Source organism: Crinia signifera, chromosome 5 (genome assembly GCF_055691185.1).
Source record: "Crinia signifera chromosome 5, ASM5569118v1, whole genome shotgun sequence".
Taxonomy (NCBI): domain Eukaryota; kingdom Metazoa; phylum Chordata; class Amphibia; order Anura; family Myobatrachidae; genus Crinia; species Crinia signifera.
In genome coordinates, this window is record NC_139221.1 from 175,760,758 (window position 1) to 175,904,936 (window position 144,179).

Consider the following 144,179-nt stretch of genomic DNA (forward strand, 5'->3'; position numbering starts at 1 on the left):
GCCTGCTTTCATCCATCAATTGTTCTAAATGTTTCATTACCCAATGAGCTGAAGTGGACTCTTAGCCAGTGCTACCATCAGGGAGGTGTGTAAAGCACTTTAGGCTAGACAGCCAATCAGCTGCCAGCTTCCATCTGTCAATCAAATACAGCAACCAATCAGAAAGCTGCCCATTGATCAGCAGGCCCTTTATGACATCACAGACAGACCCTCAGAACTATCTGTGCATGTCTAATTGCTGGCTGTCAGTTGGGCGGGTGGGTGGCATAGGGGGGGGATGTCTGTCTCGTTTCTCCTGAAAATTGCAGTTTTTCTGCGTTTACGGGAAAAGTTGAGGTCCGACGCGCAAAAGTGGGGTATCGTAGAAATCACCTTTTAAAGTCGCACATTTCCGGCCCCCCAAAAATGGGCATTTCAAATGAGAAATGAGTCCAATGAACAAAATAGTGTGAATAAGTATGTATTTCAGGGGTGATTTAGCAGATTATTGGGGAAGTTAGTCCTGATATTTTTGGAGGTTGCAGGGGCCACTACACCATTTAAAATAGGCAGGTTTTAGCATATGCAGTTAGGCCCTGCAGTATGATTTTAGCTAAAAAGTGCCCCAAACACTCAAATGGGCTTGTATCTGGGAAGGGAAAAAATGGGAAACATGACTTAGACACCAAATGATACACTGTTTGCCATGTTTCCAAATTTTTATGCACAGCGGTTACAGCATGAAGCGAATGCATGTGAATATACAAAGGTGCATTGCATTAAACAAGTCCAATGAGCGTCCCAAAATGGCCGGCCTGCCTGCTTTCATCCATCAATTGTTCTAAATTTTTCATTTCCCAACGAGCTGAGGTGGAGTCTTAGCCAGTGGTACCATCAGGGAGGTGTGTAAAGCACTTTAGGCTAGACTGCCAATCAGCTGCCAGCTTCTATCTGTCAATCAAATACAGCAGCCAATCAGAAAGCTGCCCCTTAATCAGCAGGCCCTTTATGACATCACAGAAAAACCCTCAGAACTATCTGTGCATGTCTAATGGCTGGCTGTCAGTTGGGCGGGTGGGTGGCAGAGGGAGGGGATGTCTGTCTCGTTTCTCCTGAAAATTGCGCTTTTTCTGCGTTTACGGGAAAAGTTGAGGTCCGACGCGCAAAAGTGGGGTATCGTAGAAATCACATTTTAAAGACGCACATTTCTGGCCCCCCAAAAATGGGCATTTCAAATGAGAAATGAGTCCAATGAACAAAATAGGGTGAATAAGTATGTATTTCAGGGGTGAGTTAGCAGGTTATTGGGGAAGTAAGTCCTGATATTTTTGGAGGTTGCAGGGGCCACTACACCATTCAAAATAGGCAGGCTTTAGCATATGCAGTTAGGCCTCGTAGGATGATTTTAGCTAAAAAGTGCCCCAATCACTCAAACAGGCTTGTATCTGGGAAGGGAAAATATGGGAAACATGACTTAGACAGCAAATGATACACTGTTTGCCATGTTTCCAAATTTTTATGCACAGTGGTTACAGCATGAAGTGAATGCATGTGAATATACAAAGGTGCATTGCATTAAACAAGTCCACTGAGTGTCCCAAAATGGCCGGCCTGCCTGCTTTCATCCATCAATTGTTCTAAATTTTTCATTACCCAATGAGCTGAGGTGGAGTCTTAGCCAGTGGTACCATCAGGGAGGTGTGTAAAGCACTTTAGGCTAGACAGCCAATCAGCTGCCAGCTTCCATCTGTCACTCAAATACAGCAGCCAATCAGAAAGCTGCCCATTGATCAGCAGGCCCTTTATGACATCACAAACAGACCCTCAGAACTATCTGTGCATGTCTAATGGCTGGCTGTCAGTTGGGCGGGTGGGTGGCAGAGGGAGGGGATGTCTGTCTCGTTTCTCCTGAAAATTGCGCTTTTTCTGCGTTTACGGGAAAAGTTGAGGTCCGACGCGCAAAAGTGGGGTATCGTAGAAATCACATTTTAAAGATGCACATTTCTGGCCCCCCAAAAATGGGCATTTCAAATGAGAAATGAGTCCAATGAACAAAATAGGGTGAATAAGTATGTATTTCAGGGGTGAGTTAGCAGATTATTGGGGAAGTAAGTCCTGATATTTTTGGAGGTTGCAGGGGCCACTACACCATTCAAAATAGGCAGGTTTTAGCATATGCAGTTAGGCCCCGTAGGATGATTTTAGCTAAAAAGTGCCCCAAACACTCAAACGGGCTTGTATCTGGGAAGGAAAAATATGGGAAACATGACTTAGACAGAAAATGATACACTGTATGCCATGTTTCCAAATTTTTATGCACAGTGGTTACAGCACGAAGCGAATGCATGTGAATATACAAAGGTGCATTGCATTAAACAAGTCCAATGAGCGTCCCAAAATGGCCGGCCTGCCTGCTTTCATCCATCAATTGTTCTAAATTTTTCATTACCCAATGAGCTGAGGTGGAGTCTTAGCCAGTGGTACCATCAGGGAGGTGTGTAAAGCACTTTAGGCTAGACATCCAATCAGCTGCCAGCTTCCATCTGTCAATCAAATACAGCAGCCAATCAGAAAGCTGCCCATTGATCAGCAGGCCCTTTATGACATCACAAACAGACCCTCAGAACTATCTGTGCATGTCTAATGGCTGGCTGTCAGTTGGGCGGGTGGGTGGACGAGGGAGGGGATGTCTGTCTCGTTTCTCCTGAAAATTGCGGTTTTTCTGCGTTTACGGGAAAAGTTGAGGTCCGACGCGCAAAAGTGGGGTATCGTAGAAATCACATTTTAAAGACGCACATTTCTGGCCCCCCAAAAATGGGCATTTCAAATGAGAAATGAGTCCAATGAACAAAATAGGGTGAATAAGTATGTATTTCAGGGGTGAGTTAGCAGGTTATTGGGGAAGTAAGTCCTGATATTTTTGGAGGTTGCAGGGGCCACTACACCATTCAAAATAGGCAGGCTTTAGCATATGCAGTTAGGCCTCGTAGGATGATTTTAGCTAAAAAGTGCCCCAATCACTCAAACGGGCTTGTATCTGGGAAGGGAAAATATGGGAAACATGACTTAGACAGCAAATGATACACTGTTTGCCATGTTTCCAAATTTTTATGCACAGTGGTTACAGCATGAAGCGAATGCATGTGAATATACAAAGGTGCATTGCATTAAACAAGTCCACTGAGTGTCCCAAAATGGCCGGCCTGCCTGCTTTCATCCATCAATTGTTCTAAATTTTTCATTACCCAATGAGCTGAGGTGGAGTCTTAGCCAGTGGTACCATCAGGGAGGTGTGTAAAGCACTTTAGGCTAGACAGCCAATCAGCTGCCAGCTTCCATCTGTCAATCAAATACAGCAGCCAATCAGAAAGCTGCCCATTGATCAGCAGGCCCTTTATGACATCACAGAAAGACTCTCAGAACTATCTGTGCATGTCTAATGGCTGGCTGTCAGTTGGGTGGGTGGGTGGCAGAGGGAGGGGATGTCTGTCTCGTTTCTCCTGAAAATTGCGCTTTTTCTGCGTTTACGGGAAAAGTTGAGATCCGACGCGCAAAAGTGGGGTATCGTAGAAATCACCGTTTAAAGATGCACATTTCTGCCCCCCCCCCAAAAATGGGCATTTCAAATGAGAAATGAGTCCAATGAACAAAATAGGGTGAATAAGTATGTATTTCAGGGGTGAGTTAGCAGGTTATTGGGGAAGTAAGTCCTGATATTTTTGGAGGTTGCAGGGGCCACTACACCATTCAAAATAGGCGGGCTTTAGCATATGCAGTTAGGCCCCGTAGGTTGATTTTAGCTAAAAAGTGCCCCAAACACTCAAACGGGCTTGTATCTGGGAAGGGAAAATATGGGAAACATGACTTAGACAGCAAGTGATACACTGTATGCCATGTTTCCAAATTTTTATGCACAGTGGTTACAGCATGAAGCGAATGCATGTGAATATACAAAGGTGCATTGCATTAAACAAGTCCAATGAGCGTCCCAAAATGGCCGGCCTGCCTGCTTTCATCCATCAATTGTTCTAAATTTTTCATTACCCAATGAGCTGAGGTGGAGTCTTAGCCAGTGGTACCATCAGGGAGGTGTGTAAAGCACTTTAGGCTAGACAGCCAATCAGCTGCCAGCTTCCATCTGTCAATCAAATACAGCAGCCAATCAGAAAGCTGCCCATTGATCAGCAGGCCCTTTATGACATCACAAACAGACCCTCAGAACTATCTGTGCATGTCTAATGGCTGGCTGTCAGTTGGGCGGGTGGGTGGCAGAGGGAGGGGATGTCTGTCTCGTTTCTCCTGAAAATTGCGTTTTTTCTGCGTTTACGGGAAAAGTTGAGGTCCGACGCGCAAAAGTGGGGTATCGTAGAAATCACATTTTAAAGACGCACATTTCTGGCCCCCCAAAAATGGGCATTTCAAATGAGAAATGAGTCCAATGAACAAAATAGGGTGAATAAGTATGTATTTCAGGGGTGAGTTAGCAGATTATTGGGGAAGTAAGTCCTGATATTTTTGGAGGTTGCAGGGGCCACTACACCATTCAAAATAGGCAGGTTTTAGCATATGCAGTTAGGCCCCGTAGGATGATTTTAGCTAAAAAGTGCCCCAAACACTCAAACGGGCTTGTATCTGGGAAGGGAAAATATGGGAAACATGACTTAGACAGAAAATGATACACTGTATGCCATGTTTCCAAATTTTTATGCACAGTGGTTACAGCATGAAGCGAATGCATGTGAATATACAAACGTGCATTGCATTAAACAAGTCCACTGAGTGTCCCAAAATGGCTGGCCTGCCTGCTTTCATCCATCAATTGTTCTAAATGTTTCATTACCCAATGAGCTGAGGTGGAGTCTTAGCCAGTGGTACCATTAAGGAGGTGTGTAAAGCACTTTAGGCTAGACAGCCAATCAGCTGCCAGCTTCCATCTGTCAATCAAATACAGCAACCAATCAGAAAGCTGCCCATTGATCAGCAGGCCCTTTATGACATCACAGACAGACCCTCAGAACTATCTGTGCATGTCTAATTGCTGGCTGTCAGTTGGGCGGGTGGGTAATATAGGGGGGGGATGTCTGTCTCGTTTCTCCTGAAAATTGCAGTTTTTCTGCGTTTACGGGAAAAGTTGAGGTCCGACGCGCAAAAGTGGGGTATCGTAGAAATCACCTTTTAAAGTCGCACATTTCCGGCCCCCAAAAATGGGCATTTCAAATGAGAAATGAGTCCAATGAACAAAATAGTGTGAATAAGTATGTATTTCAGGGGTGATTTAGCAGATTATTGGGGAAGTTAGTCCTGATATTTTTGGAGGTTGCAGGGGCCACTACACCATTTAAAATAGGCAGGTTTTAGCATATGCAGTTAGGCCCTGTAGGATGATTTTAGCTAAAAAGTGCCCCAAACACTCAAATGGGCTTGTATCTGGGAAGGGAAAAAATGGGAAACATGACTTAGACACCAAATGATACACTGTTTGCCATGTTTCCAAATTTTTATGCACAGCGGTTACAGCATGAAGCGAATGCATGTGAATATACAAAGGTGCATTGCATTAAACAAGTCCAATGAGCGTCCCAAAATGGCCGGCCTGCCTGCTTTCATCCATCAATTGTTCTAAATTTTTCATTTCCCAACGAGCTGAGGTGGAGTCTTAGCCAGTGGTACCATCAGGGAGGTGTGTAAAGCACTTTAGGCTAGACTGCCAATCAGCTGCCAGCTTCTATCTGTCAATCAAATACAGCAGCCAATCAGAAAGCTGCCCCTTAATCAGCAGGCCCTTTATGACATCACAGAAAAACCCTCAGAACTATCTGTGCATGTCTAATGGCTGGCTGTCAGTTGGGCGGGTGGGTGGCAAAGGGAGGGGATGTCTGTCTCGTTTCTCCTGAAAATTGCGTTATTTCTGCGTTTACGGGAAAAGTTGAGGTCCGACGCGCAAAAGTGGGGTATCGTAGAAATCACCTTTTAAAGAAGCACATTTCTGGCTCCCCAAAAATGGGCATTTCAAATGAGAAATGAGTCCAATGAACAAAATAGGGTTAATAAGTATGTATTTCAGGGGTGAGTTAGCAGGTTATTGGGGAAGTAAGTCCTGATATTTTTGGAGGTTGCAGGGGCCACTACACCATTCAAAATAGGCAGGCTTTAGCATATGCAGTTAGGCCCCGTAGGATGATTTTAGCTAAAAAGTGCCCCAAACACTCAAACGGGCTTGTATCTGGGAAGGGAAAATATGAGAAACATGACTTAGACAGCAAATGATACACTGTTTGCCATGTTTTCAAATTTTTATGCACAGTGGTTACAGCATGAAGCGAATGCATGTGAATATACAAAGGTGCATTGCATTAAACAAGTCCACTGAGTGTCCCAAAATGGCTGGCCTGCCTGCTTTCATCCATCAATTGTTCTAAATTTTTCATTACCCAATGAGCTGAGGTGGAGTCTTAGCCAGTGGTACCATCAGGGAGGTGTGTAAAGCACTTTAGGCTAGACAGCCAATCAGCTGCCAGCTTCCATCTGTCAATCAAATACAGCAACCAATCAGAAAGCTGCCCATTGATCAGCAGGCCCTTTATGACATCACAGACAGACCCTCAAAACTATCTGTGCATGTCTAATGGCTGGCTGTCAGTTGGGCGGGTGGGTGGCAGAGGGGGGGGGGATGTCTGTCTCGTTTCTCCTGAAAATTGCAGTTTTTCTGCGTTTACGGGAAAAGTTGAGGTCTGACGCGCAAAAGTGGGGTATCGTAGAAATCACCTTTTAAAGTCGCACATTTCCAGCCCCCCAAAAATGGGCATTTCAAATGAGAAATGAGTCCAATGAACAAAATAGAGTGAATAAGTATGTATTTCAGGGGTGAGTTAGCAGGTTATTGGGGAAGTAAGTCCTGATATTTTTGGAGGTTGCAGGGGCCACTACACCATTTAAAATAGGCAGGTTTTAGCATATGCAGTTAGGCCCTGTAGGATGATTTTAGCTAATAAGTGCCCCAAACACTCAAATGGGCTTGTATCTGGGAAAGGAAAAAATGGGAAACATGACTTAGACACCAAATGATACACTGTTTGCCATGTTTCCAAATTTTTATGCACAGCGGTTACAGCATGAAGCGAATGCATGTGAATATACAAAGGTGCATTTCATTAAACAAGTCCAATGAGCATCCCAAAATGGCCGGCCTGCCTGCTTTCATCCATCAATTGTTCTAAATTTTTCATTTCCCAATGAGCTGAGGTGGAGTCTTAGCCAGTGGTACCATCAGGGAGGTGTGTAAAGCACTTTAGGCTAGACAGCCAATCAGCTGCCAGCTTCCATTCTTCAATCAAATACAGCAGCCAATCAGAAAGCTGCCCATTGATCAGTAGGCCCTTTATGACATCACAGACAGACCCTCAGAACTATCTGTGCATGTCTAATAGCGGGCTGTCAGTTTGGCGGGTGGGTGGCAGAGGGAGGGGATGTCTGTCTCGTTTCTCCTGAAAATTGCGCTTTTTCTGCGTTTACGGGAAAAGTTGAGGTCCGACGCGCAAAAGTGGGGTATCGTAGAAATCACCTTTTAAAGACGCACATTTCTGCCCCCCCCCCCCAAAAATGGGCATTTCAAATGAGAAATGAGTCCAATGAACAAAATAGGGTGAATAAGTATGTATGTATCAGGGGTGAGTTAGCAGGTTATTGGGGAAGTATGTCCTGATAATTTTGGAGGTTGCAGGGGCCACTACACCATTCAAAATAGGCAGGCTTTAGCATATGCAGTTAGGCCCCGTAGGATGATTTTAGCTAAAAAGTGCCCCAAACACTCAAACGGGCTTGTATCTGGGAAGGGAAAATATGGGAAACATGACTTAGACAGCAAATGATACACTGTTTGCCATGTTTCCAAATTTTTATGCACAGTGGTTACAGCATGAAGCGAATGCATGTGAATATACAAAGGTGCATTGCATTAAACAAGTCCACTGAGTGTCCCAAAATGGCCTACCTGCCTGCTTTCATCCATCAATTGTTCTAAATTTTTCATTACCCAATGAGCTGAGGTGGAGTCTTAGCCAGTGGTACCATCAGGGAGGTGTGTAAAGCACTTTAGGCTAGACAGCCAATCAGCTGCCAGCTTCCATCTGTCAATCAAATACAGCAGCCAATCAGAAAGCTGCCCATTGATTAGCAGGCCCTTTATGACATCACAGAAAGACCCTCAGAACTACCTGTGCATGTCTAATGGCTGGCTGTCAGTTGGGCGGGTGGGTGGCAGAGGGAGGGGATGTCTGTCTCGTTTCTCCCTAAAATTGCGTTTTTTCTGCGTTTACGGGAAAAGTTGAGGTCCGACGCGCAAAAGTGGGGTATCGTAGAAATCACCTTTTAAAGACGCACATTTCTGCCCCCCCAAAAATGGGCATTTCAAATGAGAAATGAGTCCAATGAACAAAATAGGGTGAATAAGTATGTATTTCAGGGGTGAGTTAGCAGGGTATTGGGGAAGTATGTCCTGATAATTTTGAGGTTGCAGTGGCCACTACACCATTCAAAATAGGCAGGCTTTAGCATATGCAGTTAGGCCCCGTAGGATGATTTTAGCTAAAAATTGCCCCAAACACTCAAACGGGCTTGTATCTGGGAAGGGAAAATATGGGAAACATGACTTAGACAGCAAATGATACACTGTTTGCCATGTTTCCAATTTTTTATGCACAGTGGTTACAGCATGAAGCGAATGCATGTGAATATACAAAGGTGCATTGCATTAAACAAGTCCACTGAGTGTCCCAAAATGGCCTACCTGCCTGCTTTCATCCATCAATTGTTCTAAATTTTTCATTACCCAATGAGCTGAGGTGGAGTCTTAGCCAGTGGTACCATCAGGGAGGTGTGTAAAGCACTTTAGGCTAGACAGCCAATCAGCTGCCAGCTTCCATCTGTCAATCAAATACAGCAGCCAATCAGAAAGCTGCCCATTGATTAGCAGGCCCTTTATGACATCACAGAAAGACCCTCAGAACTACCTGTGCATGTCTAATGGCTGGCTGTCAGTTGGGCGGGTGGGTGGCAGAGGGAGGGGATGTCTGTCTCATTTCTCCCTAAAATTGCGTTTTTTCTGCGTTTACGGGAAAAGTTGATGTCCGACGCGCAAAAGTGGGGTATCGTAGAAATCACCTTTTAAAGACGCACATTTCTGCCCCCCCCAAAAATGGGCATTTCAAATGAGAAATGAGTCCAATGAACAAAATAGGGTGAATAAGTATGTATTTCAGGGGTGAGTTAGCAGGTTATTGGGGAAGTATGTCCTGATAATTTTGGAGGTTGCAGGGGCCACTACACCATTCAAAATAGGCAGGCTTTAGCATATGCAGTTAGGCCCCGTAGGTTGATTTTAGCTAAAAAGTGCCCCAAACACTCAAACGGGCTTGCATCTGGGAAGGGAAAATATGGGAAACATGACTTAGACACCAAAAGATACACTATATGCCATGTTTCCAAATTTTTATGCACAGTGGTTACAGCATGAAGCGAATGCATGTGAATATACAAAGGTGCATTGCATTAAACAAGTCCACTGAGTGTCCCAAAATTGCCGGCCTGCCTGCTTTCATCCATCAATTGTTCTAAATTTTTCATTACCCAATGAGCTGAGGTGGAGTCTTAGCCACTGGTACCATCAGGGAGGTGTGTAAAGCACTTTAGGCTAGACAGCCAATCAGCTGCCAGCTTCTATCTGTCAATCAAATACAGCAACCAATCAGAAAGCTGCCCATTGATCAGCAGGCCCTTAATGACATCACAGACATACCCTCAGAACTATCTGTGCATGTCTAATGGCTGGCTGTCAGTTGGGCGGGTGGGTGGCAGAGGGAGGGGATGTCTGTCTCGTTTCTCCTGAAAATTGCAGTTTTTCTGCGTTTACGGGAAAAGTTGAGGTCCGACGCGCAAAAGTGGGGTATCGTAGAAATCACCTTTTAAAGTCGCACATTTCCAGTTCCCCAAAAATGGGCATTTCAAATGAGAAATGAGTCCAATGAACAAAATAGGGTTAATAAGTAGAGATGTGCACCGGACACTTTTTCGCGTTTTGGGTTTTGGGTTTTGGGTTCTGATTACCTTCAGGTTTTGGGTTCTAATGGGTTTTGCCAAAACACCCCCTAAAGGTTTTGGGTTTTGGGTTTTGGGTTCTGATTTTTTTGAAAAAAGCATAAAAATGGTTAACATTGCATAATTTAGGTGTTTTTTTGCTCCTATGCTATTATTAACCCCATCAGCTTTCTTCTCCACTCATTTACAGTCTATTCTGAAGACCTCACACCTCACAATATTGTTTTTAGGCCAAAATGTTGCACCGAGGTAGCTGGATGACTATGATAAGCAAGACAAATGGGCGGCACAAACACGTGGCCCATCTAGGAGTGGCACTGCAGTGGCAGATAGAAAAACTAGGCCCCAAAGAGCACATTATTCAAAAGAAAAAAAGAGGTGCAAGATGGAATTGTCCAAGGGCCCTCCCACCCAAACTAGGCCCCAAAGAGCACATCATTCAAAAGACAAAAAAGAGGTGCAAGATGGAATTGTCCTACGGCACTCCCACCCAAACTAGGCCCCAAAGAGCACATTATTCAAAAGACAAAAAAGAGGTGCAAGATGGAAGTGTCCAAGGGCACTCCCACCCAAACTAGGCCCCAAAGAGCACATTATTCAAAAGACAAAAAAGAGGTGCAAGATGGAAGTGTCCAAGGGCACTCCCACCCAAACTAGGCCCCAAAGAGCACATTATTCAAAAGACAAAAAAGAGGTGCAAGATGGAAGTGTCCAAGGGCACTCCCACCCAAACTAGGCCCCAAAGAGCACATTATTCAAAAGATAAAAAAGAGGTGCAAGATGGAAGTGTCCAAGGGCACTCCCACCCAAACTAGGCCCCAAAGAGCACATTATTCAAAAGACAAAAAAGAGGTGCAAGATGGAATTGTCCTACGGCACTCCCACCCAAACTAGGCCCCAAAGAGCACATTATTCAAAAGACAAAAAAGAGGTGCAAGATGGAATTGTCCTACGGCACTCCCACCCAAACTAGGCCCCAAAGAGCACATTATTCAAAAGACAAAAAAGAGGTGCAAGATGGAAGTGTCCAAGGGCACTCCCACCCAAACTAGGCCCCAAAGAGCACATTATTCAAAAGACAAAAAAGAGGTGCAAGATGGAATTGTCCTACGGCACTCCCACCCAAACTAGGCCCCAAAGAGCACATTATTCAAAAGACAAAAAAGAGGTGCAAGATGGAATTGTCCTTGGGCCCTCCCACCCACCCTTATGTTGTATAAACAGGACACGCACACTTTAACAAACCAATCATTTCAGCCACAGGGTCTGCCACACGACTGTGGCTGAAATGATTGGTTCGTTTGGGCCCCCACATCACAAGCTGCCATTTAATATGTCCCTGCACAAACTGGCTCTACAGAGGCAAAAGGTCGTCCTCATCCTCATCCAGCGATTCCTCACCACCATCAGTATCTTGTTCTTCCTCACCCTCACAGAGTATTAATTCGTCCCCGCTGGAATCCACCACCACAGGTTCCTGTGTACTTTGTGGACGCTGGTCTTTCTCGTAGAATTGATAATTCATTTTTATGAACATCATCTTCTCCACATTTTTTGGAAGCAACCTCCTACGCTTATTGCTGACAAGGTTCCCAGCTGCACTAAAAACTCTTTCGGAGTACACACTGGAGGAAGGGCAACTGAGGTAATATAGAGCCAGTTTGTACAGGGGCTTCCAAATTTCCTTTTTTTTCTGCCAGTACTGGTAAGGACTCTCTGACATGCCTACTTGGGTGCTGTCACCCATATAATCCTCCACCATTCTGTCAATGGTGATAGCATCATAGGCAGTGGAAGTAGACATGTCAGAAATTGTTGGAAGGTCCTTCAGCCCAGACCAAATGTCCAAACTTGGTCCTTTATCACCACCAGCGGGGGGTTTAGGAAATCGCAGTTGTTTCCTTGCAGAACCAGTTGCTGGAGAAAATGAAGGAGAAGGTGCTGCTGAGTCACTTTCCACTTCAGAAGATGACAGTTTTCTAACCAGCAGTTCTTTGCACTTCTGCAGGCTTGTGTCCGCCGGAAAGAGTGACACCACGTAGGCTTTAAACCGAGGATCGAGCACGGTGGCCAAAATGTACTCCTCTGATTTCAAAATTTGTACCACCCTCGAATCCTGGCAAAGCGTATGAAGGACTTCATCCACAAGTCCCACATGCTTAGAGGACTCGCTCCGTCTCAGCTCCTCCTTCACTTTCTCCAACTGTTTCTGCAAAAGCCTGATGAGGGGAATGACCTGACTCAAGCTGGCAGTGTCTGAACTGACTTCACGTGTGGCAAGTTCGAAGGGTTGGAGAATCTTGCACAACACTGAAATCATTCTCCACTGTGCTTGAGTCAGGTGCATACCCCCTCCTTTGCCTATGTCATAGGTGGATGTATAGGCTTGAATGGCCCTTTGCTGCTCCTCCATCCTCTGAAGCATATAGAGGGTTGAGTTCCACCGCGTTACGACCTCTTGCTTCAGCTGATGGAGGGGCAGGTTCAACAGTGTTTGCTGCCGCTCCAGTCTTTGGCATGCAGCCGCCGAATGACGAAAGTGGCCACAAATTTTTCGGGCCACCGAAAGAGTCCCCTGCACAGCTCTGTTGTCTCTTAGAAAACTCTGGACCACCAAATTTATCGTGTGAGCAAAACAGGGCACATGCTGGAATTTGCCCTGCTTTAATGCCCGCACGATATTGCAGGCATTGTCTGACACCACAAATCCCCAGGAGAGTCTAAGAGGGGTAAGCCATTGCCCAATGATTACCCTCAGTTTCTGTAAGAGGTTATCGGCGGTGTGCCTCTTACGGAAAGCGGTTACACACAACGTAGCCTGCCTAGGAAGGAGCTGGCATTTCCCAGGTCCTACTACTGGTGCTGCTGCTGTTGTTGCTGCTGGACAAGGTGATTCATCTACCCAGTGGGCTGTCACGGTCATGTAATCCCTAGTCTGCCCTTTTCCACTTGTCCACATGTCCGTTGTTAAGTGGACAGTGGGTATGACCGCATTTTTCAGGGCACTGAGAACACTTTTATGCACTTTACTGTACAGCTTCGGTATCGCCTGTCTAGCGAAGTGGAATCTTGACGGTATTTTGTAACGGGGACACACTAAGTCCATCAATCGTCTAAATCCTACTCCAGCAGTTATGGACACCGGAAGCACATCTAATACAATCAGATCTGCTAAGGCCTCAGTTACCCGCTTTGCCATTGGATGACTGCTGTCATACTTCATCTTCATGGCAAAGGACTGTTGGACAGTCAATTGCTTAGTGAAATAAGTGTTCCGACTTCCCCTCCGGGATGATGAATGACTCCCAGCAGCAACAGCAGCAGCGGCAGCAGTAGGAGGCGTAGCAATGCAGGATCCTCCAGAAGAATCCCGGATAGGAGAGGAGTCAGTCAGGCAAGTAACATGACCTATAGGACTACTCCCAATCCTCATTGAGGAAGAAATTGACGAGGAGGGACTTTGCGGTGTAGTTGGGCACGTGGACACAACAGGACAAAGGGATTTAGTTGTCCCTGGACTGTGTACATTCTTAGCCACAGTTTCTGAACTAAACAGCAACTTATGAACGCTCTTCAAGTGACGTAGAAGGGAGGATGTCCCTAGGTGGGAAACGTCCTTACCCCTGCTTATTTGAGCTTTGCATAAGCTACATATGGCAAAACAATTGTTGGACGGTTTGGGATAAAAATAATTCCAGACCGAAGAGGTGGATTTATTGGTCTTCTGTCCAGGCATGGTGATGCCCTTTGGGATCTCACGGACAACAACTGTCTTGCCCGGTGCCTCATTTAAGCAAACCGCATCAGCATCGTCCTCCTCGTCAATTTCTCCCTCAGCACCAGCTTCATCAATATCCTCCTCCTGGTGTACAACACTGACACCTTCATTATCGACATCTGCAACTGCACTGTCTGTGATCCTTCCAGCACATGCAGAGGGTGTGCTGCGAATGCTGAAAGGAGCATCCTCTTCCCGTACAGTGATGGGAAGGTCAGGCATCGCAACCACCAACACCCTTGGACTCTCCACTGGGATTTGTGATACCATGTCTTCTTTGGAAGGCAGAGTTGTTTGCTGGATTTTTGTTGGTGACACCTTAAATCTCTTAAATTTTAAAGTGGGAGAAGGAGGAGGAGGAGGAGGAGGAGGAGGAGGACTTTGATCATCTTGTGAAGCTGAGCCACTAGTCATGAACATAGGCCATGGCCGTAGCCGTTCCTTGCCACTCCGCGTTGTAAATGGCACACTGGCAACTTTAAGTTTCTCCTCCAATGATTTGCTTTTTCTTTTTAAGGGCCTTTTACTCAACTTTGGCTTTTTGGATTTTACATGCCCTCTACTTTGACACTGGGCATCGGCCTTGGCAGACGACGTCGATGGCATTTCATCGCCTATGTCATGATGACTAGTGGCATCAGCTTCAGAAGCACGACGAAGTGGCTCCTCATCTTTTCCTTTTTTTTTATCCTCCATATTTTGGATATCTAACGGTAGGCAGCGGTGTCAGCAAACTGGATACCGAGATATCAGCTGGTTGTTGTCACTATCCAGTGACAACAGCAGCAAGATACAAAAGTGGATATATATCAGTAACACAACAAGTGGCGTCAGCAAACCAGAGTTATTTACTGCGATATATGTAACGGCAGCGGTGGCAGCAAACTGGATACCCAGATATCAGCTGGTTGTTGTCACTAGCCAGTGACAACAGCAGCAAGATACAATATTTATTTTGTGGATAGTTACACTGGTAGGTAACACAACAAGTGGCGTCAGCAAACCGGAGTTATTTACTGCGATATATGTAACGGCAGCAGTGGCAGCAAACTGGATACCCAGATATCAGCTGGTTGTTGTCACTAGCCAGTGACAACAGCAGCAAGATACAAAAGTGGATACACTGGTAGGTAACACAACAAGTGGCGTCAGCAAACCGGAGTTATTTACTGCGATATATGTAACGGCAGAAGTGGCAGCAAACTGGATACCCAGATATCAGCTGGTTGTTGTCACTAGCCAGTGACAACAGCAGCAAGATACAATATTTATTTTGTGGATAGTTACACTGGTAGGTAACACAACAAGTGGCGTCAGCAAACCGGAGTTATTTACTGCGATATATGTAACGGCAGCAGTGGCAGCAAACTGGATACCCAGATATCAGCTGGTTGTTGTCACTAGCCAGTGACAACAGCAGCAAGATACAAAAGTGGATACACTGGTAGGTAACACAACAAGTGGCGTCAGCAAACCGGAGTTATTTACTGCGATATATGTAACGGCAGCAGTGGCAGCAAACTGGATACCCAGATATCAGCTGGTTGTTGTCACTAGCCAGTGACAACAGCAGCAAGATACAATATTTATTTTGTGGATAGTTACACTGGTAGGTAACACAACAAGTGGCGTCAGCAAACCGGAGTTATTTACTGCGATATATGTAACGGCAGCAGTGGCAGCAAACTGGATACCCAGATATCAGCTGGTTGTCACTAGCCAGTGACAACAGCAGCAAGATACAATATTTATTTTGTGGATAGTTACACTGGTAGGTAACACAACAAGTGGCGTCAGCAAACCGGAGTTATTTACTGCGATATATGTAACGGCAGCAGTGGCAGCAAACTGGATACCCAGATATCAGCTGGTTGTTGTCACTAGCCAGTGACAACAGCAGCAAGATACAATATTTATTTTGTGGATAGTTACACTGGTAGGTAACACAACAAGTGGCGTCAGCAAACCGGAGTTATTTACTGCGATATATGTAACGGCAGCAGTGGCAGCAAACTGGATACCCAGATATCAGCTGGTTGTCACTAGCCAGTGACAACAGCAGCAAGATACAATATTTATTTTGTGGATAGTTACACTGGTAGGTAACACAACAAGTGGCGTCAGCAAACCGGAGTTATTTACTGCGATATATGTAACGGCAGCGGTGGCAGCAAACTGGATACCCAGATATCAGCTGGTTGTCACTAGCCAGTGACAACAGCAGCAAGATACAATATTTATTTTGTGGATACACTGGTAGGTAACACAACAAGTGGCGTCAGCAAACCGGAGTTATTTACTGCGATATATGTAACGGCAGCGGTGGCAGCAAACTGGATACCCAGATATCAGCTGGTTGTTGTCACTAGCCAGTGACAACAGCAGCAAGATACAATATTTATTTTGTGGATAGTTACACTGGTAGGTAACACAACAAGTGGCGTCAGCAAACCGGAGTTATTTACTGCGATATATGTAACGGCAGCAGTGGCAGCAAACTGGATACCCAGATATCAGCTGGTTGTTGTCACTAGCCAGTGACAACAGCAGCAAGATACAAAAGTGGATACACTGGTAGGTAACACAACAAGTGGCGTCAGCAAACAGGAGTTATTTACTGCGATATATGTAACGGCAGCAGTGGCAGCAAACTGGATACCCAGATATCAGCTGGTTGTTGTCACTAGCCAGTGACAACAGCAGCAAGATACAATATTTATTTTGTGGATAGTTACACTGGTAGGTAACACAACAGGTGGCGTCAGCAAACCGGAGTTATTTACTGCGATATATGTAACGGCAGCGGTGGCAGCAAACTGGATACCCAGATATCAGCTGGTTGTTGTCACTAGCCAGTGACAACAGCAGCAAGATACAATATTTATTTTGTGGATAGTTACACTGGTAGGTAACACAACAAGTGGCGTCAGCAAACCGGAGTTATTTACTGCGATATATGTAACGGCAGCAGTGGCAGCAAACTGGATACCCAGATATCAGCTGGTTGTTGTCACTAGCCAGTGACAACAGCAGCAAGATACAAAAGTGGATACACTGGTAGGTAACACAACAAGTGGCGTCAGCAAACCGGAGTTATTTACTGCGATATATGTAACGGCAGCAGTGGCAGCAAACTGGATACCCAGATATCAGCTGGTTGTTGTCACTAGCCAGTGACAACAGCAGCAAGATACAATATTTATTTTGTGGATAGTTACACTGGTAGGTAACACAACAAGTGGCGTCAGCAAACCGGAGTTATTTACTGCGATATATGTAACGGCAGCAGTGGCAGCAAACTGGATACCCAGATATCAGCTGGTTGTCACTAGCCAGTGACAACAGCAGCAAGATACAATATTTATTTTGTGGATAGTTACACTGGTAGGTAACACAACAAGTGGCGTCAGCAAACCGGAGTTATTTACTGCGATATATGTAACGGCAGCAGTGGCAGCAAACTGGATACCCAGATATCAGCTGGTTGTTGTCACTAGCCAGTGACAACAGCAGCAAGATACAATATTTATTTTGTGGATAGTTACACTGGTAGGTAACACAACAAGTGGCGTCAGCAAACCGGAGTTATTTACTGCGATATATGTAACGGCAGCAGTGGCAGCAAACTGGATACCCAGATATCAGCTGGTTGTCACTAGCCAGTGACAACAGCAGCAAGATACAATATTTATTTTGTGGATAGTTACACTGGTAGGTAACACAACAAGTGGCGTCAGCAAACCGGAGTTATTTACTGCGATATATGTAACGGCAGCGGTGGCAGCAAACTGGATACCCAGATATCAGCTGGTTGTCACTAGCCAGTGACAACAGCAGCAAGATACAATATTTATTTTGTGGATAGTTACACTGGTAGGTAACACAACAAGTGGCGTCAGCAAACCGGAGTTATTTACTGCGATATATGTAACGGCAGCGGTGGCAGCAAACTGGATACCCAGATATCAGCTGGTTGTCACTAGCCAGTGACAACAGCAGCAAGATACAATATTTATTTTGTGGATAGTTACACTGGTAGGTAACACAACAAGTGGCGTCAGCAAACCGGAGTTATTTACTGCGATATATGTAACGGCAGCGGTGGCAGCAAACTGGATACCCAGATATCAGCTGGTTGTTGTCACTAGCCAGTGACAACAGCAGCAAGATACAAAAGTGGATACACTGGTAGGTAACACAACAAGTGGCGTCAGCAAACCACAGTTAAAAATTTAATTACTGAGTCTGCGATATCTAACGGCAGCCAGTGGTGTCAGCAACAACAACAACTTAATTATTTTTTTTTATATTTTTATATATTTTTAATTTTTTTTTTATTTTTTTTTATATACTCTGAGAGGTAGGTACAAGGTAGTGGCACTGGCAACAACAGAGGTGACTGCCTGGTAGGTGTTTACAACCATATAACAGGTAGCCAGGCAGCACAAAAACCCTCTCTGGCAGCACAATAAAAATTATTAAACCCCCCTCTGTCTGTAGTATTCTGTAGCAGGCTAGCAGCAGCAGTGACACAATTAGAGATGAGCAGGCTATAGCAATATAGAAAGAAAAACCCCTCTGCGGCAGTACAATAAACCCCCCTCTGTCTGTAGTATTCTGTAGCAGCAGCAGTGACACAAATTACAGATGAGCAGGCTACAGCAATATAGAAAAAAAAATCACTCTCCAGCAGCACAATAAAAATGATTAAACCCCCTCTGTACTTGCAGCTCTTTAGCAGCAAGCAGCACAGTGACACACACAACGCTCCAGCAAACCCCCCTCACGGAGCAATGAATAAAACCCCCCTCTCTGGCAGCACTGCTGCCTGCTCTGCGTCGCCCCACAGAATGAAGATGGCGGCGGCGGGTCCCGGCTTTTATGTAATCCGGATCTCGCGAGAATCCGACGTCACCAATGTGACGTCGGGCCTCGATTTCGGCTCCGGGCCTGCGCGGGAGTCCGCGGACGTCCTGGATCCGGATTCGGATTCAGGACGTCCGTGTGGATCCGGATCTCGGAGATCCGGACCCGCTCATCACTATTAATAAGTATGTATTTCAGGGGTAAGTTAGCAGGTTATTGGGGAAGTAAGTCCTGATATTTTTGGAGGTTGCAGGGGCCACTACACCATTTAAAATAGGCAGGTTTTAGCATATGCAGTTAGGCCCTGTAGGATGATTTTAGCTAAAAAGTGCCCCAAACACTCAAACGGGCTTGTATCTGGGAAGGGAAAATATGGGAAACATGACTTAGACAGCAAATGATACACTGTTTGCCATGTTTCCAAATTTTTATGCACAGTGGTTACAGCATGAAGCGAATGCATGTGAATATACAAAGATGCATTGCATTAAACATGTCCACTGAGTGTCCCAAAATGGCCGGCCTGCCTGCTTTCATCCATCAATTGTTCTAAATTTTTCATTACCCAATGAGCTAAGGTGGAGTCTTAGCCAGTGGTACCATCAGGGAGGTGTGTAAAGCACTTTAGGCTAGACAGCCAATCAGCTGCCAGCTTCCATCTGTCAATCAAATACAGCAGCCAATCAGAAAGCTGCCCATTGATCAGCAGGCCCTTTATGACATCACAGAAAGACCCTCAGAACTATCTGTGCATGTCTAATGGCTGGCTGTCAGTTGGGTGGGTGGGTGGCAGAGGGAGGGGATGTCTGTCTTGTTTCTCCTGAAAATTGCGCTTTTTCTGCGTTTACGGGAAAAGTTGAGGTCCGACGCGCAAAACTGGGGTATCGTAGTAATCAGCTTTTAAAGACGCACATTTCTGCCCCCCCAAAAATGGGCATTTCAAATGAGAAATGAGTCCAATGAACAAAATAGGGTGAATAAGTATGTATTTCAGGGGTGAGTTAGCAGGTTATTAGGGAAGTAAGTCCTGATATTTTTGGAGGTTGCAGGGGCCACTACACCATTCAAAATAGGCAGGCTTTAGCATATGCAGTTAGGCCCCGTAGGATGATTTTAGCTAAAAAGTGCCCCAAACACTCAAACGGGCTTGTATCTGGGAAGGGAAAATATGGGAAACATGAATTAGACAGCAAATGATACACTGTTTGCCATGTTTCCAAATTTTTATGCACAGTGGTTACAGCATGAAGCGAATGCATGTGAATATACAAAGGTGCATTGCATTAAACATGTCCACTGAGTGTCCCAAAATGGCCGGCCTGCCTGCTTTCATCCATCAATTGTTCTAAATTTTTCATTACCCAATGAGCTGAGGTGGAGTCTTAGCCAGTGGTACCATCAGGGAGGTGTGTAAAGCACTTTAGGCTAGACAGCCAATCAGCTGCCAGCTTCCATCTGTCAATCAAATACAGCAGCCAATCAGAAAGCTGCCCATTGATCAGCAGGCCCTTTATGACATCACAGAAAGACCCTCAGAACTATCTGTGCATGTCTAATGGCTGGCTGTCAGTTGGGTGGGTGGGTGGCAGAGGGAGGGGATGTCTGTCTCGTTTCTCCTGAAAATTGCAGTTTTTCTGCGTTTACGGGAAAAGTTGAGGTCCGACGCGCAAAAGTGGGGTATCGTAGAAATCACCTTTTAAAGTCGCACATTTCCAGCCCCCCAAAAATGGGCATTTCAAATGAGAAATGAGTCCAATGAACAAAATAGGGTTAATAAGTATGTATTTCAGGGGTAAGTTAGCAGGTTATTGGGGAAGTAAGTCCTGATATTTTTGGAGGTTGCAGGGGCCACTACACCATTTAAAATAGGCAGGTTTTAGCATATGCAGTTAGGCCCTGTAGGATGATTTTAGCTAAAAAGTGCCCCAAACACTCAAACGGGCTTGTATCTGGGAAGGGAAAATATGGGAAACATGACTTAGACAGCAAATGATACACTGTTTGCCATGTTTCCAAATTTTTATGCACAGTGGTTACAGCATGAAGCGAATGCATGTGAATATACAAAGATGCATTGCATTAAACATGTCCACTGAGTGTCCCAAAATGGCCGGCCTGCCTGCTTTCATCCATCAATTGTTCTAAATTTTTCATTACCCAATGAGCTGAGGTGGAGTCTTAGCCAGTGGTACCATCAGGGAGGTGTGTAAAGCACTTTAGGCTAGACAGCCAATCAGCTGCCAGCTTCCATCTGTCAATCAAATACAGCAGCCAATCAGAAAGCTGCCCATTGATCAGCAGGCCCTTTATGACATCACAGAAAGACCCTCAGAACTATCTGTGCATGTCTAATGGCTGGCTGTCAGTTGGGTGGGTGGGTGGCAGAGGGAGGGGATGTCTGTCTCGTTTCTCCTGAAAATTGCGCTTTTTCTGCGTTTACGGGAAAAGTTGAGGTCCGACGCGCAAAACTGGGGTATCGTAGAAATCACCTTTTAAAGACGCACATTTCTGCCCCCCCCAAAAATGGGCATTTCAAATGAGAAATGAGTCCAATGAACAAAATAGGGTGAATAAGTATGTATTTCAGGGGTGAGTTAGCAGGTTATTGGGGAAGTAAGTCCTGATATTTTTGGAGGTTGCAGGGCCACTACACCATTCAAAATAGGCAGGCTTTAGCATATGCAGTTAGGCCCCGTAGGTTGATTTTAGCTAAAAAGTGCCCCAAACACTCAAACGGGCTTGTATCTGGGAAGGGAAAATATGGGAAACATGACTTAGACAGCAAATGATACACTGTTTGCCATGTTTCCAAATTTTTATGCACAGTGGTTACAGCATGAAGCGAATGCATGTGAATATACAAAGGTGCATTGCATTAAACAAGTCCAATGAGCGTCCCAAAATGGCCGGCCTGCCTGCTTTCATCCATCAATTGTTCTAAATTTTTCATTACCCAATGAGCTGAGCTGGAGTCTTAGCCAGTGGTACCATCAGGGAGGTGTGTAAAGCATTTTAGGCTAGACAGCCAATCAGCTGCCAGCTTTCATCTGTCAATCAAATACAGCAGCCAATCAGAAAGCTGCCCATTGATCAGCAGGCCCTTTATGACATCACAAACAGACCCTCAGAACTATCTGTGCATGTCTAATGGCTGGCTGTCAGTTGGGTGGGTGGGTGGCAGAGGGAGGGGATGTCTGTCTCGTTTCTCCTGAAAATTGTGCTTTTTCTGCGTTTACGGGAAAAGTTGAGGTCCGACGCGCAAAAGTGGGGTATCGTAGAAATCACCTTTTAAAGACGCACATTTCTGGCCCCCCAAAAATGGGCATTTCAAATGAGAAATGAGTCCAATGAACTAAATAGGGTTAATAAGTATGTATTTCAGGGGTGAGTTAGCAGGTTATTGGGGAAGTAAGTCCTGATATTTTTGGAGGTTGCAGGGGCCACTACACCATTCAAAATAGGCAGGTTTTAGCATATGCAGTTAGGCCCCGTAGGATGATTTTAGCTAAAAAGTGCCCCAAACACTCAAATGGGCTTGTATCTGGGAAGGAAAAAAATGGGAAACATGACTTAGACACCAAATGATACACTGTTTACCATGTTTCCAAATTTTTATGCACAGCGGTTACAGCATGAAGCGAATGCATGTGAATATACAAAGGTGCATTGCATTAAACAAGTCCAATGAGTGTCCCAAAATGGCCGGCCTGCCTGCTTTCATCCATCAATTGTTCTAAATTTTTCATTTCCCAACGAGCTGAGGTGGAGTCTTAGCCAGTGGTACCATCAGGGAGGTGTGTAAAGCACTTTAGGCTAGACATCCAATCAGCTGCCAGCTTCCATCTGTCAATCAAATACAGCAGCCAATCAGAAATCTGCCCCTTGATCAGCAGGCCCTTTATGACATCACAGAAAGACCCTCAGAACTATCTGTGCATGTCTAATGGCTGGCTGTCAGTTGGGCGGGTGGGTGGCAGAGGTAGGGGATGTCTGTCTCGTTTCTCCCTAAAATTGCGGTTTTTCTGCGTTTACGGGAAAAGTTGAGGTCCGACGCGCAAAAGTGGGGTATCGTAGAAATCACCTTTTAAAGACGCACATTTCTGCCCCCCCAAAAATGGGCATTTCAAATGAGAAATGAGTCCAATGAACAAAATAGGGTGAATAAGTATGTATTTCAGGGGTGAGTTAGCAGGTTATTGGGGAAGTAAGTCCTGATATTTTTGGAGGTTGCAGGGGCCACTACACCATTCAAAATAGGCAGGCTTTAGCATATGCAGTTAGGCCCCGTAGGATGATTTTAGCTAAAAAGTGCCCCAAACACTCAAACGGGCTTGTATCTGGGAAGGGAAAATATGGGAAACATGACTTAGACAGCAAATGATACACTGTTTGCCATGTTTCCAAATTTTTATGCACAGTGGTTACAGCATGAAGCGAATGCATGTGAATATACAAAGGTGCATTGCATTAAACATGTCCACTGAGTGTCCCAAAATGGCCGGCCTGCCTGCTTTCATCCATCAATTGTTCTAAATTTTTCATTACCCAATGAGCTGAGGTGGAGTCTTAGCCAGTGGTACCATCAGGGAGGTGTGTAAAGCACTTTAGGCTAGACAGCCAATCAGCTGCCAGCTTCCATCTGTCAATCAAATACAGCAGCCAATCAGAAAGCTGCCCATTGATCAGCAGGCCCTTTATGACATCACAGAAAGACCCTCAGAACTATCTGTGCATGTCTAATGGCTGGCTGTCAGTTGGGTGGGTGGGTGGCAGAGGGAGGGGATGTCTGTCTCGTTTCTCCTGAAAATTGCGCTTTTTCTGCGTTTACGGGAAAAGTTGAGGTCCGACGCGCAAAACTGGGGTATCGTAGAAATCACCTTTTAAAGACGCACATTTCTGCCCCCCCCAAAAATGGGCATTTCAAATGAGAAATGAGTCCAATGAACAAAATAGGGTGAATAAGTATGTATTTCAGGGGTGAGTTAGCAGGTTATTGGGGAAGTAAGTCCTGATATTTTTGGAGGTTGCAGGGCCACTACACCATTCAAAATAGGCAGGCTTGAGCATATGCAGTTAGGCCCCGTAGGATGATTTTAGCTAAAAAGTGCCCCAAACACTCAAACGGGCTTGTATCTGGGAAGGGAAAATATGGGAAACATGACTTAGACAGCAAATGATACACTGTTTGCCATGTTTACAAATTTTTATGCACAGTGGTTACAGCATGAAGCGAATGCATGTGAATATACAAAGGTGCATTGCATTAAACAAGTCCACTGAGTGTCCCAAAATGGCCGGCCTGCCTGCTTTCATCCATCAATTGTTCTAAATTTTTCATTACCCAATGAGCTGAGGTGGAGTCTTAGCCACTGGTACCATCAGGGAGGTGTGTAAAGCACTTTAGGCTAGACAGCCAATCAGCTGCCAGCTTCCATCTTTCAATCAAATACAGCAGCCAATCAGAAAGCTGCCCATTGATCAGCAGGCCCTTTATGACATCACAGAAAGACCCTCAGAACTATCTGTGCATGTCTAATGGCTGGCTGTCAGTTGGGCGGGTGGGTGGCAGAGGGAGGGGATGTCTGTCTTGTTTCTCCCTAAAATTGCGTTTTTTCTGCGTTTACGGGAAAAGTTGAGGTCCGACGCGCAAAAGTGGGGTATCGTAGAAATCACCTTTTAAAGACGCACATTTCTGCTCCCCCAAAAATGGGCATTTCAAATGAGAAATGAGTCCAATGAACAAAATAGGGTGAATAAGTATGTATTTCAGGGGTGAGTTAGCAGGATATTGGGGAAGTAAGTCCTGATATTTTTGGAGGTTGCAGGGGCCACTACACCATTCAAAATAGGCAGGCTTTAGCATATGCAGTTAGGCCCCGTAGGATGATTTTAGCTAAAAAGTGCCCCAAACACTCAAACGGGCTTGTATCTGGGAAGGGAAAATATGGGAAACATGACTTAGACAGCAAATGATACACTGTTTGCCATGTTTCCAAATTTTTATGCACAGTGGTTACAGCATGAAGCGAATGCATGGGAATATACAAAGGTGCATTGCATTAAACATGTCCACTGAGTGTCCCAAAATGGCCGGCCTGCCTGCTTTCATCCATCAATTGTTCTAAATTTTTCATTACCCAATGAGCTGAGGTGGAGTCTTAGCCAGTGGTACCATCAGGGAGGTGTGTAAAGCACTTTAGGCTAGACAGCCAATCAGCTGCCAGCTTCCATCTGTCAATCAAATACAGCAGCCAATCAGAAAGCTGCCCATTGATCAGCAGGCCCTTTATGACATCACAGAAAGACCCTCAGAACTATCTGTGCATGTCTAATGGCTGGCTGTCAGTTGGGTGTGTGGGTGGCAGAGGGAGGGGATGTCTGTCTCGTTTCTCCTGAAAATTGCGCTTTTTCTGCGTTTACGGGAAAAGTTGAGGTCCGACGCGCAAAACTGGGGTATCGTAGAAATCACCTTTTAAAGACGCACATTTCTGCCCCCCCCAAAAATGGGCATTTCAAATGAGAAATGAGTCCAATGAACAAAATAGGGTGAATAAGTATGTATTTCAGGGGTGAGTTAGCAGGTTATTGGGGAAGTAAGTCCTGATATTTTTGGAGGTTGCAGGGCCACTACACCATTCAAAATAGGCAGGCTTGAGCATATGCAGTTAGGCCCCGTAGGATGATTTTAGCTAAAAAGTGCCCCAAACACTCAAACGGGCTTGTATCTGGGAAGGGAAAATATGGGAAACATGACTTAGACCAGGGGTTCTCAAACTGTGCGCCGCGGCTCCCTGGTGTGCCGCGATGCTGTGACAGGGGAGCCGCGGCGCCAGAGTCCCTACACACGAAAGCCGCAGTTAGAAGCGGTAGCGGGTGCCGTCAGTGAGTGACAGGCAGCTCCTGTCACTGTGCGCCGGACGGCCCGGGTGCAGGAGTGAGCGCGGCAGGAGGGGAGGGGGGAGGACTGCCTGCGCTCGCTCCCTCAGGATTGGCTCCCTGGAGGGTGTCAATCAATTGTGCAGCCACTGGACATGGGTAGACTGCACAGGACATCCGGGGCTCCTTGGAGGTGCGTCTGTGTTCCTGTGTGTTTCCTGAAGGCTGCTGCTGATCATATCTGGTGAGTGGCAGTACATTTGACAGTTGTGGGGGGGGGGGAGGGGGGTTAGGGGGGTTATGTCTGAGTTTGTAAAGCCACACAGTTGCTTTAAGTGCTACGGGGGGGGGGGGGGGGGTGTCTAGGAGGTTTGTAAAAGCCACGCTGTGAGTGCTGGGCTGTGTGCCAGGCCCACAGCAGGGGTGTGATGTCCCTGCTGTCCTTGTCCCTCTTGGTGTCCCTGCCATCCCACTGACTGTCCCTGCTGTCCTAGTCCCTCTTGGTGTCCCTGCCATCCCACTGACTGTCCCTGCTGTCCTAGTAGTAGTAGTACGTTTATTTATTTATAAGGCGCCACAAAGTGTCCGCAGCGCCGTACATAGCAAACAAAAAAAATTACGAGGTAACGTACAGGGTGTGTTGAAAAATGTCCTAGTCCCTCTTGGTGTCCCTGCCGTCCCACTGACTGTCCCTGCCGTCCCTCTTGGTGTCCCTGATGTCCCACTGCCTGTCCCTGCCGTCCCACTTGGTGTCCCTGCTGTCCCACTTGGTGTCCCTGCCATCCTACTGCCTGTCCCTGCCATCCCTCTTGGTGTCCCTGCCGTCCCACTGCCTGTCCCCGCCGTCACTCTGACTGTCCCCGCCGTCACTCTGACTGTCCCCGCCGTCACTCTGACTGTCCATGCCGTCACTCTGACTGTCCATGCCGTCACTCTGACTGTCCATGCCGTCACTCTGACTGTCCCCGCCGTCACTCTGACTGTCCATGCCGTCACTCTGACTGTCCATGCCGTCACTCTGACTGTCCATGCCGTCACTCTGACTGTCCATGCCGTCACTCTGACTGTCCCCGCCGTCACTCTGACTGTCCATGCCGTCACTCTGACTGTCCATGCCGTCACTCTGACTGTCCCCGCCGTCACTCTGACTGTCCATGCCGTCACTCTGACTGTCCATGCCGTCACTCTGACTGTCCATGCCGTCACTCTGACTGTCCATGCCGTCACTCTGACTGTCCCCGCCCTCACTCTGACTGTCCATGCCATCCCACTGACTGTCCCTGCTGTCCTAGTAGTAGTAGTACGTTTATTTATTTATAAGGCGCCACAAAGTGTCCGCAGCGCCGTACATAGCAAACAAAAAAAATTACGAGGTAACGTACAGGGTGTGTTGAAAAATGTCCTAGTCCCTCTTGGTGTCCCTGCCGTCCCACTGACTGTCCCTGCCGTCCCACTGCCTGTCCCTGCCGTCCCTCTTGGTGTCCCTGACATCCCACTGCCTGTCCCTGCCGTCCCACTTGGTGTCCCTGCTGTCCCACTTGGTGTCCCTGCCATCCTACTGCCTTTCCCTGCCATCCCTCTTGGTGTCCCTGCCGTCCCACTGCCTGTCCCCGCCGTCACTCTGACTGTCCCCGCCGTCACTCTGACTGTCCCCGCCGTCACTCTGACTGTCCATGCCGTCACTCTGACTGTCCATGCCGTCACTCTGACTGTCCATGCCGTCACTCTGACTGTCCATGCCGTCACTCTGACTGTCCCCGCCATCACTCTGACTGTCCATGCTGTCACTCTCTCTGTCCTGACCAGAGCCTCCTCTTCACAGCTGCAGAAGCCAATTACAGCTTTTTCCACACCACCGCTGACCACAGCCTCCTCCTTCACACTACCGCCGCTGAATCCAGCCTCCTTCTCCACACTACCGCCGCTGAACCCAGCCTCATCTGCAAGGTATTATACATGTGGGGCATAACATGTAATGGGCATTACGGTGGGGTGTCGTGTAATAGGTATTATGGTGTGTGGCATTATGTGTAATGGACATTATGGTGTGTGGCGTCATGTGTAATGGGCATTGCGCTCCTATTGTCATGTAGCTACTCCTCAAACTTTGTGTCACCACACCCCCCTCATGCCATGTGTCCACACCTACAGCGTGTGCTTTGAGTACCACCAAGAAAAATGTACTTGTTGCACCACTGGGTATGTGAGCTACAGGGCTATAAGTGACTTTTACAAGCTGGCAAAGGGGGGTTGTCTAGGTGCTGCTTAATAGGGCACTTAGCATTCTTGCCTTTTCTGCATTGATGTACAGATTTCCACCTTCTGAGATGGTGAATCTGAACGCCATGGAGTAGAAAGCATTACTTTCCATTCCTTCATGAATCACACTCGCCATACTAAAGTATGGTGATGCGATTCAGACGCAGGGCTGGAGTACCACTGGAGAAGTCTAAGCCACTCTATACTTACAGTCAGGATGCCGGCAGTCAGGATTTTGGAATTGGCATATCTGTTGATGTCAGTATTCCAGTATCCTGCCTGCTTTCACAAGTAAAATCACATTTGCCTAGTCAGGTAGGAACAACAGTGCAAGGGTTTCCGGTGGCTTAAAAGGGCTGACCCAGTTTATGCATATTCCTACCAATCGTACCAAACCTGTACTTTATTATTTATAGAAGGCGATTTTTGGTGTCAATCCCATTTTAAGCAAAATCGATAAATGAGGTACCATTGTAAGATTAAGTTCTCTGCTTCTGACGAATTGTTAATTTGCAATTGCACATTGTATTTTTTGTTTGAAATCTATGTTAAAAATTTACTTTTGGCCCCTAGAGTTCTTTCCCTGGTTGCGTCGATATGTCACGGCTAACAGGGCCTTCACACGTAGTGTTTTAGGGGCATTTTGTAAGTGATCTCACTAGATTGCTTACAAAATACCATAGTGATAGTGATGCATTGACCTGCACGCCGATATTGCCCAGTGATTAATATTCACCATGTGGGATATTAATCGGTCAGGGCCAGTGTTTGCTGTGTGCTGAGCAATCTTACTGAGCGATCTAGCATCAGTCAGTACGCTTACCTGCATCTCCCCGTGTGTAGGCCCCTTAAGAGGATCAGTTTTGCTCAGCTACTCGAAATGGCTACAAATTAACTGTCTTTTCTTTCATCCTACTACAAACCACCAACCTCGCTATAACACCTAGTTACCTATATTTGTATGCTAAGCAACTGCGTATGATCCATTGCTCAGCCTTAATTGTGTGACTAAATTATCAGTAAGGGGGTGTATGGATTTTATAATTGTAACCTGTAGCATTTCCCCTGTTTTTATGGTGTTGCTTTTTGGAAGCACAATTTACAGTAACTTATCGGATAGAAGCTACAAAGGATTTGCCTTCAACTTAAATTCATTTATTGTGATTGCTCCAGTACAGAATTATTTTGTTGCACAAAAAATGGAAAGGTTTTTGAACACTGGAAAGAAGACTGGTAGTGAAGAAAAGGATGAAGAACCACAGACCAGTGGTGCAGTTGGAAAGAAAAGGAAACATCGCAGATACGACGATTCTTATATAGACATCGGTTTTACATCTGTAGATGTCAACCATGAAGAGCGTCCACAGTGTGTACTTTGCCTGAAGATATTATCAGCAGAAAGCATGATTCCAAGCAAACTAAGACGCCATTTGGAGACAAATCACCCTAACATGGCTAAGAAACCGCGTGATTTCTTCATCAGAAAGCTAAAAGAATTCAAAGAACAAAAAGGCTCATTTTTTAAGCAAGCATCCATACCAAGCAATGCTTTGCTTGCATCCTACAAGGTGGCACATAGAATTGCGATGTGTAAAAAGCCTCACACCATCGCAGAAGAACTGATTCTACCGGCTGCAGTGGATTTGGTTAACATTATGGTTGGGGAATCAGCTGGAAAACTGCTTTCGAAGGTACCTTTATCAAACAGTACCATCAGTCGCAGAATCCAACATATGGCTGAAGATCTACAGGACCAGTTAATTGAAAAAATGAAAGGGAAGGATTTTGCACTGCAACTAGATGAGGCAACAGACAGCAATAAGGATGCTCATCTGATTTGCTACACACGCCTTATAGATTGTGGCAATATTGTGGAAGACCTTCTCTTTTGTAAAACTATAACCGCCGGTATAAAGGCACAAGACTTGTTTCAGATCATTGACACTTTTATGAGTGAAAACCAGTTAGACTGGACAAAGTGCTGTGGTGTCTGTACTGATGGTGGCCAGGGCCGGTGCAAGGCATCTGGGCACCCTAGGCAAACCTACAGGATACCGCCCCCCCCCCCCCCCTTCCTCACCAGCCCCCCCCTTCCTCACCAGCTTCTCACATACACAATTGCTTTCAGTAGTCCCACAGTGAGCATGATACTGTACTAAACATTTACACTAGCTAGTCTGAGCTGGAAGATAGTCACAAGAGTGCCCATAATATTTTGAAGGGGCCATTGAATTACATTAAAAAAGCACCATATTGACACATTTACATATATTTACCCACCCCTTTACACTAATATTAAAAAGATCACCCCACTGTCACATTATTAGCATAAATAGATCCTCCTCCCACACACTCACATTAATTTATCGCCCACTGCCACACAGACTATTGTCATAAATACAATCCTGTCACACAGACATGTATAGGTCACCCTCCCCTCCTCATTACTGTGGAGTGGAGCTCAAGCTGGAGCTCCACAACACTCACACAATCCGTTGTCGGCATATCTCCTCCTCCCGCCACAGGCGCTTACTTAGTTCACAAAAGAGAATATATTGGAAAAATTACAAAGTCCAATATGGACTAATGAGCAAAAAGACTTTAAAATGACAATACAAAAAAATTTAAATAACATAAATAAAAATGATTCCAGGGGTTTTCCCTTACCCAAGCCAGGTGATGGAGCCACAGGTGTAAAAGTGCAGAGTGCCTCCAGATGCACCCTGCACGGCTCCAAAGGAGTGAGGCTGGGAAAGTGTCCTGGTCCTGGATGGGTGCTGCAGTGTCTGCCCCATACACATTAACTCTTTGTCTCCCCCATGTCCATTCCCACCTCATGCCTCCCTGTGTAACTCCCTACCACATGTCCCCTTGGTCCAGACTGTGACCATCCTGGTGGGGGTAGGGAGTGCAGCAATCTGACAGCCCTGGTGAGGGTGGGTGGGGGGGGGGGAAGGGGAGTGCAGCACTCTGAGAGGCAGAATCGTCGTCATCTGTGTATTATAAACCCTCCATACCACAGCTACCTGGACTTCCCCCATCCACCGCACACATGCTGTGCCTGGCTGCTAAAACGCTGCCCCCAGGAGCAGTTCCCCCCCCCTCACCTATGTGCAGCAGTGGGGTTAATCCAGACAGCGGCTGCGGCTGACACTTGGAGCGCTGTCCTGTGTCGTCGGGGCGGGAAGCGCTGGCGCTGCTGATTTCAAAAGACTGGCTGGATGCTGATTGGTTGAATTCTCTCACCAATCAGCGTCCGACTCCGGACAGTCTTTTCAAATCAGCAGCGCTTCCCGCCCCGACGGCACAGGACAGCGCTACAAGTGTCAGCCGCAGCCGCTGTCTGGATTAACCCCACTGCTGCCTCCTGGCTCGCGCTATAAGGCAAGCTGTCATGTCAGCTGCTGTCTGGACTCTACCTGCGTCGGATCGCTTGTGGGGGAGGGGGTGTTGCGGGTCAGCGGCAATAGTTTAAAACAAAAAAATCAAGAGGGTGCTGGGTGCCTTGGTGCAACCCCCGTCCCCCCCGAATCCGCCCATGGGGGCAGCCGATTGCTGCTGAGTAGCTGGGGTGGGGGGCAGGGGGTGGCGGCCGGCCGGATTGCCGCGAATTGCCGCTGTGTCCTGGTGTCCAGTACGGGGGAGTGGGGGCAGCAGATTGCGTCTGACAACTCGGCGGGGGGCGGCCGCCGCCGAAGATTGCAGCTGGCGGCTGACGACCAGCCAGCAAGATTAACATAGGCGGGCTCCGGCAGGGGAGGGAGAGAGAATCACTCACTAAATAGCTGAGAAAGTGCTTTGCAGGGCCAAGCTTCCTTCTTCTTCCTGCTCTCCTCTGCGGGAGCTTTCATGCTGCTGCTGCAGTCCCGACTCCCTAGCCGCCCTCCAGTGGCCGGCGCCCTAGGCAAATGCCTAAACCTGCCTAGTGGTGGCGCCGGCCCTGATGGTGGCCGTTCTATGTCCGGCTGTTACGGAGGATTGCAGGCACTCATACGAAGCAAAGCTGCTGATGCACTGTGGACCCACTGCATTATCCACAGGGAAGCACTTGCATCAAGGCATCTGAGTCCTCCACTGAATGCAGTGATGGAAAGTGTATTGAAAGCTGTAAATTTTATAAAGACTCGGCCACAGAAGGCAAGGTTTTTTAGAAAAATGTGTGAGGATATGGGCTCTGAGCACACATCTTTGTTGTACTATTGCAGCTCACGATGGCTCTCCCGTGGCAATGTACTTTCTCGTGTTTATAGATTACACCAGGAACTCTACTCCTATCTTGCTGAGGAAGAACACGAGTGTGCCAATAATTACTTGGATACCGGGTTTTTGTCCAAGTTAGCCTACCTTTGTGATATCTTTGACAAACTGAATGCACTGAATCTCTCACTGCAGGGAAACAACACCCACATTCTGAAACTCTCAGAGAAGGTATCAGCATTCAGGAAAAAATTGTTTCTTTGGAGAAGAAAAGTAAATGAAGACTGTTACGATGACTGTTTCCCCATGTTGCATCAGTTTGTTACATCCAATGATGTTTGTTTGACACATGAACTTAAATCAGTTTTTGAGCAGCACCTAAAAAACCTCAGTGACTGGTTTGAAAAATATTTTCCTGAAAATATGGAAAAGTTTGTATGGATCCAAGATCCATTCAATACTAGCGCCCCAACAGAATTTACTTCTGTAGAAGAAGAAAAACTAATTGAGCTTTCCTGTGACAAGACCTTGAAAGTAAAATTCAGCAGCATGGGACTTCAAGAATTTTGGATATCCATTAAAGATGAATATCCGATGCTCAGTGCTAAAGCACAACAAATCCTTGTTCCTTTTGCCACAACATATTTGTGTGAAGCCGGGTTTTCAGCAGTTGCTGTAATTAAAAGCAAGTATCGTTCAAAAATCAATGTGGAACAGGAAATGAGGGTGGCCGTGTCCAAGCTGATCCCAAGGTTTGAAAAGTTGTGTAGTGCACAACAGGCTCACATATCCCATTAATAAGTGTTGTCATTGTTGATCACTCTTTAATAAATGTTATTGTTGTTTATTTTGTTTGATATTATTCCTGTTAACGAGTGCTGTCAATTGTTCTTTGAAAGAAATCAAATTAAAGAAATATATTTTTTTCTTGAATTTATGTTTATTATTTTTACAAGCAAGCTAATAATAATTTTAGCATTGTTTTATTCCAACTACTTTAAAAAAGGGACAGTTCGGTAATTATTTTGGCTTAGGGGTGCCTTGAAAACGTCATGGAGACCCAAAGGGTGCCTTGGACTGAAAAAGTTTGGGAACCACTGACTTAGACAGCAAATGATACACTGTTTGCCATGTTTACAAATTTTTATGCACAGTGGTTACAGCATGAAGCGAATGCATGTGAATATACAAAGGTGCATTGCATTAAACAAGTCCACTGAGTGTCCCAAAATGGCCGGCCTGCCTGCTTTCATCCATCAATTGTTCTAAATTTTTCATTACCCAATGAGCTGAGGTGGAGTCTTAGCCAGTGGTACCATCAGGGAGGTGTGTAAAGCACTTTAGGCTAGACAGCCAATCAGCTGCCAGCTTCCATCTTTCAATCAAATACAGCAGCCAATCAGAAAGCTGCCCATTGATCAGCAGGCCCTTTATGACATCACAGAAAGACCCGCAGAACTATCTGTGCATGTCTAATGGCTGGCTGTCAGTTGGGCGGGTGGGTGGCAGAGGGAGAGGATGTCTGTCTTGTTTCTCCCTAAAATTGCGGTTTTTCTGCGTTTACGGGAAAAGTTGAGGTCCGACGCGCAAAAGTGGGGTATCGTAGAAATCACCTTTTAAAGACGCACATTTCTGTCCCCCCAAAAATGGGCATTTCAAATGAGAAATGAGTCCAATGAACAAAATAGGGTGAATAAGTATGTATTTCAGGCGTGAGTTAGCAGGTTATTGGGGAAGTAAGTCCTGATATTTTTGGAGCTTGCAGGGGCCACTACACCATTCAAAATAGGCAGGCTTTAGCATATGCAGTTAGGCCCCGTAGGTTGATTTTAGCTAAATGTGCCCCAAACACTCAAACGGGCTTGTAACTGGGAAGGGAAAATATGGGAAACATGACTTAGACAGCAAATGATACACTGTATGCCATGTTTCCAAATTTTTATGCACAGTGGTTACAGCATGAAGCGAATGCATGTGAATATACAAAAGGTGCATTGCATTAAACATGTCCACTGAGTGTCCCAAAATGGCCGGCCTGCCTGCTTTCATCCATCAATTGTTCTAAATTTTTCATTACCCAATGAGCTGAGGTGGAGTCTTAGCCAGTGGTACCATCAGGGAGGTGTGTAAAGCACTTTAGGCTAGACAGCCAATCAGCTGCCAGCTTCCATCTGTCAATCAAAAACAGCAGCCAATCAGAAAGCTGCCCATTGATCAGCAGGCCCTTTATGACATCACAGAAAGACCCTCAGAACTATCTGTGCATGTCTAGTGGCTGGCTGTCAGTTGGGTGGGTGGGTGGCAGAGGGAGGGGATGTCTGTCTCGTTTCTCCTGAAAATTGCGCTTTTTCTGCGTTTACGGGAAAAGTTGAGGTCCGACGCGCAAAACTGGGGTATTGTAGAAATCACCTTTTAAAGACGCACATTTCTGCCCCCCCAAAAATGGGCATTTCAAATGAGAAATGAGTCCAATGAACAAAATAGGGTGAATAAGTATGTATTTCAGGGTTGAGTTCGCAGGTTATTGGGGAAGTAAGTCCTGATATTTTTGGAGGTTGCAGGGCCACTACACCATTCAAAATAGGCAGGCTTTAGCATATGCAGTTAGGCCCCGTAGGATGATTTTAGCTAAAAAGTGCCCCAAACACTCAAACGGGCTTGTATCTGGGAAGGGAAAATATGGGAAACATGACTTAGACAGCAAATGATACACTGTTTGCCATGTTTACAAATTTTTATGCACAGTGGTTACAGCATGAAGCGAATGCATGTGAATATACAAAGGTGCATTGCATTAAACAAGTCCACTGAGTGTCCCAAAATGGCCGGCCTGCCTGCTTTTATCCATCAATTGTTCTAAATTTTTCATTACCCAATGAGCTGAGGTGGAGTCTTAGCCAGTGGTACCATCAGGGAGGTGTGTAAAGCACTTTAGGCTAGACAGCCAATCAGCTGCCAGCTTCCATCTGTCAATCAAATACAGCAGCCAATCAGAAAGCTGCCCATTGATCAGCAGGCCCTTTATGACATCACAGAAAGACCCTCAGAACTATCTGTGCATGTCTAATGGCTGGCTGTCAGTTGGGCGGGTGGGTGGCAGAGGGAGGGGATGTCTGTCTCGTTTCTCCCTAAAATTGCGGTTTTTCTGAGTTTACGGGAAAAGTTGAGGTCCGACGCGCAAAAGTGGGGTATCGTAGAAATCACCTTTTAAAGACGCACATTTCTGGCCCCCCCAAAAATGGGCATTTCAAATAAGAAATGAGTCCAATGAACAAAATAGGGTGAATAAGTATGTATTTCAGGGGTGAGTTAGCAGGTTATTGGGGAAGTAAGTTCTGATATTTTTGGAGGTTGCAGGGGTCACTACACCATTCAAAATAGGCAGGCTTTAGCATATGCAGTTAGGCCCCGTAGGTTGATTTTAGCTAAAAAGTGCCCCAAACACTGAAACGGGCTTGTATCTGGGAAGGGAAAATATGGGAAACATGACCTAGACAGCAAATGATACACTGTATGCCATGTTTCCAAATTTTTATGCACAGTGGTTACAGCATGAAGCGAATGCATGTGAATATACAAAGGTGCATTGCATTAAACAAGTCCAATGAGCGTCCCAAAATGGCCGGCCTGCCTGCTTTCATCCATCAATTGTTCTAAATTTTTCATTACCCAATGAGCTGAGGTGGAGTCTTAGCCAGTGGTACCATCAGGGAGGTGTGTAAAGCACTTTAGGCTAGACAGCCACTCAGCTGCCAGCTTCCATCTGTCAATCAAATACAGCAGCCAATCAGAAAGCTGCCCATTGATCAGCAGGCCCTTTATGACATCACAGAAAGACCCTCAGAACTATCTGTGCATGTCTAATGGCTGGCTGTCAGTTGGGCGGGTGGGTGGCAGAGGGAGGGGACGTCTGTCTCGTTTCTCCTGAAAATTGCGCTTTTTCTGCGTTTACGGGAAAAGTTGAGGTCCGACGCGCAAAAGTGGGGTATCGTAGAAATCACCTTTTAAAGACGCACATTTCTGCCCCCCCCCCCCAAAAATGGGCATTTCAAATGAGAAATGAGTCCAATGAACAAAATAGGGTGAATAAGTATGTATTTCAGGGGTGAGTTAGCAGGTTATTGGGGAAGTAAGTCCTGATATTTTTGGAGGTTGCAGGGCCACTACACCATTCAAAATAGGCAGGCTTTAGCATATGCAGTTAGGCCCCGTAGGATGATTTTAGCTAAAAAGTGCCCCAAACACTCAAACGGGCTTGTATCTGGGAAGGGAAAATATGGGAAACATGACTTAGACAGCAAATGATACACTGTTTGCCATGTTTACAAATTTTTATGCACAGTGGTTACAGCATGAAGCGAATGCATGTGAATATACAAAGGTGCATTGCATTAAACAAGTCCACTGAGTGTCCCAAAATGGCCGGCCTGCCTGCTTTCATCCATCAATTGTTCTAAATTTTTCATTACCCAATGAGCTGAGGTGGAGTCTTAGCCAGTGGTACCATCAGGGAGGTGTGTAAAGCACTTTAGGCTAGACAGCCAATCAGCTGCCAGCTTCCATCTGTCAATCAAATACAGCAGCCAATCAGAAAGCTGCCCATTGATCAGCAGGCCCTTTATGACATCACAGAAAGACCCTCAGAACTATCTGTGCATGTCTAGTGGCTGGCTGTCAGTTGGGTGGGTGGGTGGCAGAGGGAGGGGATGTCTGTCTCGTTTCTCCTGAAAATTGCGCTTTTTCTGCGTTTACGGGAAAAGTTGAGGTCCGACGCGCAAAACTGGGGTATTGTAGAAATCACCTTTTAAAGACGCACATTTCTGCCCCCCCAAAAATGGGCATTTCAAATGAGAAATGAGTCCAATGAACAAAATAGGGTGAATAAGTATGTATTTCAGGGTTGAGTTAGCAGGTTATTGGGGAAGTAAGTCCTGATATTTTTGGAGGTTGCAGGGCCACTACACCATTCAAAATAGGCAGGCTTTAGCATATGCAGTTAGGCCCCGTAGGATGATTTTAGCTAAAAAGTGCCCCAAACACTCAAACGGGCTTGTATCTGGGAAGGGAAAATATGGGAAACATGACTTAGACAGCAAATGATACACTGTTTGCCATGTTTACAAATTTTTATGCACAGTGGTTACAGCATGAAGCGAATGCATGTGAATATACAAAGGTGCATTGCATTAAACAAGTCCACTGAGTGTCCCAAAATGGCCGGCCTGCCTGCTTTCATCCATCAATTGTTCTAAATTTTTCATTACCCAATGAGCTGAGGTGGAGTCTTAGCCAGTGGTACCATCAGGGAGGTGTGTAAAGCACTTTAGGCTAGACAGCCAATCAGCTGCCAGCTTCCATCTGTCAATCAAATACAGCAGCCAATCAGAAAGCTGCCCATTGATCAGCAGGCCCTTTATGACATCACAGAAAGACCCTCAGAACTATCTGTGCATGTCTAATGGCTGGCTGTCAGTTGGGCGGGTGGGTGGCAGAGGGAGGGGATGTCTGTCTCGTTTCTCCTGAAAATTGCGCTTTTTCTGCGTTTACGGGAAAAGTTGAGGTCCGACGCGCAAAAGTGGGGTATCGTAGAAATCACCTTTTAAAGACGCACATTTCTGTCCCCCCCCCAAAAATGGGCATTTCAAATGAGAAATGAGTCCAATGAACAAAATAGGGTGAATAAGTATGTATTTCAGGGGTGAGTTAGCAGGTTATTGGGGAAGTAAGTCCTGATATTTTTGGAGGTTGCAGGGCCACTACACCATTCAAATTAGGCAGGCTTTAGCATATGCAGTTAGGCCCCGTAGGATGATTTTAGCTAAAAAGTGCCCCAAACACTCAAACGGGCTTGTATCTGGGAAGGGAAAATATGGGAAACATGACTTAGACAGCAAATGATACACTGTTTGCCATGTTTACAAATTTTTATGCACAGTGGTTACAGCATGAAGCGAATGCATGTGAATATACAAAGGTGCATTGCATTAAACAAGTCCACTGAGTGTCCCAAAATGGCCGGCCTGCCTGCTTTCATCCATTAATTGTTCTAAATTTTTCATTACCCAATGAGCTGAGGTGGAGTCTTAGCCAGTGGTACCATCAGGGAGGTGTGTAAAGCACTTTAGGCTAGACAGCCAATCAGCTGCCAGCTTCCATCTGTCAATCAAATACAGCAGCCAATCAGAAAGCTGCCCATTGATCAGCAGGCCCTTTATGACATCACAGAAAGACCCTCAGAACTATCTGTGCATGTCTAATGGCTGGCTGTCAGTTGGGCGGGTGGGTGGCAGAGGGAGGGGATGTCTGTCTCGTTTCTCCCTAAAATTGCGGGTTTTCTGCGTTTACGGGAAAAGTTGAGATCCGACGCGCAAAAGTGGGTTATCGTAGAAATCACCTTTTAAAGACGCACATTTCTGGCCCCCCAAAAATGGGCATTTCAAATGAGAAATGAGTCCAATGAACAAAATAGGATGAATAAGTATGTATTTCAGGGGTGAGTTAGCAGGTTATTGGGGAAGTAAGTCCTGATATTTTTGGAGGTTGCAGGGGCCACTACACCATTCAAAATAGGCAGGCTTTAGCATATGCAGTTAGGCCCTGTAGGATGATTTTAGCTAAAAAGTGCCCCAAACACTCAAACGGGCTTGCATCTGGGAAGGGAAAATATGGGAAACATGATTTAGACACCAAAAGATTCACTAAATGCCATGTTTCCAAATTTTTATGCACAGTGGTTACAGCATGAAGCGAATGCATGTGAATATACAAAGGTGCATTGCATTAAACAAGTCCAATGAGCGTCCCAAAATGGCCTGCCTGCCTGCTTTCATCCATCAATTGTTCTAAATTTTTCATTACCCAATGAGCTGAGGTGGAGTCTTAGCCAGTGGTACCATCAGGGAGGTGTGTAATGCACTTTAGGCTAGACAGCCAATCAGCTGCCAGCTTCCATCTGTCAATCAAATACAGCAGCCAATCAGAAAGCTGCCCATTGATCAGCAGGCCCTTTATGACATCACAGACAGACCCTCAGAACTATCTGTGCATGTCTAATGGCTGGCTGTCAGTTGGGTGGGTGGGTGGCAGAGGGAGGGGATGTCTGTCTCGTTTCTCCTGAAAATTTCACTTTTTCTGCGTTTATGGGAAAAGTTGAGGTCCGACGCGCAAAAGTGGGGAATCGTAGAAATCACCTTTTAAAGACGCACATTTCTGGCCCCCCAAAAATGGGCATTTCAAATGAGAAATGAGTCCAATGAACAAAATAGAATGAATAAGTATGTATTTCAGGGGTGAGTTAGCAGGTTATTGGGGAAGTAAGTCCTGATATTTTTGGAGGTTGCAGGGGCCACTACACCATTCAAAATAGGCAGGCTTTAGCATATGCAGTTAGGCCCTGTAGGATGATTTTAGCTAAAAAGTGCCCCAAACACTCAAACGGGCTTGTATCTGGGAAGGGAAAATATGGGAAACATGACTTAGACAGCAAATGATACACTGTTTGCCATGTTTCCAAATTTTTATGCACAGTGGTTACAGCATGAAGCGAATGCATGTGAATATACAAAGGTGCATTGCATTAAACATGTCCACTGAGTGTCCCAAAATGGCCGGCCTGCCTGCTTTCATCCATCAATTGTTCTAAATTTTTCATTACCCAATGAGCTGAGGTGGAGTCTTAGCCAGTGGTACCATCAGGGAGGTGTGTAAAGCACTTTAGGCTAGACAGCCAATCAGCTGCCAGCTTCCATCTGTCAATCAAATACAGCAGCCAATCAGAAAGCTGCCCATTGATCAGCAGGCCCTTTATGACATCACAGAAAGACCCTCAGAACTATCTGTGCATGTCTTGTGGCTGGCTGTCAGTTGGGTGGGTGGGTGGCAGAGGGAGGGGATGTCTGTCTCGTTTCTCCTGAAAATTGCGCTTTTTCTGCGTTTACGGGAAAAGTTGAGGTCCGACGCGCAAAACTGGGGTATTGTAGAAATCACCTTTTAAAGACGCACATTTCTGCCCCCCCAAAAATGGGCATTTCAAATGAGAAATGAGTCCAATGAACAAAATAGGGTGAATAAGTATGTATTTCAGGGTTGAGTTAGCAGGTTATTGGGGAAGTAAGTCCTGATATTTTTGGAGGTTGCAGGGCCACTACACCATTCAAAATAGGCAGGCTTTAGCATATGCAGTTAGGCCCCGTAGGATGATTTTAGCTAAAAGGTGCCCCAAACACTCAAACGGGCTTGTATCTGGGAAGGGAAAATATGGGAAACATGACTTAGACAGCAAATGATACACTGTTTGCCATGTTTACAAATTTTTATGCACAGTGGTTACAGCATGAAGCGAATGCATGTGAATATACAAAGGTGCATTGCATTAAACAAGTCCACTGAGTGTCCCAAAATGGCCGGCCTGCCTGCTTTCATCCATCAATTGTTCTAAATTTTTCATTACCCAATGAGCTGAGGTGGAGTCTTAGCCAGTGGTACCATCAGGGAGGTGTGTAAAGCACTTTAGGCTAGACAGCCAATCAGCTGCCAGCTTCCCTCTGTCAATCAAATACAGCAGCCAATCAGAAAGCTGCCCATTGATCAGCAGGCCCTTTATGACATCACAGACAGACCCTCAGAACTATCTGTGCATGTCTAATTGCTGGCTGTCAGTTGGGCAGGTGGGTGGCATAGGGGGGGGGGATGTCTGTCTCGTTTCTCCTGAAAATTGCAGTTTTTCTGCGTTTACGGGAAAAGTTGAGGTCCGACGCGCAAAAGATGCCCTGAGGAAGATCTGCGAAGCGTACGCCGGCCACACAGCCGTGCGGTCGCTTCACATGCATACCCCTTTTTGTGCCTAAAGGGTTGCCCTGAGGAAGATCTGCGAAGCGTACGCCGGCCACACAGCCGTGCGGTCGCTTCACATGCATACCCCTTTTTGTGCCTAAGGGTTGCCCTGAGGAAGATCTGCGAAGCGTACGCCGGCCACACAGCCGTGCGGTCGCTTCACATGCATACCCCTTTTTGTGCCTAGGGTTGCCCTGAGGAAGATCTGCGAAGCATACGCCGGCCACACAGCCGTGCGGTCGCTTCACATGCATACCCCTTTTTGTGCCTAGGGTTGCCCTGAGGAAGATCTGCGAAGCGTACGCCGGCCACACAGCCGTGCGGTCGCTTCACATGCATACCCCTTTTTGTGCCTGAAATACAGTCCTTTTTAGGACTCCTATTCAAACGATTCCGTGTCTGCTAATACTAGTCCTTATCAGGACTCTAATGTCATAATGCTGTGTGTTTGCGGTGCCCGAATATGCCTCTAGCCTACTGGTGAATTAAATCACCCCTGGGACTCTGCCGAGTACCCTTAACATATATCGGGTCTGACGCGCCATCCGTGTCTGCTAATACTAGTCCTTATCAGGACTCTAATGTCATAATGCTGTGTGTTTGCGGTGCCCGAATATGCCTCTAGCCCACTGGTGAATTAAATCACCCCTGGGATTCTGCCGAGTACCCTTAACAATTATCGGGTCTGATGCGCCATCGCATATGGCAATATCCATATGAATAGCCTATGTTTAGTAATTAAAACTGAGTGACAGTTTATATACCTAACATTTCCTGCGCTACTCTGGAGCATATTATTAAACATCACACTAATTGATTGTTGGCTCGATGAGCCCAGAACCGTTCAGACCATTGATTAAATCAGCACCCATTTATTGTGCAGTATGTACGCGACAACCACTATGTGTAGCAATAGCTACGGCAACTAACAGTAGTTAATAAATTGACAAACTGTATTAAATTGTGTATCTAATTAATGTGTATGTATGAAGGAGTACACTAATTCATGAAATAAATAATAATGGGATATTACTGATGAAACAGTGCTTTAACATATGCAAACGGACTATAATAAATGAGGGGACCCATTTGGGATATTTCTCCCCTTGTAAGATAGACCGCATAGGACATGTTCACAAATAGAACAGTCCAATAATCTCTACTTGTGACCACGTATAGGAGGGGACCCTGTGGGACATTATACCCCCCCAATTTTGAACCAGATTCACAGACCAATTAATCGGTCAGTGTGTAGTAAGGTGATTGGATCTACGGTCCTAATAAGATTCTCCGGTATATAAAAACATACCATCAGTATCCCACGTGAGAGGGGACCCGTGAGGGGCACAAATTCCCCCGATTAGATACTCAGACCGCACGGACTTTTATGTGCGAGTGAGATAGTGCAAAAACTAACTAATCTGGGAATATATGTAAGGAGGGACCCTACAGGGGCAATATCTCCCCCACACAAACCCCAGTTTGCACTCACTCTTTGTCTTATATACTCCACACGGAATAAGGTCATACACACCAGGAGATTTGGAAATTGGATCAATTCCAACTCCAACAAACAATAAGATCATTTTTGTCTGTTTACAATCCAATTACTGCCGCTAATACTGGCATATATCCAGAGACACCACCATACTCAGCTAATTCCCAGACACGGATAGGCACACATAGAAGGATCACCTTATACTTAACCTCGATAACCCCACCCGCCGTTTTCTGCAATATAGGCCAATTTGAGCCATCAGAGACGGTTCAAGGGTGATAAATAAGAGGTATTAATAGGAGAAGTGATCAATAATATAGGAGGTATTGCATGTCCAACCGCACGTGCATCTTTTAAAACCACTGTATTCACTGTTTAATGTTTTATGTTAGTTTGTATATTTCGCAGTTTTAAATGAACCTAATAAAAGGTATTTTTTATGAGTCAAAAATTAATTTCTTTTCTGGTGCACCACACCTGTGACAATCCCTATTCTCTCCCAAACTATATTCTGCCTAACCATTGTCCGTGGTCGAACCCCTGCATTCCTATTGAACACCCAACAATATCAATACTTACAGGGGGCCTAATTCAATATGATATAACTCCAATGATTAAGTCTTGTGCGATTGTACCCCCAAAAAATCCTATTTTGACATCACAGAAAGACCCTCAGAACTATCTGTGCATGTCTAATGGCTGGCTGTCAGTTGGGCGGGTGGGTGGCAGAGGGAGGGGATGTCTGTCTCGTTTCTCCCTAAAATTGCGGTTTTTCTGAGTTTACGGGAAAAGTTGAGGTCCGACGCGCAAAAGTGGGGTATCGTAGAAATCACCTTTTAAAGACGCACATTTCTGGCCCCCCCAAAAATGGGCATTTCAAATGAGAAATGAGTCCAATGAACAAAATAGGGTGAATAAGTATGTATTTCAGGGGTGAGTTAGCAGGTTATTGGGGAAGTAAGTTCTGATATTTTTGGAGGTTGCAGGGGTCACTACACCATTCAAAATAGGCAGGCTTTAGCATATGCAGTTAGGCCCCGTAGGTTGATTTTAGCTAAAAAGTGCCCCAAACACTAAAACGGGCTTGTATCTGGGAAGGGAAAATATGGGAAACATGACCTAGACACCAAATGATACACTGTTTGCCATGTTTCCAAATTTTTATGCACAGTGGTTACAGCATGAAGCGAATGCATGTGAATATACAAAGGTGCATTGCATTAAACAAGTCCAATGAGCGTCCCAAAATGGCCGGCCTGCCTGCTTTCATCCATCAATTGTTCTAAATTTTTCATTACCCAATGAGCTGAGGTGGAGTCTTAGCCAGTGGTACCATCAGGGAGGTGTGTAAAGCACTTTAGGCTAGACAGCCACTCAGCTGCCAGCTTCCATCTGTCAATCAAATACAGCAGCCAATCAGAAAGCTGCCCATTGATCAGCAGGCCCTTTATGACATCACAGAAAGACCCTCAGAACTATCTGTGCATGTCTAATGGCTGGCTGTCAGTTGGGCGGGTGGGTGGCAGAGGGAGGGGATGTCTGTCTCGTTTCTCCTGAAAATTGCGCTTTTTCTGCGTTTACGGGAAAAGTTGACGTCCGACGCGCAAAAGTGGGGTATCGTAGAAATCACCTTTTAAAGACGCACATTTCTGCCCCCCCAAAAATGGGCATTTCAAATGAGAAATGAGTCCAATGAACAAAATAGGGTGAATAAGTATGTATTTCAGGGGTGAGTTAGCAGGTTATTGGGGAAGTAAGTCCTGATATTTTTGGAGGTTGCAGGCCCACTACACCATTCAAAATAGGCAGGCTTTAGCATATGCAGTTAGGCCCCGTAGGATGATTTTAGCTAAAAAGTGCCCCAAACACTCAAACGGGCTTATATCTGGGAAGGGAAAATATGGGAAACATGACTTAGACAGCAAATGATACACTGTTTGCCATGTTTACAAATTTTTATGCACAGTGGTTACAGCATGAAGCGAATGCATGTGAATATACAAAGGTGCATTGCATTAAACAAGTCCACTGAGTGTCCCAAAATGGCCGGCCTGCCTGCTTTCATCCATCAATTGTTCTAAATTTTTCATTACCCAATGAGCTGAGGTGGAGTCTTAGCCAGTGGTACCATCAGGGAGGTGTGTAAAGCACTTTAGGCTAGACAGCCAATCAGCTGCCAGCTTCCATCTGTCAATCAAATACAGCAGCCAATCAGAAAGCTGCCCATTGATCAGCAGGCCCTTTATGACATCACAGAAAGACCCTCAGAACTATCTGTGCATGTCTAATGGCTGGCTGTCAGTTGGGCGGGTGGGTGGCAGAGGGAGGGGATGTCTGTCTCGTTTCTCCCTAAAATTGCGGTTTTTCTGCGTTTACGGGAAAAGTTGAGATCCGACGCGCAAAAGTGGGGTATCGTAGAAATCACCTTTTAAAGACGCACATTTCTGGCCCCCCAAAAATGGGCATTTCAAATGAGAAATGAGTCCAATGAACAAAATAGGATGAATAAGTATGTATTTCAGGGGTGAGTTAGCAGGTTATTGGGGAAGTAAGTCCTGATATTTTTGGAGGTTGCAGGGGCCACTACACCATTCAAAATAGGCAGGCTTTAGCATATGCAGTTAGGCCCTGTAGGATGATTTTAGCTAAAAAGTGCCCCAAACACTCAAACGGGCTTGCATCTGGGAAGGGAAAATATGGGAAACATGACTTAGACACCAAAAGATTCACTAAATGCCATGTTTCCAAATTTTTATGCACAGTGGTTACAGCATGAAGCGAATGCATGTGAATATACAAAGGTGCATTGCATTAAACAAGTCCAATGAGCGTCCCAAAATGGCCGGCCTGCCTGCTTTCATCCATCAATTGTTCTAAATTTTTCATTACCCAATGAGCTGAGGTGGAGTCTTAGCCAGTGGTACCATCAGGGAGGTGTGTAATGCACTTTAGGCTAGACAGCCAATCAGCTGCCAGCTTCCATCTGTCAATCAAATACAGCAGCCAATCAGAAAGCTGCCCATTGATCAGCAGGCCCTTTATGACATCACAGACAGACCCTCAGAACTATCTGTGCATGTCTAATGGCTGGCTGTCAGTTGGGTGGGTGGGTGGCAGAGGGAGGGGATGTCTGTCTCGTTTCTCCTGAAAATTTCGCTTTTTCTGCGTTTACGGGAAAAGTTGAGGTCCGACGCGCAAAAGTGGGGTATCGTAGAAATCACCTTTTAAAGACGCACATTTCTGGCCCCCCAAAAATGGGCATTTGAAATGAGAAATGAGTCCAATGAACAAAATAGAATGAATAAGTATGTATTTCAGGGGTGAGTTAGCAGGTTATTGGGGAAGTAAGTCCTGATATTTTTGGAGGTTGCAGGGGCCACTACACCATTCAAAATAGGCAGGCTTTAGCATATGCAGTTAGGCCTCGTAGGATGATTTTAGCTAAAAAGTGCCCCAAACACTCAAACGGGCTTGTATCTGGGAAGGGAAAATATGGGAAACATGACTTAGACACCAAATGATACACTATATGCCATGTTTCCAAATTTTTATGCACAGTGGTTACAGCATGAAGCGAATGCATGTGAATATACAAAGGTGCATTGCATTAAACAAGTCCACTGAGTGTCCCAAAATGGCCGGCCTGCCTGCTTTCATCCATCAATTGTTCTAAATTTTTCATTACCCAATGAGCTGAGGTGGAGTCTTAGCCAGTGGTACCATCAGGGAGGTGTGTAAAGCACTTTAGGCTAGACAGCCAATCAGCTGCCAGCTTCCATCTGTCAATCAAATACAGCAGCCAATCAGAAAGCTGCCCATTGATCAGCAGGCCCTTTATGACATCACAGACAGACCCTCAGAACTATCTGTGCATGTCTAATGGCTGGCTGTCAGTTGGGTGGGTGGGTGGCAGAGGGAGGGGATGTCTGTCTCGTTTCTCCTGAAAATTGCGCTTTTTCTGCGTTTACGGGAAAAGTTGAGGTCCGACGCGCAAAAGTGGGGTATCGTAGAAATAACCTTTTAAAGACGCACATTTCTGGCCCACCAAAAATGGGCATTTCAAATGAGAAATGAGTCCAATGAACAAAATAGGATGAATAAGTATGTATTTCAGGGGTGAGTTAGCAGGTTATTGGGGAAGTAAGTCCTGATATTTTTGGAGGTTGCAGGGGCCACTACACCATTCAAAATAGGCAGGCTTTAGCATATGCAGTTAGGCCTCGTAGGATGATTTTAGCTAAAAAGTGCCCCAATCACTCAAACGGGCTTGTATCTGGGAAGGGAAAATATGGGAAACATGACTTAGACAGAAAATGATACACTGTATGCCATGTTTCCAAATTTTTATGCACAGTGGTTACAGCATGAAGCGAATGCATGTGAATATACAAAGGTGCATTGCATTAAACAAGTCCAATGAGCGTCCCAAAATGGCCGGCCTGCCTGCTTTCATCCATCAATTGTTCTAAATTTTTCATTACCCAATGAGCTGAGGTGGAGTCTTAGCCAGTGGTACCATCAGGGAGGTGTGTAAAGCACTTTAGGCTAGACAGCCAATCAGCTGCCAGCTTCCATCTGTCAATCAAATACAGCAGCCAATCAGAAAGCTGCCCATTGATCAGCAGGCCCTTTATGACATCACAAACAGACCCTCAGAACTATCTGTGCATGTCTAATGGCTGGCTGTCAGTTGGGCGGGTGGGTGGCAGAGGGAGGGGATGTCTGTCTCGTTTCTCCTGAAAATTGCGTTTTTTCTGCGTTTACGGGAAAAGTTGAGGTCCGACACGCAAAAGTGGGGTATCGTAGAAATCACCTTTTAAAGAAGCACATTTCTGGCCCCCCAAAAATGGGCATTTCAAATGAGAAATGAGTCCAATGAACAAAATAGGGTGAATAAGTATGTATTTCAGGGGTGAGTTAGCAGGTTATTGGGGAAGTAAGTCCTGATATTTTTGGAGGTTGCAGGGGCCACTACACCATTCAAAATAGGCAGGCTTTAGCATATGCAGTTAGGCCTCGTAGGATGATTTTAGCTAAAAAGTGCCCCAATCACTCAAACGGGCTTGTATCTGGGAATTGAAAATATGGGAAACATGACTTAGACAGCAAATGATACACTGTTTGCCATGTTTCCAAATTTTTATGCACAGTGGTTACAGCATGAAGCGAATGCATGTGAATATACAAAGGTGCATTGCATTAAACAAGTCCACTGAGTGTCCCAAAATGGCCGGCCTGCCTGCTTTCATCCATCAATTGTTCTAAATTTTTCATTACCCAATGAGCTGAGGTGGAGTCTTAGCCAGTGGTACCATCAGGGAGGTGTGTAAAGCACTTTAGGCTAGACAGCCAATCAGCTGCCAGCTTCCATCTGTCAATCAAATACAGCAGCCAATCAGAAAGCTGCCCATTGATCAGCAGGCCCTTTATGACATCACAGAAAGACCCTCAGAACTATCTGTGCATGTCTAATGGCTGGCTGTCAGTTGGGCGGGTGGGTGGCAGAGGGAGGGGATGTCTGTCTCGTTTCTCCCTAAAATTGCGGTTTTTCTGCGTTTACGGGAAAAGTTGAGATCCGACGCGCAAAAGTGGGGTATCGTAGAAATCACCTTTTAAAGACGCACATTTCTGGCCCCCCAAAAATGGGCATTTCAAATGAGAAATGAGTCCAATGAACAAAATAGGATGAATAAGTATGTATTTCAGGGGTGAGTTAGCAGGTTATTGGGGAAGTAAGTCCTGATATTTTTGGAGGTTGCAGGGGCCACTACACCATTCAAAATAGGCAGGCTTTAGCATATGCAGTTAGGCCCTGTAGGATGATTTTAGCTAAAAAGTGCCCCAAACACTCAAACGGGCTTGCATCTGGGAAGGGAAAATATGGGAAACATGACTTAGACACCAAAAGATTCACTAAATGCCATGTTTCCAAATTTTTATGCACAGTGGTTACAGCATGAAGCGAATGCATGTGAATATACAAAGGTGCATTGCATTAAACAAGTCCAATGAGCGTCCCAAAATGGCCGGCCTGCCTGCTTTCATCCATCAATTGTTCTAAATTTTTCATTACCCAATGAGCTGAGGTGGAGTCTTAGCCAGTGGTACCATCAGGGAGGTGTGTAATGCACTTTAGGCTAGACAGCCAATCAGCTGCCAGCTTCCATCTGTCAATCAAATACAGCAGCCAATCAGAAAGCTGCCCATTGATCAGCAGGCCCTTTATGACATCACAGACAGACCCTCAGAACTATCTGTGCATGTCTAATGGCTGGCTGTCAGTTGGGTGGGTGGGTGGCAGAGGGAGGGGATGTCTGTCTCGTTTCTCCTGAAAATTTCGCTTTTTCTGCGTTTACGGGAAAAGTTGAGGTCCGACGCGCAAAAGTGGGGTATCGTAGAAATCACCTTTTAAAGACGCACATTTCTGGCCCCCCAAAAATGGGCATTTGAAATGAGAAATGAGTCCAATGAACAAAATAGAATGAATAAGTATGTATTTCAGGGGTGAGTTAGCAGGTTATTGGGGAAGTAAGTCCTGATATTTTTGGAGGTTGCAGGGGCTACTACACCATTCAAAATAGGCAGGCTTTAGCATATGCAGTTAGGACCCGTAGGATGATTTTAGCTAAAAAGTGCCCCAAACACTCAAACGGGCTTGCATCTGGGAAGGGAAAATATGGGAAACATGACTTAGACACCAAAAGATACACTAAATGCCATGTTTCCAAATTTTTATGCACAGTGGTTACAGCATGAAGCGAATGCATGTGAATATACAAAGGTGCATTGCATTAAACAAATCCACTGAGTGTCCCAAAATTGCCGGCCTGCCTGCTTTCATCCATCAATTGTTCTAAATTTTTCATTACCCAATGAGCTGAGGTGGAGTCTTAGCCACTGGTACCATCAGGGAGGTGTGTAAAGCACTTTAGGCTAGACAGCCAATCAGCTGCCAGCTTCCATCTGTCAATCAAATACAGCAGCCAATCAGAAAGCTGCCCATTGATCAGCAGGCCCTTTATGACATCACAAACAGACCCTCAGAACTATCTGTGCATGTCTAATGGATGGCTGTCAGTAGGGTGGGTGGGTGGCAGAGGGAGGGGATGTCTGTCTCGTTTCTCCTGAAAATTGCGGTTTTTCTGCGTTTACGGGAAAAGTTGAGGTCCGACGCGCAAAAGTGGGGTATCGTAGAAATCACATTTTAAAGACGCACATTTCTGGCCTCCCAAAAATGGGCATTTCAAATGAGAAATGAGTCCAATGAACAAAATAGGATGAATAAGTATGTATTTCAGGGGTGAGTTAGCAGGTTTTTGGGGAAGTAAGTCCTGATATTTTTGGAGGTTGCAGGGGCCACTACACCATTCAAAATAGGCAGGCTTTAGCATATGCAGTTAGGCCTCGTAGGATGATTTTAGCTAAAAAGTGCCCCAAACACTCAAACGGGCTTGTATCTGGGAAGGGAAAATATGGGAAACATGACTTAGACACCAAATGATACACTATATGCCATGTTTCCAAATTTTTATGCACAGTGGTTACAGCATGAAGCGAATGCATGTGAATATACAAAGGTGCATTGCATTAAACAAGTCCACTGAGTGTCCCAAAATGGCCGGCCTGCCTGCTTTCATCCATCAATTGTTCTAAATTTTTCATTACCCAATGAGCTGAGGTGGAGTCTTAGCCAGTGGTACCATCAGGGAGGTGTGTAAAGCACTTTAGGCTAGACAGCCAATCAGCTGCCAGCTTCCATCTGTCAATCAAATACAGCAGCCAATCAGAAAGCTGCCCATTGATCAGCAGGCCCTTTATGACATCACAGACAGACCCTCAGAACTATCTGTGCATGTCTAATGGCTGGCTGTCAGTTGGGTGGGTGGGTGGCAGAGGGAGGGGATGTCTGTCTCGTTTCTCCTGAAAATTGAGCTTTTTCTGCGTTTACGGGAAAAGTTGAGGTCCGACGCGCAAAAGTGGGGTATCGTAGAAATAACCTTTTAAAGACGCACATTTCTGGCCCACCAAAAATGGGCATTTCAAATGAGAAATGAGTCCAATGAACAAAATAGGATGAATAAGTATGTATTTCAGGGGTGAGTTAGCAGGTTATTGGGGAAGTAAGTCCTGATATTTTTGGAGGTTGCAGGGGCCACTACACCATTCAAAATAGGCAGGCTTTAGCATATGCAGTTAGGCCTCGTAGGATGATTTTAGCTAAAAAGTGCCCCAATCACTCAAACGGGCTTGTATCTGGGAAGGGAAAATATGGGAAACATGACTTAGACAGAAAATGATACACTGTATGCCATGTTTCCAAATTTTTATGCACAGTGGTTACAGCATGAAGCGAATGCATGTGAATATACAAAGGTGCATTGCATTAAACAAGTCCAATGAGCGTCCCAAAATGGCCGGCCTGCCTGCTTTCATCCATCAATTGTTCTAAATTTTTCATTACCCAATGAGCTGAGGTGGAGTCTTAGCCAGTGGTACCATCAGGGAGGTGTGTAAAGCACTTTAGGCTAGACAGCCAATCAGCTGCCAGCTTCCATCTGTCAATCAAATACAGCAGCCAATCAGAAAGCTGCCCATTGATCAGCAGGCCCTTTATGACATCACAAACAGACCCTCAGAACTATCTGTGCATGTCTAATGGCTGGCTGTCAGTTGGGCGGGTGGGTGGCAGAGGGAGGGGATGTCTGTCTCGTTTCTCCTGAAAATTGCGTTTTTTCTGCGTTTACGGGAAAAGTTGAGGTCCGACACGCAAAAGTGGGGTATCGTAGAAATCACCTTTTAAAGAAGCACATTTCTGGCCCCCCAAAAATGGGCATTTCAAATGAGAAATGAGTCCAATGAACAAAATAGGGTGAATAAGTATGTATTTCAGGGGTGAGTTAGCAGGTTATTGGGGAAGTAAGTCCTGATATTTTTGGAGGTTGCAGGGGCCACTACACCATTCAAAATAGGCAGGCTTTAGCATATGCAGTTAGGCCTCGTAGGATGATTTTAGCTAAAAAGTGCCCCAATCACTCAAACGGGCTTGTATCTGGGAATTGAAAATATGGGAAACATGACTTAGACAGCAAATGATACACTGTTTGCCATGTTTCCAAATTTTTATGCACAGTGGTTACAGCATGAAGCGAATGCATGTGAATATACAAAGGTGCATTGCATTAAACAAGTCCACTGAGTGTCCCAAAATGGCCGGCCTGCCTGCTTTCATCCATCAATTGTTCTAAATTTTTCATTACCCAATGAGCTGAGGTGGAGTCTTAGCCAGTGGTACCATCAGGGAGGTGTGTAAAGCACTTTAGGCTAGACAGCCAATCAGCTGCCAGCTTCCATCTGTCAATCAAATACAGCAGCCAATCAGAAAGCTGCCCATTGATCAGCAGGCCCTTTATGACATCACAGAAAGACTCTCAGAACTATCTGTGCATGTCTAATGGCTGGCTGTCAGTTGGGCGGGTGGGTGGCAGAGGGAGGGGATGTCTGTCTCGTTTCTCCTGAAAATTGTGGTTTTTCTGCGTTTACGGGAAAAGTTGAGGTCCGACGCGCAAAAGTGGGGTATCGTAGAAATCACATTTTAAAGACGCACATTTCTGGCCCCCCAAAAATGGGCATTTCAAATGAGAAATGAGTCCAATGAACAAAATAGGGTGAATAAGTATGTATTTCAGGGGTGAGTTAGCAGGTTATTGGGGAAGTAAGTCCTGATATTTTTGGAGGTTGCAGGGGCCACTACACCATTCAAAATAGGCAGGCTTTAGCATATGCAGTTAGGCCTCGTAGGATGATTTTAGCTAAAAAGTGCCCCAATCACCCAAACGGGCTTGTATCTGGGAATTGAAAATATGGGAAACATGACTTAGACAGCAAATGATACACTGTTTGCCATGTTTCCAAATTTTTATGCACAGTGGTTACAGCATGAAGCGAATGCATGTGAATATACAAAGGTGCATTGCATTAAACAAGTCCACTGAGTGTCCCAAAATGGCCGGCCTGCCTGCTTTCATCCATCAATTGTTCTAAATTTTTCATTACCCAATGAGCTGAGGTGGAGTCTTAGCCAATGGTACCATCAGGGAGGTGTGTAAAGCACTTTAGGCTAGACAGCCAATCAGCTGCCAGCTTCCATCTGTCAATCAAATACAGCAGCCAATCAGAAAGCTGCCCATTGATCAGCAGGCCCTTTATGACATCACAGAAATACTCTCAGAACTATCTGTGCATGTCTAATGCATGGCTGTCAGTTGGGCGGGTGGGTGGCAGAGGGAGGGGATGTCTGTCTCGTTTCTCCTGAAAATTGCGGTTTTTCTGCGTTTACGGGAAAAGTTGAGGTCCGACGCGCAAAAGTGGGGTATCGTAGAAATCACATTTTGAAGACGCACATTTCTGGCCCCCCAAAAATGGGCATTTCAAATGAGAAATGAGTCCAATGAACAAAATAGGGTGAATAAGTATGTATTTCAGGGGTGAGTTAGCAGGTTATTGGGGAAGTAAGTCCTGATATTTTTGGAGGTTGCAGGGGCCACTACACCATTCAAAATAGGCAGGCTTTAGCATATGCAGTTAGGCCTCGTAGGATGATTTTAGCTAAAAAGTGCCCCAATCACTCAAACGGGCTTGTATCTGGGAATTGAAATTATGGGAAACATGACTTAGACAGCAAATGATACACTGTTTGCCATGTTTCCAAATTTTTATGCACAGTGGTTACAGCATGAAGCGAATGCATGTGAATATACAAAGGTGCATTGCATTAAACAAGTCCACTGAGTGTCCCAAAATGGCCGGCCTGCCTGCTTTCATCCATCAATTGTTCTAAATTTTTCATTACCCAATGAGCTGAGGTGGAGTCTTAGCCAGTGGTACCATCAGGGAGGTGTGTAAAGCACTTTAGGCTAGACAGCCAATCAGCTGCCAGCTTCCATCTGTCAATCAAATACAGCAGCCAATCAGAAAGCTGCCCATTGATCAGCAGGCCCTTTATGACATCACAGAAAGACTCTCAGAACTATCTGTGCATGTCTAATGGCTGGCTGTCAGTTGGGTGGGTGGGTGGCAGAGGGAGGGGATGTCTGTCTCGTTTCTCCTGAAAATTGCGCTTTTTCTGCGTTTACGGGAAAAGTTGAGAGCCGACGCGCAAAAGAGGGGTATCGTAGAAATCACCTTTTAAAGATGCACATTTCTGCCCCCCCAAAAATGGGCTTTTCAAATGAGACATGAGTCCAATGAACAAAATAGGGTGAATAAGTATGTATTTCAGGGGTGAGTTAGCAGGTTATAGGGGAAGTAAGTCCTGATATTTTTGGAGGTTGCAGGGGCCACTACACCATTCAAAATAGGCAGGCTTTAGCATATGCAGTTAGGCCCCGTAGGATGATTTTAGCTAAAAAGTGCCCCAATCACTCAAACGGGCTTGTATCTGGGAATTGAAAATATGGGAAACATGACTTAGACAGCAAATGATACACTGTTTGCCATGTTTCCAAATTTTTATGCACAGTGGTTACAGCATGAAGCGAATGCATGTGAATATACAAAGGTGCATTGCATTAAACAAGTCCACTGAGTGTCCCAAAATGGCCGGCCTGCCTGCTTTCATCCATCAATTGTTCTAAATTTTTCATTACCCAATGAGCTGAGGTGGAGTCTTAGCCAGTGGTACCATCAGGGAGGTGTGTAAAGCACTTTAGGCTAGACAGCCAATCAGCTGCCAGCTTCCATCTGTCAATCAAATACAGCAGCCAATCAGAAAGCTGCCCATTGATCAGCAGGCCCTTTATGACATCACAGAAAGACTCTCAGAACTATCTGTGCATGTCTAATGGCTGGCTGTCAGTTGGGTGGGTGGGTGGCAGAGGGAGGGGATGTCTGTCTCGTTTCTCCTGAAAATTGCGCTTTTTCTGCGTTTACGGGAAAAGTTGAGAGCCGACGCGCAAAAGTGGGGTATCGTAGAAATCACCTTTTAAAGATGCACATTTCTGCCCCCCCAAAAATGGGCATTTCAAATGAGAAATGAGTCCAATGAACAAAATAGGGTGAATAAGTATGTATTTCAGGGGTGAGTTAGCAGGTTATTGGGGAAGTAAGTCCTGATATTTTTGGAGGTTGCAGGGGCCACTACACCATTCAAAATAGGCGGGCTTTAGCATATGCAGTTAGGCCCCGTAGGTTGATTTTAGCTAAAAAGTGCCCCAAACACTCAAACGGGCTTGTATCTGGGAAGGGAAAATATGGGAAACATGACTTAGACACCAAATGATACACTATATGCCATGTTTCCAAATTTTTATGCACAGTGGTTACAGCATGAAGCGAATGCATGTGAATATACAAAGGTGCATTGCATTAAACAAGTCCACTGAGTGTCCCAAAATGGCCGGCCTGCATGCTTTCATCCATCAATTGTTCTAAATTTTTCATTACCCAATGAGCTGAGGTGGAGTCTTAGCCAGTGGTACCATCAGGGAGGTGTGTAAAGCACTTTAGGCTAGACAGCCAATCAGCTGCCAGCTTCCATCTGTCAATCAAATACAGCAGCCAATCAGAAAGCTGCCCATTGATCAGCAGGCCCTTTATGACATCACAGACAGACCCTCAGAACTATCTGTGCATGTCTAATGGCTGGCTGTCAGTTGGGTGGGTGGGTGGCAGAGGGAGGGGATGTCTGTCTCGTTTCTCCTGAAAATTGTGCTTTTTCTGCGTTTACGGGAAAAGTTGAGGTCCGACGCGCAAAAGTGGGGTATCGTAGAAATAACCTTTTAAAGACGCACATTTCTGGCCCACCAAAAATGGGCATTTCAAATGAGAAATGAGTCCAATGAACAAAATAGGATGAATAAGTATGTATTTCAGGGGTGAGTTAGCAGGTTATTGGGGAAGTAAGTCCTGATATTTTTGGAGGTTGCAGGGGCCACTACACCATTCAAAATAGGCAGGCTTTAGCATATGCAGTTAGGCCTCGTAGGATGATTTTAGCTAAAAAGTGCCCCAAACACTCAAACGGGCTTGTATCTGGGAAGGGAAAATATGGGAAACATGACTTAGACAGCAAATGATACAGTGTATGCCATGTTTCCAAATTTTTATGCACAGTGGTTACAGCATGAAGCGAATGCCTGTGAATATACAAAGGTGCATTGCATTAAACAAGTCCAATGAGCGTCCCAAAATGGCCGGCCTGCCTGCTTTCATCCATCAATTGTTCTAAATTTTTCATTACCCAATGAGCTGAGGTGGAGTCTTAGCCAGTGGTAGCATCAGGGAGGTGTGTAAAGCACTTTAGGCTAGACAGCCAATCAGCTGCCAGCTTCCATCTGTCAATCAAATACAGCAGCCAATCAGAAAGCTGCCCATTGATCAGCAGGCCCTTTATGACATCACAAACAGACCCTTAGAACTATCTGTGCATGTCTAATGGCTGGCTGTCAGTTGGGCGGGTGGGTGGCAGAGGGAGGGGATGTCTGTCTCGTTTCTCCTGAAAATTGCGCTTTTTCTGCGTTTACGGGAAAAGTTGAGGTCCGACGCGCAAAAGTGGGGTATCGTAGAAATCACATTTTAAAGACGCACATTTCTGGCCCCCCAAAAATGGGCATTTCAAATGAGAAATGAGTCCAATGAACAAAATAGGGTGAATAAGTATGTATTTCAGGGGTGAGTTAGCAGATTATTGGGGAAGTAAGTCCTGATATTTTTGGAGGTTGCAGGGGCCACTACACCATTCAAAATAGGCAGGTTTTAGCATATGCAGTTAGGCCCCGTAGGATGATTTTAGCTAAAAAGTGCCCCAAACATTAAAACGGGCTTGTATCTTGAAAGGGAAAATATGGGAAACATGACTTAGACAGAAAATGATACACTGTATGCCATGTTTCCAAATTTTTATGCATAGTGGTTACAGCATGAAGCGAATGCATGTGAATATACAAAGGTGCATTGCATTAAACAAGTCCAATGAGCGTCCCAAAATGGCCGGCCTGCCTGCTTTCATCCATCAATTGTTCTAAATTTTTCATTACCCAATGAGCTGAGGTGGAGTCTTAGCCAGTGGTACCATCAGGGAGGTGTGTAAAGCACTTTAGGCTAGACAGCCAATCAGCTGCCAGCTTCCATCTGTCAATCAAATACAGCAGCCAATCAGAAAGCTTCCCATTGATCAGCAGGCCCTTTATGACATCACAAACAGACCCTCAGAACTATCTGTGCATGTCTAATGGCTGGCTGTCAGTTGGGCGGGTGGGTGGCAGAGGGAGGGGATGTCTGTCTCGTTTCTCCTGAAAATTGCGCTTTTTCTGCGTTTACGGGAAAAGTTGAGGTCCGACGCGCAAAAGTGGGGTATCGTAGAAATCACCTTTTAAAGATGCACATTTCTGCCCCCCCAAAAATGGGCATTTCAAATGAGAAATGAGTCCAATGAACAAAATAGGGTGAATAAGTATGTATTTCAGGGGTGAGTTAGCAGGTTATTGGGGAAGTAAGTCCTGATATTTTTGGAGGTTGCAGGGGCCACTACACCATTCAAAATAGGCGGGCTTTAGCATATGCAGTTAGGCCCCGTAGGTTGATTTTAGCTAAAAAGTGCCCCAAACACTCAAACGGGCTTGTATCTGGGAAGGGAAAATATGGGAAACATGACTTAGACAGCAAATGATACAGTGTATGCCATGTTTCCAAATTTTTATGCACAGTGGTTACAGCATGAAGCGAATGCATGTGAATATACAAAGGTGCATTGCATTAAACAAGTCCAATGAGCGTCCCAAAATGGCCGGCCTGCCTGCTTTCATCCATCAATTGTTCTAAATTTTTCATTACCCAATGAGCTGAGGTGGAGTCTTAGCCAGTGGTACCATCAGGGAGGTGTGTAAAGCACTTTAGGCTAGACAGCCAATCAGCTGCCAGCTTCCATCTGTCAATCAAATACAGCAGCCAATCAGAAAGCTGCCCATTGATCAGCAGGCCCTTTATGACATCACAAACAGACCCTCAGAACTATCTGTGCATGTCTAATGGCTGGCTGTCAGTTGGGCGGGTGGGTGGCAGAGGGAGGGGATGTCTGTCTCGTTTCTCCTGAAAATTGCGGTTTTTCTGCGTTTACGGGAAAAGTTGAGGTCCGACGCGCAAAAGTGGGGTATCGTAGAAATCACATTTTAAAGACGCACATTTCTGGCGCCCCAAAAATGGGCATTTCTAATGAGAAATGAGTCCAATGAACAAAATAGGGTGAATAAGTATGTATTTCAGGGATGAGTTAGCAGATTATTGGGGAAGTAAGTCCTGATATTTTTGGAGGTTGCAGGGGCCACTACACCATTCAAAATAGGCAGGTTTTAGCATTTGCAGTTAGGCCCCGTAGGATGATTTTAGCTAAAAAGTGCCCCAAACACTCAAACGGGCTTGTATCTGGGAAGGGAAAATATGGGAAACATGACTTAGACAGAAAATGATACACTGTATGCCATGTTTCCAAATTTTTATGCACAGTGGTTACAGCATGAAGCGAATGCATGTGAATATACAAAGGTGCATTGCATTAAACAAGTCCACTGAGTGTCCCAAAATTGCCGGCCTGCCTGCTTTCATCCATCAATTGTTCTAAATTTTTCATTACCCAATGAGCTGAGGTGGAGTCTTAGCCACTGGTACCATCAGGGAGGTGTGTAAAGCACTTTAGGCTAGACAGCCAATCAGCTGCCAGCTTCCATCTGTCAATCAAATACAGCAGCCAATCAGAAAGCTGCCCATTGATCAGCAGGCCCTTTATGACATCACAAACAGACCCTCAGAACTATCTGTGCATGTCTAATGGCTGGCTGTCAGTTGGGCGGGTGGGTGGCAGAGGGAGGGGATGTCTGTCTCGTTTCTCCTGAAAATTGCGCTTTTTCTGCGTTTACGGGAAAAGTTGAGGTCCGACGCGCAAAAGTGGGGTATCGTAGAAATAACCTTTTAAAGACGCACATTTCTGGCCCACCAAAAATGGGCATTTCAAATGAGAAATGAGTCCAATAAACAAAATAGGATGAATAAGTATGTATTTCAGGGGTGAGTTAGCAGGTTATTGGGGAAGTAAGTCCTGATATTTTTGGAGGTTGCAGGGGCCACTACACCATTCAAAATAGGCAGGATTTAGCATATGCAGTTAGGCCTCGTAGGATGATTTTAGCTAAAAAGTGCCCCAATCACTCAAACGGGCTTGTATCTGGGAAGGGAAAATATGGGAAACATGACTTAGACAGCAAATGATACACTGTTTGCCATGTTTCCAAATTTTTATGCACAGTGGTTACAGCATGAAGCGAATGCATGTGAATATACAAAGGTGCATTGCATTAAACAAGTCCACTGAGTGTCCCAAAATGGCCGGCCTGCCTGCTTTCATCCATCAATTGTTCTAAATTTTTCATTACCCAATGAGCTGAGGTAGAGTCTTAGCCAGTGGTACCATCAGGGAGGTGTGTAAAGCACTTTAGGCTAGACAGCCAATCAGCTGCCAGCTTCCATCTGTCAATCAAATACAGCAGCCAATCAGAAAGCTGCCCATTGATCAGCAGGCCCTTTATGACATCACAAACAGACCCTCAGAACTATCTGTGCATGTCTAATGGCTGGCTGTCAGTTGGGCGGGTGGGTGGCAGAGGGAGGGGATGTCTGTCTCGTTTCTCCTGAAAATTGCGCTTTTTCTGCGTTTACGGGAAAAGTTGAGGTCCGACGCGCAAAAGTGGGGTATCGTAGAAATCACATTTTAAAGACGCACATTTCTGGCCCCCCAAAAATGGGCATTTCAAATGAGAAATGAGTCCAATGAACAAAATAGGGTGAATAAGTATGTATTTCAGGGGTGAGTTAGCAGATTATTGGGGAAGTAAGTCCTGATATTTTTGGAGGTTGCAGGAGCCACTACACCATTCAAAATAGGCAGGTTTTAGCATATGCAGTTAGGCCCCGTAGGATGATTTTAGCTAAAAAGTGCCCCAAACACTCAAACGGGCTTGTATCTGGGAAGGGAAAATATGGGAAACATGACTTAGAAAGAAAATGATACACTGTATGCCATGTTTCCAAATTTTTAAGCACAGTGGTTACAGCATGAAGCGAATGCATGTGAATATACAAAGGTGCATTGCATTAAACAAGTCCAATGAGCGTCCCAAAATGGCCGGCCTGCCTGCTTTCATCCATCAATTGTTCTAAATTTTTCATTACCCAATGAGCTGAGGTAGAGTCTTAGCCAGTGGTACCATCAGGGAGGTGTGTAAAGCACTTTAGGCTAGACAGCCAATCAGCTGCCAGCTTCCATCTGTCAATCAAATACAGCAGCCAATCAGAAAGCTGCCCATTGATCAGCAGGCCCTTTATGACATCACAGACAGACCCTCAGAACTATCTGTGCATGTCTAATGGCTGGCTGTCAGTTGGGCGGGTGGGTGGCAGAGGGAGGGGATGTCTGTCTCGTTTCTCCTGAAAATTGCGCTTTTTCTGCGTTTACGGGAAAAGTTGAGGTCCGACGCGCAAAAGTGGGGTATCGTAGAAATCACATTTTAAAGACGCACATTTCTGGCCCCCCAAAAATGGGCATTTCAAATGAGAAATGAGTCCAATGAACAAAATAGGGTGAATAAGTATGTATTTCAGGGGTGAGTTAGCAGATTATTGGGGAAGTAAGTCCTGATATTTTTGGAGGTTGCAGGAGCCACTACACCATTCAAAATATGCAGGTTTTAGCATATGCAGTTAGGCCCCGTAGGATGATTTTAGCTAAAAAGTGCCCCAAACACTCAAACGGGCTTGTATCTGGGAAGGGAAAATATGGGAAACATGACTTAGAAAGAAAATGATACACTGTATGCCATGTTTCCAAATTTTTATGCACAGTGGTTACAGCATGAAGCGAATGCATGTGAATATACAAAGGTGCATTGCATTAAACAAGTCCAATGAGCGTCCCAAAATGGCCGGCCTGCCTGCTTTCATCCATCAATTGTTCTAAATTTTTCATTACCCAATGAGCTGAGGTGGAGTCTTAGCCAATGGTACCATCAGGGAGGTGTGTAAAGCACTTTAGGCTAGACAGCCAATCAGCTGCCAGCTTCCATCTGTCAATCAAATACAGCAGCCAATCAGAAAGCTGCCCATTGATCAGCAGGCCCTTTATGACATCACAGAAATACTCTCAGAACTATCTGTGCATGTCTAATGCATGGCTGTCAGTTGGGCGGGTGGGTGGCAGAGGGAGGGGATGTCTGTCTCGTTTCTCCTGAAAATTGCGGTTTTTCTGCGTTTACGGGAAAAGTTGAGGTCCGACGCGCAAAAGTGGGGTATCGTAGAAATCACATTTTGAAGACGCACATTTCTGGCCCCCCAAAAATGGGCATTTCAAATGAGAAATGAGTCCAATGAACAAAATAGGGTGAATAAGTATGTATTTCAGGGGTGAGTTAGCAGGTTATTGGGGAAGTAAGTCCTGATATTTTTGGAGGTTGCAGGGGCCACTACACCATTCAAAATAGGCAGGCTTTAGCATATGCAGTTAGGCCTCGTAGGATGATTTTAGCTAAAAAGTGCCCCAATCACTCAAACGGGCTTGTATCTGGGAATTGAAATTATGGGAAACATGACTTAGACAGCAAATGATACACTGTTTGCCATGTTTCCAAATTTTTATGCACAGTGGTTACAGCATGAAGCGAATGCATGTGAATATACAAAGGTGCATTGCATTAAACAAGTCCACTGAGTGTCCCAAAATGGCCGGCCTGCCTGCTTTCATCCATCAATTGTTCTAAATTTTTCATTACCCAATGAGCTGAGGTGGAGTCTTAGCCAGTGGTACCATCAGGGAGGTGTGTAAAGCACTTTAGGCTAGACAGCCAATCAGCTGCCAGCTTCCATCTGTCAATCAAATACAGCAGCCAATCAGAAAGCTGCCCATTGATCAGCAGGCCCTTTATGACATCACAGAAAGACTCTCAGAACTATCTGTGCATGTCTAATGGCTGGCTGTCAGTTGGGTGGGTGGGTGGCAGAGGGAGGGGATGTCTGTCTCGTTTCTCCTGAAAATTGCGCTTTTTCTGCGTTTACGGGAAAAGTTGAGAGCCGACGCGCAAAAGAGGGGTATCGTAGAAATCACCTTTTAAAGATGCACATTTCTGCCCCCCCAAAAATGGGCTTTTCAAATGAGACATGAGTCCAATGAACAAAATAGGGTGAATAAGTATGTATTTCAGGGGTGAGTTAGCAGGTTATAGGGGAAGTAAGTCCTGATATTTTTGGAGGTTGCAGGGGCCACTACACCATTCAAAATAGGCAGGCTTTAGCATATGCAGTTAGGCCCCGTAGGATGATTTTAGCTAAAAAGTGCCCCAATCACTCAAACGGGCTTGTATCTGGGAATTGAAAATATGGGAAACATGACTTAGACAGCAAATGATACACTGTTTGCCATGTTTCCAAATTTTTATGCACAGTGGTTACAGCATGAAGCGAATGCATGTGAATATACAAAGGTGCATTGCATTAAACAAGTCCACTGAGTGTCCCAAAATGGCCGGCCTGCCTGCTTTCATCCATCAATTGTTCTAAATTTTTCATTACCCAATGAGCTGAGGTGGAGTCTTAGCCAGTGGTACCATCAGGGAGGTGTGTAAAGCACTTTAGGCTAGACAGCCAATCAGCTGCCAGCTTCCATCTGTCAATCAAATACAGCAGCCAATCAGAAAGCTGCCCATTGATCAGCAGGCCCTTTATGACATCACAGAAAGACTCTCAGAACTATCTGTGCATGTCTAATGGCTGGCTGTCAGTTGGGTGGGTGGGTGGCAGAGGGAGGGGATGTCTGTCTCGTTTCTCCTGAAAATTGCGCTTTTTCTGCGTTTACGGGAAAAGTTGAGAGCCGACGCGCAAAAGTGGGGTATCGTAGAAATCACCTTTTAAAGATGCACATTTCTGCCCCCCCAAAAATGGGCATTTCAAATGAGAAATGAGTCCAATGAACAAAATAGGGTGAATAAGTATGTATTTCAGGGGTGAGTTAGCAGGTTATTGGGGAAGTAAGTCCTGATATTTTTGGAGGTTGCAGGGGCCACTACACCATTCAAAATAGGCGGGCTTTAGCATATGCAGTTAGGCCCCGTAGGTTGATTTTAGCTAAAAAGTGCCCCAAACACTCAAACGGGCTTGTATCTGGGAAGGGAAAATATGGGAAACATGACTTAGACACCAAATGATACACTATATGCCATGTTTCCAAATTTTTATGCACAGTGGTTACAGCATGAAGCGAATGCATGTGAATATACAAAGGTGCATTGCATTAAACAAGTCCACTGAGTGTCCCAAAATGGCCGGCCTGCATGCTTTCATCCATCAATTGTTCTAAATTTTTCATTACCCAATGAGCTGAGGTGGAGTCTTAGCCAGTGGTACCATCAGGGAGGTGTGTAAAGCACTTTAGGCTAGACAGCCAATCAGCTGCCAGCTTCCATCTGTCAATCAAATACAGCAGCCAATCAGAAAGCTGCCCATTGATCAGCAGGCCCTTTATGACATCACAGACAGACCCTCAGAACTATCTGTGCATGTCTAATGGCTGGCTGTCAGTTGGGTGGGTGGGTGGCAGAGGGAGGGGATGTCTGTCTCGTTTCTCCTGAAAATTGTGCTTTTTCTGCGTTTACGGGAAAAGTTGAGGTCCGACGCGCAAAAGTGGGGTATCGTAGAAATAACCTTTTAAAGACGCACATTTCTGGCCCACCAAAAATGGGCATTTCAAATGAGAAATGAGTCCAATGAACAAAATAGGATGAATAAGTATGTATTTCAGGGGTGAGTTAGCAGGTTATTGGGGAAGTAAGTCCTGATATTTTTGGAGGTTGCAGGGGCCACTACACCATTCAAAATAGGCAGGCTTTAGCATATGCAGTTAGGCCTCGTAGGATGATTTTAGCTAAAAAGTGCCCCAAACACTCAAACGGGCTTGTATCTGGGAAGGGAAAATATGGGAAACATGACTTAGACAGCAAATGATACAGTGTATGCCATGTTTCCAAATTTTTATGCACAGTGGTTACAGCATGAAGCGAATGCCTGTGAATATACAAAGGTGCATTGCATTAAACAAGTCCAATGAGCGTCCCAAAATGGCCGGCCTGCCTGCTTTCATCCATCAATTGTTCTAAATTTTTCATTACCCAATGAGCTGAGGTGGAGTCTTAGCCAGTGGTAGCATCAGGGAGGTGTGTAAAGCACTTTAGGCTAGACAGCCAATCAGCTGCCAGCTTCCATCTGTCAATCAAATACAGCAGCCAATCAGAAAGCTGCCCATTGATCAGCAGGCCCTTTATGACATCACAAACAGACCCTTAGAACTATCTGTGCATGTCTAATGGCTGGCTGTCAGTTGGGCGGGTGGGTGGCAGAGGGAGGGGATGTCTGTCTCGTTTCTCCTGAAAATTGCGCTTTTTCTGCGTTTACGGGAAAAGTTGAGGTCCGACGCGCAAAAGTGGGGTATCGTAGAAATCACATTTTAAAGACGCACATTTCTGGCCCCCCAAAAATGGGCATTTCAAATGAGAAATGAGTCCAATGAACAAAATAGGGTGAATAAGTATGTATTTCAGGGGTGAGTTAGCAGATTATTGGGGAAGTAAGTCCTGATATTTTTGGAGGTTGCAGGGGCCACTACACCATTCAAAATAGGCAGGTTTTAGCATATGCAGTTAGGCCCCGTAGGATGATTTTAGCTAAAAAGTGCCCCAAACATTAAAACGGGCTTGTATCTTGAAAGGGAAAATATGGGAAACATGACTTAGACAGAAAATGATACACTGTATGCCATGTTTCCAAATTTTTATGCATAGTGGTTACAGCATGAAGCGAATGCATGTGAATATACAAAGGTGCATTGCATTAAACAAGTCCAATGAGCGTCCCAAAATGGCCGGCCTGCCTGCTTTCATCCATCAATTGTTCTAAATTTTTCATTACCCAATGAGCTGAGGTGGAGTCTTAGCCAGTGGTACCATCAGGGAGGTGTGTAAAGCACTTTAGGCTAGACAGCCAATCAGCTGCCAGCTTCCATCTGTCAATCAAATACAGCAGCCAATCAGAAAGCTTCCCATTGATCAGCAGGCCCTTTATGACATCACAAACAGACCCTCAGAACTATCTGTGCATGTCTAATGGCTGGCTGTCAGTTGGGCGGGTGGGTGGCAGAGGGAGGGGATGTCTGTCTCGTTTCTCCTGAAAATTGCGCTTTTTCTGCGTTTACGGGAAAAGTTGAGGTCCGACGCGCAAAAGTGGGGTATCGTAGAAATCACCTTTTAAAGATGCACATTTCTGCCCCCCCAAAAATGGGCATTTCAAATGAGAAATGAGTCCAATGAACAAAATAGGGTGAATAAGTATGTATTTCAGGGGTGAGTTAGCAGGTTATTGGGGAAGTAAGTCCTGATATTTTTGGAGGTTGCAGGGGCCACTACACCATTCAAAATAGGCGGGCTTTAGCATATGCAGTTAGGCCCCGTAGGTTGATTTTAGCTAAAAAGTGCCCCAAACACTCAAACGGGCTTGTATCTGGGAAGGGAAAATATGGGAAACATGACTTAGACAGCAAATGATACAGTGTATGCCATGTTTCCAAATTTTTATGCACAGTGGTTACAGCATGAAGCGAATGCATGTGAATATACAAAGGTGCATTGCATTAAACAAGTCCAATGAGCGTCCCAAAATGGCCGGCCTGCCTGCTTTCATCCATCAATTGTTCTAAATTTTTCATTACCCAATGAGCTGAGGTGGAGTCTTAGCCAGTGGTACCATCAGGGAGGTGTGTAAAGCACTTTAGGCTAGACAGCCAATCAGCTGCCAGCTTCCATCTGTCAATCAAATACAGCAGCCAATCAGAAAGCTGCCCATTGATCAGCAGGCCCTTTATGACATCACAAACAGACCCTCAGAACTATCTGTGCATGTCTAATGGCTGGCTGTCAGTTGGGCGGGTGGGTGGCAGAGGGAGGGGATGTCTGTCTCGTTTCTCCTGAAAATTGCGGTTTTTCTGCGTTTACGGGAAAAGTTGAGGTCCGACGCGCAAAAGTGGGGTATCGTAGAAATCACATTTTAAAGACGCACATTTCTGGCGCCCCAAAAATGGGCATTTCTAATGAGAAATGAGTCCAATGAACAAAATAGGGTGAATAAGTATGTATTTCAGGGATGAGTTAGCAGATTATTGGGGAAGTAAGTCCTGATATTTTTGGAGGTTGCAGGGGCCACTACACCATTCAAAATAGGCAGGTTTTAGCATTTGCAGTTAGGCCCCGTAGGATGATTTTAGCTAAAAAGTGCCCCAAACACTCAAACGGGCTTGTATCTGGGAAGGGAAAATATGGGAAACATGACTTAGACAGAAAATGATACACTGTATGCCATGTTTCCAAATTTTTATGCACAGTGGTTACAGCATGAAGCGAATGCATGTGAATATACAAAGGTGCATTGCATTAAACAAGTCCACTGAGTGTCCCAAAATTGCCGGCCTGCCTGCTTTCATCCATCAATTGTTCTAAATTTTTCATTACCCAATGAGCTGAGGTGGAGTCTTAGCCACTGGTACCATCAGGGAGGTGTGTAAAGCACTTTAGGCTAGACAGCCAATCAGCTGCCAGCTTCCATCTGTCAATCAAATACAGCAGCCAATCAGAAAGCTGCCCATTGATCAGCAGGCCCTTTATGACATCACAAACAGACCCTCAGAACTATCTGTGCATGTCTAATGGCTGGCTGTCAGTTGGGCGGGTGGGTGGCAGAGGGAGGGGATGTCTGTCTCGTTTCTCCTGAAAATTGCGCTTTTTCTGCGTTTACGGGAAAAGTTGAGGTCCGACGCGCAAAAGTGGGGTATCGTAGAAATAACCTTTTAAAGACGCACATTTCTGGCCCACCAAAAATGGGCATTTCAAATGAGAAATGAGTCCAATAAACAAAATAGGATGAATAAGTATGTATTTCAGGGGTGAGTTAGCAGGTTATTGGGGAAGTAAGTCCTGATATTTTTGGAGGTTGCAGGGGCCACTACACCATTCAAAATAGGCAGGATTTAGCATATGCAGTTAGGCCTCGTAGGATGATTTTAGCTAAAAAGTGCCCCAATCACTCAAACGGGCTTGTATCTGGGAAGGGAAAATATGGGAAACATGACTTAGACAGCAAATGATACACTGTTTGCCATGTTTCCAAATTTTTATGCACAGTGGTTACAGCATGAAGCGAATGCATGTGAATATACAAAGGTGCATTGCATTAAACAAGTCCACTGAGTGTCCCAAAATGGCCGGCCTGCCTGCTTTCATCCATCAATTGTTCTAAATTTTTCATTACCCAATGAGCTGAGGTAGAGTCTTAGCCAGTGGTACCATCAGGGAGGTGTGTAAAGCACTTTAGGCTAGACAGCCAATCAGCTGCCAGCTTCCATCTGTCAATCAAATACAGCAGCCAATCAGAAAGCTGCCCATTGATCAGCAGGCCCTTTATGACATCACAAACAGACCCTCAGAACTATCTGTGCATGTCTAATGGCTGGCTGTCAGTTGGGCGGGTGGGTGGCAGAGGGAGGGGATGTCTGTCTCGTTTCTCCTGAAAATTGCGCTTTTTCTGCGTTTACGGGAAAAGTTGAGGTCCGACGCGCAAAAGTGGGGTATCGTAGAAATCACATTTTAAAGACGCACATTTCTGGCCCCCCAAAAATGGGCATTTCAAATGAGAAATGAGTCCAATGAACAAAATAGGGTGAATAAGTATGTATTTCAGGGGTGAGTTAGCAGATTATTGGGGAAGTAAGTCCTGATATTTTTGGAGGTTGCAGGAGCCACTACACCATTCAAAATAGGCAGGTTTTAGCATATGCAGTTAGGCCCCGTAGGATGATTTTAGCTAAAAAGTGCCCCAAACACTCAAACGGGCTTGTATCTGGGAAGGGAAAATATGGGAAACATGACTTAGAAAGAAAATGATACACTGTATGCCATGTTTCCAAATTTTTAAGCACAGTGGTTACAGCATGAAGCGAATGCATGTGAATATACAAAGGTGCATTGCATTAAACAAGTCCAATGAGCGTCCCAAAATGGCCGGCCTGCCTGCTTTCATCCATCAATTGTTCTAAATTTTTCATTACCCAATGAGCTGAGGTAGAGTCTTAGCCAGTGGTACCATCAGGGAGGTGTGTAAAGCACTTTAGGCTAGACAGCCAATCAGCTGCCAGCTTCCATCTGTCAATCAAATACAGCAGCCAATCAGAAAGCTGCCCATTGATCAGCAGGCCCTTTATGACATCACAGACAGACCCTCAGAACTATCTGTGCATGTCTAATGGCTGGCTGTCAGTTGGGCGGGTGGGTGGCAGAGGGAGGGGATGTCTGTCTCGTTTCTCCTGAAAATTGCGCTTTTTCTGCGTTTACGGGAAAAGTTGAGGTCCGACGCGCAAAAGTGGGGTATCGTAGAAATCACATTTTAAAGACGCACATTTCTGGCCCCCCAAAAATGGGCATTTCAAATGAGAAATGAGTCCAATGAACAAAATAGGGTGAATAAGTATGTATTTCAGGGGTGAGTTAGCAGATTATTGGGGAAGTAAGTCCTGATATTTTTGGAGGTTGCAGGAGCCACTACACCATTCAAAATATGCAGGTTTTAGCATATGCAGTTAGGCCCCGTAGGATGATTTTAGCTAAAAAGTGCCCCAAACACTCAAACGGGCTTGTATCTGGGAAGGGAAAATATGGGAAACATGACTTAGAAAGAAAATGATACACTGTATGCCATGTTTCCAAATTTTTATGCACAGTGGTTACAGCATGAAGCGAATGCATGTGAATATACAAAGGTGCATTGCATTAAACAAGTCCAATGAGCGTCCCAAAATGGCCGGCCTGCCTGCTTTCATCCATCAATTGTTCTAAATTTTTCATTACCCAATGAGCTGAGGTGGAGTCTTAGCCAGTGGTACCATCAGGGAGGTGTGTAAAGCACTTTAGGCTAGACAGCCAATCAGCTGCCAGCTTCCATCTGTCAATCAAATACAGCAGCCAATCAGAAAGCTGCCCATTGATCAGCTGGCCCTTTATGACATCACAAACAGACCCCCAGAACTATCTGTGCATGTCTAATGGCTGTCTGTCAGTTGGGTGGGTGGGTGGCAGAGGGAGGGGATGTCTGTCTCGTTTCTCCTGAAAATTGCGGTTTTTCTGCGTTTACGGGAAAAGTTGAGGTCCGACGCGCAAAAGTGGGGTATCGTAGAAATCACCTTTTAAAGACGCACATTTCTGGCCCCCCAAAAATGGGCATTTCAAATGAGAAATGAGTCCAATGAACAAAATAGGGTGAATAAGTATGTATTTCAGGGGTGAGTTAGCAGGTTATTGGGGAAGTAAGTCCTGATATTTTTGGAGGTTGCAGGGGCCACTACACCATTCAAAATAGGCAGGCTTTAGCATATGCAGTTAGGCCTCGTAGGATGATTTTAGCTAAAAAGTGCCCCAATCACTCAAACGGGCTTGTATCTGGGAAGGGAAAATATGGGAAACATGACTTAGACAGCAAATGATACACTGTTTGCCATGGTTCCAAATTTTTATGCACAGTGGTTACAGCATGAAGCGAATGCATGTGAATATACAAAGGTGCATTGCATTAAACAAGTCCACTGAGTGTCCCAAAATGGCCGGCCTGCCTGCTTTCATCCATCAATTGTTCTAAATTTTTCATTACCCAATGAGCTGAGGTGGAGTCTTAGCCAGTGGTACCATCAGGGAGGTGTGTAAATCACTTTAGGCTAGACAGCCAATCAGCTGCCAGCTTCCATCTGTCAATCAAATACAGCAGCCAATCAGAAAGCTGCCCATTGATCAGCAGGCCCTTTATGACATCACAGAAAGACTCTCAGAACTATCTGTGCATGTCTAATGGCTGGCTGTCAGTTGGGTGGGTGGGTGGCAGAGGGAGGGGATGTCTGTCTCGTTTCTCCTGAAAATTGCGCTTTTTCTGCGTTTACGGGAAAAGTTGAGATCCGACGCGCAAAAGTGGGGTATCGTAGAAATCACCTTTTAAAGATGCACATTTCTGCCCCCCCAAAAATGGGCATTTCAACTGAGAAATGAGTCCAATGAACAAAATAGGGTGAATAAGTATGTATTTCAGGGGTGAGTTAGCAGGTTATTGGGGAAGTAAGTCCTGATATTTTTGGAGGTTGCAGGGGCCACTACACCATTCAAAATAGGCGGGCTTTAGCATATGCAGTTAGGCCCCGTAGGTTGATTTTAGCTAAAAAGTGCCCCAAACACTCAAACGGGCTTGTATCTGGGAAGGGAAAATATGGGAAACATGACTTAGACAGCAAATGATACACTGTATGCCATGTTTCCAAATTTTTATGCACAGTGGTTACAGCATGAAGCGAATGCATGTGAATATACAAAGGTGCATTGCATTAAACAAGTCCAATGAGCGTCCCAAAATGGCCGGCCTGCCTGCTTTCATCCATCAATTGTTCTAAATTTTTCATTACCCAATGAGCTGAGGTGGAGTCTTAGCCAGTGGTACCATCAGGGAGGTGTGTAAAGCACTTTAGGCTAGACAGCCAATCAGCTGCCAGCTTCCATCTGTCAATCAAATACAGCAGCCAATCAGAAAGCTGCCCATTGATCAGCAGGCCCTTTATGACATCACAAACAGACCCTCAGAACTATCTGTGCATGTCTAATGGCTGGCTGTCAGTTGGGCGGGTGGGTGGCAGAGGGAGGGGATGTCTGTCTCGTTTCTCCTGAAAATTGCGGTTTTTCTGCGTTTACGGGAAAAGTTGAGGTCCGACGCGCAAAAGTGGGGTATCGTAGAAATCACATTTTAAAGACGCACATTTCTGGCCCCCCAAAAATGGCCATTTCAAATGAGAAATGAGTCCAATGAACAAAATAGGATGAATAAGTATGTATTTCAGGGGTGAGTTAGCAGGTTATTGGGGAAGTAAGTCCTGAAATTTTTGGAGGTTGCAGGGGCCACTACACCATTCAAAATAGGCAGGCTTTAGCATATGCAGTTAGGCCCCGTAGGATGATTTTAGCTAAAAAGTGCCCCAAACATTTAAACGGGCTTGTATCTGGGAAGGGAAAATATGGGAAACATGACTTATACAGCAAATGATACACTGTTTGCCATGTTTCCAAATTTTTATGCACAGTGGTTACAGCATGAAGCGAATGCATGTGAATATACAAAGGTGCATTGCATTAAACAAGTCCACTGAGTGTCCTAAAATGGCCGGCCTGCCTGCTTTCATCCATCAATTGTTCTAAATTTTTCATTACCCAATGAGCTGAGGTGGAGTCTTAGCCAGTGGTACCATCAGGGAGGTGTGTAAAGCACTTTAGGCTAGACAGCCAATCAGCTGCCAGCTTCCATCTGTCAATCAAATACAGCAGCCAATCAGAAAGCTGCCCATTGATCAGCAGGCCCTTTATGACATCACAAACAGACCCTCAGAACTATCTGTGCATGTCTAATGGCTGGCTGTCAGTTGGGCGGGTGGGTGGCAGAGGGAGGGGATGTCTGTCTCGTTTCTCCTGAAAATTGCGGTTTTTCTGCGTTTACGGGAAAAGTTGAGGTCCGACGCGCAAAAGTGGGGTATCGTAGAAATCACATTTTAAAGACGCACATTTCTGGCCCCCCAAAAATGGGCATTTCAAATGAGAAATGAGTCCAATGAACAAAATAGGATGAATAAGTATGTATTTCAGGGGTGAGTTAGCAGGTTATTGGGGAAGTAAGTCCTGATATTTTTGGAGGTTGCAGGGGCCACTACACCATTCAAAATAGGCAGGCTTTAGCATATGCAGTTAGGCCCCGTAGGATGATTTTAGCTAAAAAGTGCCCCAAACACTCAAACGGGCTTGTATCTGGGAAGGGAAAATATGGGAAACATGACTTAGACAGCAAATGATACACTGTTTTCCATGTTTACAAATTTTTATGCACAGTGGTTACAGCATGAAGCGAATGCATGTGAATATACAAAGGTGCATTGCATTAAACAAGTCCACTGAGTGTCCCAAAATGGCCGGCCTGCCTGCTTTCATCCATCAATTGTTCTAAATTTTTCATTACCCAATGAGCTGAGGTGGAGTCTTAGCCAGTGGTACCATCAGGGAGGTGTGTAAAGCACTTTAGGCTAGACAGCCAATCAGCTGCCAGCTTCCATCTGTCAATCAAATACAGCAGCCAATCAGAAAGCTGCCCATTGATCAGCAGGCCCTTTATGACATCACAGACAGACCCTCAGAACTATCTGTGCATGTCTAATGGCTGGCTGTCAGTTGGGCGGGTGGGTGGCAGAGGGAGGGGATGTCTGTCTCGTTTCTCCTGAAATTGCGGTTTTTCTGCGATTACGGGAAAAGTTGAGGTCCGACGCGCAAAAGTGGGGTATCGTAGAAATCACCTTTTAAAGACGCACATTTCTGCCCCCCCCAAAAAAATGGGCATTTCAAATGAGAAATGAGTCAAATGAACAAAATAGGGTGAATAAGTATGTATTTCAGGGGTGAGTTAGTAGGTTATTGGGGAAGTAAGTCCTGATATTTTTGGAGGTTGCAGGGGCCACTACACCATTCAAAATAGGCAGGCTTTAGCATATGCAGTTAGGCCTCGTAGGATGATTTTAGCTAAAAAGTGCCCCAATCACTCAAACGGGCTTGTATCTGGGAAGGGAAAATATGGGAAACATGACTTAGACAGCAAATGATACACTGTTTGCCATGTTTCCAAATTTTTATGCACAGTGGTTACAGCATGAAGCGAATGCATGTGAATATACAAAGGTGCATTGCATTAAACAAGTCCACTGAGTGTCCCAAAATGGCCGGCCTGCCTGCTTTCATCCATCAATTGTTCTAAATTTTTCATTAACCAATGAGCTGAGGTGGAGTCTTAGCCAGTGGTACCATCAGGGAGGTGTGTAAAGCACTTTAGGCTAGACAGCCAATCAGCTGCCAGCTTCCATCTGTCAATTAAATACAGCAGCCAATCAGAAAGCTGCCCATTGATCAGCAGGCCCTTTATGACATCACAGAAAGACTCTCAGAACTATCTGTGCATGTCTAATGGCTGGCTGTCAGTTGGGTGGGTGGGTGGCAGAGGGAGGGGATGTCTGTCTCGTTTCTCCTGAAAATTGCGCTTTTTCTGCGTTTACGGGAAAAGTTGAGATCCGACGCGCAAAAGTGGGGTATCGTAGAAATCACCTTTTAAAGATGCACATTTCTGCCCCCCCAAAAATGGGCATTTCAAATGAGAAATGAGTCCAATGAACAAAATAGTGTGAATAAGTATGTATTTCAGGGGTGAGTTAGCAGGTTATTGGGGAAGTAAGTCCTGATATTTTTGGAGGTTGCAGGGGCCACTACACCATTCAAAATAGGCGGGCTTTAGCATATGCAGTTAGGCCCCGTAGGTTGATTTTAGCTAAAAAGTGCCCCAAACACTCAAACGGGCTTGTATCTGGGAAGGGAAAATATGGGAAACATGACTTAGACAGCAAATGATACAGTGTATGCCATGTTTCCAAATTTTTATGCACAGTGGTTACAGCATGAAGCGAATGCCTGTGAATATACAAAGGTGCATTGCATTAAACAAGTCCAATGAGCGTCCCAAAATGGCCGGCCTGCCTGCTTTCATCCATCAATTGTTCTAAATTTTTCATTACCCAATGAGCTGAGGTGGAGTCTTAGCCAGTGGTACCATCAGGGAGGTGTGTAAAGCACTTTAGGCTAGACAGCCAATCAGCTGCCAGCTTCCATCTGTCAATCAAATACAGCAGCCAATCAGAAAGCTGCCCATTGATCAGCAGGCCCTTTATGACATCACAAACAGACCCTCAGAACTATCTGTGCATGTCTAATGGCTGGCTGTCAGTTGGGCGGGTGGGTGGCAGAGGCAGGGGATGTCTGTCTCGTTTCTCCTGAAAATTGCGGTTTTTCTGCGGTTACGGGAAAAGTTGAGGTCCGACGCGCAAAAGTGGGGTATCGTAGAAATCACATTTTAAAGACGCACATTTCTGGCCCCCCAAAAATGGGCATTTCAAATGAGAAATGAGTCCAATGAACAAAATAGGGTGAATAAGTATGTATTTCAGGGGTGAGTTAGCAGATTATTGGGGAAGTAAGTCCTGATATTTTTGGAGGTTGCAGGGGCCACTACACCATTCAAAATAGGCAGGTTTTAGCATATGCAGTTAGGCCCCGTAGGATGATTTTAGCTAAAAAGTGCCCCAAACACTCAAACGGGCTTGTATCTGGGAAGGGAAAATATGGGAAACATGACTTAGACAGAAAATGATACACTGTATGCCATGTTTCCAAATTTTTATGCATAGTGGTTACAGCATGAAGCGAATGCATGTGGATATACAAAGGTGCATTGCATTAAACAAGTCCAATGAGCGTCCCAAAATGGCCGGCCTGCCTGCTTTCATCCATCAATTGTTCTAAATTTTTCATTACCCAATGAGCTGAGGTGGAGTCTTAGCCACTGGTACCATCAGGGAGGTGTGTAAAGCACTTTAGGCTAGACAGCCAATCAGCTGCCAGCTTCCATCTGTCAATCAAATACAGCAGCCAATCAGAAAGCTGCCCATTGATCAGCAGGCCCTTTATGACATCACAAACAGACCCTCAGAACTATCTGTGCATGTCTAATGGCTGGCTGTCAGTTGGGCGGGTGGGTGGCAGAGGGAGGGGATGTCTGTCTCGTTTCTCCTGAAAATTGCGCTTTTTCTGCGTTTACGGGAAAAGTTGAGGTCCGACGCGCAAAAGTGGGGTATCGTAGAAATCACATTTTAAAGACACACATTTCTGGCCCCCCAAAAATGGGCATTTCAAATGAGAAATGAGTCCAATGAACAAAATAGTGTGAATAAGTATGTATTTCAGGGGTGAGTTAGCAGGTTATTGGGGAAGTAAGTCCTGATATTTTTGGAGGTTGCAGGGGCCACTACACCATTCAAAATAGGCGGGCTTTAGCATATGCAGTTAGGCCCCGTAGGTTGATTTTAGCTAAAAAGTGCCCCAAACACTCAAACGGGCTTGTATCTGGGAAGGGAAAATATGGGAAACATGACTTAGACAGCAAATGATACAGTGTATGCCATGTTTCCAAATTTTTATGCACAGTGGTTACAGCATGAAGCGAATGCCTGTGAATATACAAAGGTGCATTGCATTAAACAAGTCCAATGAGCGTCCCAAAATGGCCGGCCTGCCTGCTTTCATCCATCAATTGTTCTAAATTTTTCATTACCCAATGAGCTGAGGTGGAGTCTTAGCCAGTGGTACCATCAGGGAGGTGTGTAAAGCACTTTAGGCTAGACAGCCAATCAGCTGCCAGCTTCCATCTGTCAATCAAATACAGCAGCCAATCAGAAAGCTGCCCATTGATCAGCAGGCCCTTTATGACATCACAAACAGACCCTCAGAACTATCTGTGCATGTCTAATGGCTGGCTGTCAGTTGGGCGGGTGGGTGGCAGAGGCAGGGGATGTCTGTCTCGTTTCTCCTGAAAATTGCGGTTTTTCTGCGGTTACGGGAAAAGTTGAGGTCCGACGCGCAAAAGTGGGGTATCGTAGAAATCACATTTTAAAGACGCACATTTCTGGCCCCCCAAAAATGGGCATTTCAAATGAGAAATGAGTCCAATGAACAAAATAGGGTGAATAAGTATGTATTTCAGGGGTGAGTTAGCAGATTATTGGGGAAGTAAGTCCTGATATTTTTGGAGGTTGCAGGAGCCACTACACCATTCAAAATAGGCAGGTTTTAGCATATGCAGTTAGGCCCCGTAGGATGATTTTAGCTAAAAAGTGCCCCAAACACTCAAACGGGCTTGTATCTGGGAAGGGAAAATATGGGAAACATGACTTAGAAAGAAAATGATACACTGTATGCCATGTTTCCAAATTTTTATGCATAGTGGTTACAGCATGAAGCGAATGCATGTGAATATACAAAGGTGCATTGCATTAAACAAGTCCAATGAGCGTCCCAAAATGGCCGGCCTGCCTGCTTTCATCCATCAATTGTTCTAAATTTTTCATTACCCAATGAGCTGAGGTGGAGTCTTAGCCAGTGGTACCATCAGGGAGGTGTGTAAAGCACTTTAGGCTAGACAGCCAATCAGCTGCCAGCTTCCATCTGTCAATCAAATACAGCAGCCAATCAGAAAGCTGCCCATTGATCAGCAGGCCCTTTATGACATCACAAACAGACCCTCAGAACTATCTGTGCATGTCTAATGGCTGGCTGTCAGTTGGGCGGGTGGGTGGCAGAGGGAGGGGATGTCTGTCTCGTTTCTCCTGAAAATTGCGGTTTTTCTGCGTTTACGGGAAAAGTTGAGGTCCGACGAGCAAAAGTGGGGTATCGTAGAAATCACCTTTTAAAGACGCACATTTCTGCCCCCCCCCAAAAAAAATGGGCATTTCAAATGAGAAATGAGTCCAATGAACAAAATAGGGTGAATAAGTATGTATTTCAGGGGTGAGTTAGCAGGTTATTGGGGAAGTAAGTCCTGATATTTTTGGAGGTTGCAGGGGCCACTACACCATTCAAAATAGGCAGGCTTTAGCATATGCAGTTATGCCTCGTAGGATGATTTTAGCTAAAAAGTGCCCCAATCACTCAAACGGGCTTGTATCTGGGAAGGGAAAATATGGGAAATATGACTTAGACAGCAAATGATACACTGTTTGCCATGTTTCCAAATTTTTATGCACAGTGGTTACAGCATGAAGCGAATGCATGTGAATATACAAAGGTGCATTGCATTAAACAAGTCCACTGAGTGTCCCAAAATGGCCGGCCTGCCTGCTTTCATCCATCAATTGTTCTAAATTTTTCATTAACCAATGAGCTGAGGTGGAGTCTTAGCCAGTGGTACTATCAGGGAGGTGTGTAAAGCACTTTAGGCTAGACAGCCAATCAGCTGCCAGCTTCCATCTGTCAATCAAATACAGCAGCCAATCACAAAGCTGCCCATTGATCAGCAGGCCCTTTATGACATCACAGAAAGACTCTCAGAACTATCTGTGCATGTCTAATGGCTGGCTGTCAGTTGGGTGGGTGGGTGGCAGAGGGAGGGGATGTCTGTCTCGTTTCTCCTGAAAATTGCGCTTTTTCTGCGTTTACGGGAAAAGTTGAGATCCGACGCGCAAAAGTGGGGTATCGTAGAAATCACCTTTTAAAGATGCACATTTCTGCCCCCCCAAAAATGGGCATTTCAAATGAGAAATGAGTCCAATGAACAAAATAGGGTGAATAAGTATGTATTTCAGGGGTGAGTTAGCAGGTTATTGGGGAAGTAAGTCCTGATATTTTTGGAGGTTGCAGGGGCCACTACACCATTCAAAATAGGCGGGCTTTAGCATATGCAGTTAGGCCCCGTAGGTTGATTTTAGCTAAAAAGTGCCCCAAACACTCAAACGGGCTTGTATCTGGGAAGGGAAAATATGGGAAACATGACTTAGACAGCAAATGATACAGTGTATGCCATGTTTCCAAATTTTTATGCACAGTGGTTACAGCATGAAGCGAATGCATGTGAATATACAAAGGTGCATTGCATTAAACAAGTCCAATGAGCGTCCCAAAATGGCCGGCCTGCCTGCTTTCATCCATCAATTGTTCTAAATTTTTCATTACCCAATGAGCTGAGGTGGAGTCTTAGCCAGTGGTACCATCAGGGAGGTGTGTAAAGCACTTTAGGCTAGACAGCCAATCAGCTGCCAGCTTCCATCTGTCAATCAAATACAGCAGCCAATCAGAAAGCTGCCCATTGATCAGCAGGCCCTTTATGACATCACAAACAGACCCTCAGAACTATCTGTGCATGTCTAATGGCTGGCTGTCAGTTGGGCGGGTGGGTGGCAGAGGGAGGGGATGTCTGTCTCGTTTCTCCTGAAAATTGCGGTTTTTCTGCGTTTACGGGAAAAGTTGAGGTCCGACGCGCAAAAGTGGGGTATCGTAGAAATCACATTTTAAAGACGCACATTTCTGGCGCCCCAAAAATGGGCATTTCTAATGAGAAATGAGTCCAATGAACAAAATAGGGTGAATAAGTATGTATTTCAGGGATGAGTTAGCAGATTATTGGGGAAGTAAGTCCTGATATTTTTGGAGGTTGCAGGGGCCACTACACCATTCAAAATAGGCAGGTTTTAGCATATGCAGTTAGGCCCCGTAGGATGATTTTAGCTAAAAAGTGCCCCAAACACTCAAACGGGCTTGTATCTGGGAAGGGAAAATATGGGAAACATGACTTAGACAGAAAATGATACACTGTATGCCATGTTTCCAAATTTTTATGCACAGTGGTTACAGCATGAAGCGAATGCATGTGAATATACAAAGGTGCATTGCATTAAACAAGTCCACTGAGTGTCCCAAAATTGCCGGCCTGCCTGCTTTCATCCATCAATTGTTCTAAATTTTTCATTACCCAATGAGCTGAGGTGGAGTCTTAGCCACTGGTACCATCAGGGAGGTGTGTAAAGCACTTTAGGCTAGACAGCCAATCAGCTGCCAGCTTCCATCTGTCAATCAAATACAGCAGCCAATCAGAAAGCTGCCCATTGATCAGCAGGCCCTTTATGACATCACAAACAGACCCTCAGAACTATCTGTGCATGTCTAATGGCTGGCTGTCAGTTGGGCGGGTGGGTGGCAGAGGGAGGGGATGTCTGTCTCGTTTCTCCTGAAAATTGCGGTTTTTCTGCGTTTACGGGAAAAGTTGAGGTCCGACGCGCAAAAGTGGGGTATCGTAGAAATCACATTTTAAAGACGCACATTTCTGGCCCCCCAAAAATGGGCATTTCAAATGAAAAATGAGTCCAATGAACAAAATAGGGTGAATAAGTATGTATTTCAGGGGTGAGTTAGCAGATTATTGGGGAAGTAAGTCCTGATATTTTTGGAGGTTGCAGGGGCCACTACACCATTCAAAAAAGGCAGGTTTTAGCATATGCAGTTAGGCCCCGTAGGATGATTTTAGCTAAAAAGTGCCCCAAACACTCAAACGGGCTTGTATCTGGGAAGGGAAAATATGGGAAACATGACTTAGACACCAAATGATACACTATATGCCATGTTTCCAAATTTTTATGCACAGTGGTTACAGCATGAAGCGAATGCATGTGAATATACAAAGGTGCATTGCATTAAACAAGTCCACTGAGTGTCCCAAAATGGCCGGCCTGCCTGCTTTCATCCATCAATTGTTCTAAATTTTTCATTACCCAATGAGCTGAGGTGGAGTCTTAGCCAGTGGTACCATCAGGGAGGTGTGTAAAGCACTTTAGGCTAGACAGCCAATCAGCTGCCAGCTTCCATCTGTCAATCAAATACAGCAGCCAATCAGAAAGCTGCCCATTGATCAGCAGGCCCTTTATGACATCACAGACAGACCCTCAGAACTATCTGTGCATGTCTAATGGCTGGCTGTCAGTTGGGTGGGTGGGTGGCAGAGGGAGGGGATGTCTGTCTCGTTTCTCCTGAAAATTGCGCTTTTTCTGCGTTTACGGGAAAAGTTGAGGTCCGACGCGCAAAAGTGGGGTATCGTAGAAATAACCTTTTAAAGACGCACATTTCTGGCCCACCAAAAATGGGCATTTCAAATGAGAAATGAGTCCAATGAACAAAATAGGATGAATAAGTATGTATTTCAGGGGTGAGTTAGCAGGTTATTGGGGAAGTAAGTCCTGATATTTTTGGAGGTTGCAGGGGCCACTACACCATTCAAAATAGGCAGGCTTTAGCATATGCAGTTAGGCCTCGTAGGATGATTTTAGCTAAAAAGTGCCCCAATCACTCAAACGGGCTTGTATCTGGGAAGGGAAAATATGGGAAACATGACTTAGACAGCAAATGATACACTGTTTGCCATGTTTCCAAATTTTTATGCACAGTGGTTACAGCATGAAGCGAATGCATGTGAATATACAAAGGTGCATTGCATTAAACAAGTCCACTGAGTGTCCCAAAATGGCCGGCCTGCCTGCTTTCATCCATCAATTGTTCTAAATTTTTCATTACCCAATGAGCTGAGGTAGAGTCTTAGCCAGTGGTACCATCAGGGAGGTGTGTAAAGCACTTTAGGCTAGACAGCCAATCAGCTGCCAGCTTCCATCTGTCAATCAAATACAGCAGCCAATCAGAAAGCTGCCCATTGATCAGCAGGCCCTTTATGACATCACAAACAGACCCTCAGAACTATCTGTGCATGTCTAATGGCTGGCTGTCAGTTGGGCGGGTGGGTGGCAGAGGGAGGGGATGTCTGTCTCGTTTCTCCTGAAAATTGCGCTTTTTCTGCGTTTACGGGAAAAGTTGAGGTCCGACGCGCAAAAGTGGGGTATCGTAGAAATCACATTTTAAAGACGCACATTTCTTGCCCCCCCAAAAATGGGCATTTCAAATGAGAAATGAGTCCAATGAACAAAATAGGGTGAATAAGTATGTATTTCAGGGGTGAGTTAGCAGATTATTGGGGAAGTAAGTCCTGATATTTTTGGAGGTTGCAGGAGCCACTACACCATTCAAAATAGGCAGGTTTTAGCATATGCAGTTAGGCCCCGTAGGATGATTTTAGCTAAAAAGTGCCCCAAACACTCAAACGGGCTTGTATCTGGGAAGGGAAAATATGGGAAACATGACTTAGAAAGAAAATGATACACTGTATGCCATGTTTCCAAATTTTTAAGCACAGTGGTTACAGCATGAAGCGAATGCATGTGAATATACAAAGGTGCATTGCATTAAACAAGTCCAATGAGCGTCCCAAAATGGCCGGCCTGCCTGCTTTCATCCATCAATTGTTCTAAATTTTTCATTACCCAATGAGCTGAGGTAGAGTCTTAGCCAGTGGTACCATCAGGGAGGTGTGTAAAGCACTTTAGGCTAGACAGCCAATCAGCTGCCAGCTTCCATCTGTCAATCAAATACAGCAGCCAATCAGAAAGCTGCCCATTGATCAGCAGGCCCTTTATGACATCACAGACAGACCCCCAGAACTATCTGTGCATGTCTAATGGCTGGCTGTCAGTTGGGTGGGTGGGTGGCAGAGGGAGGGGATGTCTGTCTCGTTTCTCCTGAAAATGCGGTTTTTCTGCGTTTACGGGAAAAGTTGAGGTCCGACGCGCAAAAGTGGGGTATCGTAGAAATCACCTTTTAAAGACGCACATTTCTGGCCCCCCAAAAATGGGCATTTCAAATGAGAAATGAGTCCAATGAACAAAATAGGGTGAATAAGTATGTATTTCAGGGGTGAGTTAGCAGGTTATTGGGGAAGTAAGTCCTGATATTTTTGGAGGTTGCAGGAGCCACTACACCATTCAAAATAGGCAGGCTTTAGCATATGCAGTTAGGCCTCGTAGGATGATTTTAGCTAAAAAGTGCCCCAATCACTCAAACGGGCTTGTATCTGGGAAGGGAAAATATGGGAAACATGACTTAGACAGCAAATGATACACTGTTTGCCATGGTTCCAAATTTTTATGCACAGTGGTTACAGCATCAAGCGAATGCATGTGAATATACAAAGGTGCATTGCATTAAACAAGTCCACTGAGTGTCCCAAAATGGCCGGCCTGCCTGCTTTCATCCATCAATTGTTCTAAATTTTTCATTACCCAATGAGCTGAGGTGGAGTCTTAGCCAGTTGTACCATCAGGGAGGTGTGTAAATCACTTTAGGCTAGACAGCCAATCAGCTGCCAGCTTCCATCTGTCAATCAAATACAGCAGCCAATCAGAAAGCTGCCCATTGATCAGCAGGACCTTTATGACATCACAGAAAGACTCTCAGAACTATCTGTGCATGTCTAATGGCTGGCTGTCAGTTGGGTGGGTGGGTGGCAGAGGGAGGGGATGTCTGTCTCGTTTCTCCTGAAAATTGCGCTTTTTCTGCGTTTACGGGAAAAGTTGAGATCCGACGCGCAAAAGTGGGGTATCGTAGAAATCACCTTTTAAAGATGCACATTTCTGCCCCCCCCAAAAATGGGCATTTCAACTGAGAAATGAGTCCAATGAACAAAATAGGGTGAATAAGTATGTATTTCAGGGGTGAGTTAGCAGGTTATTGGGGAAGTAAGTCCTGATATTTTTGGAGGTTGCAGGGGCCACTACACCATTCAAAATAGGCGGGCTTTAGCATATGCAGTTAGGCCCCGTAGGTTGATTTTAGCTAAAAAGTGCCCCAAACACTCAAACGGGCTTGTATCTGGGAAGGGAAAATATGGGAAACATGACTTAGACAGCAAATGATACACTGTATGCCATGTTTCCAAATTTTTATGCACAGTGGTTACAGCATGAAGCGAATGCATGTGAATATACAAAGGTGCATTGCATTAAACAAGTCCAATGAGCGTCCCAAAATGGCCGGCCTGCCTGCTTTCATCCATCAATTGTTCTAAATTTTTCATTACCCAATGAGCTGAGGTGGAGTCTTAGCCAGTGGTACCATCAGGGAGGTGTGTAAAGCACTTTAGGCTAGACAGCCAATCAGCTGCCAGCTTCCATCTGTCAATCAAATACAGCAGCCAATCAGAAAGCTGCCCATTGATCAGCAGGCCCTTTATGACATCACAAACAGACCCTCAGAACTATCTGTGCATGTCTAATGGCTGGCTGTCAGTTGGGCGGGTGGGTGGCAGAGGGAGGGGATGTCTGTCTCGTTTCTCCTGAAAATTGCGGTTTTTCTGCGTTTACGGGAAAAGTTGAGGTCCGACGCGCAAAAGTGGGGTATCGTAGAAATCACATTTTAAAGACGCACATTTCTGGCCCCCCAAAAATGGCCATTTCAAATGAAAAATGAGTCCAATGAACAAAATAGGATGAATAAGTATGTATTTCAGGGGTGAGTTAGCAGGTTATTGGGGAAGTAAGTCCTGATATTTTTGGAGGTTGCAGGGGCCACTACACCATTCAAAATAGGCAGGCTTTAGCATATGCAGTTAGGCCCCGTAGGATGATTTTAGCTAAAAAGTGCCCCAAACACTCAAACGGGCTTGTATCTGGGAAGGGAAAATATGGGAAACATGACTTATACAGCAAATGATACACTGTTTGCCATGTTTCCAAATTTTTATGCACAGTGGTTACAGCATGAAGCGAATGCATGTGAATATACAAAGGTGCATTGCATTAAACAAGTCCACTGAGTGTCCTAAAATGGCCGGCCTGCCTGCTTTCATCCATCAATTGTTCTAAATTTTTCATTACCCAATGAGCTGAGGTGGAGTCTTAGCCAGTGGTACCATCAGGGAGGTGTGTAAAGCACTTTAGGCTAGACAGCCAATCAGCTGCCAGCTTCCATCTGTCAATCAAATACAGCAGCCAATCAGAAAGCTGCCCATTAATCAGCAGGCCCTTTATGACATCACAAACAGACCCTCAGAACTATCTGTGCATGTCTAATGGCTGGCTGTCAGTTGGGCGGGTGGGTGGCAGAGGGAGGGGATGTCTGTCTCGTTTCTCCTGAAAATTGCGGTTTTTCTGCGTTTACGGGAAAAGTTGAGGTCCGACGCGCAAAAGTGGGGTATCGTAGAAATCACATTTTAAAGACGCACATTTCTGGCCCCCCAAAAATGGGCATTTCAAATGAGAAATGAGTCCAATGAACAAAATAGGATGAATAAGTATGTATTTCAGGGGTGAGTTAGCAGGTTATTGGGGAAGTAAGTCCTGATATTTTTGGAGGTTGCAGGGGCCACTACACCATTCAAAATAGGCAGGCTTTAGCATATGCAGTTAGGCCCCGTAGGATGATTTTAGCTAAAAAGTGCCCCAAACACTCAAACGGGCTTGTATCTGGGAAGGGAAAATATGGGAAACATGACTTAGACAGCAAATGATACACTGTTTGCCATGTTTACAAATTTTTATGCACAGTGGTTACAGCATGAAGCGAATGCATGTGAATATACAAAGGTGCATTGCATTAAACAAGTCCACTGAGTGTCCCAAAATGGCCGGCCTGCCTGCTTTCATCCATCAATTGTTCTAAATTTTTCATTACCCAATGAGCTGAGGTGGAGTCTTAGCCAGTGGTACCATCAGGGAGGTGTGTAAAGCACTTTAGGCTAGACAGCCAATCAGCTGCCAGCTTCCATCTGTCAATCAAATACAGCAGCCAATCAGAAAGCTGCCCATTGATCAGCAGGCCCTTTATGACATCACAGAAAGACCCTCAGAACTATCTGTGCATGTCTAATGGCTGGCTATCAGTTGGGCGGGTGGGTGGCAGAGGGAGGGGATGTCTGTCTCGTTTCTCCCTAAAATTGCGGTTTTTCTGAGTTTACGGGAAAAGTTGAGGTCCGACGCGCAAAAGTGGGGTATCGTAGAAATCACCTTTTAAAGACGCACATTTCTGGCCCCCCCAAAAATGGGCATTTCAAATGAGAAATGAGTCCAATGAACAAAATAGGGTGAATAAGTATGTATTTCAGGGGTGAGTTAGCAGGTTATTGGGGAAGTAAGTTCTGATATTTTTGGAGGTTGCAGGGGTCACTACACCATTCAAAATAGGCAGGCTTTAGCATATGCAGTTAGGCCCCGTAGGTTGATTTTAGCTAAAAAGTGCCCAGAACACTGAAACGGGCTTGTATCTGGGAAGGGAAAATATGGGAAACATGACCTAGACAGCAAATGATACACTGTATGCCATGTTTCCAAATTTTTATGCACAGTGGTTACAGCATGAAGCGAATGCATGTGAATATACAAAGGTGCATTGCATTAAACAAGTCCAATGAGCGTCCCAAAATGGCCGGCTTGCCTGCTTTCATCCATCAATTGTTCTAAATTTTTCATTACCCAATGAGCTGAGGTGGAGTCTTAGCCAGTGGTACCATCAGGGAGGTGTGTAAAGCACTTTAGTCTAGACAGCCACTCAGCTGCCAGCTTCCATCTGTCAAGCAAATACAGCAGCCAATCAGAAAGCTGCCCATTGATCAGCAGGCCCTTTATGACATCACAAACAGACCCTCAGAACTATCTGTGCATGTCTAATGGCTGGCTGTCAGTTGGGCGGGTGGGTGGCAGAGGGAGGGGATGTCTGTCTCGTTTCTCCTGAAAATTGCGCTTTTTCTGCGTTTACGGGAAAAGTTGAGGTCCGACGCGCAAACGTGGGGTATCGTAGAAATCACCTTTTAAAGACGCACATTTCTGCCCCCCCAAAAATGGGCATTTCAAATGAGAAATGAGTCCAATGAACAAAATAGGATGAATAAGTACTGTATGTATTTCAGGGGTGAGTTAGCAGGTTATTGGGGAAGTAAGTCCTGATATTTTTGGAGGTTGCAGGGGCCACTACACCATTCAAAATAGGCAGGCTTTAGCATATGCAGTTAGGCCCTGTAGGATGATTTTAGCTAAAAAGTGCCCCAAACACTCAAACGGGCTTGCATCTGGGAAGGGAAAATATGGAAAACATGACTTAGACAGCAAATGATACACTGTTTGCCATGTTTACAAATTTTTATGCACAGTGGTTACAGCATGAAGCGAATGCATGTGAATATACAAAGGTGCATTGCATTAAACAAGTCCACTGAGTGTCCCAAAATGGCCGGCCTGCCTGCTTTCATCCATCAATTGTTCTAAATTTTTCATTACCCAATGAGCTGAGGTGGAGTCTTAGCCAGTGGTACCATCAGGGAGGTGTGTAAAGCACTTTAGGCTAGACAGCCAATCAGCTGCCAGCTTCCATCTGTCAATCAAATACAGCAGCCAATCAGAAAGCTGCCCATTGATCAGCAGGCCCTTTATGACATCACAGACAGACCCTCAGAACTATCTGTGCATGTCTAATGGCTGGCTGTCAGTTGGGTGGGTGGGTGGCAGAGGGAGGGGATGTCTGTCTCGTTTCTCCCTAAAATTGCGTTTTTTCTGCGTTTACGGGAAAAGTTGAGATCCGACGCGCAAAAGTGGGGTATCGTAGAAATCACCTTTTAAAGACGCACATTTCTGGCCCCCCAAAAATGGGCATTTCAAATGAGAAATGAGTCCAATGAACAAAATAGGATGAATAAGTATGTATTTCAGGGGTGAGTTTGCAGGTTATTGGGGAAGTAAGTCCTGATATTTTTGGAGGTTGCAGGGGCCACTACACCATTCAAAATAGGCAGGCTTTAGCATATGCAGTTAGGCCCTGTAGGATGATTTTAGCTAAAAAGTGCCCCAAACACTCAAACGGGCTTGCATCTGGGAAGGGAAAATATGGGAAACATGACTTAGACACCAAAAGATACACTAAATGCCATGTTTCCAAATTTTTATGCACAGTGGTTACAGCATGAAGCGAATGCATGTGAATATACAAAGGTGCATTGCATTAAACAAGTCCAATGAGCGTCCCAAAATGGCCGGCCTGCCTGCTTTCATCCATCAATTGTTCTAAATTTTTCATTACCCAATGAGCTGAGGTGGAGTCTTAGCCAGTGGTACCATCAGGGAGGTGTGTAATGCACTTTAGGCTAGACAGCCAATCAGCTGCCAGCTTCCATCTGTCAATCAAATACAGCAGCCAATCAGAAAGCTGCCCATTGATCAGCAGGCCCTTTATGACATCACAGACAGACCCTCAGAACTATCTGTGCATGTCTAATGGCTGGCTGTCAGTTGGGTGGGTGGGTGGCAGAGGGAGGGGATGTCTGTCTCGTTTCTCCTGGAAATTTCGCTTTTTCTGCGTTTACGGGAAAAGTTGAGGTCCAACGCGCAAAAGTGGGGTATCGTAGAAATCACCTTTTAAAGACGCACATTTCTGGCCCCCCAAAAATGGGCATTTCAAATGAGAAATGAGTCCAATGTACAAAATAGGGTGAATAAGTATGTATTTCAGGGGTGAGTTAGCAGGTTATTGGGGAAGTAAGTCCTGATATTTTTTGGAGGTTGCAGGGGCCACTACACCATTCAAAATAGGCAGGTTTTAGCATATGCAGTTAGGCCCCGTAGGATGATTTTAGCTAAAAAGTGCCCCAAACACTCAAACGGGCTTGCATCTGGGAAGGGAAAATATGGGAAACATGACTTAGACACCAAAAGATACACTAAATGCCATGTTTCCAAATTTTTATGCACAGTGGTTACAGCATGAAGCGAATGCATGTGAATATACAAAGGTGCATTGCATTAAACAAGTCCACTGAGTGTCCCAAAATTGCCGGCCTGCCTGCTTTCATCCATCAATTGTTCTAAATTTTTCATTACCCAATGAGCTGAGGTGGAGTCTTAGCCACTGGTACCATCAGGGAGGTGTGTAAAGCACTTTAGGCTAGACAGCCAATCAGCTGCCAGCTTCCATCTGTCAATCAAATACAGCAGCCAATCAGAAAGCTGCCCATTGATCAGCAGGCCCTTTATGACATCACAAACAGACCCTCAGAACTATCTGTGCATGTCTAATGGCTGGCTGTCAGTTGGGCGGGTGGGTGGCAGAGGGAGGGGATGTCTGTCTCGTTTCTCCTGAAAATTGCGGTTTTTCTGCGTTTACGGGAAAAGTTGAGGTCCGACGCGCAAAAGTGGGGTATCGTAGAAATCACATTTTAAAGACGCACATTTCTGGCCCCCCAAAAATGGGCATTTCAAATGAGAAATGAGTCCAATGAACAAAATAGGGTGAATAAGTATGTATTTCAGGGGTGAGTTAGCAGATTATTGGGGAAGTAAGTCCTGATATTTTTGGAGGTTGCAGGGGCCACTACACCATTCAAAAAAGGCAGGTTTTAGCATATGCAGTTAGGCCCCGTAGGATGATTTTAGCTAAAAAGTGCCCCAAACACTCAAACGGGCTTGTATCTGGGAAGGGAAAATATGGGAAACATGACTTAGACACCAAATGATACACTATATGCCATGTTTCCAAATTTTTATGCACAGTGGTTACAGCATGAAGCGAATGCATGTGAATATACAAAGGTGCATTGCATTAAACAAGTCCACTGAGTGTCCCAAAATGGCCGGCCTGCCTGCTTTCATCCATCAATTGTTCTAAATATTTCATTAACCAATGAGCTGAGGTGGAGTCTTAGCCAGTGGTACCATCAGGGAGGTGTGTAAAGCACTTTAGGCTAGACAGCCAATCAGCTGCCAGCTTCCATCTGTCACTCAAATACAGCAGCCAATCAGAAAGCTGCCCATTGATCAGCAGGCCCTTTATGACATCACAAACAGACCCTCAGAACTATCTGTGCATGTCTAATGGCTGGCTGTCAGTTGGGCGGGTGGGTGGCAGAGGGAGGGGATGTCTGTCTCGTTTCTCCTGAAAATTGCGGTTTTTCTGCGTTTACGGGAAAAGTTGAGGTCCGACGCGCAAAAGTGGGGTATCGTAGAAATCACATTTTAAAGACGCACATTTCTGGCCCCCCAAAAATGGGCATTTCAAATGAGAAATGAGTCCAATGAACAAAATAGTGTGAATAAGTATGTATTTCAGGGGTGAGTTAGCAGATTATTGGGGAAGTAAGTCCTGATATTTTTGGAGGTTGCAGGGGCCACTACACCATTCAAAATAGGCAGGTTTTAGCATATGCAGTTAGGCCCCGTAGGATGATTTTAGCTAAAAACTGCCCCAAACACTCAAACGGGCTTGTATCTGGGAAGGGAAAATATGGGAAACATGACTTAGACAGAAAATGATACACTGTAGGCCATGTTTCCAAATTTTTATGCACAGTGGTTACAGCACGAAGCGAATGCATGTGAATATACAAAGGTGCATTGCATTAAACAAGTCCACTGAGTGTCCTAAAATGGCCGGCCTGCCTGCTTTCATCCATCAATTGTTCTAAATTTTTCATTACCCAATGAGCTGAGGTGGAGTCTTAGCCAGTGGTACCATCAGGGAGGTGTGTAAAGCACTTAAGGCTAGACAGCCAATCAGCTGCCAGCTTCCATCTGTCAATCAAATACAGCAGCCAATCAGAAAGCTGCCCATTGATCAGCAGCCCCTTTATGACATCACAAACAGACCCTCAGAACTATCTGTGCATGTCTAATGGCTGGCTGTCAGTTGGGCGGGTGGGTGGCAGAGGGAGGGGATGTCTGTCTCGTTTCTCCTGAAAATTGCGGTTTTTCTGCGTTTACGGGAAAAGTTGAGGTCCGACGCGCAAAAGTGGGGTATCGTAGAAATCACATTTTAAAGACGCACATTTCTGGCCCCCCAAAAATGGGCATTTCAAATGAGAAATGAGTCCAATGAACAAAATAGGGTGAATAAGTATGTATTTCAGGGGTGAGTTAGCAGGTTATTGGGGAAGTAAGTCCTGATATTTTTGGAGGTTGCAGGGGCCACTACACCATTTAAAATAGGCAGGCTTTAGCATATGCAGTTAGGCCTCGTAGGATGATTTTAGCTAAAAAGTGCCCCAATCACTCAAACGGGCTTGTATCTGGGAAGGTAAAATATGGGAAACATGACTTATGCTGGCCACACATCAGACCAACTTCCGACCAACTTTTTTAAAACCCTTGAAACCTCCAACCATCCAACTTGACAGTCCAACTAAAACCATTCCCCACACATCTAACCAACTTTTCTTCCAACCAGCAAACTTCTTTTTTTTTTTTAAGTCCAGCCAACTTCTGTCCAACCTCTGATGTCATAGAAGTGGGCAGGCAGTGTCTGCCTGTTTTGAAGATTTTTTTTTTTTTTAAGTGTCTTTATTTCAGTGAACTTTTGCTTTTCTTCTTGCAGGCTTCAGTGTAAAAATAGAAAAATAAATGATAAAAAGAGCCGGGCTGGTATTAAAAAATCATAGATTAAACCATTGGGTTTTGTTGTGCAACTATGAGTCCCAGCAAGCCTGGAACACATACTGGGACTTGGAGTACCACAAGTCCCAGCATGCGGCCCATTAATGGCCATGTTGGGACTCTTAGTTCCTCAACAAAACCAATAGTTAAATAAAAGCACACTGACACATAAAAAAAAATAAAACTTTAATACATACGGAGCCCATACATACTGATACTTACCTATCTTGAGCCCGTAGGTAGCCCTCGGTCCTGGTCTGGTGTCCTGGTCTTGTGTCCTGGGATCCTGGTCTTGAGTTCCGGCGTCCTGGTCTGGCATCCTGGTCCGGGGGTCCTGCATCCTGGTCCGGTGCTGATTTTTTTTGTAAAAGATAGACAAACCATTGGGTTCTGCTGTGGAACTATGAGTCCCAACAAGCCTGCACTGCATACTGGGACTTGGAGAACCACAGGTCCCAGCATGCGGCCCATTAATGGGCTTGCTGGGACTCTTAGTTCCACAGCAGAACCAATAGTATTAGTAATAGTAATATCACACAGGGACAGTGGCAGAGGAGGATGTGGGCACAGGGACAGCGGGGAGAGTGACAGGCAGCGGGGAATGCAGGACAGGTACAGCGGGGACATGGGGACAGTGACAGACGGCTGAAGCACTTACTTTTCAAGAATAGCTTCAGCGGCAGTGGCAGCGGGAGGACGAGGGAAGCCGGGCTCCGGGTATACACCCGCAGCGTGAAGAGAGCCGGGCAAGGTGAGAGCCGGGTGATACACATATACAGGCCGCCTCTCTCGACGGTGCCTGTCTCCCCTGTCTGGTAGTGCAGCACCGTCATCTGCAGCTCGTTCTGCACGGCGGAGAGCCGGGACACCAGCGACTTCGCCCGACGGCCGGCCCGCAGCGCCCTCTTCTTCAACTCCGTCCCCAGCCCGGAGAACTTCGCCTGCAGCAGCCCGTTGTGCTCCCGCAGCGCCCACAGGCAGGAGTGATCACCCAAGCTCTGCTCCCGGCAGGTGAGCGTCAGCCCGCAGGGAGAGGACATGGGATGCAGAAGGGGGCAGCAGTGACAGATGTAGGCGGGCACTGCTTGTCACTGTCCGTCTACATATCGTTCGGTTGGGGGAACTTTCCCCCTACACCAGAACGATTAGCTGGGAAAAATCAAACAGGTTTGATTTTTCCCAGCTAGTTGGAACGACCGTTTTGGGCCGTTGATCAGCGTTTTTGTCCGTGTGGGAGCAAACGGCTGATAATCGTTTGCTCCCACACACTAGAAAGATTATCATTCCAACCAGCCAAAAGTTGGCTGGTTGGAACGATATCTTTCTGATGTGTGGCCAGCATTAGACAGCAAATGATACACTGTTTGCCATGTTTCCAAATTTTTATGCACAGTGGTTACAGCATGAAGCGAATGCATGTGAATATACAAAGGTGCATTGCATTAAACAAGTCCACTGAGTGTCCCAAAATGGCCGGCCTGCCTGCTTTCATCCATCAATTGTTCTAAATTTTTCATTACCCAATGAGCTGAGGTGGAGTCTTAGCCAGTGGTACCATCAGGGAGGTGTGTAAAGCACTTTAGGCTAGACAGCCAATCAGCTGCCAGCTTCCATCTGTCAATCAAATACAGCAGCCAATCAGAAAGCTGCCCATTGATCAGCAGGCCCTTTATGACATCACAGAAAGACTCTCAGAACTATCTGTGCATGTCTAATGGCTGGCTGTCAGTTGGGTGGGTGGGTGGCAGAGGGAGGGGATGTCTGTCTCGTTTCTCCTGAAAATTGCGTTTTTTCTGTGTTTACGGGAAAAGTTGAGATCCGACGCGCAAAAGTGGGGTAACGTAGAAATCACCTTTTAAAGATGCACATTTCTGCCCCCCCAAAAATGGGCATTTCAAATGAGAAATGAGTCCAATGAACAAAATAGGGTGAATAAGTATGTATTTCAGGGGTGAGTTAGCAGGTTATTGGGGAAGTAAGTCCTGATATTTTTGGAGGTTGCAGGGGCCACTACACCATTCAAAATAGGCGGGCTTTAGCATATGCAGTTAGGCCCCGTAGGTTAATTTTAGCTAAAAAGTGCCCCAAACACTCAAACGGGCTTGTATATGGGAAGGGAAAATATGGGAAACATGACTTAGACAGCAAATGATACACTGTATGCCATGTTTCCAAATTTTTATGCACAGTGGTTACAGCATGAAGCGAATGCATGTGAATATACAAAGGTGCATTGCATTAAACAAGTCCAATGAGCGTCCCAAAATGGCCGGCCTGCCTGCTTTCATCCATCAATTGTTCTAAATTTTTCATTACCCAATGAGCTGAGGTGGAGTCTTAGCCAGTGGTACCATCAGGGAGGTGTGTAAAGCACTTTAGGCTAGACAGCCAATCAGCTGCCAGCTTCCATCTGTCAATCAAATACAGCAACCAATCAGAAAGCTGCCCATTGATCAGCAGGCCCTTTATGACATCACAGACAGACCCTCAGAACTATCTGTGCATGTCTAATTGCTGGCTGTCAGTTGGGCGGGTGGGTGGCATAGGGGGGGGGATGTCTGTCTCGTTTCTCCTGAAAATTGCAGTTTTTCGGCGTTTACGGGAAAAGTTGAGGTCCGACGCGCAAAAGTGGGGTATCGTAGAAATCACCTTTTAAAGTGGCTCATTTCCGGCCCCCCAAAAATGGGCATTTCAAATGAGAAATGAGTCCAATGAACAAAATAGGGTGAATAAGTATGTATTTCAGGGGTGATTTAGCAGATTATTGGGGAAGTTAGTCCTGATATTTTTGGAGGTTGCAGGGGCCACTACACCATTTAAAATAGGCAGGTTTTAGCATATGCAGTTAGGCCCTGTAGGATGATTTTAGCTAAAAAGTGCCCCAAACACTCAAATGGGCTTGTATCTGGGAAGGGAAAAAATGGGAAACATGACTTAGACACCAAATGATACACTGTTTGCCATGTTTCCAAATTTTTATGCACAGCGGTTACAGCATGAAGCGAATGCATGTGAATATACAAAGGTGCATTGCATTAAACAAGTCCAATGAGCGTCCCAAAATGGCCGGCCTGCCTGCTTTCATCCATCAATTGTTCTAAATTTTTCATTTCCCAACGAGCTGAGGTGGAGTCTTAGCCAGTGGTACCATCAGGGAGGTGTGTAAAGCACTTTAGGCTAGACTGCCAATCAGCTGCCAGCTTCTATCTGTCAATCAAATACAGCAGCCAATCAGAAAGCTGCCCCTTAATCAGCAGGCCCTTTATGACATCACAGAAAAACCCTCAGAACTATCTGTGCATGTCTAATGGCTGGCTGTCAGTTGGGCGGGTGGGTGGCAGAGGGAGGGGATGTCTGTCTCGTTTCTCCTGAAAATTGCGTTTTTTCTGCGTTTACGGGAAAAGTTGAGGTCCGACGCGCAAAACTGGGGTATCGTAGAAATCACCTTTTAAAGAAGCACATTTCTGGCCCCCCAAAAATGGGCATTTGAAATGAGAAATGAGTCCAATGAACAAAATAGGGTGAATAAGTATGTATTTAAGGGGTGAGTTAGCAGGTTATTGGGGAAGTAAGTCCTGATATTTTTGGAGGTTGCAGGGGCCACTACACCATTCAAAATAGGCAGGCTTTAGCATATGCAGTTAGGCCCCGTAGGTTGATTTTAGCTAAAAAGTGCCCCAAACACTCAAACGGGCTTGTATCTGGGAAGGGAAAATATGGGAAACATGACTTAGACAGCAAATGATACACTGTTTGCCATGTTTCCAAATTTTTATGCACAGTGGTTTCAGCATGAAGCGAATGCATGTGAATATACAAAGGTGCATTGCATTAAACAAGTCCAATGAGCGTCCCAAAATGGCCGGCCTGCCTGCTTTCATCCATCAATTGTTCTAAATTTTTCATTACCCAATGAGCTGAGGTGGAGTCTTAGCCAGTGGTACCATCAGGGAGGTGTGTAAAGCACTTTAGGCTAGACAGCCAATCAGCTGCCAGCTTCCATCTGTCAATCAAATACAGCAGCCAATCAGAAAGCTGCCCATTGATCAGCAGGCCCTTTATGACATCACAAACAGACCCTCAGAACTATCTGTGCATGTCTAATGGCTGGCTGTCAGTTGGGCGGGTGGGTGGCAGAGGGAGGGGATGTCTGTCTCGTTTCTCCTGAAAATTGCGGTTTTTCTGCGTTTACGGGAAAAGTTGAGGTCCGACGCGCAAAAGTGGGGTATCGTAGAAATCACATTTTAAAGACGCACATTTCTGGCCCCCCAAAAATGGGCATTTCAAATGAGAAATGAGTCCAATGAACAAAATAGGGTGAATAAGTATGTATTTCAGGGGTGAGTTAGCAGATTATTGGGGAAGTAAGTCCTGATATTTTTGGAGGTTGCAGGGGCCACTACACCATTTAAAATAGGCAGGTTTTAGCATATGCAGTTAGGCTCTGTAGGATGATTTTAGCTAAAAAGTGCCCCAAACACTCAAATGGGCTTGTATCTGGGAAGGGAAAAAATGGGAAACATGACTTAGACACCAAATGATACACTGTTTGCCATGTTTCCAAATTTTTATGCACAGCGGTTACAGCATGAAGCGAATGCATGTGAATATACAAAGGTGCATTGCATTAAACAAGTCCAATGAGCGTCCCAAAATGGCCGGCCTGCCTGCTTTCATCCATCAATTGTTCTAAATTTTTCATTTCCCAACGAGCTGAGGTGGAGTCTTAGCCAGTGGTACCATCAGGGAGGTGTGTAAAGCACTTTAGGCTAGACTGCCAATCAGCTGCCAGCTTCTATCTGTCAATCAAATACAGCAGCCAATCAGAAAGCTGCCCCTTAATCAGCAGGCCCTTTATGACATCACAGAAAAACCCTCAGAACTATCTGTGCATGTCTAATGGCTGGCTGTCAGTTGGGCGGGTGGGTGGCAGAGGGAGGGGATGTCTGTCTCGTTTCTCCTGAAAATTGCGTTTTTTCTGCGTTTACGGGAAAAGTTGAGGTCCGCCGCGCAAAACTGGGGTATCGTAGAAATCACCTTTTAAAGAAGCACATTTCTGGCCCCCCAAAAATGGGCATTTGAAATGAGAAATGAGTCCAATGAACAAAATAGGGTGAATAAGTATGTATTTAAGGGGTGAGTTAGCAGGTTATTGGGGAAGTAAGTCCTGATATTTTTGGAGGTTGCAGGGGCCACTACACCATTCAAAATAGGCAGGCTTTAGCATATGCAGTTAGGCCCCGTAGGTTGATTTTAGCTAAAATGTGCCCCAAACACTCAAACGGGCTTGTATCTGGGAAGGGAAAATATGGGAAACATGACTTAGACAGCAAATGATACACTGTTTGCCATGTTTCCAAATTTTTATGCACAGTGGTTTCAGCATGAAGCGAATGCATGTGAATATACAAAGGTGCATTGCATTAAACAAGTCCAATGAGCGTCCCAAAATGGCCGGCCTGCCTGCTTTCATCCATCAATTGTTCTAAATTTTTCATTACCCAATGAGCTGAGGTGGAGTCTTAGCCAGTGGTACCATCAGGGAGGTGTGTAAAGCACTTTAGGCTAGACAGCCAATCAGCTGCCAGCTTCCATCTGTCAATCAAATACAGCAGCCAATCAGAAAGCTGCCCATTGATCAGCAGGCCCTTTATGACATCACAAACAGACCCTCAGAACTATCTGTGCATGTCTAATGGCTGGCTGTCAGTTGGGCGGGTGGGTGGCAGAGGGAGGGGATGTCTGTCTCGTTTCTCCTGAAAATTGCGGTTTTTCTGCGTTTACGGGAAAAGTTGAGGTCCGACGCGCAAAAGTGGGGTATCGTAGAAATCACATTTTAAAGACGCACATTTCTGGCCCCCCAAAAATGGGCATTTCAAATGAGAAATGAGTCCAATGAACAAAATAGGGTGAATAAGTATGTATTTCAGGGGTGAGTTAGCAGATTATTGGGGAAGTAAGTCCTGATATTTTTGGAGGTTGCAGGGGCCACTACACCATTCAAAAAAGGCAGGTTTTAGCATATGCAGTTAGGCCCCGTAGGATGATTTTAGCTAAAAAGTGCCCCAAACACTCAAACGGGCTTGTATCTGGGAAGGGAAAATATGGGAAACATGACTTAGACACCAAATGATACACTATATGCCATGTTTCCAAATTTTTATGCACAGTGGTTACAGCATGAAGCGAATGCATGTGAATATACAAAGGTGCATTGCATTAAACAAGTCCACTGAGTGTCCCAAAATGGCCGGCCTGCCTGCTTTCATCCATCAATTGTTCTAAATTTTTCATTACCCAATGAGCTGAGGTGGAGTCTTAGCCAGTGGTACCATCAGGGAGGTGTGTAAAGCACTTTAGGCTAGACAGCCAATCAGCTGCCAGCTTCCATCTGTCACTCAAATACAGCAGCCAATCAGAAAGCTGCCCATTGATCAGCAGGCCCTTTATGACATCACAAACAGACCCTAAGAACTATCTGTGCATGTCTAATGGCTGGCTGTCAGTTGGGCGGGTGGGTGGCAGAGGGAGGGGATGTCTGTCTCGTTTCTCCTGAAAATTGCGCTTTTTCTGCGTTTACGGGAAAAGTTGAGGTCCGACGCGCAAAAGTGGGGTATCGTAGAAATCACATTTTAAAGACGCACATTTCTGGCCCCCCAAAAATGGGCATTTCAAATGAGAAATGAGTCCAATGAACAAAATAGGGTGAATAAGTATGTATTTCAGGGGTGAGTTAGCAGATTATTGGGGAAGTAAGTCCTGATATTTTTGGAGGTTGCAGGGGCCACTACACCATTCAAAATAGGCAGGTTTTAGCATATGCAGTTAGGCCCCGTAGGATGATTTTAGCTAAAAACTGCCCCAAACACTCAAACGGGCTTGTATCTGGGAAGGGAAAATATGGGAAACATGACTTAGACAGAAAATGATACACTGTATGCCATGTTTCCAAATTTTTATGCACAGTGGTTACAGCACGAAGCGAATGCATGTGAATATACAAAGGTGCATTGCATTAAACAAGTCCAATGAGTGTCCCAAAATGGCCGGCCTGCCTGCTTTCATCCATCAATTGTTCTAAATTTTTCATTACCCAATGAGCTGAGGTGGAGTCTTAGCCAGTGGTACCATCAGGGAGGTGTGTAAAGCACTTTAGGCTAGACAGCCAATCAGCTGCCAGCTTCCATCTGTCAATCAAATACAGCAGCCAATCAGAAAGCTGCCCATTGATCAGCAGGCCCTTTATGACATCACATAAAGACCCTCAGAACTATCTGTGCATGTCTAATGGCTGGCTGTCAGTTGGGCGGGTGGGTGGCAGAGGGAGGGGATGTCTGTCTTGTTTCTCCTGAAAATTGCGCTTTTTCTGCGTTTACGGGAAAAGTTGAGGTCCGACGCGCAAAAGTGGGGTATCGTAGAAATCACATTTTAAAGACGCACATTTCTGGCCCCCCAAAAATGGGCATTTCAAATGAGAAATGAGTCCAATGAACAAAATAGGGTGAATAAGTATGTATTTCAGGGGTGAGTTAGCAGGTTATTGGGGAAGTAAGTCCTGATATTTTTGGAGGTTGCAGGGGCCACTACACCATTCAAAATAGGCAGGCTTTAGCATATGCAGTTAGGCCTCGTAGGATGATTTTAGCTAAAAAGTGCCCCAAACACTCAAACGGGCTTGTATCTGGGAAGGGAAAATATGGGAAACATGACTTATGCTGGCCACACATCAGACCAACTTCCGACCAACTTTTTTAAAACCCTTGAAACCTCCAACCATCCAACTTGACAGTCCAACTAAAACCATTCCCCACACATCTAACCAACTTTTCTTCCAACCAGCAAACTTCTTTTTTTTTTTTTAAGTCCAGCCAACTTCTGTCCAACCTCTGATGTCATAGAAGTGGGCAGGCAGTGTCTGCCTGTTTTGAAGATTTTTTTTTTTTTAAGTGTCTTTATTTCAGTGAACTTTTGCTTTTCTTCTTGCAGGCTTCAGTGTAAAAATAGAAAAATAAATGATAAAAAGAGCCGGGCTGGTATTAAAAAATCATAGATTAAACCATTGGGTTTTGTTGTGCAACTATGAGTCCCAGCAAGCCTGGAACACATACTGGGACTTGGAGTACCACAAGTCCCAGCATGCGGCCCATTAATGGCCATGTTGGGACTCTTAGTTCCACAACAAAACCAATAGTTAAATAAAAGCACACTGACACATAAAAAAAAATAAAACTTTAATGCATACGGAGCCCATACATACTGATACTTACCTATCTTGAGCCCGTAGGTAGCCCTCGGTCCTGGTCTGGTGTCCTGGTCTTGTGTCCTGGGATCCTGGTCTTGAGTTCCGGCGTCCTGGTCTGGCATCCTGGTCTGGGGGTCCTGCATCCTGGTCCGGTGCTGATTTTTTTTGTAAAAGATAGACAAACCATTGGGTTCTGCTGTGGAACTATGAGTCCCAACAAGCCTGCACTGCATACTGGGACTTGGAGAACCACAGGTCCCAGCATGCGGCCCATTAATGGGCTTGCTGGGACTCTTAGTTCCACAGCAGAACCAATAGTATTAGTAATAGTAATATCACACAGGGACAGTGGCAGAGGAGGATGTGGGCACAGGGACAGCGGGGAGAGTGACAGGCAGCGGGGAATGCAGGACAGGTACAGCGGGGACATGGGGACAGTGACAGACGGCTGAAGCACTTACTTTTCAAGAATAGCTTCAGCGGCAGTGGCAGCGGGAGGACGAGGGAAGCCGGGCTCCGGGTATACACCCGCAGCGTGAAGAGAGCCGGGCAAGGTGAGAGCCGGGTGATACACATATACAGGCCGCCTCTCTCGACGGTGCCTGTCTCCCCTGTCTGGTAGTGCAGCACCGTCATCTGCAGCTCGTTCTGCACGGCGGAGAGCCGGGACACCAGCGACTTCGCCCGACGGCCGGCCCGCAGCGCCCTCTTCTTCAACTCCGTCCCCAGCCCGGAGAACTTCGCCTGCAGCAGCCCGTTGTGCTCCCGCAGCGCCCACAGGCAGGAGTGATCACCCAAGCTCTGCTCCCGGCAGGTGAGCGTCAGCCCGCAGGGAGAGGACATGGGATGCTGAAGGGGGCAGCAGTGACAGATGTAGGCGGGCACTGCTTGTCACTGTCCGTCTACATATCGTTCGGTTGGGGGAACTTTCCCCCTACACCAGAACGATTAGCTGGGAAAAATCAAACAGGTTTGATTTTTCCCAGCTAGTTGGAACGACCGTTTTGGGCCGTTGATCAGCGTTTTTGTCCGTGTGGGAGCAAACGGCTGATAATCGTTTGCTCCCACACACTAGAAAGATTATCATTCCAACCAGCCAAAAGTTGGCTGGTTGGAACGATATCTTTCTGATGTGTGGCCAGCATTAGACAGCAAATGATACACTGTTTGCCATGTTTCCAAATTTTTTATGCACAGTGGTTACAGCATGAAGCGAATGCATGTGAATATACAAAGGTGCATTGCATTAAACAAGTCCACTGAGTGTCCCAAAATGGCCGGCCTGCCTGCTTTCATCCATCAATTGTTCTAAATTTTTCATTACCCAATGAGCTGAGGTGGAGTCTTAGCCAGTGGTACCATCAGGGAGGTGTGTAAAGCACTTTAGGCTAGACAGCCAATCAGCTGCCAGCTTCCATCTGTCAATCAAATACAGCAGCCAATCAGAAAGCTGCCCATTGATCAGCAGGCCCTTTATGACATCACAGAAAGACTCTCAGAACTATCTGTGCATGTCTAATGGCTGGCTGTCAGTTGGGTGGGTGGGTGGCAGAGGGAGGGGATGTCTGTCTCGTTTCTCCTGAAAATTGCGTTTTTTCTGCGTTTACGGGAAAAGTTGAGATCCGACGCGCAAAAGTGGGGTAACGTAGAAATCACCTTTTAAAGATGCACATTTCTGCCCCCCCAAAAATGGGCATTTCAAATGAGAAATGAGTCCAATGAACAAAATAGGGTGAATAAGTATGTATTTCAGGGGTGAGTTAGCAGGTTATTGGGGAAGTAAGTCCTGATATTTTTGGAGGTTGCAGGGGCCACTACACCATTCAAAATAGGCGGGCTTTAGCATATGCAGTTAGGCCCCGTAGGTTAATTTTAGCTAAAAAGTGCCCCAAACACTCAAACGGGCTTGTATATGGGAAGGGAAAATATGGGAAACATGACTTAGACAGCAAATGATACACTGTATGCCATGTTTCCAAATTTTTATGCACAGTGGTTACAGCATGAAGCGAATGCATGTGAATATACAAAGGTGCATTGCATTAAACAAGTCCAATGAGCGTCCCAAAATGGCCGGCCTGCCTGCTTTCATCCATCAATTGTTCTAAATTTTTCATTACCCAATGAGCTGAGGTGGAGTCTTAGCCAGTGGTACCATCAGGGAGGTGTGTAAAGCACTTTAGGCTAGACAGCCAATCAGCTGCCAGCTTCCATCTGTCAATCATATACAGCAACCAATCAGAAAGCTGCCCATTGATCAGCAGGCCCTTTATGACATCACAGACAGACCCTCAGAACTATCTGTGCATGTCTAATTGCTGGCTGTCAGTTGGGCGGGTGGGTGGCATAGGGGGTGGGGATGTCTGTCTCGTTTCTCCTGAAAATTGCAGTTTTTCGGCGTTTACGGGAAAAGTTGAGGTCCGACGCGCAAAAGTGGGGTATCGTAGAAATCACCTTTTAAAGTGGCTCATTTCCGGCCCCCCAAAAATGGGCATTTCAAATGAGAAATGAGTCCAATGAACAAAATAGGGTGAATAAGTATGTATTTCAGGGGTGATTTAGCAGATTATTGGGGAAGTTAGTCCTGATATTTTTGGAGGTTGCAGGGGCCACTACACCATTTAAAATAGGCAGGTTTTAGCATATGCAGTTAGGCCCTGTAGGATGATTTTAGCTAAAAAGTGCCCCAAACACTCAAATGGGCTTGTATCTGGGAAGGGAAAAAATGGGAAACATGACTTAGACACCAAATGATACACTGTTTGCCATGTTTCCAAATTTTTATGCACAGCGGTTACAGCATGAAGCGAATGCATGTGAATATACAAAGGTGCATTGCATTAAACAAGTCCAATGAGCGTCCCAAAATGGCCGGCCTGCCTGCTTTCATCCATCAATTGTTCTAAATTTTTCATTTCCCAACGAGCTGAGGTGGAGTCTTAGCCAGTGGTACCATCAGGGAGGTGTGTAAAGCACTTTAGGCTAGACTGCCAATCAGCTGCCAGCTTCTATCTGTCAATCAAATACAGCAGCCAATCAGAAAGCTGCCCCTTAATCAGCAGGCCCTTTATGACATCACAGAAAAACCCTCAGAACTATCTGTGCATGTCTAATGGCTGGCTGTCAGTTGGGCGGGTGGGTGGCAGAGGGAGGGGATGTCTGTCTCGTTTCTCCTGAAAATTGCGTTTTTTCTGCGTTTACGGGAAAAGTTGAGGTCCGACGCGCAAAACTGGGGTATCGTAGAAATCACCTTTTAAAGAAGCACATTTCTGGCCCCCCAAAAATGGGCATTTGAAATGAGAAATGAGTCCAATGAACAAAATAGGGTGAATAAGTATGTATTTAAGGGGTGAGTTAGCAGGTTATTGGGGAAGTAAGTCCTGATATTTTTGGAGGTTGCAGGGGCCACTACACCATTCAAAATAGGCAGGCTTTAGCATATGCAGTTAGGCCCCGTAGGTTGATTTTAGCTAAAAAGTGCCCCAAACACTCAAACGGGCTTGTATCTGGGAAGGGAAAATATGGGAAACATGACTTAGACAGCAAATGATACACTGTTTGCCATGTTTCCAAATTTTTATGCACAGTGGTTTCAGCATGAAGCGAATGCATGTGAATATACAAAGGTGCATTGCATTAAACAAGTCCAATGAGCGTCCCAAAATGGCCGGCCTGCCTGCTTTCATCCATCAATTGTTCTAAATTTTTCATTACCCAATGAGCTGAGGTGGAGTCTTAGCCAGTGGTACAGTCAGGGAGGTGTGTAAAGCACTTTAGGCTAGACAGCCAATCAGCTGCCAGCTTCCATCTGTCAATCAAATACAGCAACCAATCAGAAAGCTGCCCATTGATCAGCAGGCCCTTTATGACATCACAGACAGACCCTCAGAACTATCTGTGCATGTCTAATTGCTGGCTGTCAGTTGGGCGGGTGGGTGGCATAGGGGGGGGGATGTCTGTCTCGTTTCTCCTGAAAATTGCAGTTTTTCGGCGTTTACGGGAAAAGTTGAGGTCCGACGCGCAAAAGTGGGGTATCGTAGAAATCACCTTTTAAAGTGGCTCATTTCCGGCCCCCCCAAAAATGGGCATTTCAAATGAGAAATGAGTCCAATGAACAAAATAGGGTGTATGTATTTCAGGGGTGATTTAGCAGATTATTGGGGAAGTTAGTCCTGATATTTTTGGAGGTTGCAGGGGCCACTACACCATTTAAAATAGGCAGGTTTTAGCATATGCAGTTAGGCCCTGTAGGATGATTTTAGCTAAAAAGTGCCCCAAACACTCAAATTGGCTTGTATCTGGGAAGGGAAAAAATGGGAAACATGACTTAGACACCAAATGATACACTGTTTGCCATGTTTCCAAATTTTTATGCACAGCGGTTACAGCATGAAGCGAATGCATGTGAATATACAAAGGTGCATTGCATTAAACAAGTCCAATGAGCGTCCCAAAATGGCCGGCCTGCCTGCTTTCATCCATCAATTGTTCTAAATTTTTCATTTCCCAACGAGCTGAGGTGGAGTCTTAGCCAGTGGTACCATCAGGGAGGTGTGTAAAGCACTTTAGGCTAGACTGCCAATCAGCTGCCAGCTTCTATCTGTCAATCAAATACAGCAGCCAATCAGAAAGCTGCCCCTTAATCAGCAGGCCCTTTATGACATCACAGAAAAACCCTCAGAACTATCTGTGCATGTCTAATGGCTGGCTGTCAGTTGGGCGGGTGGGTGGCAGAGGGAGGGGATGTCTGTCTCGTTTCTCCTGAAAATTGCGTTTTTTCTGCGTTTACGGGAAAAGTTGAGGTCCGACGCGCAAAACTGGGGTATCGTAGAAATCACCTTTTAAAGAAGCACATTTCTGGCCCCCCAAAAATGGGCATTTGAAATGAGAAATGAGTCCAATGAACAAAATAGGGTGAATAAGTATGTATTTAAGGGGTGAGTTAGCAGGTTATTGGGGAAGTAAGTCCTGATATTTTTGGAGGTTGCAGGGGCCACTACACCATTCAAAATAGGCAGGCTTTAGCATATGCAGTTAGGCCCCGTAGGTTGATTTTAGCTAAAAAGTGCCCCAAACACTCAAACGGGCTTGTATCTGGGAAGGGAAAATATGGGAAACATGACTTAGACAGCAAATGATACACTGTTTGCCATGTTTCCAAATTTTTATGCACAGTGGTTTCAGCATGAAGCGAATGCATGTGAATATACAAAGGTGCATTGCATTAAACAAGTCCAATGAGCGTCCCAAAATGGCCGGCCTGCCTGCTTTCATCCATCAATTGTTCTAAATTTTTCATTACCCAATGAGCTGAGGTGGAGTCTTAGCCAGTGGTACCATCAGGGAGGTGTGTAAAGCACTTTAGGCTAGACAGCCAATCAGCTGCCAGCTTCCATCTGTCAATCAAATACAGCAGCCAATCAGAAAGCTGCCCATTGATCAGCAGGCCCTTTATGACATCACAAACAGACCCTCAGAACTATCTGTGCATGTCTAATGGCTGGCTGTCAGTTGGGCGGGTGGGTGGCAGAGGGAGGGGATGTCTGTCTCGTTTCTCCTGAAAATTGCGGTTTTTCTGCGTTTACGGGAAAAGTTGAGGTCCGACGCGCAAAAGTGGGGTATCGTAGAAATCACATTTTAAAGACGCACATTTCTGGCCCCCCAAAAATGGGCATTTCAAATGAGAAATGAGTCCAATGAACAAAATAGGGTGAATAAGTATGTATTTCAGGGGTGAGTTAGCAGATTATTGGGGAAGTAAGTCCTGATATTTTTGGAGGTTGCAGGGGCCACTACACCATTTAAAATAGGCAGGTTTTAGCATATGCAGTTAGGCCCTGTAGGATGATTTTAGCTAAAAAGTGCCCCAAACACTCAAATGGGCTTGTATCTGGGAAGGGAAAAAATGGGAAACATGACTTAGACACCAAATGATACACTGATTGCCATGTTTCCAAATTTTTATGCACAGCGGTTACAGCATGAAGCGAATGCATGTGAATATACAAAGGTGCATTGCATTAAACAAGTCCAATGAGCGTCCCAAAATGGCCGGCCTGCCTGCTTTCATCCATCAATTGTTCTAAATTTTTCATTTCCCAACGAGCTGAGGTGGAGTCTTAGCCAGTGGTACCATCAGGGAGGTGTGTAAAGCACTTTAGGCTAGACTGCCAATCAGCTGCCAGCTTCTATCTGTCAATCAAATACAGCAGCCAATCAGAAAGCTGCCCCTTAATCAGCAGGCCCTTTATGACATCACAGAAAAACCCTCAGAACTATCTGTGCATGTCTAATGGCTGGCTGTCAGTTGGGCGGGTGGGTGGCAGAGGGAGGGGATGTCTGTCTCGTTTCTCCTGAAAATTGCGTTTTTTCTGCGTTTACGGGAAAAGTTGAGGTCCGACGCGCAAAACTGGGGTATCGTAGAAATCACCTTTTAAAGAAGCACATTTCTGGCCCCCCAAAAATGGGCATTTGAAATGAGAAATGAGTCCAATGAACAAAATAGGGTGAATAAGTATGTATTTAAGGGGTGAGTTAGCAGGTTATTGGGGAAGTAAGTCCTGATATTTTTGGAGGTTGCAGGGGCCACTACACCATTCAAAATAGGCAGGCTTTAGCATATGCAGTTAGGCCCCGTAGGTTGATTTTAGCTAAAATGTGCCCCAAACACTCAAACGGGCTTTTATCTGGGAAGGGAAAATATGGGAAACATGACTTAGACAGCAAATGATACACTGTTTGCCATGTTTCCAAATTTGTATGCACAGTGGTTTCAGCATGAAGCGAATGCATGTGAATATACAAAGGTGCATTGCATTAAACAAGTCCAATGAGCGTCCCAAAATGGCCGGCCTGCCTGCTTTCATCCATCAATTGTTCTAAATTTTTCATTACCCAATGAGCTGAGGTGGAGTCTTAGCCAGTGGTACCATCAGGGAGGTGTGTAAAGCACTTTAGGCTAGACAGCCAATCAGCTGCCAGCTTCCATCTGTCAATCAAATACAGCAGCCAATCAGAAAGCTGCCCATTGATCAGCAGGCCCTTTATGACATCACAAACAGACCCTCAGAACTATCTGTGCATGTCTAATGGCTGGCTGTCAGTTGGGCGGGTGGGTGGCAGAGGGAGGGGATGTCTGTCTCGTTTCTCCTGAAAATTGCGGTTTTTCTGCGTTTACGGGAAAAGTTGAGGTCCGACGCGCAAAAGTGGGGTATCGTAGAAATCACATTTTAAAGACGCACATTTCTGGCCCCCCAAAAATGGGCATTTCAAATGAGAAATGAGTCCAATGAACAAAATAGGGTGAATAAGTATGTATTTCAGGGGTGAGTTAGCAGATTATTGGGGAAGTAAGTCCTGATATTTTTGGAGGTTGCAGGGGCCACTACACCATTCAAAAAAGGCAGGTTTTAGCATGTGCAGTTAGGCCCCGTAGGATGATTTTAGCTAAAAAGTGCCCCAAACACTCAAACGGGCTTGTATCTGGTAAGGGAAAATATGGGAAACATGACTTAGACACCAAATGATACACTATATGCCATGTTTCCAAATTTTTATGCACAGTGGTTACAGCATGAAGCGAATGCATGTGAATATACAAAGGTGCATTGCATTAAACAAGTCCACTGAGTGTCCCAAAATGGCCGGCCTGCCTGCTTTCATCCATCAATTGTTCTAAATTTTTCATTACCCAATGAGCTGAGGTGGAGTCTTAGCCAGTGGTACCATCAGGGAGGTGTGTAAAGCACTTTAGGCTAGACAGCCAATCAGCTGCCAGCTTCCATCTGTCACTCAAATACAGCAGCCAATCAGAAAGCTGCCCATTGATCAGCAGGCCCTTTATGACATCACAAACAGACCCTAAGAACTATCTGTGCATGTCTAATGGCTGGCTGTCAGTTGGGCGGGTGGGTGGCAGAGGGAGGGGATGTCTGTCTCGTTTCTCCTGAAAATTGCGCTTTTTCTGCGTTTACGGGAAAAGTTGAGGTCCGACGCGCAAAAGTGGGGTATCGTAGAAATCACATTTTAAAGACGCACATTTCTGGCCCCCCAAAAATGGGCATTTCAAATGAGAAATGAGTCCAATGAACAAAATAGGGTGAATAAGTATGTATTTCAGGGGTGAGTTAGCAGATTATTGGGGAAGTAAGTCCTGATATTTTTGGAGGTTGCAGGGGCCACTACACCATTCAAAATAGGCAGGTTTTAGCATATGCAGTTAGGCCCCGTAGGATGATTTTAGCTAAAAACTGCCCCAAACACTCAAACGGGCTTGTATCTGGGAAGGGAAAATATGGGAAACATGACTTAGACAGAAAATGATACACTGTATGCCATGTTTCCAAATTTTTATGCACAGTGGTTACAGCACGAAGCGAATGCATGTAAATATACAAAGGTGCATTGCATTAAACAAGTCCAATGAGTGTCCCAAAATGGCCGGCCTGCCTGCTTTCATCCATCAATTGTTCTAAATTTTTCATTACCCAATGAGCTGAGGTGGAGTCTTAGCCAGTGGTACCATCAGGGAGGTGTGTAAAGCACTTTAGGCTAGACAGCCAATCAGCTGCCAGCTTCCATCTGTCAATCAAATACAGCAGCCAATCAGAAAGCTGCCCATTGATCAGCAGGCCCTTTATGACATCACATAAAGACCCTCAGAACTATCTGTGCATGTCTAATGGCTGGCTGTCAGTTGGGCGGGTGGGTGGCAGAGGGAGGGGATGTCTGTCTCGTTTCTCCTGAAAATTGCGCTTTTTCTGCGTTTACGGGAAAAGTTGAGGTCCGACGCGCAAAAGTGGGGTATCGTAGAAATCACCTTTTAAAGACGCACATTTCTGGCCCCCCAAAAATGGGCATTTCAAATAAGAAATGAGTCCAATGTACAAAATAGGGTGAATAAGTATGTATTTCAGGGGTGAGTTAGCAGGTTATTGGGGAAGTAAGTCCTGATATTTTTTGGAGGTTGCAGGGGCCACTACACCATTCAAAATAGGCAGGTTTTAGCATATGCAGTTAGGCCCCGTAGGATGATTTTAGCTAAAAAGTGCCCCAAACACTCAAACGGGCTTGCATCTGGGAAGGGAAAATATGGGAAACATGACTTAGACACCAAAAGATACACTAAATGCCATGTTTCCAAATTTTTATGCACAGTGGTTACAGCATGAAGCGAATGCATGTGAATATACAAAGGTGCATTGCATTAAACAAGTCCACTGAGTGTCCCAAAATTGCCGGCCTGCCTGCTTTCATCCATTAATTGTTCTAAATTTTTCATTACCCAATGAGCTGAGGTGGAGTCTTAGCCACTGGTACCATCAGGGAGGTGTGTAAAGCACTTTAGGCTAGACAGCCAATCAGCTGCCAGCTTCCATCTGTCAATCAAATACAGCAGCCAATCAGAAAGCTGCCCATTGATCAGCAGGCCCTTTATGACATCACAAACAGACCCTCAGAACTATCTGTGCATGTCTAATGGCTGGCTGTCAGTTGGGCGGGTGGGTGGCAGAGGGAGGGGATGTCTGTCTCGTTTCTCCTGAAAATTGCGGTTTTTCTGCGTTTACGGGAAAAGTTGAGGTCCGACGTGCATAAGTGGGGTATCGTAGAAATCACATTTTAAAGACGCGCATTTCTGGCCCCCCAATAATGGGCATTTCAAATGAGAAATGAGTCCAATGAACAAAATAGGGTGAATAAGTATGTATTTCAGGGGTGAGTTAGCAGATTATTGGGGAAGTAAGTCCTGATATTTTTGGAGGTTGCAGGGGCCACTACACCATTCAAAAAAGGCAGGTTTTAGCATATGCAGTTAGGCCCCGTAGGATGATTTTAGCTAAAAACTGCCCCAAACACTCAAACGGGCTTGTATCTGGGAAGGGAAAATATGGGAAACATGACTTAGACAGAAAATGATACACTGTATGCCATGTTTCCAAATTTTTATGCACAGTGGTTACAGCACGAAGCGAATGCATGTGAATATACAAAGGTGCATTGCATTAAACAAGTCCAATGAGTGTCCCAAAATGGCCGGCCTGCCTGCTTTCATCCATCAATTGTTCTAAATTTTTCATTACCCAATGAGCTGAGGTGGAGTCTTAGCCAGTGGTACCATCAGGGAGGTGTGTAAAGCACTTTAGGCTAGACAGCCAATCAGCTGCCAGCTTCCATCTGTCAATCAAATACAGCAGCCAATCAGAAAGCTGCCCATTGATCAGCAGGCCCTTTATGACATCACATAAAGACCCTCAGAACTATCTGTGCATGTCTAATGGCTGGCTGTCAGTTGGGCGGGTGGGTGGCAGAGGGAGGGGATGTCTGTCTCGTTTCTCCTGAAAATTGCGCTTTTTCTGCGTTTACGGGAAAAGTTGAGGTCCGACGCGCAAAAGTGGGGTATCGTAGAAATCACATTTTAAAGACGCACATTTCTGGCCCCCCAAAAATGGGCATTTCAAATGAGAAATGAGTCCAATGAACAAAATAGGGTGAATAAGTATGTATTTCAGGGGTGAGTTAGCAGATTATTGGGGAAGTAAGTCCTGATATTTTTGGAGGTTGCAGGGGCCACTACACCATTCAAAAAAGGCAGGTTTTAGCATATGCAGTTAGGCCCCGTAGGATGATTTTAGCTAAAAAGTGCCCCAAACACTCAAACGGGCTTGTATCTGGGAAGGGAAAATATGGGAAACATGACTTAGACACCAAATGATACACTGTATGCCATGTTTCCAAATTTTTATGCACAGTGGTTACAGCATGAAGCGAATGCATGTGAATATACAAAGGTGCATTGCATTAAACAAGTCCACTGAGTGTCCCAAAATGGCCGGCCTGCCTGCTTTCATCCATCAATTGTTCTAAATTTTTCATTACCCAATGAGCTGAGGTGGAGTCTTAGCCAGTGGTACCATCAGGGAGGTGTGTAAAGCACTTTAGGCTAGACAGCCAATCAGCTGCCAGCTTCCATCTGTCACTCAAATACAGCAGCCAATCAGAAAGCTGCCCATTGATCAGCAGGCCCTTTATGACATCACAAACAGACCCTAAGAACTATCTGTGCATGTCTAATGGCTGGCTGTCAGTTGGGCGGGTGGGTGGCAGAGGGAGGGGATGTCTGTCTCGTTTCTCCTGAAAATTGCGCTTTTTCTGCGTTTACGGGAAAAGTTGAGGTCCGACGCGCAAAAGTGGGGTATCGTAGAAATCACATTTTAAAGACGCACATTTCTGGCCCCCCAAAAATGGGCATTTCAAATGAGAAATGAGTCCAATGAACAAAATAGGGTGAATAAGTATGTATTTCAGGGGTGAGTTAGCAGATTATTGGGGAAGTAAGTCCTGATATTTTTGGAGGTTGCAGGGGCCACTACACCATTCAAAATAGGCAGGTTTTAGCATATGCAGTTAGGCCCCGTAGGATGATTTTAGCTAAAAACTGCCCCAAACACTCAAACGGGCTTGTATCTGGGAAGGGAAAATATGGGAAACATGACTTAGACAGAAAATGATACACTGTATGCCATGTTTCCAAATTTTTATGCACAGTGGTTACAGCACGAAGCGAATGCATGTGAATATACAAAGGTGCATTGCATTAAACAAGTCCAATGAGTGTCCCAAAATGGCCGGCCTGCCTGCTTTCATCCATCAATTGTTCTAAATTTTTCATTACCCAATGAGCTGAGGTGGAGTCTTAGCCAGTGGTACCATCAGGGAGGTGTGTAAAGCACTTTAGGCTAGACAGCCAATCAGCTGCCAGCTTCCATCTGTCAATCAAATACAGCAGCCAATCAGAAAGCTGCCCATTGATCAGCAGGCCCTTTATGACATCACATAAAGACCCTCAGAACTATCTGTGCATGTCTAATGGCTGGCTGTCAGTTGGGCGGGTGGGTGGCAGAGGGAGGGGATGTCTGTCTCGTTTCTCCTGAAAATTGCGCTTTTTCTGCGTTTACGGGAAAAGTTGAGGTCCGACGCGCAAAAGTCGGGTATCGTAGAAATCACCTTTTAAAGACGCACATTTCTGGCCCCCCAAAAATGGGCATTTCAAATAAGAAATGAGTCCAATGTACAAAATAGGGTGAATAAGTATGTATTTCAGGGGTGAGTTAGCAGGTTATTGGGGAAGTAAGTCCTGATATTTTTTGGAGGTTGCAGGGGCCACTACACCATTCAAAATAGGCAGGTTTTAGCATATGCAGTTAGGCCCCGTAGGATGATTTTAGCTAAAAAGTGCCCCAAACACTCAAACGGGCTTGCATCTGGGAAGGGAAAATATGGGAAACATGACTTAGACACCAAAAGATACACTAAATGCCATGTTTCCAAATTTTTATGCACAGTGGTTACAGCATGAAGCGAATGCATGTGAATATACAAAGGTGCATTGCATTAAACAAGTCCACTGAGTGTCCCAAAATTGCCGGCCTGCCTGCTTTCATCCATCAATTGTTCTAAATTTTTCATTACCCAATGAGCTGAGGTGGAGTCTTAGCCACTGGTACCATCAGGGAGGTGTGTAAAGCACTTTAGGCTAGACAGCCAATCAGCTGCCAGCTTCCATCTGTCAATCAAATACAGCAGCCAATCAGAAAGCTGCCCATTGATCAGCAGGCCCTTTATGACATCACAAACAGACCCTCAGAACTATCTGTGCATGTCTAATGGCTGGCTGTCAGTTGGGCGGGTGGGTGGCAGAGGGAGGGGATGTCTGTCTCGTTTCTCCTGAAAATTGCGGTTTTTCTGCGTTTACGGGAAAAGTTGAGGTCCGACGTGCATAAGTGGGGTATCGTAGAAATCACCTTTTAAAGTGGCTCATTTCCGGCCCCCCAAAAATGGGCATTTCAAATGAGAAATGAGTCCAATGAACAAAATAGGGTGAATAAGTATGTATTTCAGGGGTGATTTAGCAGATTATTGGGGAAGTTAGTCCTGATATTTTTGGAGGTTGCAGGGGCCACTACACCATTTAAAATAGGCAGGTTTTAGCATATGCAGTTAGGCCCTGTAGGATGATTTTAGCTAAAAAGTGCCCCAAACACTCAAATGGGCTTGTATCTGGGAAGGGAAAAAATGGGAAACATGACTTAGACACCAAATGATACACTGTTTGCCATGTTTCCAAATTTTTATGCACAGCGGTTACAGCATGAAGCGAATGCATGTGAATATACAAAGGTGCATTGCATTAAACAAGTCCAATGAGCGTCCCAAAATGGCCGGCCTGCCTGCTTTCATCCATCAATTGTTCTAAATTTTTCATTTCCCAACGAGCTGATGTGGAGTCTTAGCCAGTGGTACCATCAGGGAGGTGTGTAAAGCACTTTAGGCTAGACTGCCAATCAGCTGCCAGCTTCTATCTGTCAATCAAATACAGCAGCCAATCAGAAAGCTGCCCCTTAATCAGCAGGCCCTTTATGACATCACAGAAAAACCCTCAGAACTATCTGTGCATGTCTAATGGCTGGCTGTCAGTTGGGCGGGTGGGTGGCAGAGGGAGGGGATGTCGGTCTCGTTTCTCCTGAAAATTGCGTTTTTTCTGCGTTTACGGGAAAAGTTGAGGTCCGACGCGCAAAACTGGGGTATCGTAGAAATCACCTTTTAAAGAAGCACATTTCTGGCCCCCCAAAAATGGGCATTTGAAATGAGAAATGAGTCCAATGAACAAAATATGGGGGAGAAAATTATGTATTTCAGGGGTGAGTTAGCAGGTTATTGGGGAAGTAAGTCCTGATATTTTTGGAGGTTGCAGGGGCCACTACACCATTCAAAATAGGCAGGCTTTAGCATATGCAGTTAGGCCCCGTAGGTTGATTTTAGCTAAAAAGTGCCCCAAACACTCAAACGGGCTTGTATCTGGGAAGGGAAAATATGGGAAACATGACTTAGACAGCAAATGATACACTGTTTGCCAATTTTCCAAATTTTTATGCACAGTGGTTTCAGCATGAAGCGAATGCATGTGAATATACAAAGGTGCATTGCATTAAACAAGTCCAATGAGCGTCCCAAAATGGCCGGCCTGCCTGCTTTCATCCATCAATTGTTCTAAATTTTTCATTACCCAATGAGCTGAGGTGGAGTCTTAGCCAGTGGTACCATCAGGGAGGTGTGTAAAGCACTTTAGGCTAGACAGCCAATCAGCTGCCAGCTTCCATCTGTCAATCAAATACAGCAGCCAATCAGAAAGCTGCCCAGTGATCAGCAGGCCCTTTATGACATCACAGAAAGACCCTCAGAACTCTCTGTGCATGTCTAATGGCTGGCTGTCAGTTGGGTGGGTGGGTGGCGGAGGGAGGGGATGTCTGTCTCGTTTCTCCTGAAAATTGCGCTTTTTCTGCGTTTACGGGAAAAGTTGAGGTCCGACGCGCAAAAATGGGGTATCGTAGAAATCACCTTTTAAAGACGCACATTTCTGGCCCCCCAAAAATGGGCATTTCAAATGAGAAATGAGTCCAATGAACAAAATAGGGTTAATAAGTATGTATTTCAGGGGTGAGTTAGCAGGTTATTGGGGAAGTAAGTCCTGATATTTTTGGAGGTTGCAGGGGCCACTACACCATTCAAAATAGGCAGGCTTTAGCATATGCAGTTAGGCCCCGTAGGATGATTTTAGCTAAAAAGTGCCCCAAACACTCAAACGGGCTTGTATCTGGGAAGGGAAAATATGAGAAACATGACTTAGACAGCAAATGATACACTGTTTGCCATGTTTCCAAATTTTTATGCACAGTGGTTACAGCATGAAGCGAATGCATGTGAATATACAAAGGTGCATTGCATTAAACAAGTCCACTGAGTGTCACAAAATGGCTGGCCTGCCTGCTTTCATCCATCAATTGTTCTAAATTTTTCATTACCCAATGAGCTGAGGTGGAGTCTTAGCCAGTGGTACCATCAGGGAGGTGTGTAAAGCACTTTAGGCTAGACAGCCAATCAGCTGCCAGCTTCCATCTGTCAATCAAATACAGCAACCAATCAGAAAGCTGCCCATTGATCAGCAGGCCCTTTATGACATCACAGACAGACCCTCAAAACTATCTGTGCATGTCTAATGGCTGGCTGTCAGTTGGGCGGGTGGGTGGCAGAGGGAGGGGATGTCTGTCTCGTTTCTCCTGAAAATTGCAGTTTTTCTGCGTTTATGGGAAAAGTTGAGGTCCGACGCGCAAAAGTGGGGTATCGTAGAAATCACCTTTTAAAGTCGCACATTTCCAGCCCCCCAAAAATGGGCATTTCAAATGAGAAATGAGTCCAATGAACAAAATAGAGTGAATAAGTATGTATTTCAGGGGTGAGTTAGCAGGTTATTGGGGAAGTAAGTCCTGATATTTTTGGAGGTTGCAGGGGCCACTACACCATTTAAAATAGGCAGGTTTTAGCATATGCAGTTAGGCCCTGTAGGATGATTTTAGCTAAAAAGTGCCCCAAACACTCAAATGGGCTTGTATCTGGGAAAGGAAAAAATGGGAAACATGACTTAGACAGCAAATGATACACTGTTTGCCATGTTTCCAAATTTTTATGCACAGCGGTTACAGCATGAAGCGAATGCATGTGAATATACAAAGGTGCATTTCATTAAACAAGTCCAATGAGCATCCCAAAATGGCCGGCCTGCCTGCTTTCATCCATCAATTGTTTTAAATTTTTAATTTCCCAACGAGCTGAGGTGGAGTCTTAGCCAGTGGTACCATCAGGGAGGTGTGTAAAGCACTTTAGGCTAGACTGCCAATCAGCTGCCAGCTTCCATTCTTCAATCAAATACAGCAGCCAATCAGAAAGCTGCCCATTGATCAGTTGGCCCTTTATGACATCACAGACAGACCCTCAGAACTATCTGTGCATGTCTAATGGCGGGCTGTCAGTTTGGCGGGTGGGTGGCAGAGGGAGGGGATGTCTGTCTCGTTTCTCCTGAAAATTGCGCTTTTTCTGCGTTTACGGGAAAAGTTGAGGTCCGACGCGCAAAAGTGGGGTATCGTAGAAATCACCTTTTAAAGACGCACATTTCTGCCCCCCAAAAATGGGCATTTCAAATGAGAAATGAGTCCAATGAACAAAATAGGGTGAATAAGTATGTATTTCAGGGGTGAGTTAGCAGGTTATTGGGGAAGTATGTCCTGATAATTTTGGAGGTTGCAGGGGCCACTACACCATTCAAAATAGGCAGGCTTTAGCATATGCAGTTAGGCCCCGTAGGATGATTTTAGCTAAAAAGTGCTTCAAACACTCAAACGGGCTTGTATCTGGGAAGGGAAAATATGGGAAACATGACTTAGACAGCAAATGATACACTGTTTGCCATGTTTCCAAATTTTTATGCACAGTGGTTACAGCATGAAGCGAATGCATGTGAATATACAAAGGTGCATTGCATTAAACAAGTCCACTGAGTGTCCCAAAATGGCCTACCTGCCTGCTTTCATCCATCAATTGTTCTAAATTGTTCATTACCCAATGAGCTGAGGTGGAGTCTTAGCCAGTGGTACCATCAGGGAGGTGTGTAAAGCACGGTACTTCTTGACTTTCACGGCGCCACTAGAAATCGCGGTCATCGCGGGCATTGAATGCACTAAAAAATCGGGTGCGACGCGATGCCCGCGATGCCCGCGATTTCCCATAGGGACCAATGTTAAATTTCTCAATGGACACGATTTTCTGTTCAATGCCTCAATTGACACGATTTTTCCATAGGAAACAATGTTAAATGGCCCACAGAGGCCAAATAGGCACCCTAAAGTGTGAAATGGCCCCCACAATTGTTAACGCCACCCCACGATCAACGTCAACCCGAAGCGTGGCGAGCGCAGCGAGCCCGCGAGGGGCGGCGGTACGCGTCCTCCGACCTTTTCATGCCCTACTATCCACTAGGGCGTGGAGTGAGAATAGAATAGTGTGGCGAGCGCAGCGAGCCACGGAGCCCGAAGCGTGGCGAGCGCAGCGAGCCCCGCGAGGGGACGCGGATACCTTCACAGGTAAACGCGTCCCTTTGCGGGCTTCACAGTTATCCGCGTCCCCTCGCGGGGCTCGCTGCGCTCGCCACGCTTCGGGCTCGGTGGCTCGCTGCGCTCGCCACACTATTCTATTCTCACTCCACGCCCTAGTGGATAGTAGGGCATGAAAAGGTCGGAGGACGCGTACCGCCGCCCCTCGCGGGCTCGCTGCGCTCGCCACGCTTCGGGTTGACGTTGATCGTGGGGTGGCGTTAACAACTTGAGGGTGCCTATTTGGCCTCTGTGGGCCATTTAACATTGTTTCCTATGGAAAAATCGTGTCAATTGAGGCATTGAACAGAAAATCGTGTCCATTGAGAAATTTAACATTGGTCCCTATGGGAAATCGCGGGCATCGCGGGCATCGCGTCGCACCCGATTTTTTAATGCATTCAATGCCCGCGATGACCGCGATATCCTATCTGTCCTAATCTACTGGCGCCGTGAAAGTAAAGAAGTACCTAAAGCACTTTAGGCTAGACAGCCAATCAGCTGCCAGCTTCCATCTGTCAATCAAATACAGCAGCCAATCAGAAAGCTGCCCATTGATTAGCAGGCCCTTTATGACATCACAGAAAGACCCTCAGAACTACCTGTGCATGTCTAATGGCTGGCTGTCAGTTGGGCGGGTGGGTGGCAGAGGGAGGGGATGTCTGTCTCGTTTCTCCCTAAAATTGCGTTTTTTCTGCGTTTACGGGAAAAGTTGAGGTCCGACGCGCAAAAGTGGGGTATCGTAGAAATCACCTTTTAAAGACGCACATTTCTGCCCCCCCAAAAATGGGCATTTCAAATGAGAAATGAGTCCAATGAACAAAATAGGGTGAATAAGTATGTATTTCAGGGGTGAGTTAGCAGGTTATTGGGGAAGTAAGTCCTGATATTTTTGGAGGTTGCAGGGGCCACTACACCATTCAAAATAGGCAGGCTTTAGCATATGCAGTTAGGCCCCGTAGGTTGATTTTAGCTAAAAAGTGCCCCAAACACTCAAACGGGCTTGTATCTGGGAAGGGAAAATATGGGAAACATGACTTAGACAGCAAATGATACACTGTATGCCATGTTTCCAAATTTTTATGCACAGTGGTTACAGCATGAAGCGAATGCATGTGAATATACAAAGGTGCATTTCATTAAACAAGTCCAATGAGCATCCCAAAATGGCCGGCCTGCCTGCTTTCATCCATCAATTGTTCTAAATTTTTCATTTCCCAACGAGCTGAGGTGGAGTCTTAGCCAGTGGTACCATCAGGGAGGTGTGTAAAGCACTTTAGGCTAGACAGCCAATCAGCTGCCAGATTCCATTCTTCAATCAAATACAGCAGCCAATCAGAAAGCTGCCCATTGATCAGTAGGCCCTTTATGACATCACAGACAGACCCTCAGAACTATCTGTGCATGTCTAATGGCGGGCTGTCAGTTGGGCGGGTGGGTGGCAGAGGGAGGGGATGTCTGTCTCGTTTCTCCTGAAAATTGCGCTTTTTCTGCGTTTACGGGAAAAGTTGAGGTCCGACGAGCAAAAGTGGGGTATCGTAGAAATCACCTTTTAAAGACGCACATTTCTGCCCCCCCCAAAAATGGCATTTCAAATGAGAAATGAGTCCAATGAACAAAATAGGGTGAATAAGTATGTATTTCAGGGGTGAGTTAGAAGGTTATTGGGGAAGTATGTCCTGATATTTTTGGAGGTTGCAGGGGCCACTACACCATTCAAAATAGGCAGACTTTAGCATATGCAGTTAGGCCCCGTAGGATGATTTTAGCTAAAAAGTGCCCCAAACACTCAAACGGGCTTGTATCTGGGAAGGGAAAATATGGGAAACATGACTTAGACAGCAAATGATACACTGTTTGTCATGTTTCCAAATTTTTATGCACAGTGGTTACAGCATGAAGCGAATGCATGTGAATATACAAAGGTGCATTGCATTAAACAAGTCCACTGAGTGTCCCAAAATGGCCTACCTGCCTGCTTTCATCCATCAATTGTTCTAAATTTTTCATTACCCAATGAGCTGAGGTGGAGTCTTAGCCAGTGGTACCATCAGGGAGGTGTGTAAAGCACTTTAGGCTAGACAGCCAATCAGCTGCCAGCTTCCATCTGTCAATCAAATACAGCTGCCAATCAGAAAGCTGCCCATTGATCAGCAGGCCCTTTATGACATCACAGAAAGACCCTCAGAACTATCTGTGCATGTCTAATGGCTGGCTGTCAGTTGGGCGGGTGGGTGGCAGAGGGAGGGGATGTCTGTCTCGTTTCTCCCTAAAATTACGGTTTTTCTGCGTTTACGGGAAAAGTTGAGGTCCGACGCGCAAAAGTGGGGTATCGTAGAAATCACCTTTTAAAGACGCACATTTCTGCCCCCCCAAAAATGGGCATTTTAAATGAGAAATGAGTCCAATGAACAAAATAGGGTGAATAAGTATGTATTTCAGGGGTGAGTTAGCAGGTTATTGCGGAAGTAAGTCCTGATATTTTTGGAGGTTGCAGGGGCCACTACACCATTCAAAATAGGCAGGCTTTAGCATATGCTGTTAGGCCCCGTAGGTTGATTTTAGCTAAAAAGTGCCCCAAACACTCAAACGGGCTTGTATCTGGGAAGGGAAAATATGGGAAACATGACTTAGACAGCAAATGATACACTGTATGCCATGTTTCCAAATTTTTATGCACAGTGGTTACAGCATGAAGCGAATGCATGTGAATATACAAAGGTGCATTGCATTAAACAAGTCCAATGAGCGTCCCAAAATGGCCGGCCTGCCTGCATTCATCCATCAATTGTTCTAAATTTTTCATTACCCAATGAGCTGAGGTGGAGTCTTAGCCAGTGGTACCATCAGGGAGGTGTGTAAAGCACTTTAGGCTAGACAGCCAATCAGCTGCCAGCTTCCATCTGTCAATCAAATACAGCAGCCAATCAGAAAGCTGCCCATTGATCAGCAGGCCCTTTATGACATCACAAACAGACCCTCAGAACTATCTGTGCATGTCTAATGGCTGGCTGTCAGTTGGGTGGGTGGGTGGCAGAGGGAGGGGATGTCTGTCTCGTTTCTCCTGAAAATTGCGCTTTTTCTGCGTTTACGGGAAAAGTTGAGGTCCGACGCGCAAAAGTGGGGTATCGTAGAAATCAGCTTTTAAAGACGCACATTTCTGACCCCCCAAAAATGGGCATTTCAAATGAGAAATGAGTCCAATGAACAAAATAGGGTTAATAAGTATGTATTTCAGGGGTGAGTTAGCAGGTTATTGGGGAAGTAAGTCCTGATATTTTTGGAGGTTGCAGGGGCCACTACACCATTTAAAATAGGCAGGTTTTAGCATATGCAGTTAGGCCCCGTAGGATGATTTTAGCTAAAAAGTGCCCCAAACACTCAAATGGGCTTGTATCTGGGAAGGGAAAAAATGGGAAACATGACTTAGACAGCAAATGATACACTGTTTGTCATGTTTCCAAATTTTTATGCACAGTGGTTACAGCATGAAGCGAATGCATGTGAATATACAAAGGTGCATTGCATTAAACAAGTCCACTGAGTGTCCCAAAATGGCCTACCTGCCTGCTTTCATCCATCAATTGTTCTAAATTTTTCATTACCCAATGACCTGAGGTGGAGTCTTAGCCAGTGGTACCATCAGGGAGGTGTGTAAAGCACTTTAGGCTAGACAGCCAATCAGCTGCCAGCTTCCATCTGTCAATCAAATACAGCTGCCAATCAGAAAGCTGCCCATTGATCAGCAGGCCCTTTATGACATCACAGAAAGACCCTCAGAACTATCTGTGCATGTCTAATGGCTGGCTGTCAGTTGGGCGGGTGGGTGGCAGAGGGAGGGGATGTCTGTCTCGTTTCTCCCTAAAATTACGGTTTTTCTGCGTTTACGGGAAAAGTTGAGGTCCGACGCGCAAAAGTGGGGTATCGTAGAAATCACCTTTTAAAGACGCACATTTCTGCCCCCCCAAAAATGGGCATTTTAAATGAGAAATGAGTCCAATGAACAAAATAGGGTGAATAAGTATGTATTTCAGGGGTGAGTTAGCAGGTTATTGCGGAAGTAAGTCCTGATATTTTTGGAGGTTGCAGGGGCCACTACACCATTCAAAATAGGCAGGCTTTAGCATATGCAGTTAGGCCCCGTAGGTTGATTTTAGCTAAAAAGTGCCCCAAACACTCAAACGGGCTTGTATCTGGGAAGGGAAAATATGGGAAACATGACTTAGACAGCAAATGATACACTGTATGCCATGTTTCCAAATTTTTATGCACAGTGGTTACAGCATGAAGCGAATGCATGTGAATATACAAAGGTGCATTGCATTAAACAAGTCCAATGAGCGTCCCAAAATGGCCGGCCTGCCTGCATTCATCCATCAATTGTTCTAAATTTTTCATTACCCAATGAGCTGAGGTGGAGTCTTAACCAGTGGTACCATCAGGGAGGTGTGTAAAGCACTTTAGGCTAGACAGCCAATCAGCTGCCAGCTTCCATCTGTCAATCAAATACAGCAGCCAATCAGAAAGCTGCCCATTGATCAGCAGGCCCTTTATGACATCACAAACAGACCCTCAGAACTATCTGTGCATGTCTAATGGCTGGCTGTCAGTTGGGTGGGTGGGTGGCAGAGGGAGGGGATGTCTGTCTCGTTTCTCCTGAAAATTGCGCTTTTTCTGCGTTTACGGGAAAAGTTGAGGTCCGACGCGCAAAAGTGGGGTATCGTAGAAATCAGCTTTTAAAGACGCACATTTCTGTCCCCCCAAAAATGGGCATTTCAAATGAGAAATGAGTCCAATGAACAAAATAGGGTTAATAAGTATGTATTTCAGGGGTGAGTTAGCAGGTTATTGGGGAAGTAAGTCCTGATATTTTTGGAGGTTGCAGGGGCCACTACACCATTTAAAATAGGCAGGTTTTAGCATATGCAGTTAGGCCCTGTAGGATGATTTTAGCTAAAAAGTGCCCCAAACACTCAAATGGGCTTGTATCTGGGAAGGGAAAAAATGGGAAACATGACTTAGACACCAAATGATACACTATATGCCATGTTTCCAAATTTTTATGCACAGTGGTTACAGCATGAAGCGAATGCATGTGAATATACAAAGGTGCATTGCATTAAACAAGTCCACTGAGTGTCCCAAAATTGCCGGCCTGCCTGCTTTCATCCATCAATTGTTCTAAATTTTTCATTTCCCAACGAGCTGAGGTGGAGTCTTAGCCAGTGGTACCATCAGGGAGGTGTGTAAAGCACTTTAGGCTAGACAGCCAATCAGCTGCCAGCTTCCATCTGTCAATCAAATACAGCAGCCAATCAGAAAGCTGCCCATTGATCAGCAGGCCCTTTATGACATCACAGACAGACCCTCAGAACTATCTGTGCATGTCTAATGGCGGGCTGTCAGTTGGGCGGGTTGGTGGCAGAGGGAGGGGATGTCTGTCTCGTTTCTCCCTAAAATTGCGCTTTTTCTGCGTTTACGGGAAAAGTTGAGGTCCGACGCGCAAAAGTGGGGTATCGTAGAAATCACCTTTTAAAGACGCACATTTCTGGCCCCCCCAAAAATGGGCATTTCAAATGAGAAATGAGTCCAATGAACAAAATAGGGTGAATAAGTATGTATTTCAGGGGTGAGTTAGCAGGTTATTGGGGAAGTAAGTCCTGATATTTTTGGAGGTTGCAGGGGCCACTACACCATTCAAAATAGGCAGGCTTTAACATATGCAGTTAGGCCCCGTAGGATGATATTAGCTAAAAAGTGCCCCAAACACTCAAACGGGCTTGCATCTGGGAAGGGAAAATATGGGAAACATGACTTAGACACCAAAAGATACACTATATGCCATGTTTCCAAATTTTTATCCACAGTGGTTACAGCATGAAGCGAATGCATGTGAATATACAAAGGTGCATTGCATTAAACAAGTCCACTGAGTGTCCCAAAATTGCCGGCCTGCCTGCTTTCATCCATCAATTGTTCTAAATTTTTCATTACCCAATGAGCTGAGGTGGAGTCTTAGCCACTGGTACCATCAGGGAGGTGTGTAAAGCACTTTAGGCTAGACAGCCAATCAGCTGCCAGCTTCCATCTGTCAATCAAATACAGCAACCAATCAGAAAGCTGCCCATTGATCAGCAGGCCCTTTATGACATCACAGACATACCCTCAGAACTATCTGTGCATGTCTAATGGCTGGCTGTCAGTTGGGCGGGTGGGTGGCAGAGGGAGGGGATGTCTGTCTCGTTTCTCCTAAAAATTGCAGTTTTTCTGCGTTTACGGGAAAAGTTGAGGTCCGACGCGCAAAAGTGGGGTATCGTAGAAATCACCTTTTAAAGTCGCACATTTCCAGCCCCCCAAAAATGGGCATTTCAAATGAGAAATGAGTCCAATGAACAAAATAGGGTTAATAAGTATGTATTTCAGGGGTGAGTTAGCAGGTTATTGGGGAAGTAAGTCCTGATATTTTTGGAGGTTGCAGGGGCCACTACACCATTTACAATAGGCAGGTTTTAGCATATGCAGTTAGGCCCTGTAGGATGATTTTAGCTAAAAAGTGCCCCAAACACTCAAACGGGCTTGTATCTGGGAAGGGAAAATATGGGAAACATGACTTAGACAGCAAATGATACACTGTTTGCCATGTTTCCAAATTTTTATGCACAGTGGTTACAGCATGAAGCGAATGCATGTGAATATACAAAGGTGCATTGCATTAAACATGTCCACTGAGTGTCCCAAAATGGCCGGCCTGCCTGCTTTCATCCATCAATTGTTCTAAATTTTTCATTACCCAATGAGCTGAGGTGGAGTCTTAGCCAGTGGTACCATCAGGGAGGTGTGTAAAGCACTTTAGGCTAGACAGCCAATCAGCTGCCAGCTTCCATCTGTCAATCAAATACAGCAGCCAATCAGAAAGCTGCCCATTGATCAGCAGGCCCTTTATGACATCACAGAAAGACCCTCAGAACTATCTGTGCATGTCTAATGGCTGGCTGTCAGTTGGGTGGGTGGGTGGCAGAGGGAGGGGATGTCTGTCTCGTTTCTCCTGAAAATTGCGCTTTTTCTGCGTTTACGGGAAAAGTTGAGGTCCGACGCGCAAAAGTGGGGTATCGTAGAAATCAGCTTTTAAAGACGCACATTTCTGTCCCCCCAAAAATGGGCATTTCAAATGAGAAATGAGTCCAATGAACAAAATAGGGTTAATAAGTATGTATTTCAGGGGTGAGTTAGCAGGTTATTGGGGAAGTAAGTCCTGATATTTTTGGAGGTTGCAGGGGCCACTACACCATTTAAAATAGGCAGGTTTTAGCATATGCAGTTAGGCCCTGTAGGATGATTTTAGCTAAAAAGTGCCCCAAACACTCAAATGGGCTTGTATCTGGGAAGGGAAAAAATGGGAAACATGACTTAGACACCAAATGATACACTGTTTGCCATGTTTCCAAATTTTTATGCACAGCGGTTACAGCATGAAGCGAATGCATGTTAATATACAAAGGTGCATTTCATTAAACAAGTCCAATGAGCATCCCAAAATGGCCGGCCTGCCTGCTTTCATCCATCAATTGTTCTAAATTTTTCATTTCCCAACGAGCTGAGGTGGAGTCTTAGCCAGTGGTACCATCAGGGAGGTGTGTAAAGCACTTTAGGCTAGACAGCCAATCAGCTGCCAGCTTCCATCTGTCAATCAAATACAGCAGCCAATCAGAAAGCTGCCCATTGATCAGCAGGCCCTTTATGACATCACAGACAGACCCTCAGAACTATCTGTGCATGTCTAATGGCGGGCTGTCAGTTGGGCGGGTTGGTGGCAGAGGGAGGGGATGTCTGTCTCGTTTCTCCCTAAAATTGCGGTTTTTCTGCGTTTACGGGAAAAGTTGAGGTCCGACGCGCAAAAGTGGGGTATCGTAGAAATCACCTTTTAAAGACGCACATTTCTGGCCCCCCCAAAAATGGGCATTTCAAATGAGAAATGAGTCCAATGAACAAAATAGGGTGAATAAGTATGTATTTCAGGGGTGAGTTAGCAGGTTATTGGGGAAGTAAGTCCTGATATTTTTGGAGGTTGCAGGGGCCACTACACCATTCAAAATAGGCAGGCTTTAACATATGCAGTTAGGCCCCGTAGGATGATATTAGCTAAAAAGTGCCCCAAACACTCAAACGGGCTTGCATCTGGGAAGGGAAAATATGGGAAACATGACTTAGACACCAAAAGATACACTATATGCCATGTTTCCAAATTTTTATCCACAGTGGTTACAGCATGAAGCGAATGCATGTGAATATACAAAGGTGCATTGCATTAAACAAGTCCACTGAGTGTCCCAAAATTGCCGGCCTGCCTGCTTTCATCCATCAATTGTTCTAAATTTTTCATTACCCAATGAGCTGAGGTGGAGTCTTAGCCACTGGTACCATCAGGGAGGTGTGTAAAGCACTTTAGGCTAGACAGCCAATCAGCTGCCAGCTTCCATCTGTCAATCAAATACAGCAACCAATCAGAAAGCTGCCCATTGATCAGCAGGCCCTTTATGACATCACAGACATACCCTCAGAACTATCTGTGCATGTCTAATGGCTGGCTGTCAGTTGGGCGGGTGGGTGGCAGAGGGAGGGGATGTCTGTCTCGTTTCTCCTAAAAATTGCAGTTTTTCTGCGTTTACGGGAAAAGTTGAGGTCCGACGCGCAAAAGTGGGGTATCGTAGAAATCACCTTTTAAAGTCGCACATTTCCAGCCCCCCAAAAATGGGCATTTCAAATGAGAAATGAGTCCAATGAACAAAATAGGGTTAATAAGTATGTATTTCAGGGGTGAGTTAGCAGGTTATTGGGGAAGTAAGTCCTGATATTTTTGGAGGTTGCAGGGGCCACTACACCATTTACAATAGGCAGGTTTTAGCATATGCAGTTAGGCCCTGTAGGATGATTTTAGCTAAAAAGTGCCCCAAACACTCAAACGGGCTTGTATCTGGGAAGGGAAAATATGGGAAACATGACTTAGACAGCAAATGATACACTGTTTGCCATGTTTCCAAATTTTTATGCACAGTGGTTACAGCATGAAGCGAATGCATGTGAATATACAAAGGTGCATTGCATTAAACATGTCCACTGAGTGTCCCAAAATGGCCGGCCTGCCTGCTTTCATCCATCAATTGTTCTAAATTTTTCATTACCCAATGAGCTGAGGTGGAGTCTTAGCCAGTGGTACCATCAGGGAGGTGTGTAAAGCACTTTAGGCTAGACAGCCAATCAGCTGCCAGCTTCCATCTGTCAATCAAATACAGCAGCCAATCAGAAAGCTGCCCATTGATCAGCAGGCCCTTTATGACATCACAGAAAGACCCTCAGAACTATCTGTGCATGTCTAATGGCTGGCTGTCAGTTGGGTGGGTGGGTGGCAGAGGGAGGGGATGTCTGTCTCGTTTCTCCTGAAAATTGCGCTTTTTCTGCGTTTACGGGAAAAGTTGAGGTCCGACGCGCAAAACTGGGGTATCGTAGAAATCACCTTTTAAAGACGCACATTTCTACCCCCCCAAAAATGGGCATTTCAAATGAGAAATGAGTCCAATGAACAAAATAGGGTGAATAAGTATGTATTTCAGGGGTGAGTTAGCAGGTTATTGGGGAAGTAAGTCCTGATATTTTTGGAGGTTGCAGGGGCCACTACACCATTCAAAATAGGCAGGCTTTAGCATATGCAGTTAGGCCCCGTAGGATGATATTAGCTAAAAGGTGCCCCAAACACTCAAACGGACTTGCATCTGGGAAGGGAAAATATGGGAAACATGACTTAGACACCAAAAGATACACTATATGCCATGTTTCCAAATTTTTATGCACAGTGGTTACAGCATGAAGCGAATGCATGTGAATATACAAAGGTGCATTGCATTAAACAAGTCCACTGAGTGTCCCAAAATTGCCGGCCTGCCTGCTTTCATCCATCAATTGTTCTAAATTTTTCATTACCCAATGAGCTGAGGTGGAGTCTTAGCCACTGGTACCATCAGGGAGGTGTGTAAAGCACTTTAGGCTAGACAGCCAATCAGCTGCCAGCTTCCATCTGTCAATCAAATACAGCAACCAATCAGAAAGCTGCCCATTGATCAGCAGGCCCTTTATGACATCACAGACATACCCTCAGAACTATCTGTGCATGTCTAATGGCTGGCTGTCAGTTGGGCGGGTGGGTGGCAGAGGGAGGGGATGTCTGTCTCGTTTCTCCTGAAAATTGCAGTTTTTCTGCGTTTACGGGAAAAGTTGAGGTCCGACGCGCAAAAGTGGGGTATCGTAGAAATCACCTTTTAAAGTCGCACATTTCCAGCCCCCCAAAAATGGGCATTTCAAATGAGAAATGAGTCCAATGAACAAAATAGGGTTAATAAGTATGTATTTCAGGGGTGAGTTAGCAGGTTATTGGGGAAGTAAGTCCTGATATTTTTGGAGGTTGCAGGGGCCACTACACCATTTAAAATAGGCAGGTTTTAGCATATGCAGTTAGGCCCTGTAGGATGATTTTAGCTAAAAAGTGCCCCAAACACTCAAACGGGCTTGTATCTGGGAAGGGAAAATATGGGAAACATGACTTAGACAGCAAATGATACACTGTTTGCCATGTTTCCAAATTTTTATGCACAGTGGTTACAGCATGAAGCGAATGCATGTGAATATACAAAGGTGCATTGCATTAAACATGTCCACTGAGTGTCCCAAAATGGCCGGCCTGCCTGCTTTCATCCATCAATTGTTCTACATTTTTCATTACCCAATGAGCTGAGGTGGAGTCTTAGCCAGTGGTACCATCAGGGAGGTGTGTAAAGCACTTTAGGCTAGACAGCCAATCAGCTGCCAGCTTCCATCTGTCAATCAAATACAGCAGCCAATCAGAAAGCTGCCCATTGATCAGCAGGCCCTTTATGACATCACAAACAGACCCTCAGAACTATCTGTGCATGTCTAATGGCTGGCTGTCAGTTGGGTGGGTGGGTGGCAGAGGGAGGGGATGTCTGTCTCGTTTCTCCTGAAAATTGCGCTTTTTCTGCGTTTACGGGAAAAGTTGAGGTCCAACGCGCAAAAGTGGGGTATCGTAGAAATCAGCTTTTAAAGACGCACATTTCTGTCCCCCCAAAAATGGGCATTTCAAATGAGAAATGAGTCCAATGAACAAAATAGGGTGAATAAGTATGTATTTCAGGGGTGAGTTAGCAGGTTATTGGGGAAGTAAGTCCTGATATTTTTGGAGCTTGCAGGGGCCACTACACCATTCAAAATAGGCAGGCTTTAGCATATGCAGTTAGGCCCCGTAGGTTGATTTTAGCTAAATGTGCCCCAAACACTCAAACGGGCTTGTATCTGGGAAGGGAAAATATGGGAAACATGACTTAGACAGCAAATGATACACTGTATGCCATGTTTCCAAATTTTTATGCACAGTGGTTACAGCATGAAGCGAATGCATGTGAATATACAAAAGGTGCATTGCATTAAACAAGTCCAATGAGCGTCCCAAAATGGCCGGCCTGCCTGCTTTCATCCATCAATTGTTCTAAATTTTTCATTACCCAATGAGCTGAGGTGGAGTCTTAGCCAGTGGTACCATCAGGGAGGTGTGTAAAGCACTTTAGGCTAGACAGCCAATCAGCTGCCAGCTTCCATCTGTCAATCAAATACAGCAGCCAATCAGAAAGCTGCCCATTGATCAGCAGGCCCTTTATGACATCACAGAAAGACCCTCAGAACTATCTGTGCATGTCTAATGGCTGGCTGTCAGTTGGGCGGGTGGGTGGCAGAGGGAGGGGATGTCTGTCTCGTTTCTCCCTAAAATTGCGGTTTTTCTGAGTTTACGGGAAAAGTTGAGGTCCGACGCGCAAAAGTGGGGTATCGTAGAAATCACCTTTTAAAGACGCACATTTCTGGCCCCCCCAAAAATGGGCATTTCAAATGAGAAATGAGTCCAATGAACAAAATAGGGTGAATAAGTATGTATTTCAGGGGTGAGTTAGCAGGTTATTGGGGAAGTAAGTTCTGATATTTTTGGAGGTTGCAGGGGTCACTACACCATTCAAAATAGGCAGGCTTTAGCATATGCAGTTAGGCCCCGTAGGTTGATTTTAGCTAAAAAGTGCCCCAAACACTGAAACGGGCTTGTATCTGGGAAGGGAAAATATGGGAAACATGACCTAGACAGCAAATGATACACTGTTTGCCATGTTTCCAAATTTTTATGCACAGTGGTTACAGCATGAAGCGAATGCATGTGAATATACAAAAGGTGCATTGCATGAAACAAGTCCAATGAGCGTCCCAAAATGGCCGGCCTGCCTGCTTTCATCCATCAATTGTTCTAAATTTTTCATTACCCAATGAGCTGAGGTGGAGTCTTAGCCAGTGGTACCATCAGGGAGGTGTGTAAAGCACTTTAGGCTAGACAGCCAATCAGCTGCCAGCTTCCATCTGTCAATCAAATACAGCAGCCAATCAGAAAGCTGCCCATTGATCAGCAGGCCCTTTATGACATCACAGAAAGACCCTCAGAACTATCTGTGCATGTCTAATGGCTGGCTGTCAGTTGGGCGGGTGGGTGGCAGAGGGAGGCAATGTCTGTCTCGTTTCTCCCTAAAATTGCGGTTTTTCTGCGTTTACGGGAAAAGTTGAGGTCTGACGCGCAAAAGTGGGGTATCGTAGAAATCACATTTTAAAGACGCACATTTCTGGCCCCCCAAAAATGGGCATTTCAAATGAGAAATGAGTCCAATGAACAAAATAGGGTGAATAAGTATGTATTTCAGGGGTGAGTTAGCAGGTTATTGGGGAAGTAAGTTCTGATATTTTTGGAGGTTGCAGGGGTCACTACACCATTCAAAATAGGCAGGCTTTAGCATATGCAGTTAGGCCCCGTAGGTTGATTTTAGCTAAAAAGTGCCCCAAACACTGAAACGGGCTTGTATCTGGGAAGGGAAAATATGGGAAACATGACCTAGACAGCAAATGATACACTGTATGCCATGTTTCCAAATTTTTATGCACAGTGGTTACAGCATGAAGCGAATGCATGTGAATATACAAAGGTGCATTGCATTAAACAAGTCCAATGAGCGTCCCAAAATGGCCGGCCTGCCTGCTTTCATCCATCAATTGTTCTAAATTTTTCATTACCCAATGAGCTGAGGTGGAGTCTTAGCCAGTGGTACCATCAGGGAGGTGTGTAAAGCCATTTAGGCTAGACAGCCAATCAGCTGCCAGCTTCCATCTGTCAAGCAAATACAGCAGCCAATCAGAAAGCTCCCCATTGATCAGCAGGCCCTTTATGACATCACAAACAGACCCTCAGAACTATCTGTGCATGTCTAATGGCTGGCTGTCAGTTGGGCGGGTGGGTGGCAGAGGGAGGGGATGTCTGTCTCGTTTCACCTGAAAATTGCGCTTTTTCTGCGTTTACGGGAAAAGTTGAGGTCCGACGCGCAAAAGTGGGGTATCGTAGAAATCACCTTTTAAAGACGCACATTTCTGCCCCCCCCCCAAAAAAAAATGGGCATTTCAAATGAGAAATGAGTCCAATGAACAAAATAGGGTGAATAAGTATGTATTTCAGGGGTGAGTTAGCAGGTTATTGGGGAAGTAAGTCCTGATATTTTTGGAGGTTGCAGGGCCACTACACCATTCAAAATAGGCAGGCTTTAGCATATGCAGTTAGGCCCCGTAGGATGATTTTAGCTAAAAAGTGCCCCAAACACTGAAACGGGCTTGTATCTGGGAAGGGAAAATATGGGAAACATGACCTAGACAGCAAATGATACACTGTTTGCCATGTTTACAAATTTTTATGCACAGTGGTTACAGCATGAAGCGAATGCATGTGAATATACAAAGGTGCATTGCATTAAACAAGTCCACTGAGTGTCCCAAAATGGCCGGCCTGCCTGCTTTCATCCATCAATTGTTCTAAATTTTTCATTACCCAATGAGCTGAGGTGGAGTCTTAGCCAGTGGTACCATCAGGGAGGTGTGTAAAGCACTTTAGGCTAGACAGCCAATCAGCTGCCAGCTTCCATCTGTCAATCAAATACAGCAGCCAATCAGAAAGCTGCCCATTGATCAGCAGGCCCTTTATGCCATCACAGAAAGACCCTCAGATCTATCTGTGCATGTCTAATGGCTGGCTGTCAGTTGGGCGGGTGGGTGGCAGAGGGAGGGGATGTCTGTCTCGTTTCTCCTGAAAATTGCGGTTTTTCTGAGTTTACGGGAAAAGTTGAGGTCCGACGCGCAAAAGTGGGGTATCGTAGAAATCACCTTTTAAAGACGCACATTTCTGGCCCCCCCAAAAATGGGCATTTCAAATGAGAAATGAGTCCAATGAACAAAATAGGGTGAATAAGTATGTATTTCAGGGGTGAGTTAGCAGGTTATTGGGGAAGTAAGTTCTGATATTTTTGGAGGTTGCAGGGGTCACTACACCATTCAAAATAGGCAGGCTTTAGCATATGCAGTTAGGCCCCGTAGGTTGATTTTAGCTAAAAAGTGCCCCAAACACTGAAACGGGCTTGTATCTGGGAAGGGAAAATATGGGAAACATGACCTAGACAGCAAATGATACACTGTATGCCATGTTTCCAAATTTTTATGCACAGTGGTTACAGCATGAAGCGAATGCATGTGAATATACAAAGGTGCATTGCATTAAACAAGTCCAATGAGCGTCCCAAAATGGCCGGCCTGCCTGCTTTCATCCATCAATTGTTCTAAATTTTTCATTACCCAATGAGCTGAGGTGGAGTCTTAGCCAGTGGTACCATCAGGGAGGTGTGTAAAGCACTTTAGGCTAGACAGCCACTCAGCTGCCAGCTTCCATCTGTCAATCAAATACAGCAGCCAATCAGAAAGCTGCCCATTGATCAGCAGGCCCTTTATGACATCACAGAAAGACCCTCAGAACTATCTGTGCATGTCTAATGGCTGGCTGTCAGTTGGGCGGGTGGGTGGCAGAGGGAGGCGATGTCTGTCTCGTTTCTCCCTAAAATTGCGGTTTTTCTGCGTTTACGGGAAAAGTTGAGGTCTGACGCGCAAAAGTGGGGTATCGTAGAAATCACATTTTAAAGACGCACATTTCTGGCCCCCCAAAAATGGGCATTTCAAATGAGAAATGAGTCCAATGAACAAAATAGGGTGAATAAGTATGTATTTCAGGGGTGAGTTAGCAGGTTATTGGGGAAGTAAGTTCTGATATTTTTGGAGGTTGCAGGGGTCACTACACCATTCAAAATAGGCAGGCTTTAGCATATGCAGTTAGGCCCCGTAGGTTGATTTTAGCTAAAAAGTGCCCCAAACACTGAAACGGGCTTGTATCTGGGAAGGGAAAATATGGGAAACATGACCTAGACAGCAAATGATACACTGTATGCCATGTTTCCAAATTTTTATGCACAGTGGTTACAGCATGAAGCGAATGCATGTGAATATACAAAGGTGCATTGCATTAAACAAGTCCAATGAGCGTCCCAAAATGGCCGGCCTGCCTGCTTTCATCCATCAATTGTTCTAAATTTTTCATTACCCAATGAGCTGAGGTGGAGTCTTAGCCAGTGGTACCATCAGGGAGGTGTGTAAAGCCCTTTAGGCTAGACAGCCAATCAGCTGCCAGCTTCCATCTGTCAAGCAAATACAGCAGCCAATCAGAAAGCTCCCCATTGATCAGCAGGCCCTTTATGACATCACAAACAGACCCTCAGAACTATCTGTGCATGTCTAATGGCTGGCTGTCAGTTGGGCGGGTGGGTGGCAGAGGGAGGGGATGTCTGTCTCGTTTCACCTGAAAATTGCGCTTTTTCTGCGTTTACGGGAAAAGTTGAGGTCCGACGCGCAAAAGTGGGGTATCGTAGAAATCACCTTTTAAAGACGCACATTTCTGCCCCCCCCCCCCCCAAAAAAATGGGCATTTCAAATGAGAAATGAGTCCAATGAACAAAATAGGGTGAATAAGTATGTATTTCAGGGGTGAGTTAGCAGGTTATTGGGGAAGTAAGTCCTGATATTTTTGGAGGTTGCAGGGCCACTACACCATTCAAAATAGGCAGGCTTTAGCATATGCAGTTAGGCCCCGTAGGATGATTTTAGCTAAAAAGTGCCCCAAACACTGAAACGGGCTTGTATCTGGGAAGGGAAAATATGGGAAACATGACCTAGACAGCAAATGATACACTGTTTGCCATGTTTACAAATTTTTATGCACAGTGGTTACAGCATGAAGCGAATGCATGTGAATATACAAAGGTGCATTGCATTAAACAAGTCCACTGAGTGTCCCAAAATGGCCGGCCTGCCTGCTTTCATCCATCAATTGTTCTAAATTTTTCATTACCCAATGAGCTGAGGTGGAGTCTTAGCCAGTGGTACCATCAGGGAGGTGTGTAAAGCACTTTAGGCTAGACAGCCAATCAGCTGCCAGCTTCCATCTGTCAATCAAATACAGCAGCCAATCAGAAAGCTGCCCATTGATCAGCAGGCCCTTTATGACATCACAGAAAGACCCTCAGATCTATCTGTGCATGTCTAATGGCTGGCTGTCAGTTGGGCGGGTGGGTGGCAGAGGGAGGGGATGTCTGTCTCGTTTCTCCTGAAAATTGCGGTTTTTCTGAGTTTACGGGAAAAGTTGAGGTCCGACGCGCAAAAGTGGGGTATCGTAGAAATCACCTTTTAAAGACGCACATTTCTGGCCCCCCCAAAAATGGGCATTTCAAATGAGAAATGAGTCCAATGAACAAAATAGGGTGAATAAGTATGTATTTCAGGGGTGAGTTAGCAGGTTATTGGGGAAGTAAGTTCTGATATTTTTGGAGGTTGCAGGGGTCACTACACCATTCAAAATAGGCAGGCTTTAGCATATGCAGTTAGGCCCCGTAGGTTGATTTTAGCTAAAAAGTGCCCCAAACACTGAAACGGGCTTGTATCTGGGAAGGGAAAATATGGGAAACATGACCTAGACAGCAAATGATACACTGTATGCCATGTTTCCAAATTTTTATGCACAGTGGTTACAGCATGAAGCGAATGCATGTGAATATACAAAGGTGCATTGCATTAAACAAGTCCAATGAGCGTCCCAAAATGGCCGGCCTGCCTGCTTTCATCCATCAATTGTTCTAAATTTTTCATTACCCAATGAGCTGAGGTGGAGTCTTAGCCAGTGGTACCATCAGGGAGGTGTGTAAAGCACTTTAGGCTAGACAGCCACTCAGCTGCCAGCTTCCATCTGTCAATCAAATACAGCAGCCAATCAGAAAGCTGCCCATTGATCAGCAGGCCCTTTATGACATCACAGAAAGACCCTCAGAACTATCTGTGCATGTCTAATGGCTGGCTTTCAGTTGGGCGGGTGGGTGGCAGAGGGAGGGGATGTCTGTCTCGTTTCTCCTGAAAATTGCGCTTTTTCTGCGTTTACGGGAAAAGTTGAGGTCCGACGCGCAAAAGTGGGGTATCGTAGAAATCACCTTTTAAAGACGCACATTTCTGCCCCCCCAAAAATGGGCATTTCAAATGAGAAATGAGTCCAATGAACAAAATATAGTGAATAAGTATGTATTTCAGGGGTGAGTTAGCAGGTTATTGGGGAAGTAAGTCCTGATATTTTTGCAGGTTGCAGGGCCACTACACCATTCAAAATAGGCAGGCTTTAGCATATGCAGTTAGGCCCCGTAGGATGACTTTAGCTAAAAAGTGCCCCAAACACTCAAACGGGCTTGTATCTGGGAAGGGAAAATATGGGAAACATGACTTAGACAGCAAATGATACACTGTTTGCCATGTTTACAAATTTTTATGCACAGTGGTTACAGCATGAAGCGAATGCATGTGAATATACAAAGGTGCATTGCATTAAACAAGTCCACTGAGTGTCCCAAAATGGCCGGCCTGCCTGCTTTCATCCATCAATTCTTCTAAATTTTTCATTACCCAATGAGCTGAGGTGGAGTCTTAGCCAGTGGTACCATCAGGGAGGTGTGTAAAGCACTTTAGGCTAGACAGCCAATCAGCTGCCAGCTTTCATCTGTCAATCAAATACAGCAGCCAATCAGAAAGCTGCCCATTGATCAGCAGGCCCTTTATGACATCACAGAAAGACCCTCAGATCTATCTGTGCATGTCTAATGGCTGGCTGTCAGTTGGGCGGGTGGGTGGCAGAGGGAGGGGATGTCTGTCTCGTTTCTCCTGAAAATTGCGGTTTTTCTGAGTTTACGGGAAAAGTTGAGGTCCGACGCGCAAAAGTGGGGTATCGTAGAAATCACCTTTTAAAGACGCACATTTCTGCCCCCCCCAAAAATGGGCATTTCAAATGAGAAATGAGTCCAATGAACAAAATAGGGTGAATAAGTATGTATTTCAGGGGTGAGTTAGCAGGTTATTGGGGAAGTAAGTTCTGATATTTTTGGAGGTTGCAGGGGTCACTACACCATTCAAAATAGGCAGGCTTTAGCATATGCAGTTAGGCCCCGTAGGTTGATTTTAGCTAAAAAGTGCCCCAAACACTGAAACGGGCTTGTATCTGGGAAGGGAAAATATGGGAAACATGACCTAGACAGCAAATGATACACTGTATGCCATGTTTCCAAATTTTTATGCACAGTGGTTACAGCATGAAGCGAATGCATGTGAATATACAAAGGTGCATTGCATTAAACAAGTCCAATGAGCGTCCCAAAATGGCCGGCCTGCCTGCTTTCATCCATCAATTGTTCTAAATTTTTCATTACCCAATGAGCTGAGGTGGAGTCTTAGCCAGTGGTACCATCAGGGAGGTGTGTAAAGCACTTTAGGCTAGACAGCCACTCAGCTGCCAGCTTCCATCTGTCAATCAAATACAGCAGCCAATCAGAAAGCTGCCCATTGATCAGCAGGCCCTTTATGACATCACAGAAAGACCCTCAGAACTATCTGTGCATGTCTAATGGCTGGCTTTCAGTTGGGCGGGTGGGTGGCAGAGGGAGGGGATGTCTGTCTCGTTTCTCCTGAAAATTGCGCTTTTTCTGCGTTTACGGGAAAAGTTGAGGTCCGACGCGCAAAAGTGGGGTATCGTAGAAATCACCTTTTAAAGACGCACATTTCTGCCCCCCCAAAAATGGGCATTTCAAATGAGAAATGAGTCCAATGAACAAAATATAGTGAATAAGTATGTATTTCAGGGGTGAGTTAGCAGGTTATTGGGGAAGTAAGTCCTGATATTTTTGCAGGTTGCAGGGCCACTACACCATTCAAAATAGGCAGGCTTTAGCATATGCAGTTAGGCCCCGTAGGATGACTTTAGCTAAAAAGTGCCCCAAACACTCAAACGGGCTTGTATCTGGGAAGGGAAAATATGGGAAACATGACTTAGACAGCAAATGATACACTGTTTGCCATGTTTACAAATTTTTATGCACAGTGGTTACAGCATGAAGCGAATGCATGTGAATATACAAAGGTGCATTGCATTAAACAAGTCCACTGAGTGTCCCAAAATGGCCGGCCTGCCTGCTTTCATCCATCAATTCTTCTAAATTTTTCATTACCCAATGAGCTGAGGTGGAGTCTTAGCCAGTGGTACCATCAGGGAGGTGTGTAAAGCACTTTAGGCTAGACAGCCAATCAGCTGCCAGCTTCCATCTGTCAATCAAATACAGCAGCCAATCAGAAAGCTGCCCATTGATCAGCAGGCCCTTTATGACATCACAGAAAGACCCTCAGAACTATCTGTGCATGTCTAATGGCTGGCTGTCAGTTGGGCGGGTGGGTGGCAGAGGGAGGGGATGTCTGTCTCGTTTCTCCCTAAAATTGCGGTTTTTCTGCGTTTACGGGAAAAGTTGAGATCCGACGCGCAAAAGTGGGGTATCGTAGAAATCACCTTTTAAAGACGCACATTTCTGGCCCCCCAAAAATGGGCATTTCAAATGAGAAATGAGTCCAATGAACAAAATAGGATGAATAAGTATGTATTTCAGGGGTGAGTTAGCAGGTTATTGGGGAAGTAAGTCCTGATATTTTTGGAGGTTGCAGGGGCCACTACACCATTCAAAATAGGCAGGCTTTAGCATATGCAGTTAGGCCCTGTAGGATGATTTTAGCTAAAAAGTGCCCCAAACACTCAAACGGGCTTGCATCTGGGAAGGGAAAATATGGGAAACATGACTTAGACACCAAAAGATTCACTAAATGCCATGTTTCCAAATTTTTATGCACAGTGGTTACAGCATGAAGCGAATGCATGTGAATATACAAAGGTGCATTGCATTAAACAAGTCCAATGAGCGTCCCAAAATGGCCGGCCTGCCTGCTTTCATCCATCAATTGTTCTAAATTTTTCATTACCCAATGAGCTGAGGTGGAGTCTTAGCCAGTGGTACCATCAGGGAGGTGTGTAATGCACTTTAGGCTAGACAGCCAATCAGCTGCCAGCTTCCATCTGTCAATCAAATACAGCAGCCAATCAGAAAGCTGCCCATTGATCAGCAGGCCCTTTATGACATCACAGACAGACCCTCAGAACTATCTGTGCATGTCTAATGGCTGGCTGTCAGTTGGGTGGGTGGGTGGCAGAGGGAGGGGATGTCTGTCTCGTTTCTCCTGAAAATTTCGCTTTTTCTGCATTTACGGGAAAAGTTGAGGTCCGACGCGCAAAAGTGGGGTATCGTAGAAATCACCTTTTAAAGACGCACATTTCTGGCCCCCCAAAAATGGGCATTTCAAATGAGAAATGAGTCCAATGAACAAAATAGAATGAATAAGTATGTATTTCAGGGGTGAGTTAGCAGGTTATTGGGGAAGTAAGTCCTGATATTTTTGGAGGTTGCAGGGGCTACTACACCATTCAAAATAGGCAGGCTTTAGCATATGCAGTTAGGCCCCGTAGGATGATTTTAGCTAAAAAGTGCCCCAAACACTCAAACGGGCTTGCATCTGGGAAGGGAAAATATGGGAAACATGACTTAGACACCAAAAGATACACTAAATGCCATGTTTACAAATTTTTATGCACAGTGGTTACAGCATGAAGCGAATGCATGTGAATATACAAAGGTGCATTGCATTAAACAAGTCCACTGAGTGTCCCAAAATTGCCGGCCTGCCTGCTTTCATCCATCAATTGTTCTAAATTTTTCATTACCCAATGAGCTGAGGTGGAGTCTTAGCCACTGGTACCATCAGGGAGGTGTGTAAAGCCCTTTAGGCTAGACAGCCAATCAGCTGCCAGCTTCCATCTGTCAATCAAATACAGCAGCCAATCAGAAAGCTGCCCATTGATCAGCAGGCCCTTTATGACATCACAAACAGACCCTCAGAACTATCTGTGCATGTCTAATGGCTGGCTGTCAGTTGGGCGGGTGGGTGGCAGAGGGAGGGGATGTCTGTCTCGTTTCTCCTGAAAATTGCGGTTTTTCTGCGTTTACGGGAAAAGTTGAGGTCCGACGCGCAAAAGTGGGGTATCGTAGAAATCACATTTTAAAGACGCACATTTCTGGCCCCCCAAAAATGGGCATTTCAAATGAGAAATGAGTCCAATGAACAAAATAGGGTGAATAAGTATGTATTTCAGGGGTGAGTTAGCAGATTATTGGGGAAGTAAGTCCTGATATTTTTGGAGGTTGCAGGGGCCACTACACCATTCAAAAAAGGCAGGTTTAAGCATATGCAGTTAGGCCCCGTAGGATGATTTTAGCTAAAAAGTGCCCCAAACACTCAAACGGGCTTGTATCTGGGAAGGGAAAATATGGGAAACATGACTTAGACACCAAATGATACACTATATGCCATGTTTCCAAATTTTTATGCACAGTGGTTACAGCATGAAGCGAATGCATGTGAATATACAAAGGTGCATTGCATTAAACAAGTCCACTGAGTGTCCCAAAATGGCCGGCCTGCCTGCTTTCATCCATCAATTTTTCTAAATTTTTCATTACCCAATGAGCTGAGGTGGAGTCTTAGCCAGTGGTACCATCAGGGAGGTGTGTAAAGCACTTTAGGCTAGACAGCCAATCAGCTGCCAGCTTCCATCTGTCAATCAAATACAGCAGCCAATCAGAAAGCTGCCCATTGATCAGCAGGCCCTTTATGACATCACAGACAGACCCTCAGAACTATCTGTGCATGTCTAATGGCTGGCTGTCAGTTGGGTGGGTGGGTGGCAGAGGGAGGGGATGTCTGTCTCGTTTCTCCTGAAAATTGCGCTTTTTCTGCGTTTACGGGAAAAGTTGAGGTCCGACGCGCAAAAGTGGGATATCGTAGAAATAACCTTTTAAAGACGCACATTTCTGGCCCCCCAAAAATGGGCATTTCAAATGAGAAATGAGTCCAATGAACAAAATAGGGTGAATAAGTATGTATTTCAGGGGTGAGTTAGCAGGTTATTGGGGAAGTAAGTCCTGATATTTTTGGAGGTTGCAGGGGCCACTACACCATTCAAAATAGGCAGGCTTTAGCATATGCAGTTAGGCCTCGTAGGATGATTTTAGCTAAAAAGTGCCCCAATCACTCAAACGGGCTTGTATCTGGGAAGGGAAAATATGGGAAACATGACTTACACAGAAAATGATACACTGTATGCCATGTTTCCAAATTTTTATGCACAGTGGTTACAGCATGAAGCGAATGCATGTGAATATACAAAGGTGCATTGCATTAAACAAGTCCAATGAGCGTCCCAAAATGGCCGGCCTGCCTGCTTTCATCCATCAATTGTTCTAAATTTTTCATTACCCAATGAGCTGAGGTGGAGTCTTAGCCAGTGGTACCATCAGGGAGGTGTGTAAAGCACTTTAGGCTAGACAGCCAATCAGCTGCCAGCTTCCATCTGTCAATCAAATACAGCAGCCAATCAGAAAGCTGCCCATTGATCAGCAGGCCCTTTATGACATCACAGACAGACCCTCAGAACTATCTGTGCATGTCTAATGGCTGGCTGTCAGTTGGGTGGGTGGGTGGCAGAGGGATGGGATGTCTGTCTCGTTTCTCCTGAAAATTGCGCTTTTTCTGCGTTTACGGGAAAAGTTGAGGTCCGACGCGCAAAAGTGGGATATCGTAGAAATAACCTTTTAAAGACGCACATTTCTGGCCCCCCAAAAATGGGCATTTCAAATGAGAAATGAGTCCAATGAACAAAATAGGGTGAATAAGTATGTATTTCAGGGGTGAGTTAGCAGGTTATTGGGGAAGTAAGTCCTGATATTTTTGGAGGTTGCAGGGGCCACTACACCATTCAAAATAGGCAGGCTTTAGCATATGCAGTTAGGCCTCGTAGGATGATTTTAGCTAAAAAGTGCCCCAATCACTCAAACGGGCTTGTATCTGGGAATTGAAAATATGGGAAACATGACTTAGACAGCAAATGATACACTGTTTGCCATGTTTCCAAATTTTTATGCACAGTGGTTACAGCATGAAGCGAATGCATGTGAATATACAAAGGTGCATTGCATTAAACAAGTCCACTGAGTCAGGGCCGGCGGAACCCGCTCAGCGAGGGATGCAAAGCAGGGAGGCGCTGGCCAGTAGAGGCACTCTCCCCGCTCTGCACCCTCTTACTGCTGGCTGCCGCTGTCTGTCAAACTGCAGCAGCGCCGGCAACATGAAGCACTTACCAGCGCTGCGGGAAGCGTGAGGGTCGGGGGAGGCAGACAGTGATCTGTGGACGGCTCTGGAGTTACTGCTGACTGCAGTACTGCCAGGTGCCACTAGATGCCCCCAGCTGATCCCAGTGCTGTGGAGCTATGCCGTGCCATGATCAATGGAGATGGCCCGGGACCCTACAGAGGAGCTGAGTGAGTGTTTTATGTGTGTGTATCTCACTAATATCTATCTATGTCTGCCTGTCTCTCTAATATCTATCTATGTCTGCCTGTCTCTCCAATATCTATTCATGTCTGCCTGTCTCTCCAATATCTATCTATCTATGTCTGGCTGTCTCTCTAATATCTGTCTGCCTATCTGCCTAATATCTATCTATAGCTGCCTATCTGTCTAATATCTATCTATATCTGCCTATCTGTCTAATATCTATCTATATCTGCCTGTCTGTCTAATATCTATCTATGTCTGCCTGTCTCTCCAATATCTATCTATGTCTGGCTGTCTCTCTAATATCTATCTATGTCTGCCTGTCTCTCCAATATCTATCTATGTCTGGCTGTCTCTCTAATATCTATCTATATCTGCCTGTCTCTCTAATATCTATCTATGTCTGCCTGTCTCTCTAATATCTATCTATGTCTGCCTGTCTCTCTAATATCTATCTATGTCTGCCTGTCTCTCCAATATCTATCTATGTCTGGCTGTCTCTCTAATATCTGTCTGCCTATCTGTCTAATATCTATCTATATCTGCCTATCTGTCTAATATCTATCTATATCTGCCTATCTGTCTAATATCTATCTATATCTGCCTGTCTGTCTAATATCTATCTATATCTGCCTGTCTGTCTAATATCTATCTATATCTGCCTGTCTAATATCTATCTATATCTGCCTGTCTAATATCTATCTATATCTGCCTGTCTGTCTAATATCTATCTATATCTGCCTGTCTGTCTAATATCTATCTATATCTGCCTGTCTGTCTAATATCTATCTATATCTGCCTGTCTGTCTAATATCTATCTATATCTGCCTGTCTGTCTAATATCTATCTATATCTGCCTGTCTGTCTAATATCTATCTATCTATCTATCTATCTATCTATCTATGTCAGACTGAGACATATATATTAGACAGACAGAGATAGATAGATATTAGACTGTCTATATCTATCAATATCTGTGTCTAATATCTAGATTTGTCTGTCTGTTGATATCTATCTCTGTCTTTCTGTCTATTTATCTATCTGATGAACTCCCCCATAGCACTCACTTATTTATTTATTTTAAATGGGAAAATAGGAAAATGTTATTTAGTGTACATAAGACCTGTGCTTCCCGGATGCTAAAAATATATTCAAGTATACAGTATCTTAAGTAAGGTAAAACTCACCCTTACCTCTGTGAAAATAGGATTTAAAGGTGTATATTTTAGGATTTCCCTCCTGCGGTGCGTCCTATCGTGCAGTTTTAATTCACGCCAGACGTTAGATCAGGAAAGTAAAAGTAGTGACAGGTCACTATCTTGTGATGTTGAATGTGTTCTTCTCTGTGTCACTTTCCCGGTCTGATGTCCAGCGTGAATCGAAAATGATAGGGCGCACCTTTTCTTGAAGCATGAGTTTTTCCTGTATGGGCTATGGAAGGAAGGGCGCAAAATTTCAGTTTGCAGGGAGGCGCCAGACACCCTAGCACCGGCCCTGCACTGAGTGTCCCAAAATGGCCGGCCTGCCTGCTTTCATCCATCAATTGTTCTAAATTTTTCATTACCCAATGAGCTGAGGTGGAGTCTTAGCCAGTGGTACCATCAGGGAGGTGTGTAAAGCACTTTAGGCTAGACAGCCAATCAGCTGCCAGCTTTCATCTGTCAATCAAATACAGCAGCCAATCAGAAAGCTGCCCATTGATCAGCAGGCCCTTTATGACATCACAGAAAGACTCTCAGAACTATCTGTGCATGTCTAATGGCTGGCTGTCAGTTGGGCGGGTGGGTGGCAGAGGGAGGGGATGTCTGTCTCGTTTCTCCTGAAAATTGCGGTTTTTCTGCGTTTACGGGAAAAGTTGAGGTCCGACGCGCAAAAGTGGGGTATCGTAGAAATCACATTTTAAAGACGCACATTTCTGGCCCCCCAAAAATGGGCATTTCAAATGAGAAATGAGTCCAATGAACAAAATAGGGTGAATAAGTATGTATTTCAGGGGTGAGTTAGCAGGTTATTGGGGAAGTAAGTCCTGATATTTTTGGAGGTTGCAGGGGCCACTACACCATTCAAAATAGGCAGGCTTTAGCATATGCAGTTAGGCCTCATAGGATGATTTTAGCTAAAAAGTGCCCCAATCACTCAAACGGGCTTGTATCTGGGAATTGAAAATATGGGAAACATGACTTAGACAGCAAATGATACACTGTTTGCCATGTTTCCAAATTTTTATGCACAGTGGTTACAGCATGAAGCGAATGCATGTGAATATACAAAGGTGCATTGCATTAAACAAGTCCACTGAGTGTCCCAAAATGGCCGGCCTGCCTGCTTTCATCCATCAATTGTTCTGAATTTTTCATTACCCAATGAGCTGAGGTGGAGTCTTAGCCAGTGGTACCATCAGGGAGGTGTGTAAAGCACTTTAGGCTAGACAGCCAATCAGCTGCCAGCTTCCATCTGTCAATCAAATACAGCAGCCAATCAGAAAGCTGCCCATTGATCAGCAGGCCCTTTATGACATCACAGAAAGACTCTCAGAACTATCTGTGCATGTCTAATGGCTGGCTGTCAGTTGGGTGCGTGGGTGGCAGAGGGAGGGGATGTCTGTCTCGTTTCTCCTGAAAATTGCGCTTTTTCTGCGTTTACGGGAAAAGTTGAGATCCGACGCGCAAAAGTGGGGTATCGTAGAAATCACCTTTTAAAGATGCACATTTCTGCCCCCCCAAAAATGGGCATTTCAAATGAGAAATGAGTCCAATGAACAAAATAGGGTGAATAAGTATGTATTTCAGGGGTGAGTTAGCAGGTTATTGGGGAAGTAAGTCCTGATATTTTTGGAGGTTGCAGGGGCCACTACACCATTCAAAATAGGCGGGCTTTAGCATATGCAGTTAGGCCCCGTAGGTTGATTTTAGCTAAAAAGTGCCCCAAACACTCAAACGGGCTTGTATCTGGGAAGGGAAAATATGGGAAACATGACTTAGACAGCAAATGATACACTGTATGCCATGTTTCCAAATTTTTCTGCACAGTGGTTACAGCATGAAGCGAATGCATGTGAATATACAAAGGTGCATTGCATTAAACAAGTCCACTGAGTGTCCCAAAATGGCCGGCCTGCCTGCTTTCATCCATCAATTGTTCTACATTTTTCATTACCCAATGAGCTGAGGTGGAGTCTTAGCCAGTGGTACCATCAGGGAGGTGTGTAAAGCACTTTAGGCTAGACAGCCAATCAGCTGCCAGCTTCCATCTGTCAATCAAATACAGCAGCCAATCAGAAAGCTGCCCATTGATCAGCAGGCCCTTTATGACATCACAGACAGACCCTCAGAACTATCTGTGCATGTCTAATGGCTGGCTGTCAGTAGGGTGGGTGGGTGGCAGAGGGAGGGGATGTCTGTCTCGTTTCTCCTGAAAATTGCGCTTTTTCTGCGTTTACGGGAAAAGTTGAGGTCCGACGCGCAAAAGTGGGGTATCGTAGAAATAACCTTTTAAAGACGCACATTTCTGGCCCACCAAAAATGGGCATTTCAAATGAGAAATGAGTCCAATGAACAAAATAGGATGAATAAGTATGTATTTCAGGGGTGAGTTAGCAGGTTATTGGGGAAGTAAGTCCTGATATTTTTGGAGGTTGCAGCAGCCACTACACCATTCAAAATAGGCAGGCTTTAGCATATGCAGTTAGGCCTCGTAGGATGATTTTAGCTAAAAAGTGCCCCAAACACTCAAACGGGCTTGTATCTGGGAAGGGAAAATATGGGAAACATGACTTAGACACCAAATGATACACTATATGCCATGTTTCCAAATTTTTATGCACAGTGGTTACAGCATGAAGCGAATGCATGTGAATATACAAAGGTGCATTGCATTAAACAACTCCACTGAGTGTCCCAAAATGGCCGGCCTGCCTGCTTTCATCCATCAATTGTTCTAAATTTTTCATTACCCAATGAGCTGAGGTGGAGTCTTAGCCAGTGGTACCATCAGGGAGGTGTGTAAAGCACTTTAGGCTAGACAGCCAATCAGCTGCCAGCTTCCATCTGTCAATCAAATACAGCAGCCAATCAGAAAGCTGCCCATTGATCAGCAGGCCCTTTATGACATCACAGACAGACCCTCAGAACTATCTGTGCATGTCTAATGGCTGGCTGTCAGTTGGGTGGGTGGCAGAGGGAGGGGATGTCTGTCTCGTTTCTCCTGAAAATTGCGCTTTTTCTGCGTTTACGGGAAAAGTTGAGGTCCGACGCGCAAAAGTGGGATATCGTAGAAATAACCTTTTAAAGACGCACATTTCTGGCCCCCCAAAAATGGGCATTTTAAATGAGAAATGAGTCCAATGAACAAAGGATGAATAAGTATGTATTTCAGGGGTGAGTTAGCAGGTTATTGGGGAAGTAAGTCCTGATATTTTTGGAGGTTGCAGGGGCCACTACACCATTCAAAATAGGCAGGCTTTAGCATATGCAGTTAGGCCTCGTAGGATGATTTTAGCTAAAAAGTGCCCCAATCACTCAAACGGGATTGTATCTGGGAAGGGAAAATATGGGAAACATGACTTAGACAGAAAATGATACACTGTATGCCATGTTTCCAAATTTTTATGCACAGTGGTTACAGCATGAAGCGAATGCATGTGAATATACAAAGGTGCATTGCATTAAACAAGTCCAATGAGCGTCCCAAAATGGCCGGCCTGCCTGCTTTCATCCATCAATTGTTCTAAATTTTTCATTACCCAATGAGCTGAGGTGGAGTCTTAGCCAGTGGTACCATCAGGGAGGTGTGTAAAGCACTTTAGGCTAGACAGCCAATCAGCTGCCAGCTTCCATCTGTCAATCAAATACAGCAGCCAATCAGAAAGCTGCCCATTGATCAGCAGGCCCTTTATGACATCACAAGCAGACCCTCAGAACTATCTGTGCATGTCTAATGGCTGGCTATCAGTTGGGCGGGTGGGTGGCAGAGGGAGGGGATGTCTGTCTCGTTTCTCCTGAAAATTGCGGTTTTTCTGCGTTTACGGGAAAAGTTAAGGTCCGACGCGCAAAAGTGGGGTATCGTAGAAATCACATTTTAAAGACGCACATTTCTGGATCCCCAAAAATGGGCATTTCAAATGAGAAATGAGTCCAATGAACAAAATAGGGTGAATAAGTATGTATTTCAGGGGTGAGTTAGCAGGTTATTGGGGAAGTAAGTCCTGATATTTTTGGAGGTTGCAGGGGCCACTACACCATTCAAACTAGGCAGGCTTTAGCATATGCAGTTAGGCCTCGTAGGATGATTTTAGCTAAAAAGTGCCCCAATCACTCAAACGGGCTTGTATCTGGGAATTGAAAATATGGGAAACATGACTTAGACAGCAAATGATACACTGTTTGCCATGTTTCCAAATTTTTATGCACAGTGGTTACAGCATGAAGCGAATGCATGTGAATATACAAAGGTGCATTGCATTAAACAAGTCCACTGAGTGTCCCAAAATGGCCGGCCTGCCTGCTTTCATCCATCAATTGTTCTAAATTTTTCATTACCCAATGAGCTGAGGTGGAGTCTTAGCCAGTGGTACCATCAGGGAGGTGTGTAAAGCACTTTAGGCTAGACAGCCAATCAGCTGCCAGCTTTCATCTGTCAATCAAATACAGCAGCCAATCAGAAAGCTGCCCATTGATCAGCAGGCCCTTTATGACATCACAGAAAGACTCTCAGAACTATCTGTGCATGTCTAATGGCTGGCTGTCAGTTGGGCGGGTGGGTGGCAGAGGGAGGGGATGTCTGTCTCGTTTCTCCTGAAAATTGCGGTTTTTCTGCGTTTACGGGAAAAGTTGAGGTCCGACGCGCAAAAGTGGGGTATCGTAGAAATCACATTTTAAAGACGCACATTTCTGGCCCCCCAAAAATGGGCATTTCAAATGAGAAATGAGTCCAATTAA

At 45.2% G+C, this 144,179-nt stretch overlaps 1 protein-coding gene across 1 annotated transcript; it reads left to right on the forward strand.

Moving 5' to 3' along the window:
• The first annotated feature begins 29,049 nt into the window (after positions 1-29,049).
• On the forward strand, positions 29,050-90,204 carry LOC146005763 (zinc finger BED domain-containing protein 5-like). Its single transcript, XM_083145190.1, has 3 exons — positions 29,050-29,828; positions 32,056-32,799; positions 90,042-90,204. Exons 1-3 carry the CDS (start codon positions 29,050-29,052, stop codon positions 90,202-90,204), a joined length of 1,686 nt encoding a protein of 561 aa, XP_083001316.1.
• Positions 90,205-144,179: the final 53,975 nt, after the last annotated feature.

Coding starts and splice junctions, on each gene's coding strand:
- LOC146005763 (XM_083145190.1), top strand. CDS start 29,050: ATGGAAAGGTTTTTGAACACTGGAAAGAAGACTGGTAGTGAAGAAAAG. Junction 29,829..32,055: donor AACCAGTTAGACTGGACAAA/GTGCTGTGGTGT, acceptor GTACTATTGCAG/CTCACGATGGCTCTCCCGTG. Junction 32,800..90,041: donor GTGTCCAAGCTGATCCCAAG/GTTTGAAAAGTT, acceptor CTGGTAGTGCAG/CACCGTCATCTGCAGCTCGT.